Source organism: Sminthopsis crassicaudata, chromosome 4 (assembly GCF_048593235.1).
Source record: "Sminthopsis crassicaudata isolate SCR6 chromosome 4, ASM4859323v1, whole genome shotgun sequence".
NCBI lineage: Eukaryota > Metazoa > Chordata > Mammalia > Dasyuromorphia > Dasyuridae > Sminthopsis > Sminthopsis crassicaudata.
The window spans coordinates 291,835,763-291,937,561 of record NC_133620.1 but is presented as its reverse complement, the minus strand read 5'-3'; the positions used below and the strand labels follow the sequence as shown (position 1 = coordinate 291,937,561).

Here is a 101,799-nt window from a genome sequence, read left to right as displayed (position 1 = left end):
GCCAGAAGGGGGTTCCCTAAAACTCCTACCCTTGTGCTGAATCCAAAGGGGGTGCAGGGGAGTCAAACCTCTCCATTTGGTTCCCTGAACCCGGAACCTGCCACTAGACCTTATCATTTAACTCCCTGACCACCAGAAACCCTAATCTCATTTTGGCTCCCTAAATCTAGACCTTATCATTTGGTTCCCTAATAAAGGGAACCCCAAAAACTAGACTTCATCATCATATTTTGGTTCCCTGACTGACCAGAGCCCCGAAAACTAGATCACCTCATCACTTGGAGGTCTTGTTCTCAAAATTTGAATGTAAAGGATGAGTATTCTGGGAAGGAGGCCTCTGGGGGACTCTGATTTATAGAAAAGAATATGTTCTAACCTCAAACCCCACAGCTCAGCTTCCTCTCTCTAAGTACTTTAGGATGCTGTACAGTGGAGGATTGGGTGAAAAGATCTAGAGGAACAATAATCTGTTTTGCCCCAGGAAACAAAGATCATTCTAGACTCTACATTTTCTAGGCCAGAGACTTTACTAGTTGCAAAACTTGATCTTTAAGGGAGGTAGGAACTGGAAAGAGGGTCAAATGGCTAACTTCTCATGAGTACTAAGACTCAGCCCAGGGAGGGAGATTTTGTATCTGTGAGTCTGTACCTCTCTATCCCTTGAAAGAAAAGAAACTAATGAGAAGTGGTGGTAAAGGAAATTGAGGAATTTCTTTTTGAATTCCCCCATATTTTAAAAATCATTGTCCTTTTTCCTTACACTTTGCCCTCCGCCGTGGGATAGTAAGCATTTTCCCAGTTCCCAAATTTTGGTTAGTTATATCTGACCCTGGGGTGGAGTCAAGGCCCCATTCTCCTCTAAAACAGAAACCAGTGGTTGGAGGACAGGAAGTGCAAGGGCAGAAGTCTTGGGGCCAGTTACAGGCAACCCTCCTCTCTCCCTCCCCTCTCTACCCTCAGTTCTGTCTGTCTCTGGGGACCAGCTCTTCCTATCAGCCATGTAGGGCAACCCCCACTTTTTTAATTAAGTTTTTTTTTTCCAACGAACACATTTTCTAACTCTTCTAATTGTATTAAAAAAAAAAAAAAGGCAAAAAAATTTCCCTTAAAAAATGCATAATCAAACAAAATAAATTTCCACAAAAGTGTTCTTTTTATAATTTTATAATTTGTTCAATCATTTCATAATTGATGGGCACCCCTTAGTTTTCAGGTCTTTACTATAAAAAGAGCCTTTATAAATATTTTTGTACATATGACTCCTTTTGCTCTTTATCTGATCTCTTTGGAGTATAGGCTTAGTAGTGATATTGCTGAATCAAAAGGTCTACTCAATTTAATGACTTTTTTGCAAATAGTTCTAAATAGATTTTTTAAATAGCTATATCAATTCACCAAATTAATGTGCCTGTTTTCCCCTAGCCCCTCCAATATTTATCATTTTCCTTCTTTTTAAATCAACTTTGCCAAGTCCATGAATGTGAGGTGGAATCTTAGAATTGCTTTAAATTATATATTTTTTAAAATAATAATCATTTTTTATTTTTCAAAATACATGCAAAGATAGTTTTCAACATTCACCCTTGCAAAACCTTTTGTTCCAAATTTTTCTCCCTCCCTCTTTACCACCTCCATCCCAAGAAATTCAATATATTCCCAATATAATCCAATAAGTTAAACATGTGCAATTTTTCTAAATATATTTAATGCTGCACAAGAAAAATCAGATCAAAAAGGGGAAAATGAGAAAGAAAAAAACAAGCAAGCAAATAACAACAAAAAAGTGAAAATACTATAGTGTGATCCTCATTTAGTTCCAATAGTCCCTCTCTTTGGATGCAGATGATTCTCTCCATCATAAGTTTATTGGAACTGCCCTAAATAATTTCATTGTTGAAAAGAGCCAAGTGCATCATATTTGATCATTGCATAATCTTCTTGTTGCTGTGTACAATGTTCTCTTGGTTCTACTAATTTCACTTAGTAAGTTTTTCTAGGCCTTTCTAAAAATCAACCTACTAATTGTTTCTTATAGAACAATAATATTCCATTACATTCATATATTGTAACTTATTCAGCCATTCTCCAATTGATGGGCATTCATTCAGTTTCCAGTTTCTTGACACTACAAAAATGGGTGCTACAAACATTTTTGTACATGTGATTCCTTTCCCCTTTTTGCTTTTTCTTTCTATAGTTTTTCCCTTTTGTTCTGAATCCTCTTTCATAACATAACTAATATGGAAATATGTTAAATATGATTGATTATACATATATAAACTATATCAGATTGTTTGTCATGGGAGGGGTGTAGGGTAAGGAGGGAGAAAAAATTTGGAACTCAAGAGCTTATAAAAGTAAATGTTGAAGGACTGTTGAATGAAAGAGTACTGGCCCTTGGGTCAGGGGGACTTGAGTTCAAATCCCACCTCACACACTTAACTAACTGTGGCCTTGGGCCTCACAACAAAAAAAAGTGAATGTTGAAAAAATAAAATATTAAGTAAAACATTATAATATATTACTATTAAGTGCAAGGAAAACTTTTTTTAAAGAAAGTTGCCTATAGGCAATTTTCTTTAAAAAAAGTTTTCCTTGCACTTAATAGTAATTTTTCAATTAGAATTTTATCAATTAGTAATTTATCAATTAGAGAATGTCTTATAATTCAACCAATTCTTTATATGTTTTTTTTTTATTTTTATTTTATTTTATAATTATAACATTTTTTTGACAGTACATATGCATGGGTAATTTTTTACAACATTATCCCTTCTATTCAGATTTTTTCCCTTCCTCCCCAACCCCCTCCCCCAGATGGCAAGCAGTCTTATATACGTTAAATATATTACAGTATATTCTAGATACAATATATGTGTGTAGAACCGAATTTTTTGTTGCACAGGAAGAATTGGATTCAGAAGGTAAAAATAACAGTTTACATTCATTTCCCAGTGTTCCTTTTCTGGATGTAGCTGGTTCTGTCCATCATTAATCAATTGGAATTGGATTAGCTCTTCTCTATATTGAAGAAATCCACTTCCATCAGCATACATCCTCGTACAGTATCATTGTTGAAGTGTATAATGATCTTCTGGTTCTGCTCGTTTCACTCAGCATCAGTTGATGTAAGTCTCTCCAAGCCTCTCTGTATTTCTCCTGTTGGTCATTTCTTATAGAACAATAATATTCCATAACATTCATATACCATAATTTACCCAACCATTCTCCAATTGATGGACATCCATTCATCTTCCAGTTTCTAGCCACTACAAAAAGGGCTGCCACAAACATTTTGGCACATATAGGTCCCTTTCCCTTCTTTAGTAGTTCCTTGGGGTATAAGCCCAGTAGTAGTATGGCTGAGTCAAAGGGTATGCACATTTTGATAACTTTTTGGGCATAATTCCAGATTGCTCTCCAGAATGGTTGGATTCTTTCACAACTCCACCAACAATGCATCAGTGTCCCAGTTTTCCCACAGCCCCTCCAACATTCATCGTTATTTGTTCCTGTCATCTTAGCCAATCTGACAGGTGTGTAATGATACCTCAGAGTTGTCTTAATTTGCATTTCTCTGATCAATAGTGATTTGGAACAATTCTTTATATGTTTTGAAAACGAGACCTTATTCAGAAATATTCAAAGATGTTTCTTTTCTAATTTTAGTAGCAATGGATTTATTTGTTAAAAAAAATTATATTTTGTAATCAAAATTATTTCTATTTTGTGATTCTCTTTATCCTTTGGTCATGAACTCTTTTCCTATTCATAGATTAGAAAGGTAATTTCTTCCTTACTTTTCTAACTTGTTTATGTCACCCTTTATGTCTAAGTCACATATCCAACTGGAACTTATCTTGCTATGCAGTGTTGGTTTATGTCTAGTTTATGACAAATTTCTTTCCAGTGTTTTCCAGCAGTTTGGACTTTGGGCTTATCAAACACTAGGCTAGTCAATTGGCTTCTATATAAAGACAACCTCCTTCTGAATTATAGCTGAAGGAACTTTTCCTGTTTCAAGAAATATGATGAAGCAATCTCCTATATTCACCAACTCCCACACCCTTTGTTCCAGATGTCTTTCCCTTTAGTATGAGAACCTTCTCTTCTACAAACCAACCATGACCTCCTGAATTTGCTGGAAGACAAAATAAGGATTTGGAGTAGGAAGAATAGAGAGGGATGATGGGAAAAAAGAAAGGAGAGGGAGACAGAGACAAAGAGACAGAGAAGAGAGAGAGAGCACTAAAAAGAAGAAAGAGGAAGTGAGGTAATTCTAGTATGAGCTAGCTCTTGGAAAGGTAGACTATTTCTATTGTGATGTTTCTAATGAAGGTTGATACTTTCTCTCATTTGAGGTTGGAAATGGCTAAATTCATTTTAGGATTAGATGGCCTGATTTTCTATTATATTCCCAAATATACCTTCTTAATTATTGCTCTCTTCCTCCACCCTTATTTTCTACTCTTAATCTAGTCTTCTCCCCATCAATTACCTTGACATTAGGCATGTATTTGGAGAACGTAGAGGAAAGAGAGTATCTTTTCCTTTCTTCCCCTTTCCTTCCTTCCCTAACTGCAGTAAGACTTAGGAGTAAGAGGGAGAGAAAGAAAATATACTCAGTTCAGTGAAATTTGTTATTTGTTATATGATAGTAAAAGCAATTTTAAAGGACCTTTAATTAAAGCCCACTAACAGGATATATAAATTGTAATCTATCTGACAGTATTAATAGAAGATTTAAGAATTTGAGAACTTTAGGAAAATAGAAAGCTACTTTTAAAACTCTGGCAACAAACAACCTACTTTTGAGTTATCTAGCTAGAGTCAGACTCTGAAGGGCCCTGTCAGTAAAAACTGTTATTTAACCTGGCTCACAAAATGATTTGTGTGAATTGGAAAATAATTAAATGATAATTCAGTTTGTCTGGAACATTTAATTAGAATTTAAGTAATCTCCTAAACTAAAATTAAGTCAAAGATTGACTCCCTTCCTATTTCAGTTAGGCAGTGGCAGAATCAGGGCTAGAACTCAAATCTTCTGGCTTTAGCTAGTGTTCCTTCCATACCCTTCTGCTCATAATTCTGAAAAGTCTTGCTTTCCTCTGGGATTAGGATGAATGTACTGAGGGAACTGAGAACATTGAAAGGCAGAGCTTTTGATTTGTTGCAAAGTTATTGGACACAATTTACCCCAACCAAGACAGCCCAGTTCTGACTGGGAAGAAGTAAAATCAAGCAAACTCATCTGTACCTAAGCAGACAGCATGCTTTCTACTCCAATACAGTTAAGTGAGAAAAGTATAATGGGAACCTCTTAGGCCATCCATCCATCCAGTGGTCCAGATAGCCAGGCCTCAATTTTCTGCTATCCTAAAGAATGAAGACATCATATACCTTCCGAATCCACATATACCATTAGGGATAGAGAGCTTAAAACCTTCCCACACCACACACCCTAAGCTTTTATCCATACTATCACTTCCTAGAGTATCCCAACTAGTAATCAGGAAGAAAAAAGACCTAAATATAATAATGAGGCACAAAGAGCAAGTAAAGTAACTTAAAGGCAAAGAAATTGAGAAGCAAAGGGTCAGGATAATAGAATCAACTACACACCCCGGTTCACAAACCACTTAATAAAGGAGACTGGGGAAGAATTAACAAAAATAATGTAGTTAAGAGTCTCTGGCCACTGAAAATTCACTAGTAATGAGATAAAGGGTTTTGAGGGAGATTAATGAAATCTACTGAAAATCTCACCCACTTCAACTTTCCAAGAACCTACCTATTGCATAAATCAAAACACACCTGAATCTCTTGGAACTGTAATTAATATTCTTTTAAGTTTTGAATTTGGGTATGATTGCCTGATGGATCATAAAGTTAGTAATCCACCATTTGAGAGAAATGCCATTAAGTTACTCAGAGGGATGCCTTCCTGTCACAGATGAACATCTTATCTGGGCAAGAGTTGGGAGGACAACCTTAGCTTCTGCTTAAAGCCAGATTCTTCTGACTCAGTTTCTGAGTTCTGTTTCTTTGTTTCCCATCTGATTATTCATGGGTCTGGATATGAGATGGAATTGTTACTGCATAATTGGTTGTCAGACAGAGCCAAAGATACTTTCTTCTATCATGGGTGTGCCCTCAGACTTAAGCCTGAAGGACTTCTTTTGCTGCTATTATAATCATACTCCTTTTTCTTCTTATTGCAAATCTCTATAATCAGGGCAAGTGGTCAGTAGAAATCATGAGCACACAAAATGTTTGTGGCAGCCCTTTTTGTAGTGGCTAGAAACTGGAAAATGAATGGATGTCCATCAATTGGAGAATGGTTGGGTAAATTACGGTCTATGAATGCTATGGAATATTATTGTTCTGTAAGAAATGACCAGCAGGATGAATACAAAGAGGATTGGAGGGACTTACATGAACTGATGCTGAGTGAAATGAGCAGAACCTGGAGATCATTATACACTTCAACAACAATACTGTATGAGGATGTATTGTGATGGAAGTGGATATCCTCGACAAAGAGAAGATCTAATTCAGTTCCAATTGATCAATGATGGACAGAATCAGTCACATCCAGAGAAGGAACACTGGGAAATGAGTGTAAACTGTTTTCATTTTTGTTTTTCTTCCCAGGCTATTTTTACTTTCTGAATCCAATTCTTCCTGTGCAACAAGAAATTCAGTTCTGCACACATATATTGTATCTAGGATATACATGTATGGGACTGTCTGCCATCTAGGGGAGGGGGTGGAGGGAAGGAGGGGAAAATTCGGAACAGAAGTGAGTGCAAGGGATAATGTTGTAAAAAATTACCCATGCATATGTACTGTCAAAAAAAGTTATAATTATAAAATTAATTTTAACATGTAAAAAATAATAAATAAAAGAAGAGATTAATAAAATTGAAAGTAAAAAAAAAAAAAAAAAAAAAAGAAATCATAAGCACAATACAAGTGGGTAGATGATATCTTGATCTGCAGCCCAACTCTAGAGGCTTCTCTGGCTGCAGCCATAAAAACCCTTAACTTCTTGGCCTCCCAGGGCCTTTGTCTAAGGTCAACATAGCCAGTCAGTCTGTTAAATATGTGGACCATGAATTAACTTCCCTTTCCCTCACAACAGAAAAGAAGCAGACAATCTTCTCTGCCTCAAACCTGCCTCAAAGAAACAACCTCCTACTTTCCTGGGCATGGCTGGATTTGGTAGACTTCTCAAATAAACCTGGTGTTTTGGGGGTGATCCTTTTGCCTTAAAGCAGTGGCTGTCACAACCCTTCTAAGTGAGGAAGCCTCCAAGCTCACTCTAAGCCATCCACTGAAGGTTTTAATTCCCCACTAGAACATCTCCCCATTCAGAACATTTTGGAAACAAGTACTTTGGCTTGCTAATGGGAAGCTTACTAGGTATCAGGTTCTCCTGTGAGATACTCTCAATATGAGAATGTGCCACACTCTTAACCCAGCCACCCTGTTCCCTGAATGAATACTCATTCAGGTGACATCATTCACATCATTCACAACTGTGAGCAAGCTTTAGATTCTGTCTTGAGAGACATTCCTTCTCACAACACAGATGGTAAATGGTTTACAGATGGGTCCAGTTTTCTTGAAAATGGGGAAAGGAAGACAGGTTACTCCTAAATTCTCTCTCTCTCTTTTTTTTTTTTTTTTCCTGAGGCTGGGGTTAAGTGACTTGCCCAGGGTCACACAGCTAGGACGTGTTAAGTGTCTGAGATCAGATTTGAACTGGGTTCCTCCTGAATTCAAGGCTGGTGCTTTATCCACTGCGCCACCTAGCTGCCCCTACTCCCTGATTCTCAAAAGCACCTCTGAGGCTAAACCACTCCCCCTCCCCACCTCCCACCCCAATCTCTGGGCAGAGAGCCAAACTTATTGCTCTCAACAGAGCTTTAGAATTGGGGAAAGGCCCTCCAATCCCTTGTTTTGTTTTGTTTTTTTGAATGGGTTGAAGCCTATCTAGAGAAAGGATACATACCCAGGAGAGGGCTGGCAGATAGATTTTACACATATACCCCCTTGCAGAGGCTTCAAACTACTTTTGATTTTTGTTGATATCTTTATTAATTGAGTAAAAGCCTTTAGCAAGACTGAAAAGGCTCAGAGTTTTTTTGCTAAAGGAGATCATGCCTTGCTTTGGCCTGCCCAGCTCTTTACAAAGTGACATTGGCCCAGTCTTCACTTCTCAAGCTGTGGCTGAGGCATTTAAACATTATGGTGCTTGGATTGTAGGTCTATGTCTTGAGGTCAAATTTGAACTCAGGTCCTCCTAACTTCAGGGCTGGTGCTTTATCCACTGCGCCACCTACCTGCCCCTAAAATTATATTTCTAAATCATAATATTAGCTTATCAACTTAATTTTAGTTTCTCTTTCCTACAAAATTATCTCCTTGATTCTGCCTCTTTGCTAGATTTTCCTGGAATTAGCCCACTGTCAATCAGTATAATTAATCTTTGCCTTTTAACTTGGAGACTCAGTGTGGGGATTCTTTCACCAAATCCACCAGGAGGACCTAATCTTATTGAGGTATTTTCTCCTCAATAATGACTAGCTGTGTTGAGGTGAGAAATGAGGGGTGAGAGATAACCTAATAGCAATGGAGTTCCCAGGTTGGTGTCTCAGGTTTTTGTGAAAGAATTCTCAGTCCCCATCTGCAGGCAAGATTTCTGGGGAGGGAGGAAGGGAGGGAGGGAAAGAAGGAAGAAAGGAAGGGAGGAAGGAAAGAGGGAAGGGAGGGTGGGTTTATTACCCAGTGGGCCAAATCCTGAAAGAAATTAGCAAAGGGTTGGGGTACAGCCTTTGATTATATTAGGTTTCTATGGCCCAGAGCTAAGGAGAAATCTTCAAATGAATTTGAAGGACTAATCAATAATGGGTAGTAATTGTGCCCTAGGCCAAGATCTTCAATTGAATAGTAGGTGGAAATTATTATGGGAGTTTCCCTTAGGAATAGGAGGGTGGGGTTGTTCCCAGAGGTTGGGAGGGGCTGGGATTTAGGTTTTTCCAATCCAGGTTCAACCCCCTCCCCCAAAGATCAGGGGAACAAGATTACTATTCTATCAGCTAAGTGCTAATGATTTACACCTGGATGAGCCCCACCTTTCTTTTCCACAGTTTCTTAATACTGTTTATTTGAATAAGAAAATTCTTTCTCTTTAACACATTATTCTTTGTTGGTTATGATGAGGTTTATATCCCCTCAATTCCCAGGGGTGATGAGGTTAGTAGTAATAAAGGAGTTGTTAAAATCCCCTTTTGATGGGCAGGCAGGTTCAAAGTGAAAGAATTCACTCATCCCAAATTATTAATGGCAAAAATGAAAGTTTATTGTTAGATAGAAACCAGTTTGCTAAGAGACTGACTTCTATAGTGACAAAATTCTGTTAGGGAAATGGAGTCTGGCACTGAGAAGAGAATGCCTTCTCAGCTGGCATGATACTAGCAAACTGCTTTGCAAAGAGTAAATTTAGAAAATGCTCTTTAAAAGGAGTCTTGAGGCTTCAAGAAGCCAAGTTCCCAGCCTAGATGCTTAGTAGTATCCGGCCCAGATCTCCTATTGGAATTAACAAAACTTCCAAGGGGTGCTTTTTGACCAGATTTTTTTTTTTTTTAATAATAATAATAATAGTTTTTATTTACCACATATTTGCATGGGTAATTTTACAACGTTGACAATTGCCAAAACTTTTTTTCCAAATTTCCCCCTCTTTCTCCTCCCCCCCATGGCAGGTCGACCAATATATGTTTAATATGTTAGAGTATAAATTAAATACAAAACAGTTGTTTTGCTGAACAAAAAGAATCAGACTTTGAAATAGTGTACATTTAGCCTGTGAAGGAAATCCAAAATGCAAGTGGACAAAATTAGAGGGATTGGGAATTCTATGTAGTGGTTCATAGTCATCTCCCGGAGTTCTTTCACTGGGTGTAGCTGGTTCAGTTCATTACTGCTCTATTGGAACTGATTTGGTTCATTTCATTGTTGGAGAGGGCCTCGTCCATAAGAATTGATTATCATACACTATGAAATATAATGATCTCCTTGTCCTGCTCATTTCACTCAGCATCTGTTCATGTAAATCTCTCCAGGCCTTTCTGAAATCATCCTGTTGTTGACCAGGATTTCTAATTGAATAAAAGGCTCTGGCATCCCCAAAAAATAACTTAATTGGGGGGGAATATGCCTTCCCCAGCAGGGACTGAGACTCCAAAAGCGATCACAGATCAAAAGGGAGTAAAGTTTCAGAGTGATAATCTTAAAGGGAACACAGCTTCAGTATAGCAAACAATTCTCCTCCCCCTTCAGTTAACTTATCTGGGTAGTTATTTTTTAGCAAAATTCAAGCTAATCAATTCTTTCAGTCTTCTTGGGAACAAGCCTAATTAATTGATTCTGGTTAATATCTTCAGGAAAGGCCCAATAATTTATAGTAAGCAAATCTATTAATTTTTAAAATTAATGAACAATACCTATTTTAATGTATGTGATTGAGGAATAGCACTAATTTATCAACTCTAGTGATTAAATATTAATAACTAAAACAAGTGATTTAAATATTAATGAACATTACTAATTAAATCTATTCATTTCAGAATCCTGCTTTTTACTGAAGTAATGCATTTATTTAAAAGTAACTTTATTAAGAAAGCTGCTATTCTAACTAATCACCATAACCCATTTCTTTAAATGACAGAGTATCCACTTAATTTATTGGGTTTTTAATATCCATTATCTTCCAATCTCCTCATTCTGTTTAAGGGGAAACACTTTCTAGTTATGAACAAGACTTAAATGGACTGTGTTTTGGTGTCTCATGTCCTGGAGAGACTCACATGAACTGATGCTGAGTGAAATGAGCAGGACCAGGAGATCATTATATACTTCAACAACAATGCTGTATGATGATCAATTCTGATGGATGTGGCCACTTTCAACAATGAGATGAACCAGATCAGTTCCAATAGAACAGTAATGAACTGAACTCTGGGAGATGACTATGAACCACTACATAGAATTCCCAATCCCTCTAATTTTATCCGCCTCCATTTTGGATTTCCTTCACAGGCTAATTGTACACTATTTCAAAGTCTGATTCTTTTTGTACAGCAAAACAACTATTTAGACATGTATACATATATTGTGTTTAATTTATACTTTAACATATTGAACATATATTAGTCAATCTGCCATGGGCAGGGGAAGGGGGGTGGGGAGGGAGAGGGGAAAATTAGAACAGAAGATTTGGCAATTGTCAATGTTATGAAATTATCCATGCATATAGGTAAATAGAAACTATTAAAAAAAGAAGTGTCATGAAACAACAGGAGATGCCCAAGGAATCCAGTAAGGAAATGAAGAAATTCATAAGAAGGTAAAGAGGGTAAGGAGGAAGGGAAGGGGAACAGCAACAGCAAATAGCAAAAAAAAAAAAAAAAAAAAAAATCCATGTCTGGGAGACTCAGAAGACAAAAGGTGAAGGGAAGAAACACCATGTCCTCTTCCATGGAGGGTAGCCCCCATTGCTATTCCTTACATCATGTGATGTCTCCCATTTGCTTTCTGAGCCCAGGTATCTAATCCACAGCTCTTGCCAATCTATGACTTCTTAGGGTCCTTGACCTTCCTTTCCCTAATTCCTATTTGCCTTGGGAGCCTTAGTATCTTCCACTCTGTCTTAAGATCTCCCTCTCCTTTTAGGGAACTATCCCCATTACTTGGGCATGCAGAGAGAAAAATGAAAAGCAACTTTCATGCCATGTTGGGAGGTTTGAGAAGTGGAGGAGTTGCAGTGTATGGGAAAAGGATAACCGATTTCTCAGTGACTAACCCTGCTCTTCACCAGATGGCAGGGTAGTTAAGCTTTCTGCTTGCAGCATGGGACACATGCTACATGCCAAGGAACACAAACACTTAAGGATATTAAATTTCAGAAATATATTCAGGCAATGTAAGGCTGAGCCTCATAGGGTTAGGGAGACTAGACACTTCATTTTCTAGAAAGGAAAGTTTGCAATGATTAGACTGGAGATATTAGATTGTATATAAAAGAAAATTTCCCAATATGGTAAGGGGTAGAAGTATCTCCCATTTTCTCATGTCCTTTAACAAAGGAACAGAGCACATATTCCACACAAGGGATTCAAAAGGCATTTCCAGCCCCAAGGAAAATTTTCAATCCATCCCAGATACACTCATAATTAAAGCTACTCAAAAGATAAACAAGCTGCCTTAGAAAGTAGTGGACTCCTATGATTTGGGAGTGTAGCATGGTTATGCGGAGAAAGCACAGATTTTTTCCCCTCAATAGTATTATTTTTTCAATTACATATATAGTTCTCAACATTCATTTTTGTAAGATTTTGAGTTCCAGATTTTTTCTCCCTCCCTCCCTTACCTTCCACCTCCTTAAGACAGCAAGCAATGTGATATAGGTTATACATACATGATCCTTTTAAAACATGTTTCCATATTTGTCATGTTGTGAAAGAGAAATCAGAACAAAAGGGAAAAACCATAAGAATGAAAAAACAAACAAAAGAAAGTGAAAATAACATAATTTGATCCTCATTCAATCTTCATAGTTTTCTCTCTGGATACAGATGGCATTTTCTATCCTAAAACTATTGGATTTGTCTTGGATCATTGCATTGCTGAGAAGAGCTAAGTCTACCATCAAATGATCATTACATAATCTTGCTGTTACTATGTACAATGTTCTGTTCACTTTACTCAGCATCAGTTCATGTAAATCTTTCCAGGCTGGAAAAGAAGAGCTTCTAACCATGTTAGTGTTCCATGCAATAAACTCCTATTATCTTTAGGATAAAATATAAACTATGTTTAGCTTTTAAATCCCTTAAAAAAAACCTAGTCCCAGATTTTCTTTCCAGCTTCATTAGACATTATTCACCCTCCATCATGGGCAATGTAGTTACATTGGCCTTCTCATATATGACATTTCATCTCTGATTTCTAGATCTTGGTATTGGCTGTCCCCTATTTCTGGAATGCATTCCTTTCTTACCTTCATCTCATAGAATTTATTTTTATCCAAGACAAAAATTTAAGTACTACCTGATTCCCCCAACTATTATTACTCTCCCTATCAAAGCACTTTATATTTAATTATTTTGTATTCATTGTCTCTAAATAATCTGTATATAATTATCCAATGATTTGTTCCTCTTCTCCTCCACATTAGAAGACATTATTTCATAGTTTGTATTCAGATCCCTAGCACAAACACAATGCTTGACAAATATTAGTCATTTAATGAATGTTCATTGGGGACAGCTAGGTGGCACAGTGAATAGAGTGCCAGTCCTGAAGTAAGGAAGATATCTTCCTGAGTTCAAATCTGACCTCAGACACTTACTAGGTGTGTGATTGACTCATTTTTAAGCCCACTTTGCCTCAGTTTCCTCATTTGTAAAATGAACTGGAGAAGAAAATAAGAAACTGCTCCAGTATTTGTGACAAAAATATAAATATAGAGTGGTGGATCAGTGGACTAAATTATGTACATAACACATTGTAGTAAATGACTACAGTAATTTAATATTTGATAAACTCAAAGATCTAAGTTTTGGGTACAAAAACTCACTATTTGACTTTTTAAAAACTGCTGGGAAAACTGGAAAACAGTATAGCAGAAACTGGATATATACCAACATTTAACAATATATAACAATATCAAGTCAAAATGGGTATAAGAGGGTGATATTATAAGCAAATTAGAAGAGTAAGTGATAATTTATCTGGGAGATTAATTGAAAAGGGATGAATTTAAGACCAGGCAAAAGATAGAGAACACTTTAAATTATAAAATGGATAATTTTGAATATAGTAAATTTAAAAGGTTCTAATGCAATCAAAATTAGAAGAAAAGCAGAAAACTGGGGGAAATTTTTTACAGCAAATATTTCTGACAAATACCTCATTTCCAAATATATAGAGAACGGAGTCAAATTTATAAGAACACAAATCCAACTGATAAATGGTCAAATGATATGAACAGGAACTTTTCAAACAAAGTCATCTATAGTCATTTATGGAAAAAATATTCTAAATCATTATTGATTTGGGAAATGAAAATGAAAATAACTCTAAGTTATCATCTCAGATAGATTAATATTACAGAAAAGGAAAATGATTAATATTGGAGATAATATAAGAACATTAATAGGGACATTAATGCATTGTAAGTGAAGTTGTAACTTATTCAACCATTCTGGAGTGTAATTTGGAACTGTGTGATTTGGACAAAAGGATCTATTTGTACAAAAAATATTTAAAGCAAATTTTTTATGGTAGCCAAGAATTGGAAATTGAGGGAATGACCATCATATGGGGAATGAGTGAACAAGTTGTGGTATATGATTGTGAAGAATGTTATTGTGCCATAAGAAATGATGAGCAGGATGATTTCAGGAAAAAAAAAACAAAAAAAAAATTGGAAAGACACAAACTGATGCAGAGTAAAGTAGGCAGAACTAGTAAAAAAAAAAAAAATTGTACACAGTGACAGAAAAATTGTACAATAAAAAACTTTGAATGACTTGACAATACAATGATCCAAGATAATCCCAAAGGACTCCTAATGAAAAATGCCAAATGAAAAATGCCATCTGCTTCTAAAGATCTGATGGTGTCATAATACAGACAAAAGCATATGGTTTTTCTTTCCTTCCTTCCTTCTCTCCTTCCCTCCTTCCCTCTGATCCTCTCTCTCTTTCTCTCTCTCTCTCTCTCTCTCTCTCTCTCTCTCTCTCTCTCTCTCTCTCTCTCTCTCTCTCTCTCTCTTTCCCCCCTTCCTTTCTGTTTTCTTCCACAAAATTACAAATATGGAAATGTTTTATATGATTGAATATGCATAATCTATATCAGATTATTTATGGTCAATGGGAGTAGAGAAGATTGAGAAAATTTGGAACTCAAAATAAAAAAAAAACAAATGTTAAAAATTGTTTTTCTATGTAATTGAGAGGAAAATATTATTTTCAAAAGAATCCAATAGCTTCACAAAGTGTTAGACACAATGGGAAAACAACTGAACAACAACAAACATGAAAGTTAGCTAATTGGCTGATTGATGAGGAAAGAAATTAATTTTTTAAATGGGATGGAGGCAGAGGATTAAACAGGATTAAACACCTAGCTATTTTGTTCTTACACCTATCTCTCTAATTGTCAGTATTGTCTCATCTCATTTTCAAAAACTTTACCTCACCTTTAATCATGACCTCTGCAAGATGTGGCTTCTCTGTCTTTCTGAAGTACAGCAGGGAAGGACTTTGCCTCACAGGAACCCCACACAGGGCTATGACCTGCTCCTAAATCTTACCACATGTTACCTCATCCTAGAAACTTCAATCCTCTTGCTTCCAGATCATCATCTTTCCCTAAATTCTTCAAAAAGTAGGTTTTCCATCCTTGCTTAGAAGAAGGTCTACAGGATGGATAAGATGTCAGAACTACATATTACATAGACTTTATACTGTAGAAACAAATCAATCAATACCTATTTTTTGTCTTTGAATGCCAGTAACAATGCCTCACACATGTTAATAAATCCTAAAAATGTCTGGAAAATAGCAAGATCCCAACAATGCCTGATACATAGTAAGTGCTTAAATATAGTTGTTGAGTTGGATTAGATTGGATAAAATTCCTTTTGTTCACCCTAAAGCAGCTCTAGGAATTATGGGAGATGAGAAGATACAGAATTCATTTTCTTTGCTCTCAGGAAACTTTAAATATAGTTGTTGAAATTAGTCTAAAATATATAAAATGATCAAGGGATATAACCTGTTCCTCTACTTGTATTGCTTATCTCCTTGTTTTCATCCTGGGCCTAGGGAAATGATTTATAAAGAGAAAAACGAATGTTAAATCACCATAAGGAATGAGTATGAATTAAGTATGTTAACCCTCTTTTAACAGATGTGTGGCACAGCAAATCCTAACTCAAAATGACTTCTCAGAGGTCTCTCAAAGTGAAGAATAGAAGCTTCATTTAGGATCTCATGAGAAACTGACATTTAATAAACTGGGGTTCCCCAGTAAAGAGGTCACTCCTTCAGAAGTCAGAGGAGATTATATAGTCACAAGCCAAAAGAAATCATGACAACACTTCTCCCCCCACCCCCTTTCCCTTATCTGGTCGATTCTCATTATGTCACTTAATGCTTGGAAGGAACATGAACTTGTTAAATTTTGACCTGAATTTTATGATGGTCAGTTTCACAAGTTTTACTACTGTTCGCAGGTATGTTTTTTGGTGGTCAGTTTTGCAACTGTTTACAATTGTTTACTATAGTCAATATGAGCACCCTATTTCCCAAATTCTCCAGATAAACTAAATCTAAGTTATAAATTCAATCTACCTTACTTAAAGATTTTATAAGAAACCATATAATACCCCACAAAGAGGAGATTTGTTTAGAAGTAAGTAATCCATTAAGCTAGAATAACCAAGGAGATTTAGTTTATCTCAGGCTTCCAGAAGAAATAGAGATTACCCAGTTTATAGATCTCTTAGAATATCTCCAGGTCATTAAATAGTTAGATTCTTCTCTAAGCAATTAAGTAGAGTTCTAGAAGATCAGATATTTCCACTTGAAGAGCAAGCCTTTTGTTCTCCTTCCCAGAGCCTTAAAGATTAACAGACCTTTGAAATTGGGACTGGAATTATCAAGTGACTATTCTGAGATGTCCTCAGTTTCCTGTTATGCTCAGAGAGAATTAGCAGGGTGAAACATATTTGCAGAGATGGCCTGTGTATAGGTTTGTTTTGTTGGACTATATTTACTTGTCACAAGGGAGGATCTTTTTTTTTTTTTTTTTTTAACTGCTTGGGAGATTTGTTGGGGGAGTGAAGAAAGAGGACCAGTGATAATTACCACCACCATCCACCATTACAAAAAAAAAAAAAAATCAAAGAAAAGAGAGCCTTTGAAAAAACTCAGGAGAAAACAGAAATAGGTTCAGAAGGAGACATAGTCAAGAAGTTTTAAAGCCAATATGTTAAATTTATTACATATTTATTAAAAAGAACACATTATTTGTAATGAAGATTCACAATTTCACGTAGAATCCTTTTTCTATTCTTTGCACATGAAAACATTCATCTTTATAGGTAGTAGTAGTAAAAATAGAATGACCCACAAGTATATATTTTTTTATTTTAAGAGGAATTTCTGATTATCATGGCATAGAAAATCGGTTGTTCCCTCTCCAACTATATCCAATGTTATGATCAAAAGACACATGAGAGAAGAAACACTATTTTTCTTGTCTTGTTTTCATTTATTGTCTTCCTTTTCAAGCTCTTATGATTTTCAAGCTTCTGGACTTCCATAATGCTAATGAGAAGGACTTTCTGGTGGATGAGGATTGAGAAAAAACCATTGGATTTAGCAATTAAGAGACTTTTTTGTAACTCTGGAGAGATTAATTTCACTTGAATGATGAAATCAGAAATTATGCTACAGAGTAGTGGTATTAAACACAAATAGGATCATAATAAGGATCCATGCAAATACATATTAAACCTTGTGTTAACATATTTATTTTATTGTATTTTTATTTGTTAATTATTTCATAATTACATTTTTTATTCCATTAGAGCAACACTACAGAGTACTGGGGTAGTCTGTAGCATGTTTGAGATCCCTACTATAGGAAGTGCAGAAGAGAATGAGTGAAAAGGAAGCAGAGCCACATATTTTTAAGAGAGCCTTCTCAAGTTTGGCCACAAAAGGGTAGGATAGCTAGTGGGAATGAAAAGATCAAATGAGGGTTTTTTGAGGATGAGGGAAGAAAAGAGAAAAAAAGAAGAATCATTTATTAAGTACCTGTGCTAAGTACTATACACATATTAATTCATTTGTGGATAGGGGAGATAATAGGAAAGCAGCTAATAGAGACTAAAGATAAATAAGAAAAGAGATGATAGAGGGAAAGATATTGTGAAAATGTGATGAAATAGGATCATTTTTGCTTGGGAAGAGGCTTCCCTTTGCAAGGAGAAGAGTTACCTCTTCATAAGAAATAGGTGGAGACAGTTGCAAAACACATGAGACAAGAAAGAGAAGTTCTTAACAAATGACTTCAATTTTTTTCAGTGAAATAGGAGGTGACATTCTCAACTGAGGATATGGGAGAAGTGGGAATCACAGGAGTTTTGAGGAGATATACAAAGATTTAGAATACCTGTTGTGGCAAGTGGGATAATAAGTCAATTAGGAAGATATGAAAAAATCGTCTCACAGCAATAAGGAATCAATAGTATTTTAAATCTGATCCCTTCTGGGTTCAGCATTCCTATCAGACAGACTTAGAGTACACACTCATTACTTTCTGTAGTTTGACTCCTAACTGTCAGGGCTAATTCTCTTTCCCTCTCCTTTTTTTTCTCCCTCTCTCCCTCCCTCCTTCCCTTTCCCCTTTCTCACTCTCTGTCTCTGTCTCTCTCTTGCATCTCTTATTTTATTTTCCTCCAGTATCTTACCACTGGACCCAGATGACTGGAAGAGAAAGTGAGATTGGTGATTTAGCAGCCCATACTCACTTAAATCCAATTTACTTGCATGTTATGGATCACTTCGTTGATGTCAAGAACAAAAAATAATCAACATGTAAAAACAATTTTAATATTCAGTTTTAAAACTTTAAGTTCCAAATTCTATCCCTTCCTCCCTCCTTATTCCCCACATTGAGAAGGCAAGCAACAGGACATAGCTTACACATGAATAGTCATGCAAAATGTATTTCCCTAACTAATTCTCTCTGGAAACAATAGTTGGCTACTTTCTTTATTGCCAGAGGTTATACTTCTCAAGGCTCTCTCATAACTTTTTTTTTTTTTTTTTTTAATACGCTATAGAGCAAAGCTTCTCAACCCATGGGTCACAATTCCAAATAGAGTTATGTAATTGAATGTGGGAGTTGTGAAATTATAGTTTATTATCAGTAGATATTTGATTTGAATGCCTGTTTTAATATATCTATATATCTATATGAAATCATGTAAAAATTTCTCCAGTGAAAAGAGGTCACAAGTGGAAAAAGTTTAAGAAGCTCTTCTCTAGGGAATACGTATTTTTATTTTTTCTTTGTTTAAAATTTTGGCTGATCCTTGGCTAGCCAATATCTTGTTGTCTTCTAATTCCATCAAGGAGAACTTCTTTAAAAAGGGTAACAAGATGAAAACCATCCTTCCTACTTCATTTAAAATATTAATATCTTGTTTCTGTTGCCTATCCCTTAATCAATATGGTTTCATCACCTGGGCTGGGAGAGAAATCAGTTGATCAAATATTTCACCCACATATAAACAATATATGAAAATTATGAAATAATACAAACCAAAACAAGTCAAATCAAAATAAAATGCATATAAAATATGACCTATCAGAGGAAAAACAAACAGAAATGTATGGACAAAGAATCTTGATGAATATTTATAGGGAGTGACTTAAAAGTCACAAAAAGTTTTAATTTTATTAGTTTGATTTCATTGATCTAATATAAATGGTATAAATAAAATAAATATGTTATTTATTTATATATGTAATGTACAACATATATATAAATAAAATAAAAAGCAAGATTAATTATTTGTATTTTGTGCTTACCAATGTTCATAACAAATCATTCATTATTTTTTTAAACTATTAAAGAGAAAAGAAAATCAAGCAAAATTTGGGTTTTATTATGTAATTTCTATTTGACTATTCTATGCATTTCTGTCCCCCCCACCTCAGTTCCCATTCTGAAGGCCTCAACTGCATTGGCTGGAGTTGGATTGCCCTGGGCATTTTAATATAAAGGGTGCTGTTTAAAATAACTAGTATATGTTAGAAATCTTTAAAAACAAAAGAAACATTTTAAATGGATATATATCCATAATATGAAAGAGTATACTATTAAAAAAATTAGAAGAGAAACAGCTATGGATAAAAGATATTCTTAATCAAAAAAGAGATAGAGACAATTACAAAAAATAAAATAGATAACTTTAATTACTTGAAACTGAAAAACTTCTGCATAGATAACATGCCATGAATCTAGGATAAGAAGAGAAATGGTTGAATGGGGAAAAAAAAATCTTTGTATTCAATTTCTATGACCACGGTTTGAGATCTAAGATATATATATAAACAATTAATAAATATTTACATAATAATAGTAGCTATTCTTTCATGGTCAAAGGATATGAACAAATAATTGCAAATTGTTTGCAGTCACATGAAAAAAATGCTCCAAATCACTGTGGACACAAGAAATGGAAAGCAAAACAACTGAAGCTTCATCTCATACCCTGCAATTTGGCAAAATTGACAAAAAAATAGCAATATTCAATGTTGGAAGAGTTGTGGAAAGATAAACATACTAATACATTGTTGGTGGAACTGTGAAATGGTTTTTAAAAAAACATTTTTGAAACCAATTTGGAATTATGAAAATAAAGTAACTAAAATGTTCATACCTCTTGATCTAGAGACTTTATTGCTGGGTTTATACTTCAAAGAAGTCACTGACAAGAAAAATTGTCCCCATACGCTACAAAATATTTATAGCTTCAAACACTACAAAATATTTATAGCTTCAAATTGAGAACTGAAAACAAAATAGATGTCCAGCAATTGAGGAATGCTACTGTGCTATTAAAAAAAAATAAGCATGTGACCAATACTACAGAGAACCATGGAAAGATCTATATGAATTGATGCAGAGTGAAGTAAGCAGAATCAAGAAAACAATATATATAGCAACTATAACAACATAAACAGAAAGGCCACCACCAGACCAAAAAATCAAAAGTTTTTGTGATGCTGTTCTAGTGGCAGTGCAAAGAGTTGTGAGAATCTCCTTGGTTGGAGGCACAGGTCCAATGTGAAAGAATTCATGAACCCGAAATACTAGTGGCAAAAAGGGAAGTTTATTGGCACTGAGAAGTCAGTTTTGCTAGGAAGGCAGACTTCTGAGTGGCAAAGTCCTGTTAGGGAAATGGAAATTAGCACTGAGAAGAAAATGTCTTCACAGCAGGCAAGAGTCCTGATAGGCAATTGTGCCAAAAAATGCCAAAGATGGCAAAAGCATATTCCTACTCCAGACTTCTCCAAAGATATGAGTTTTAGAATTGTTCTTTATAGAAGTCTGAGGCTAAGGTTCCCAGGTGAAAAGAGAGCCAATGCTCCCAGGCCTAGATACTTGGAGTTTCAGCCACTCAGTATCAAGCCAAGATCTCCAACTGAATGAAATTCAATTTGAAGATGGGGATCCAGCTATCCAAAAGATCAATTGGGGGGATGATTTACCTTAGAAAAGGCCCAGCCTGATATATGCCTTCTCCTAGACTCTCTGGAGTCTGGGAAACCCCAAATCAAATTGAACAAAATTTCAGAGTGATTATTTTACAGATTAAAAGGGACACAGTTTCATCCTCTTTATATGTAACAAAATTATAAAGATCAAGCAGGACTTGAATGAAGAGATATCAAAAGATATTTTCAAGCTACTCTTTTTTTTTTTTTTTTTGCTGAGGCAATTTGGGTTAAGTGACTTGCCCAGGATCACACAGCTAGAAAGTGTTAAGTGTCTGAGGCAGATTTTAACTCAGGTCCTCCTGACTTCAGGGTTGGTGCTCTATCCATTGTGCCATCTAGCTGCCCCCCTAACCTATTCTTTTATATAAGTAGGAAGCCCAGAGATGTTATACATTGCACATGTTTTCAGACCTTCTCAATAGATCAGTTGTACATCAGACTATTTTCCACCCTGGCTAAAATAAAATACTATTTGTCATATGGGATGGATATCAAGGAGGGGGGAATACATAGGATATGTATTCTATGGTGCTATAAGAAAGAGAAAACATCAATAAAATTTTATTTTAAAAATAGAAGAAAAAACAAAGGAAATCTGCCTATACACCAAATATTTCAATGATGGAGCAGACCCTGAGCTCACAGTATCTTATTTCAGAGTAGGAGATCAATCTGCCATTATACTAAAGAAAGGCCTAACAAATAATGTATGGTAATACTAGAGACAACAGAGAGACACAATGGAAACCAATAAGAGAAGGCTGGGTAGGGTTAGGGTAGGGTAACCTTCCATGTGCTGTCCATTAGAGAAGACCAAGACATCTATCTCCTAACCTTGGATCTTTCAGTAACCTGTCTGCTGGATCATCTAACACATCCATCGGTTTTGGTGACCAAGAATAGATATGGGTGAGAAAATTCCTTTCCTTTACTGTAAAATTTTGATGGGCTTAGGAAATCTCTCAAAACCTGGGGGTAGAGGGGAAACAGAGTGCAACCTGACTATAACCACTGAAATCAGGGAGGTAGTAAGTAGAGATTCCAAAATTTTTCAGGTAATATTAAACGTTTATAGTTTTTATTTTTAATCCCATTTAGTAAAAGTACTCAAATCTATAATGTGAGTCTCTAATGTCTATGTAGTCCTTTGGAGTCATGTAAAGCTATGAAAGAGATTAGAATCCCAAATTTAGTGGGAAAACATGAATCAAAGAAATCATAAATTATGAATTGCTATTAGAAGTTTTTGTATTTTATATGCTAGGTAGAAAACCTGGGCTGAGATAATAAAAAGGCTAGGAGCCAGGAACCCTGTCTGCACACATACAAAAGGCCAGAAAGAAAACTTAGTCTCCTTGCTCAGGACTTAGACTGCCATCTGGAGGTTTATGCAGATATAGCACCCAGATTATGTTTTAAAACACAACCTAAGAGAAATATGTCTTTGCCTGTCCTTTTCTTACTTTTCTAGTTCTGGTACCAATGTAAAGCTGGGGCTTCTATGGAGAAGAGCACTCCTTTATCACAAATGACAAATATTATTCCACCTGTTTAAACAAGTATTTATGTCTTATGATACGGCTATCTATATAGAGTATATGATTTAGGTGAGCTCTGATGATGAGTACTCCTCGTGTAATAAATATTCATACATAGCAATGAATAGGGAAGAGGTAAGAACAAACCAGGATATCATAGATAATTAGACTGCTTTCTCTCTCTCCTTTAAACTTAGGCTTCTAATTTAATAGCAGCAAGAGTCTAGAGCAAGAGTCAGCAAACATTTTCTATAAAGAGCCAGTGAGTAAATAAATATTTTAGGCTTTGTGAACCAAGGTGCAAAATGAAGGATAGTACATATTTCATCTCTGAAAATGTCCTTTCATATAGAAAGGTACTGCCAAATGCTTATATCCGTCCTCAAGTATATAATATTAATTGAGCCAAAAGGCTCAATAATCTTAAATTTATTTTCTCTAAATCAAATATGATTTAATTTTTGTACCACAGGTAATTTACCTTTCTTGGCTTGCCTTTCTTGGCAACAAATAAGCCAGTTAAACTTACTTTGGTTGCAGCCTCCTTTTCATTTTTTAATTTTTGTCAAGAAATTTTTATTGTGATGTGCATTTCACATTTCTAATTTTTCTCACCATTGCTTTTCTCTGAATTGGGAACATTGGAATGAGCACTTAGTCTGGTAATATCAGTGTGTGTTGTATTTTTTTTTTTTTTTTATCAAAGTTATAGCAACATTTGTATATTAAACCCAATGCTTTGAATCTAATTTTTTTCTTTTTTTTATGTCTTAATATTTTTATCTTTCTCAGTTACATGTAAAACAATTTGTCTTACATTTGTTTTGAAAACTTTGAGTTCCAGATTTGCTCCATTCCTCCCCACCCCATTGAAAAGATACAAGTGAAGTTATTTTGCATCTAATTTGTTAAAAAAAATTTTTTTCATTCATATTAATTCATATTCCACTGTGATATTAATTTGTGATATTAAAAGTTTACTTTTATCTTCTTTTTCTTGTTTAGAGTTAGCGTATATAAGAGCCAACAGAGGACTGGGAGACTGAGATTTCATCTTCACCACCCTCGTGGTGGCTCTCCTGCATTTCCTCCACTGAAACCAAGACCTATTCCAGAGGGCCTCCAGAAAGCTAGCCAGGCCCCAGGTGAAGGAGACAGACTGTGAAGGAGATAATAAAGACTTTTGGACTTTATCCTTGACTAGTCTCGTGATGATTATTCTGGTGAAAAGAAGGCTGGTCCTGAGACCTCCAGAAAGCTAACCAGAATATTACAGAAGGAGATGTGGGAAAACTGAGACATTAATGCATTTTTTTTTTTTAAATCTCTCCCATCATTTTTCCCTTTTGTTCTGATTTTTCTCTCCTAACATGATTCATAAAGTAATATGCACTATAAATAAATTTACTAGGGAAAAAATTGTCTAATTAAGCTCTAAGTACCTGTTTTCATAGTCACTGGAAAAAATTGTTTTAATCCACCCATTCTAACCCCTAAATCACTGTAAGGTTTGAGATCCCTTGGTTACCCTCAATCTGGTTTAGCCCTCTGCTGAAGGATTTATTGATATGTGGCCACTGGGCATGCTACATTTTCTTGGAGCCACAGGTGAGAGGTAAAGTAAAGGAGATGAACTCCAAAAGTGGAAAGCAGCCCAAAGGGGCTCAGCAGCCCTCATACCTGAGGTACTAATTCTAGTTCACAAGCACATTGCCAAAGCTAGCTCAGTTTTCATGATGCTCCAAAGGAAAGTGTGGGAGAGAAAAGGTATTAATGATTGACTACCAACCTGAGAATCTACAGAGCCATTGTGCTGATCTTATTGATGTATACCTGTGAAACCTGGACAGTATACCAATGCTGTACCAGGAAACTGTATTGCTTACATTTGAATTGTCTTAGGATTCAATGGCAGGATACCATACCACACACTGAAGTCCTTTCTCAAACTAAATAGTCAAACATTCAAACACAGCTCCATTGGGCTAGCCACATTGTTCAAATGCCATGAAGAATTCACATAGGGCAAATGCTACTGTGGTGGTCAGAAAAAGCAGTAAAAGGATACTTTCAAATTCTCTCTTAAGAACTTTAGAATTAATTACATGACATGAGACACTGGCAGAGAACTGCCTAGCATGGCATGCCCTTATCAGAGAAGGTATTGCACTCTATAAGCAAAACAGAATTGAAGTAACTCAGAAGAGGAGGAAGATGTCCAAAGTTAAAGAATTTAGCCCAAATGTATATATAGACTATTTGTGCCCAGCCTGTGATAGAGCATTCCAAGCTCATATTGCTCTAATCAACCAGTCAGAAACATTATAATTTGATTCTAATATAGTTATATCATTTTGGTCCTCTTCAAGAATGAAGGACAACAACAACAAAAAATCATGATTCTTATTTTGTCACTAATCTCTCCCTGCTTATCACCCAGAGATGGCTTAGAAAACTACTTCAGGCAATTCCAAGTGATGATCCGAGGAAAACCCAAACTCTTCCCGGTTTTCCATAGTGGGGAAAGAGGGAAAGGAATGGAGCTTCTACTGTCCTAATTACAGATTTATCTTAGTTCCCAGTTTTTATCTTGCAAATAACAATATGCAAGAATGGAAGTAGGTGAGTTCATTTCTTTTATAAAAGCAAGAAAAAACAAACATGTAGGAAGGACAAAAAAAGAGGTCAAGCCCGCCCAGTTCGTTGAAAAAGACACTCATTATAGAGCTTCTAACTTACAAGGGCAGGAAATGACTTTTTCATGCTTCAAGGCTCTTAGAGAGGGAGCAATTAATATAGTCACTTCCTCTGTCGCTTAAGAGTTGTAGAGGAGGGAGGATATCTCTAAGAAACAATGTCACCACAAGTTCATTCAACACTGACCACTGCACCAGTTATACTACACTTGGTCATGGCAATCAGCAGTTCTTCCCATTCTCTCTGAATGAAAGAATGGGACAAACCTAAGCACTAGCATCTCTTCAAACATTCTCAAAATGACAAATACATTTAAATACATTGAACTGTATTTCTTCCCCCATCATCATTTTATGATATCTTTTCCCCCAAAACACTCTGCAATGCCTTCACAATGCCCTCCCAGAAATCCTTGTTGCAAAAGAACTGTTGTTGATAGATTCCAGAATGGTTGTAGACACCAAGAAATTATGACAGCTAGACAATTGTTTACAAAGCACTTTACATTCATTATCTTATTTGATTTACACAGCAACACAGTGAAATAATATATCTTATATTAATTTTACCTGAATAAGATGAGGTGAGATCTTTCAAGACAGTTGTGAAAATCGAGTAAGGCTTCATCTACTTCAAAGTTTGAGTAGGCCTGAAGAACTCTAAACATCAAGTCTAGGGCATAATTGCGTTCCCCTCCCATGATATCATCTCCCTATTTCAGCCAAATATGGGCAACTATGTACTTATTGGTCAAGTTCAATTTCATGGGCAGAGTTTAGAATGTAAGACTCTCAGCCAATGAGGATGAGGGTCAGTGGTGGGAGGGGGCGTTTTGCGTTAGGGATTAAAAGGGCTGTCCTGCCCACAGGAGGCCTTCCTCTCTTCAATTGTCTGCTCAAAGGGTGGGACGCCCTTCTCTCGAGAATGTACAATAAACTTTGCTTTTCTCTAGAGCTCTCTCCAGCTTTTTTTATTAAATGGTGACCCCTCACCATTTCCGTACCACACATACCTATTATATAATATCCTAAAGTCATAGCTGAGTAGGAGGAATATGTTTAAAACAATTAACAATATACAATGCCAGTCTTTTTTTTTATATAGCTTTTTATTTTTTTTTATATTTTTTTTTCCTGAGGCTGGGGTTAAGTGACTTGCCCAGGGTCACACAGCTAGGAAGTGTTAAGTGTCTGAGACCAAATTTGAACTCAGGTCCTCCTAAATTCAAGGCTAGTGCTCTATCTACTGCACCACCTAACTGCCCCTATAGCTTTTTATTTGTAAGATATATGCATGGGTAATTTTTCAGCATTGACAATTGCAAAACCTTTTGTTCCAATTTTCTCCCTCCTTCCCTCCACCCCCTCCCCAAGATGGCAAGTTGACCAATACATGTTAAACATGCTAAAGTATATGTTAAATACAATATATGTATACATGTCCATATAGTCAATGACAGTCTTAATATATGATTTTGGAACTGAGAAATGGAATTATTCCAAATTTGAAAAGTATACTGACAAAAATACATAGGAACAATTGCCCTAAAGTAGCTGTAGGAAAATGAACATTTCCTTATCTAAAAGGAAGAAGATTGACAGATATTCTTAGAGCATATAGTATACAAATCAAAAATCTATAGGGATACTTTTAGAATAAGCAGATATCATGCCACTGAGTTTATAAGAAATACATCATTAAATTTATCAAATGTTACTAAATGTCATCTACTGCCTAATGAAGGCTGTGAAGTCTCTAATATATGGGATTGGAATCAAAAGGCCCTGTGTATATCACATCCATAGGAACTTAGTCAATACTATATTGAAAAAAAAAATCAAATTACCAAGTTGTATGGATTTATTTATGGACATGGAGGAGTGTATGATGGATGGCATTTCAGGACATCAATAATAGGGTTATTTTTAAGAATTTAATATAATTCAAAAGTTCTGAACTTATTAGCACTAGATAAGATGAGATTTCCACATACAAAGCATAATAGAAAAAGATGGCAAATTCAACTGCAAAACTTTATTCTGTATTGTTTACTTCTTCCTCCAAATTCAATATGTTATTTTCAAAGTTGTCCTGTGTGTTTGTGTTGTATTGACTTTCCTTATTTTCTTCTCTATGCATTAAAAATTCATTTCAATGATTCTCCTTTCTTACTTTTCTTCTTCTTTTTTAAAATTTATTTTATTTATTTATTAACATTTTTTTTGACAGTACATATGCATGGTTAATTTTTTACAACATTATCCTTTGCACTCCCTTCTGTGCTGAATTTTCCCCTCCTTCCTTCCACCCCCTCCCCTAGATGACAGGCATTCTCATACATGTTAAATATGTTATAGTATATCCTAAATACAACATATGTGTGCAGAACCAATTTTTTTTTTTTTTTTTGCACAGGAAGAATTGGATTCAGAAGGTAAAAATAATCTGGGAACAAAAACAAAAATGCAAACAGTTTACACTCATTTCCCAGTGTTCCTTCTTTGGGTGTAGCTGATTCTGTCCATCATTGATCAATTGAATCTGAATTAGATCTTCTCTTTGTTGAAGATATCCACTTCCATCAGAATACATCTCTTATAGTATTGTTGTTGAAGTGTATAATGATCTCCTGGTTCTGCTCATTTCACTCAGCATTTTAGTTCATATAGGTCTCTCCAAGTCTCTCTGTATTCATCCTGCTGGTCATTTCTTACAGAACAATAATATTCCTTAACATTCATAAACTAGGGGCAGGTAGGTGGCGCTGTGGATAGAGCACCACCCCTGAATCCAGGAGGACCTGAGTTTAAATATGATCTCAGACACTTAACACTTCCTAGCTGTGTGACCCTGGGCATGTCACTTAACCCCAGCCTCAGAAGAAAAAAAACAAAAAAAAAAACAAAAAAACCAAAACATTCATATACCACAGTTTACCCAATCATTCTCCAATTGATGGGCATCCATTCATTTTCCAGTTTCCAGCCACTACAAAAAGGGCTGCCACAAACATTTTGGCAGGTCCCTTTCCCTTCTTTGGGATATAATCCCAGTAGTAGCACTGCTGGATCAAAGGGTATGCACAGTTTGATAACTTTTTGAACATAATTTCAGACTGCTCTCCAGAATGGCTGGATTCTTTCACAACTCCACCAACAATGCATCAATATCCCAGTTTTCCCACATCCCCTCCAACATTCATCATTATTTTTTCCTGTCATCTTAGCCAATCTGACAGATGTGTAGTGGTATCTCAGAGTTGTCTTAATTTGCATTTCTCTGATCAATAGTGATTTGGAACACTCTTTCATATGAGTAGAAATAGTTCAATTTCATCCTCTGAGAATTGTCTGTTCATATCCTTTGACCATTTATCAATTGGAAAATGGTTTGATTTCTTATAAATTAGAGTCAGTTCTCTATATATTTTGGAAATGAGGTCTTTATCAGAACCTTTAACTGTAAAAATGTTTTCCCAGTTTGTTACTTCCCTTCTAATCTTGTTTACATTAGTTTTGTTTGTACAAACGCTTTTTAATTTTATGTAATCAAAATTTCCTATTTTGTGATCAATAATGATCTCTAGTTCTCCTTTGATCACAAATTCCTTCCTCCTCCACAAGTCTGAGAGGTAAACTATCCTATGTTCCTCTAATTTATTTATAATCTCATTCTTTATGCCCAAATCATGAACTCATTTTGATCTTATCTTAGTATGTGGTGTTAAGTATGGGTCCATACCTAATTTCTGCCATACTAATTTCCAGTTTTCCCAGCAGTTTCTGTCAAATAATGAATTTTTATCCCAAAAGTTGGGATCTTTGGGTTTGTCAAACACTAGATTGCCATAGTTATTCGCTATTTTGTCCTGTGAACCCTAACCTATTCCACTGATCAATTAGTCTATTTGTTAGCCAATACCAAATGGTTTTATGACTACTGCTTTATAATATAGTTTTAGATCAGGTACAGCTAGGCCACTTTCATTTGATTTTTTTTTCATTAATTCCCTTGAAATTCTTGACCTTTTGTTCTTCCATATGAATTTAGTTGTTATTTTTTCTAGGTCATTAAAATAGTTTCTTGGGAGTCTGATTGGTATAGCACTAAATAAATAGATTAGTTTTGGGAGTACTGTCATATTTTTTATATTCACTCGTCCTATCCAAGAGCACTTAATATTTTTCCAATTATTTAAATCTGACTTTATTTTTGTGGCAAGTGTTTTGTAATTTTGCTCATATAATTCCTGACTTTCCTTTAGTGGATAGATTCCCAGATATTTTATACTATCAATAGTTATTTTGAATGGAATTTCTCTTTGTATCTCTTGCTGTTGGATTTTGTTGGTAATGTATAAAGATGCTGAGGACTTATGTAGATTTATTTTGTATCCTGTAACTTTGCTAAAGTTATGAATTATTTCTAATAGCTTTTTAGCAGAATCTTTGGGGTGCTCTAAGTATACCATCATATCATCTGCAAAGAGTGATAGTTTGGTTTCCTCATTACCTACTCTAATTCCTTTAATCTCTTTCTCAACTCTTATTGGCCAGGCTAGCGTTTCTAATACAATATTGAATAGTAATGGTGATAGTGGACAACCTTGTTTCACTCCTGATCTTACTGGAAAAGGTTCCAGTTTATTGCCATTACATATGATATTTACTGATGGTTTTAAATATATGCTCCTGATTATTTTAAGGAATAGTCCATTTATTCCTATACTCTCAAGTGATTTTAGTAGGAATTAAAAAAAAAAAAATTTAGTAGGAATTAAAAAAAAATTTATTAACTACTCTCTACTTTCCTCCAAAATTGAAAGACAGAAAAACTAAGTACTTATATAAAATATTCATAGTAAAGCAAAACAAATCCCCACAATGGCCATGTCTGAAAATATGTCATTCTGCACCTTAAATTCGTGGTTGCATCCTTGCATACTTCATCAAAGATTCAATGGAATTCTTATTAGATAATTAATTGATCAGAATTGATCAGTTATGAAATTTTTCTTAGTTTTTTTTTAATGCTGTTATTACTATATAACGATTCTGTTTATTTCATTACTTATCAATTCATACAAAATTTCCTGGCTATGCCTAAAATTGTTCCTTTTATCATTTCTTATGGTATAATAATATTCCATTATATTCACCAGTCTCCAACTAACAGGCGCTGCTTAATTTTTAGCTCTTTGTCACTATAAAAAGAACTTTTATAAATATTTTTGCACACATAAGTAAGTCCCTTTCCTCTTTCTAAAGTTTCTTTGAGTGTATAGAGATTTAGAAGTTCAGTAGGGTTAGCTCAAAGGAGTCCAGACTTAGCGCTTAATGTAAATTATATAAGAAAAGAGTGGAAACTGAACAGTAAATGTCATCATTGCTGTTGTTCATTCTTTGTTCTTGAAAAGGATCAATGACATCACAGGAGTGATGTCTTGACTTAGGAGAATTGAGTTTACATGAGGAAGAGCTGCACAAAATCATCTGCCTCTTTCTTTCCTTCACAGTTATCAGAGTCCAATGGCAAGATAGAAGTCAAGACAACTGGTAATGGCCCAACAACATGTCACTGAAAGCTACAAAAATTTAGTACCTACCAAAACTCAGGTAAGACTTGACCTGGTAGCCAGAATTATACATCAGGTCACATGTTACGTCTGTGTAACTGTTTTTAATCTCTTTTTCTATTTCTGTGGGTTTTTTTTTTTTATTTTTTAAACATTTCTGTGTTTCTATCCATCTCTACCTGGATATGTTTCTGGGTTTATATCTGTTTTTTTTGGTTTCTACTCCTCTGTGTTCATGTCTCTGATTCTCACTTTCTATTTAAGTCTATCTCTATTTCTATGTATTTCTAGATAACTGAATCTGTACCCTTTTAGAATCAGGTCCCTATGGTAAAGAAAACATTTAATGAAGAAAGTTTCTGAGTACCAGCCAGACCACTCACAATTGCCTTATTTCATGATAGCCTTTAAATACTTCATTCCATCTATTCTGACAGCATTACCTTCACCTGCAAGTCACCAGGTTCCTGAAACTTTTAGTTTCTGGCAGCATGATGCAAGTACTGAATTTGGGATCAGAGAATCTGGATTTAAATCCTGATTTTTCTACTTACTACTTGTGTGATCTTGGACAACTATTTAGTCTTTCTAGGCTTAATGTTTTCATCTATCAAATAAAGGGACTCGACTAGATAATCTGAAAAGTCCCTTTCAGCTGTAATTCTTCTTTTTCACCAAGACTATACTGGATTTCCTACTCTCCCAATACAGCTCAGAGTTATTACTTTCAAAAGAGGAAAGTGTTTTATGTTTATGTATTATATAATCAGTCTATAATACCAGTATTACAGAAAGCAAAACCCCTGCATAGAAACCTATTGTCTGATTTCTTTGAGGGGCTCATCTAAGTGGTATTCATTCAGAGGCTGACCTGGTGGCCAAAATTGTATATCAGATCATATGGGAGGGCAGAGGAGAGAATTGTTGAAGAGGAAATTGGTTCATAGACCCTGTTTTCATTTATTCACAGAAAGACATAAACACAGAATTTTCCAACCATGAAGAGATAGCAACTGTAAAGACCTGAGCAAGAGCTAGGGGAAGTTTCTGTCTCTGTCTAGAACACTGAGTCAAATGTAATAAAATAAAATTTTATGGGTATAAATGAAAAGTTTTACACATATTTTTATGAAGTCAACTTCAATAGTACAAGTTGTTAGAAGCAAATCATTTGAAAAAGATATGAGGATTTTCATGAATTGTAAGCTCAATATAAGTCAACACTATGATATGAAGGTTAAAAAAAAATGAACTCTTAGATTAGAAAACTGAAAATCGGGGGCAGCTAGGTGGTGCAGTGGATAGAGCACCAGCCCTGAATTCAGGAGGACCTGAATTCAAATTTGATCTCAGATACTTAACACTTCCTAGCTGTGTGACCCTGAGCAAGTCATTTAACCCCAGCCTCAGAAAAAAAAAAAAAAAAGAAAAAGAAAACTGAAAATCTCCATGAATTCTGTCATAATCATACCATGTATATAACATATTTACTTCTATATCTAAAAAAGAACATGGATAAACCAGATTACCTTTGGAAAATTTCATAGTGTTTTTAATATCACCAAACTTCTTCCTAAAATAAAGGCCCATCTTTTTAACAATAATGGCCACATGGCTTCAGTCCCTAAATACCATAGATCCTAAGGCTCTAAAGGTAAGCAAAATCCAAATGGCAATGAGATCACAGATATAAGTAAGATATCACAGATATAAGTAAGATAGCAACCCATTACAAACTGAAAATTGTGAAAGGTGTGGACCAGACCAAAAAAGACCAGAAAAAGTGTGATAGTCATGGATCAAGAATGAAGGAGCTCTAGTTGCCTCTAAACAACAACAACAACAAAAAAGGAGTGAAGAAGATCTGATGAACAGCCCACATAGTTCAATAATATCTAAGCAATATCTAGAGACCTAGAGGAAAACCTGTAGGACAGGTGGGCTCCTCTGTAAGGATTTAATGGAAGATATGGACAAACATCACAAAGGGGAATAAATAAATTACAGTATGAATCCTTGAACAAGGTATCCAATTGATGAGACCACAAAATCTATGGAAATGTGGATATACTGATAAACTAGAGAATGACCAAGACTATCGATTGATAGTCAAAATGGCTGTTACATGAAAGAGGGAGGACAGTTAGTACCAGAAGTTGGAACTAGAAGTAAAGAGTGGCAATTACACAGGGGGGAAATGTAAGTCTTTGTAAGGAAAAAATCCTAACAAATAGTTATCCTAAAATGAAATTATCATTTGATGAGTAGAATCACAAGATCATCATTTTATAAGTAGAAGGGATTCTTAGAGTGATGAAATGAAATACCCTCATTTTACAGTTGAAGAAACAGGCTCAGAAAGGTTAAGTGACTTGACCAAGATTATATAGGCAATGTCAGGACTCCAAATACAGGTTTACATGATGCCATCTGGAGGATGAGGGAAGAAAGAATGAGTGGTAGAGTTATAACCTTTTTGAAAGTTTAGGGCTCAGTAAGAAAGGAAATGAAATTCAATATTTTGCTGATAGTAACAATCTAAAGTGTTTTTATGATGCTCTAAAGGCTATTTATAGGCCAAAATCCATGGTGCATCTCAACTATTTAATGCTGATGGAGCTACATTAATTAGTGATAAGGACATAATTCGGAAGAGATGAGCTGAACACTTCCATAGTGTTCTCAACAGACTGTCATCAATCAATGCTGAATTTCAATGACATCAGATTGAAGTCAATTCCACTCTGGTCAATTTTCTAACTGAAGAAGTTTTGAATGCCATTTGGCTCCTGTGGCAAAGCACCTGACGCTGATTCTCTGATTCTATTCCAGGCAAAATTTATACTGTTCTGGGGGAAGGGAGGAGGAATCCATTGCTAATATAAAAACTGAGTAAAATTTTCTGGGTTATATGACAAGAGGAGGTTACCCCCGCCCCTCAGGAGTTCAAGGATGTCTACATTATCCACAATCACAGTGGTGGTGGTGGGATTTCTCTTAGTATTGCTGGCAATATTTTTGCCTAAGTCCTTTATAGACTGATCTTTCACCTAGAAGATGGTCATCTACCTGACAGTCAGTGGGGCTTCAAAAGGGGCCAATGAATGGTCAATATGGTATTTGCTGCCTGATAACTCTAGGAGAAATGCCAAGAAGAGAACAAAGGTTTGTATAAACATTATCTGACCAAGGCCTTTGATATCATCAATCAGGAGAGCTTGTGGAAAATTATGTCAAAATTTGGTTGCCCAGAGACCTTTATCAGTATTTTATGTCAATTTCAGAACAAGTTCTAATTAATGTAATGATGAAAAGATCACGAGATGTATAAGTCTTTGGTAAGGTTCAGGGCAGATTCAGGTTCTTGTGACTTCCCAGTTATCAGTGGAGTAAAGGAAGGTTGCATGCTTGTTCCCATGCTTTTTTAAATTATATTTTCAGCAATGTCATCAGATGTCTTCAACAAGGTCAAAAATGGTATCAAGGTCAGTTACCACACTGATGATAAATTATTTAACTTGAAAAGACTACAGGCAAAGATTAAAGTACAGAGAGAGTTGGTATTTGATTTTTTTGTTCACATGATTGTTGACTCATTTCAGCTTCTGAAACTAAAATGTAACAAAGTGGGATTGATTCTGTGTTGCTTGTACAAATTTTGGCCTAACAATTAACACCAGGAAAACACAGGTTCTTCACCAACCAGCAATAAACCATTCATCAGTTACAGCAAATGGAAAAATTTTGACTACTATAGATAAGTTCACTTATATACATATATACATGTATAATATACAAACATACATATATATGGTTGTAAATAAATATATACATACACACGTATATATAACTATATATGCACTAGTATATGTCTACATAGATGATAAGGTTGACACATGTACTGCCAGAACTGACTGAGTGTTTGGGAAGCTCCAAGGAAAGTGTAGGAGTGAAAAGGTATTACATCTCCCAATGTAAGGTCTACAGAACCATCACACAGAACTCATTATTGTATGCCTGTATTCCAGTGCCATTCCGAGAAACTGAATTAATTCCATTTGAATTGCCTCAGAAAAATTCTAAAGATCACCTGACAAGATAAGGTACTGGACACTGAGGTCCCTTCTTGAGAGAAACTGCCAAGCATTCAATCTCTATTGCAGAGAGTGCAACTCTGATGGACTAGCCACATTGTCAGAATGCCAAATGTACTATTGTACTGAGAATTCACGTAAGGCAGGTGCTTACATAGTGGTCAGAAGGAGTGATAAATGACAGTCTTTGGAAAGAACAAGAACTTTGTAAATTATTGCATCACATGAGAGACACTGGTAAAGGGACCACCCAGCATAGTAGGTTCACTTCAAAGAAGGCACTGTGCTCTATGAGTGAAACAGAATTGAAGTATTTCAAAAGAAATGAAAGATGTGCAAATTTAGAGATATTTCTACTTCATATGTTCATATGAATTGTTTGTATTCAACCTGTGGCAGAACTTTCCAAATTCATAATAATTTGATTAGCCACAGTTAGATCTACTATACTTTGGCTACAACATAGTAATGTCATTTTGGTCCTCTTCAAGAATAAAGGTAAACAACCAACCAATAGAACTGGTTCCTTCTTCAGTTTGAAATGAACAAATATGTCACCATCTTTCTACCCATCTAATTAAATGGTTGATCTCCTAATCAACTAATTAAGTTATCTCAGTAGCCAAAAATTCATCTGACCTTCTGAACCTTTATGGTCCTGGATTGGTTAGGAATACAATTCTCCCAAAGACCCTCAGTGTAAGAGTTACTCCAATCAAATTCTTACCACTGGATATTGAGGAGGAGGCAGAGAGTGGGAAGGAAATAAATATTTATATAGTATCTACTATAGGGCAGGCATTGTGCTAAGAACACAAATATCTCACTGACTACATAAGATCAGGCTGTCATGTCCCTATTCCCTACTTTTCTTCACCAATAGTTTTGCTTTTATAATCTAGAGGAATTTTGCCTTGTCTTGATTGCCTCTAAATCTTTCCACTATCAAGGTCTCTTTAGTTAAAAAATTGCAGGGAAAACTGGACAGCACTTTGAAAGAAATTGGGTTTACATCAGGCCTCATATCATTTACCAAGAGAAGCTCCAAATAGATTTAGGTAACATAAATTAATTAAAGGAGCAAGTTAGAAATTACCTTTCAGACTTTATGGATAGAAGAGTTTGTGACTAATAAGTAAAAAAAAAAAAAAAAAAAAGATCACACAAGATTAAATTGTCAAATTTGATTACATAAAATTTTAAAGTTTTTATCCAAACAAATTTAATGTAGTAGTTAAAATTAGAAAAGAAACAGATATATGGAGGGAAAAATCTATGCAACAAGTTTCTTTAATTGAGGTCTCCTAGATAGAATACTAAGGGAATTGATAAAATTTTATGAAACTAAGACTCATTCCTCATTTGATAAATGGTCAAAATATACGAACAGGATGAAAGATGAAACCCAAAGTATCAAAAATCATTAATAAAAATGCAAATTAAGCCACAGTCACTCATACACACTGCAAAGATGATAGAAGGCAATGATAAATGTCGAAGGGACTGTAGGAAAACATGTACATTGCTGTATTGTACTGGTGGAATTCTGAAATGATGTAGCCATTCTAGAAAGTCATTTCAAACTATGCCCATGAAAGTTGTGCAAGTTTTTTGACATAATGATGTCATTATTAGCATATACTCTTTTCAAAAATTTTTATTTTTATTGCAGCTTTTTATTTTCAAAACATGGATATTTTTTCAATATTGACCCTTGCAAAACATTGTGTTGCAAATTTTTCCCTCTTTTCCCCTCACTCCTTCCCCAAGATGGCAAGTAATCCAATATATGTCAAACATGTTTTTAAAAATATGTTAATTTAAATTATTTAACTTGAAAAGACTACAGGCAAAGATTAAAGTACAGAGAGAGTTGGTATTTGATTTTTTTGTTCACATGATTGTTGACTCATTTCAGCTTCTGAAACTAAAATGTAACAAAGTGGGATTGATTCTGTGTTGCTTGTACAAATTTTGGCCTAACAATTAACACCAAGAAAACACAGGTTCTTCACCAACCAGCAATAAACCATTCATCAGTTACAGCAAATGAAAAAATTTTGACTACTATAGATAAGTTCACTTATATACATATATACATGTATAATATACAAACATACATATATATGGTTGTAAATAAATATATACATACACACGTATATATAACTATATGTACAATATTTATACAAAAAGAGAGAATGGTCATAAACTGTAGCCAAGATCCCTTTTATAATGTTCCCTGTCATAATATTCTCTGTTACAGAGAATCTATATGATCAAAGGGCAGTGTGATTAGAACGATTTCAGAATATGTTCTACCCTAGCCTCACTAAAATTATTTTGGTCTTATGGAAAGACTCTTGTAAAAAATTTAGTTATTAAAAATATTTATACAATTATCATGTTACACAAGGAAAATCAGATCAAAAAGGAAAAAACTGAAAAAGAAAACAAAAATAGGCATATACTCTTTAGAAATTGAAGTAATACAGGGGAAAAAAATCTATATGTAAAAAGAAATGTGTATAAAAGTTCTTTTCATAGTAGCCAAAAATTAGAAAATGAAGGAATATCTTATTGGGGAATGGCTAAGTAAATTATGGTATGAGAACATAATGGAATATTAGTGATATAAAAAATAATAAAACCGTTTTAGAGAAATCTGGGAAGACCTCAATGAACTAATGCAAATCAAAGTGAACAGATCTAGAAAAACAGTTTATACAATGACAACAAAATTGTAGAAGAAAACAACTTTGAAAACTTTGGAATCAATGCAAAGATAAACCACAATTCCAGAGGACTGAAGATGAAACATGCCACTCACCTCCTATCACATAGATGAAATTAAAATGTAGAAAAATTTTCAGATACATAAACGTAGAAATTTTTTGTTGTTGTTGGACTATCCATGTGGACTTTTTGTTATTGTTGTACTATGATGAAAGTTTGAGTTGGTTTTTTTTTCCTTCCCTTCCCCTTCCTTTCTTTCCTTTCCCTCCCTCCCTCTGTCCTTCCCTCTCTCTTTTTCCTTCCTTTCTTTCTCCCTCCTTTCTCCCTCCTTCCTTTTCTCCCTCCCTCCCTCCCTTCCTTTCTCTTCACTTAGGATAGTAGAAGTGCCAGATTATGGATGCATGCAAAAATAAATATTTTATTTTTTTTAGCTTTTTATTTTCAAAACATATGCATAGTTTTCAGCATTCACCCTTGCCAAACCTTATGTTCCAAATTTTTTTCTCCTTCCTTTCCCCTTATGTGCTATTATTCTATACACATTTTTACAATTATCATGCTGTACTAAAAAAAAAAAAAAAAAAAAAAAATCAAATGAAAAAGGAAAAAAAAAGAGAAAGAAAACAAAAAGCAAGCAAACAACAACAACAAATGAAAATACTATCCTGTGATCCACACTCAGTTCCCACAGTCCTTTTTCTGTATGCAGATGGCTCTCTCCATCATAAGTCCATTAGAACTGGCCTGAATTGTCTCACTGTTGAAAATAGTCACTTCCCTCAGAACTGATCATTGCATAATATTGTTGTTGCTGTGTACAATGTTCTCTTGGTTCTACTCACCTCTCTTAGCATAAGTTCATGTAAGTCTCTCCAGGTCTTTCTGAAATCATCCTGCTGTGTATTTCTTATAGAACAGTAATATTTCGTATTATTCATATAACAACTGAGGGGCATCCACTCAGTTTCCAGTTCCTTGGCATTTCAAAAAGGGCTACTGCAAATTAAATTTATATTTTTAATAATTAAATTTTTAAAAAGAGTTTTTCCATAAGACCAAAACAATTTTAGTGAGGCTAGGGTAAGAACATATTCTGAAATCGTTCTAATCACACTGTCCTTTGATCACATAGATTCTCTGTAACAGAGAATATTATGACAGGGAACATTATAAAAGGGATCTTGGCTACAGTTTATGACCATTCTCTCTTTTTGTCAATTTATGACACTTGAAAGACTACAAGTATGACCAAAGGGGTGCCTGCTAGATTACTAGTATTAATCCAGATCACATGAGGAGAATTTGCCACATAACAGTCTGCCACCTAAAGTCTGCTAAAGACCATACTACTAAAAATAACAATACTGATGATGATGAAAATAATTATAATTACTAACATTTATATAATGCTTTATTAAAGTTTGCAAAGTACTTTTACAAATATTTCATTTCATCCTCACAAACAGCAATAAGAGATAGATATTATTCTTTCTATTTTACATGTAAGGAAACCAAGGCACACAGAGGTTACTTGACAAATAGTATTTGAAAAGGAATTTGAACTCAGGTCCTCCTGATTCCAAGTTGAGCATTCTTACTAACATTATAAACTGCTATGAATCCTGTTTAGCAATCAGACTTGGGGTCTGGAAAGTCTCTGATCTCTCTATATTCCTTTCTTTCTGAAGAATGATATACAACCTCTTCCCCTGTCCTATTGTCTATGAACTTCAGAAATGTGTGTGATCTTTGCTCTCCTTCAAGGAGGCTAAAGGGAAAAGGGAAAAGAAGCCTATTTCTTTGCATATAAGAAACTTTTCTGATTTACATCCTTCGATTTCATAATTATTAAAACTACAATAATCTACATATGAGGTGGATCTATATATTTACCTAACTAATAAATTACTGCAGGAAGTTGGGAATGGAACCAACATAATTGTAATGGTTTGCTATTTTACCTGCTTAAAAAATTTCATTAACTGGGCTAGATCTTAGGGAGTAATACCGTACAGAAGGACCAACTTTCATTTGTGACATGTAAGTAAAAAGAAGCCCCCAATAGAAAAAGCAGCTCAGACGTCAAGGAAAAAAAACATGGCAAGAACTATATAATCTGATACAAAGTGAAATGAAAAGAACCAGGAGATCATTGTGCACAATAACAGCAATGTTATAATAACAATCAACTGTGAAAGACTTGGTTACTCTAATCATATAATGATCCAAGACAATTACAAAGGACTCATGAAAAAAAGTCATCCCTCTCCAAAAAAGAGAACTGATGAACTCTGATGAATGCAAATTGAGGTATAATTTTCTCACTTTATTTTTCTTACTATTTACTATTTTTAAAAACACGGCTAATATGAGCATTTGTTTTACATGATCTTTGCACTCAAACCTAATTTCCAATAACAACTATTTGTTTCCCTCCTTCCCACCCCTCCCAATGGTTCCTACCTCCCATCCCATTTCTCCAACCCTACCCCTCTCAATCACTCTCTAGCCATAATCTGTCTCTCCTGTCTCTACTGTCCTCCATTATAAATGCAATCTTCTCATCCTCCCTACTCTTTTTTTTTTTCCTAACCTCTTCAGAGAAATATAGGGAGTTTGATTTGAATATCAGTGACCCTGGGGTAAATACCCCCATCCAACCCCTTCCCAGCGGTGGAAGGAAGTGATATTCTTCTAAAAACATATCTAAGAATGGGGTTTCTACCCTATTCACTGGGGAGAGTAGAATCTACTTCATGGAAATGTAAAAAAATGAAGTTGTATGAGCCTTTCCAATCACTCTGAAAATATAATTTTTCTGAAGAGTATGCTGGGGAAACTAGGAGTCTCTAAGACCTACCTAGAACTGAAGAAATTAATTAGAGAGGTGGCACATGGCCCCGGGGAGACCATTTGTTATCTGGATTTCCTCAGGATGATGTTAGGCAAGAGATCAGCCATTCTTAAAATGTAGGTGTCATACTCCCATAAACTATCCTGGATCCTCCATATTCTTCATCTGAATCACCTTCTGAGTTCTACTTCTATCCATTCCCCAGACCTTCCAATGACAACTTCCCCATTCTGGTCCATTCTCCCCAACAAAGATAGGGTTCTTTTCTCTTCCACTAATTCTATTTCCTCTCATGTTTCTGAAATCCTTTGTTGCTTTCAAACCCCAACCTGTGTCTTTTTAATTCACTTGGCTTCTGACCCCCTTTACTCCTTTGTCAAGCAGATTCTTGCCTATTCCCACCCTTCTATCTTTCCAATTCTCCAATTTAGGATCCTGATGTATGAGGAGAAAAACAGAGTACAAGAGAAACCAACGCACACACTCCCCCACAGCCAAGAAAGCAATCTCTGAATTGACTTGAGAGAATGGGGGGGGGTTATTCAGGGGGTTCACTTCCTCCACCCCAAAATTGGGCACTGAAACTGGAAAGCAAACTATGAATCAAATACATACTATCCCCCTCAAAATTAAGAATATTTGCTTTATCTGGGATGGGGGAAAGAATTAGAATAGGGTAAAAGAGCCCTTTTACTTAGGTAATCAATTGATAAAAAATATATTGTGAATGTCTACTCAGCTTATGGAATTTATTAAGTATTCTGAAGTATACCTGATCGGGTAGAAAATGAAAGTATTAACTGGCCCTCATCCATTTGAACCAAATGAAGTCTTCTGACTTCACATTTAATAACCTTTTCTTATATCTTACTGATTTGATAGATTGATGAGAAAAGATACTAACATATATTTAAAGTAATAATAACACAAGACCCTTCTCATATGCTAATTAATGCTCTGGGGAGTTCAGAGCAGGTAGAGGTTACTCTGGATTGAAGAGGGACTTCAGGGATCATTTCACAGAGCAGGTAATACAAGTAGAGATGGACCTCAAAGATTAGGTAGGTACAGATGTCATTGAGAGAACTTTTTTTGTATTAAAACTGGAAGTATATTCTGAAGATATCTCCCTTAAGGCAAGAACTGGATCATGTCTATTTTTGTATCCTCTACAGTACCCTTTAATGTATGTAAGAACATTCTTGAGCACTAAGTCTACTGAACGTAAAGGTTTCCTGAGGTTTGGTGAGATGGAGTGACTTGCCCATGCTTACACATCTTGGCAGATTTCTTCCTCTCTCCATCCAAGTACAGCACTCTCTACAGGCAGGCTATGGTGGGATCACAGAAAATGTTCGGTGACAGTGAGTGGGCCACTCACTCCTCTTATCTGCTTGGAGCACAGCATTAAAGGAGAAGCTATGAAATAAGGTTGAGGGAGTACTGCAGACCATCTTTTGAAAATCTGTTATAATATATTAAGCACACTAGGAAGTTACTTCTCATTATGTGGCGTATATATATTTTTTTCTTTCTTTTTTTTTTTTTTTTTTTTGCTGAGGCAATGACTTGCCCCGGGTCACACAGCCCGTAAATATTAAATGTCTGAGGAAGATTTGAATGAGGGTCCTCCTTACTTCAGGGCTGGTGTTCTATCTAACTGTCCCTGCACCATATCATTTCAAAGGACTCATAAAGAAAAATGCTATCCACCCTCAGAGAGGGAACCAACGAACGGAGCGTAGATTGAAGCATATTTATTTCACTTTATTTTTCTTGTTTTTTTTTATAATTTTTGTAATATGATTCATGTGAAAATATGATTCATGTGTTTTCCCTGACATCACATATACAATGAGTATCATTGCCTTACATAAGTGAGGTACTGGAGGGAGAGAACTTGGAATTCAATTTTTAAAAAAATAAATAACAAAAACAATAATGTCATACAGATGATATTGCATTCCATCCCTGACTGCACATAGTACGTTGAACAAACACTGGGAAAACAGCTCACTTATGTGAGGTACTTGTATATAACGGCAGTGACTCTCAGGCAGTATTCAAAGTAAACAATGGTTTTCCCAATTTTGAGACCCTTGCTCTCAATGGGGTAACTACTTGCCAGCTATAATCTACACAGACAAATACTGCGGGGCGGAAGGGTTGCCCTGGATAATGAAGACTACAAAGGAGACCAGAAAGGCTGAGAACCGCTGATTACACGGCATAGAGGCGGCAGGAAATAGCGGCTGGAAAGCTGTCCCAGAGGCCAGGAATACCGAGCTCGTCACTGACCCTCACGGAATTCCAGGCCATTCTCAGACACACAAGACAGAGGACCCGCGCGGGTCACAGATTGTCTCTAGCATGTATCTTTACGTGCAGCAGGGCTTAGAATGAATCATGCTAATACCACAGAAAGTTGGCCTATCGTCCTTCGGATTTGACTCCTAACAATTTTTTCACATTAAATCTAAAAGTAAATATCCCCGAAGCATATTTTATTCTCAAAATCCTGTTAAAAACCCTACCCCATCACGGTCTGCATCGCTCTCGCGAGATTATCGTGAGGCCCGCACAAATCTCATTCTACGTAGGTGGTACACTAATAATTAGACTATTCCTTGCCACCCCTTTACCGCTCTACTAGTTCCACGCGTCCCGCCTCTATTTCCAGCTATGCTGCTTACGTCTATCCTGCCTCTTCCCGTCGCGTACGCAAAGACGCACGTTCCGCCCCTTTGCCTCTTCCGTAGCTTACGCTTGACATCTACCAACAGGCGAGCAGACCAGCGCCGAAGCCCCGCCTCTCCCGTACGCCTTACGCCTCATGCCTCACGTCTCATACCATAACGGCCGACTGGGGATGGGCCTGCCTCCCTAGCCAACCACAGTCCCAGCTACGGCTTATCCTACCTCTTTATGCAAATAATCTCCTCATCCTCCCTCTCGCTTGTCCCAGTTTTTTTGCTTCCCCCCCCCCTTTTTTTTTTTCTTCCAGGCCTTTTCTTTTTCCTCCTTTTTTTTTTTAAACGAACAGTACAGTGATTAAAGAGTGGGGTCGGGTGGCGGGAACTCCACCCTTTATGCAAATGAAGGGGGCGTGTCCCGGCGCGGAGGGAGGCGGGAGGTTGGGGGGGGCGCTCCCGGGGGTGGCGGTTGCCCGGATGGGCCGTTAGTCGGAGCCGAGCCGCCGAGCGAGCGAGGGAGACGGGAGGAGCCGAAGCCGGCGCCATCCGCCGCCATCCGCCCCCGCCCCGCCGCCATCCCGCCCCGGGGAGCCCTAGACCCCGGCCCCGGACCTCCGCACACCCGGCCAGGTGAGTCTGGGGGACGCGCAGCGGGGCGGCCACCTCATTCCCGGCGCGGGTGGCAGCCGGCAACTGCGACGGAAAGAGTGGGGTTAGAGGCGGCGGTAGCGGCGGAGGGAAGAGGTAGAGAAGCAGCAGCAGCCATCAGCCGCCGCCGCCATTTTGTCCTCTTTTAGCTGCTGGGGTCCGGCCGCCCCTCCCCCCGGGACTCCCCCACCTCTTTCTTGCTCCCCTCCCCCCCTCCCTGGGGGATGATAACTTGCCTCCCCCAGCTTCTAGCGGGGCGACCCTCGCTCCCTCTTCTGGGGCACCCCTATCTCCCTTAACTAGAGGTAATGGCTTTCTCCGCAAAATCACCCTTCTCTACCCCCTTCCTCCATATTGTACACCGGCCCCTCGCACTCTTCTCGCCTGACTTGCTGGGTCTCAGCCCTCACCCTGCGTGCTGGGGCTTCTCCCCTCCCGCGTCACTTCATTTCTCCTCCTTCCGGGTTGCTTCTCCCCCTTTGAGTCGCTCAGCTCGGTCCCCTGGGTAATATTGATCTGTCCCCTGCCCCTCATCCCTGCCTTTCTCCTCACAATGCCCCTTTTCCGGCCTCTCTCCCCTTCACATGTGCCCCCATTCCACCCTTTTTTCCTCACATCATCTCTAACGTAACCTTTCACGTTGTGTTTTCTTCTACCCTGGCCTTAATCAGCCACTTTTCCCTCCCCCGGGGACATTTTACTTGCCCCTTCTCACGTTTTTGCTACTTCTGACAAAACCAGACCCCCTCCCTTTCCCTCTCGGTCCTTCACCGCTGGTCGCCACCGTTAGTGGGCCCCCATTCCTTTCCCCCCTTTCTGGAGATAAGCCAGGCCTTCCCCTTTGGGAATAAGTTCCTGAGACGTGCTGGGTGTTTAAATCCTATTTTACCTTCCGTATTCTTCTCCTCAGAGAAGTGTTCCCCTCCCTCCCCCTTCTCCAGCTTAACAAAAAGAAAGTGTGCTTCCCATCCTTGGGCCCAAAAAGTAAGGTTTGCTGCCTTTCTCCACACATGGCAGTCCCGGTGCATCTGGGGAAGTGGGATTAGGAGATAGGCAAGCCACCTGGATTTGGGGGTTTGGTAAAAGAGAAAGTTGTGGGGTTGGTGGTAGGGCCAGCCTGGGCCACTTACTTTGTTTCATCACCATCTGGATTTGGGAAAACAAAAGTTGGCTGACGCCTTACTGCGTCTGCAGTGTCCTGGGCTGTTTTGTAGGTAGTTTACGGATGCTTTAGCCCCAGAGTGTGGGTGAACACATTGTTCCCCTCAGCATTTCTCTGACTGGGCGAACTCATAAAATCATCAAGCTCCCAGCATCCCTCTTTCCTCAGGCATGCTGGGAATAGAGCCTTAAGGTCCTAGGCCCTGAAACAGGATTGGGGAATTTTAAAACTAAGTGGAGAGTTCAAGTTTGAAAAGTTATTGGATTGAGATTTCTGTTTTTGTGAGCTGTGATCTTACTGGTTTTCTCTGGAATACGGATTTTTAGTTTTTGTTTATTTGCTGGGAGATGGAAAGAGCCAAGGAATAAAGAATCAGAGACCTGATGTTCCATAGATCCCTAAAATGAATTCATTAAGTTGCTATTATTCTCTCCTCCTCTAACTCCCCTTTCTCTTCCCCCCCCCCCAATTATTTGGGACTTTTCATTGTGGTATCAGAGGGTGAAGCCAGGTAGAAAGATCAATTGTTGAAAGGCAACAGGATTTGAAATTCAGATCTCCCTGCCTGAGTTTGAAAGGTATAAGAAACTTGGCTGTTTGGGTTTCTGAGGATGTTAGAAGGCTGAGGCTTTCAGCAAAAGAATGAGCCAGGGATCCAAGATATCTTTCACTTTGTTGGGCAAGAAAGAACAGGGAGTGAGGTACTGGAACCCTACCTGCAGGCTCCAGCACGTTTCGGGGGAGGTGCCTGCAGGACCCAACATACTCAATGAGCTTCCAGCGCGATGTCCGATCGCTCGGGGCCGACTGCCAAGGGGAAGGATGGAAAGAAGTATTCCTCGCTCAACCTGTTTGATACATACAAGGGCAAGTCCTTAGAGATCCAGAAACCCGCTGGTGAGGGCCCTTATGGGAACGTTTCCATGTAGGGGGGGATGGGGCAGAAATGATGGGAGTGATCAAGGTCCTTTGGGGAATCCAAACATAGAGACATGGGAGGCCAAAGGAACACAGAGGGCTTAGTAGGTATACACCTGGGATAAAGAGGGGAGTGGATTAGAGACCTGATTCTGGATAGGAGTTATTTTACCTCCCACAAAGGCGTGTCTGTGGCCTCCCATCCATAGATACGTAAGAACCGGAGGCAAAGAAATGAGGGGCTAGGAAAAGTTCAGGACTAGCTTGCCCTACCCTCGCTAGCCCAGGACTTTCTGTCCTACATTAATTTTTAGGGAGATGGAGTCTCAGCCCTAATCCCAAAGTGAGGGTTTAATGATCAGATTGGGCCCTTGATCAAAGAATGATGTAAATTGTGGGTATCTGGCATTGAAGTCTCCTAAATCTGAGCCAGGTCTCTCTTGCGCTAGATTGGAACCCTTTCCTGACCCTTTTCTACTTTTTTTTCTTAGTTCCTCCTCGACATGGCTTACAGAGTCTTGGGAAAGTTGCCATTGCCCGGCGTATGCCACCCCCAGCCAATCTGCCAAGTCTGAAAGCCGAGAATAAAGGCAATGACCCCAATGTCTCACTAGTGCCGAAAGACGGAACAGGATGGGCAAGCAAACAGGAGCAGCCCGACCCCAAGAGGTGTGGAGAACAGAGAAGAGATGTTGGGGATTTAGATTTTCTCATAGGGGATCTGGTATAATAAAGTTGAGATTTGGATTAATTCTTCATGCACAAACATGAGAACCAAAAACAAGGACAGTGGTGACCCAAAGAGGGTTGAGATCTTTGAGTTTTCATCACTCTGATTTGATCTGGTTTACAAAGATGTCTTCTCTAAATGGATAGAAGAGATGGATAGTCCCAGGCTCAACTCCTCTATCTTTCCATCTCCCTCCAGTTCCGATGCCTCAACTGCTCAGCTGCCGGAATCGCAGCCACTGCCGGCTTCACAGATGCCTGCCTCCAGCCAGCCGAAACGCCCCCCAACAGTCCCCGAGGTACTATTTAAAGAAGTCCAGCCATCCTTGGAATAAAGAGGAGGCATCTGAAGTTTCTAGCTCACTTTTCAACTTTGATTTCTCTCCCATCAGAACGCCCCTTCGGTTCCAAGCGGGGTAAAGTCTTGGGCACAAGCCAGTGTCACCCATGGAGCGCACGGGGATGGTAAGTGAGAGAAATTTAGTAGGCTGTTCTGCATAAAGGACAGATAATGGGTATATTTCCTTTGCAATTTTCCTTCATTGTCTTGAAGGACAAAGAACAACCTGTTTAATAATCCTCTCTCTAGGGCCTTGGCTCTGTAATAGTGGTACTAATCTTCTTAAAGGCAGGCAGAGGTTCATTTGTTTTCTTTGGCCATGTTCTGATTCTCTAATCCAGGTCTCATCTTCCCAGGAACCAAGTTATCAATGTCATATTAGACTTTTTAGGGATAGGCAGAACATCTTGTCAGCAGAACCAGTTCGCCATAAGTGACAAGCAGGAGTCCCCAAATCCACCCTTGAGGTGGTGAAGAATTTATTCTAAAAGTCTGATAACTGGGTGTTCTGCAAATGTTTGATAATGATAAGCTCTTCCTGTCTTTCACTTATCCCTTGTAGGTGGAAGGGCATCAAACCTACTGTCACGATTCTCTCGAGAGGAATTTCCGACCCTGCAGGCGGCTGGCGACCAGGACAAGGCTGCCAAGGAAAGGGAGTCTGCCGAACAGTCGTCTGGGCCCGGACCAAGCCTCCGCCCCCAAAGTGTGTCCCTCAAAAAAAGAAATTTTTTTATTTTAAAATTTTTTGTTTTTACTATCTTTTGACTTTTAGACTAACTCAAAATTACTTGTTCATTCCATTATCCTTGACATGAGTGCTTTTTTTCAGTATATCATTTCCCAATAAGTTTCTATTCCAGAATTAATTCTTTACCTGATCAGCTTTGTTCATCCCTATTCCTGTTACATGTGTTCACCTGCCCTTGAGTAGTCACATTTCTGTTTTTCTTTCCCTTCTTTTCTCTAAAACCCATCCTTGTAACAGATGCCACAACTTGGAGGGATGGAGGTGGGCGGGGCCCTGATGAGCTGGAGGGCCCAGACTCCAAACTTCATCATGGTCATGACCCCCGGGGGGGGCTCCAGCCCTCCGGCCCCCCCCAGTTCCCTTCATACCGCGGGATGATGCCGCCCTTTGTGAGTTGTGGGTCTTGAAAAAAGGGAATTTTATGGTCTAGGGAATAAAGGAACAGCAAGAGGGTTGGACCGGGGATTTGGGGGGAGGGAATTGGCCCACTTGGATTCCCCCTCTGAGTGCAAGTCTTGGGACCTCTTGCAGATGTACCCCCCATATCTCCCGTTCCCTCCTTATGGACCACAGGGGCCTTACCGATACCCTACTCCTGATGGGCCCAGGTGAGAGAGCAAGCGCTGGGTTTGGACCTGGGATGGATGGGTTGTGGGGCTGAGGGTTAGGATACCTAGAGTCTGGGAGACTGGACAGACTGGGACCTATGAGGGAATGAGATGTATCTCCTAGGAAACAAGAGCCCCATTTAGAGGTGTAATCCGTTCACATACCCTTAATGCAGCCGTTTCCCCCGGCTGGCTGGCCCCCGGGGCTCAGGTCCCCCCATGCGCCTGGCAGAGCCTGTGAGCCGACCCTCCATCCTCAAGGAGGATAACCTCAAGGAATTTGACCAGCTGGATCAGGAGAATGATGACGGTTGGGCGGGTGAGTGGAGAATCCAAGGAGAGGTGGATAAAGGGTACCTATGAAACAGGATCTGCTGGGAGAAAAAAAAAAAAAGGCTAGAACCAGTGAGGGAAAGGATAAGATATTTTCAGATATATGGGGGACTGGGAGGGCATGTGTGAAAGTACCGGTGGTGAAGAGCTTGGGGAATTAAGGATGTTGAAAGAGTTACTTTGAGGGATCGGTTGGAGGGGAAAGTTGAAAGAGAAATTGAATTACTATATCTACCAATTAATGTGATTAATCTACCACTACTACCCTCCCCCAATCTTGGTCCCAACCCTAAAGGGATGAGTGAATAGTCTGCCATTCTAAGCCAAAGATGCCCAGGTTCCATTAGAAAGAGACCGGGTTTACCAGCTTGTGTCCTCTCCATTCAGGGGCCCATGAGGAGGTAGACTACACGGAAAAGCTCAAGTTCAGCGATGAGGAGGATGGTCGTGACTCTGATGAAGAGGGAACAGAGGGCCAGTGAGTGGGGGTGCGAAGGTGGGAGCATTCCAATTCTCTGAACTCTGAGCTCCTGTGATTCTTAAAGTAAATCACTTTTGATCGGGGGGCAATAGATGCTGTTAACCTTGCTTTGATTGCCCTTACTCCTCTTTCCACAGCAAGAATTCCCATCCTTCCAGTGAGGACCGGCCCCCTGACACAGACAACAAGAAGGGCTGCTCCCTTGGAAGTGAGCTGCCCCCTCCCAAGACAGCCTGGACAGAGACCTCCCGGCCTTCTGAGGCAGAGTCTGGGCCTCCTGCCCCTAAGCCACCCCCACCCCCACCTCACAGAGGCCCCACTGGGAATTGGGGTCCCCCTGGAGACTATCCAGTGAGTTTTGACAGGGAGCATTGAGAGATATATGAAGAATATGGTATCAGAGGGAAGGAGAATAATAGCATGTGGAAAGATAGTGCAACAAAGGCTGATGAGAGCCAGGATTCCATGAAGATGTGACGTCGGCAAGGTCCTATGTAGCTGGTAGAACACTTGAGTTAGGGGCAGATAAACTTGGGTATAAATCGTTGACTCAGTATTTCTCTAATTTTGGACAAGTCACATTACTTTGAGCTTCAGTTTTCTCATCTCTGAAATAAGTAAATTGGATCAGATAGTCTCTAAGGCCCCTTCCAACATAAGATAATGGGTATTAAGAATACCAAAAGAAGTAGAGGAAATTAAAAGTGAAGTCAAGGGCAAAATAGTGGAGAATTGGTTGAGGGTGGATCAAACTTGAAACCTGGAAAGAAGTGGGGTGAGTGATAAAAGATCTCTGAGAGAAATGGGAGGGAAGTATTTCTGCATTTCACCCACTTCTGAGGTTCTATGCCAGGATTAGAAAGGATTTAGGTGGTGTGATAGAATATGGAACCAGAGAGCTAGATTTTTGCGTAAGCTATGTGGAAGTTGAGTGTCTAGCATTGGTCCATGTCATTAGGATCGTGGAGGTCCACCCTGTAAGCCACCAGCACCTGAAGATGAGGATGAAGCTTGGCGGCAACGTCGAAAACAATCATCATCAGAGATCTCTCTGGCAGTAGAGCGGGCCCGAAGGCGCCGAGAAGAGGAGGAACGACGTATGCAAGAGGAACGACGGGCAGCCTGTGCAGAGAAGCTCAAGCGACTGGATGAGAAGTTTGGGGCACCTGACAAAAGACTCAAAGCAGAGCCTTCTGCTGCTGCTCCTCCTCCACCCACCCCAGCTCCACCCCCCGCTCCCTCCAAAGAATCCCCAGCACCACCTCCAGTGCTATCCCCACCTGCTGAAAAGGAGCTTGAAGACCCAGCTCTGGTCCCTACCCCTATCCAGCCTCCTCCTGTCCCTGTTTTGACTCCAGTTCCCACCTTAGTGAGTGGAGGTAGCAGTAGCAGTACCAGCAGCAGCAGCTTTGATGCTAGCTCAGGTATGGGGTATATATCCAGATGAATAATCCTTATTTATGTAATTATTTTGTCTGGTTTGGGGCCAGGGAACCAGTTATTAGTTTACCCTCATGACTTGTGAATTGGGGTGGACTAAATTAATTTGATGGACTAAATAATCTTGAATGAGTTGACTCCACAATTTGGTTTGGCAAAGAAGAATTAAGGGCATATGGAAAAGATGTTAGCTTAGTCTTGACAAATACTAGCTGTGAAAGAGGGTTTTTTGGGTTCTGAGAATGTTTTTTTGTTGCTTTGTTTTGAAGGGGAGACATGGTTTTTGAGTATAGATAGGAATGTCTGCTTAAAACAATTTGATTTTCCTTTGTCCTCCCTCTTCCCAATTTAGCGGAGCCTCCACAACCACCAAAGGAGGCCCCTGAGCCAACAGAAGAGGCCCCCCCGCCTACAACGCCCCCAGTTTCCAAGGTGGAACCCAAGGCTGATGGAGGTGGGCCAACCCGACAGGCTCCTAACCAGGGATTAGGTTATCCCAAATACCAGAAGTCGCTGCCTCCTCGCTTCCAACGTCAGCAGCAGGTGAGCTTAAGGTCCTTTCCCCATTTAAAGTTTCACTAGAATTTGCAGTGATCACTGACCACTTTCTAGAGCATTATGTTATTTATCTCCATTAAAATTTCATATTTCAGTCTAACTTAGGCTTTTGTTCTTCTTTCTCTTGATTTCTCTGTTTACTTGGTATCTTCATCTTTCTTGTTCTTTGTATTCACTTTTCCCCTTTCTGGTCCATTATAAATACATCATTTTTAATCCTGTGCTCCTTTCTGCCAATTAATTGCTTTTTTTTTTAACTCTTTCCCAGGAACAGCTTTTGAAGCAGCAACAGCAGCAGCAATGGCAGCAACACCAACAGGGTCCCACCCCTCCTACCCCAGTGCCCCCATCACCTCCACAGCCTGTGGCCATGGGTGCTGTGGCACCTCCCCAGGCACCACCCCCACCACCTAAGGCCCTTTATCCTGGCTCACTAGGACGACCACCACCAATGCCCCCCATGAACTTTGACCCTCGTTGGATGATGATCCCACCTTACATGGATCCCAGGCTGCTTCAAGGGCGTCCTCCCCTGGATTTTTATCCTCCAGGTGTACATCCCTCTGGTAAGTAATGGGAAATGGAATTGTTAAATGGGCTGATAAAAAGAGAACAAGATCTTTGATTAAATTAAATTTAAATTTATTTAAATTAAAATTAGGAAGATTTTTGTTTTTTGACAAGAGGTTTTCCAGAGTTCTGAATGATTGTACTCATTGTATGGGAATGTTGGTGCCAAAGCCCCATTTTCATTTGGAACCACCACCCTGTATCTCAGGTCTGGTTCCCCGAGAGCGCTCAGACAGTGGGGGCTCAGGTTCAGAGCCTTTTGATCGGCATCCACCTCCCCTTCTAAGAGAACGGGGCACTCCACCAGTGGACCCAAAGCTGGCTTGGGCAGGAGATGTCTTTGCCACTGTGCCTGCTGACAACCGTCCTCTCACCTCTCCATTGCACCAGGCCCCAGAAGAGGATGACAAGGGCATAAGGTGAGATGAGACGAGGAAGAAATCTGTCATCAAAGGATTCATAGACTCAACAGATAGACTTATAACTTTTTGTCTTGCTTGGGAATAATTAGTTGCCCACCACTGGGAAGAGGGAAAGGTTTGAATTATTAGAAATAATATCAATATAATGAATCCTGTATCTTTTTTTCCTTCCAAGCTCAGTATGCTGATTTTATATCACTTTTGTTTTCTACTTTCCAATATCACTTTTTATATAGAAGCGAGACCCCTCCAGCAGCTCCTCCACCGCCCTACCTGGCCACTTATCCAGGCTTTCCTGAGAATGGAACTCCTGGTCCCCCACTTTCCCGATTTCCTCTGGAGGAATCAGGTCCCCCAGGCCCTCGTCCAATTCCTTGGCCACCTAGCAGTGATGAATCAGCCAAATTGTCAATCCCTCCTAAAAAGGAACCCCCCAAAGAAGAATCACAACAATTAGGGGGACCAGATAGTGGACGCAAACCACCCCGGAGTGGTGGGGGCCAAGGCCCACCACCACCACGTCGTGAGAGTCGAACAGAAACCAGATGGGGTCCCCGTCCAGGTAGCAGCCGCCGTAGTGGACCACCTGAGGAGCCAGGGGCACCCTCTCGTCGCGCTGGGCCTATCAAAAAAAACCCACCCCCTACAAAGGCAGAAGAATTGCCTCCCAAGCCTCTTGAGCCAAGTGATGAAACCTCTAAAGTCACAAAACCAGATGCTCTCAAGGTTTCCAAAGGGAAAACGGGAGGCTCCAAGGAAGCTCCTCCAGTTGGGGCCCTATCCCCTGCACCTCGACTTCGTCGTGATTACTCATATGAACGGGTAGGGCCGACTTCCTGCCGAGGCAGGGGCCGAGGAGAGTACTTTGCTCGGGGTAGGGGTTTCAGGGGAACCTATGGGGGAAGGGGCAGGGGTGCCCGAAGCCGGGAGTTCCGTAGTTACCGGGAATTCCGAGGAGATGATGGACGTAGCAGTGGGACTGGGGGATCATCCCATCCCCCTCCTTCCCGAGGCCGAACCGCCAGTGAGACAAGGAGCGAAGGTTCAGAATATGAAGAGATTCCTAAGCGACGCCGGCAGCGGGGCTCAGAGACAGGCAGTGAGACACATGAGAGTGACCTAGCCCCTTCAGACAAGGAAGCCCCTCCAGTCAAGGAAGGAGTGCCACCTCAAATACCTGTAGTTCCTTCACAACCAGGAGCGCCATCTTCACCAGCTCCAGCTCGATTCCCTGCTACTCGGGGTGGGCGTGTTTTTACTCCCCGAGGTGTCCCATCACGAAGGGGTCGAGGGGGTGGTCGACCTCCTCCCCCTGCTGGTCCAGGCTGGAGTCCTCCTGCTAAGTCTCTGGCTCCTAAGAAGGCTCCACCTGGCCCACTGCCATCAGGCAAAGAAGCTTCAAAGGAGAAGCTGGTTCCAGGACCTTTGCCACCCCAGGCTCGAGGTAGTGGTGGTGGTATAGAAGATGGGGAACGTCCCCGGAGGAGGAGGCATGGACGGGCACAACAGCAGGACAAGCCACCTCGATTCCGGAGGCTGAAGCAAGAGAGGGAGAATGCAGCAAGGGGAACTGAGGGAAAGGTTCCCCCTTTGCCCCTCACAGCCACATCCCCTGGTCCTGAGGAAATAACAACTGCAGCAGTTGTTCCCCCACCCCCACGAAGGGCAGCTGCCAAATCACCTGACCTGTCAAACCAGAACTCAGACCAGGCCAATGAGGAGTGGGAGACAGCATCAGAGAGCAGTGATTTTGCTAGCGAGCGTCGGGGAGACAAAGAGGCCCCCCCACCTACCCTACTAAATCCCAAAGTAGTGGGAACCCCTGGCAGTGGAGGTGGAGGGGTTGGGGCAAATCCTGGGGTCCCATCTATGCCCCGAGGTGAGCTGAGCCAGAGAGCCAAAGACCTGAGCAAGCGGAGTTTCTCTAGCCAGAGACCTGGCATGGAACGGCAAAACCGGCGCCCAGGACCAGGAGGAAAGACAGGTGGTAGCGGAGGCAGCGGGGTCCCTGGGGGGAGGGCTGGCCCTGGGCGAGGGGACAAAAGGAGCTGGCCCTCACCCAAGAACCGCAGGTGAGTAGAAATGGTTACTTGAGCCTTTGGGTCAGGGTGGACTCGGTGGAGAAGTGGGCTGGAGGGTTATTTAAGCAGCTGAAATTGAAGAATGAGATGGGAATTTTAGTTCCTAGATGGGAGGAATAAATATTTAGGGTAAGGTCCAGATAGAGGTGGGTTTTTAGAGCAGTTGGAAAGGGAAGGAAGCATTTGAGGGAGGGAGAAAATGATAACCTGAGGCTTAAGGAGAGTAAATACTTACAAAGGCTAATTGAAGTATAGGAATTTAAGATACCTTGGATGCTTGGGAGAGGGCAGGGGCTTGGCTAGCACTAGGACTGATGCCAGCCACCCCCTGCCATATCCCTAGCCGACCCCCAGAGGAGCGTCCCCCAGGACTTCCCCTGCCTCCCCCACCCCCCAGCAGCTCTGCCGTCTTCCGCCTGGACAGAGTCATCCACAGCGACCCAGCTGGTATCCAGCAGGCCTTGGCCCAACTCAGCAACCGACAGGGGGGTGCAGCTGCCCCAGGGGGCCCAAGGCCCAAGCTAGGGCCTCCCACAGCCCCTCAGGGCCCCTCTCCCCGGCCCCCAGCACGATTCGAACCCCCAAGGGCCAGCAGCAATGGTGTAGGTGGCACCGGTGAGCTGGGAGAAATGGATTGGAGATGGGGTGGGATGGGGTGGGCAGGGCATTGCCTTTGTCACCAGAAGGAAATTATTACAAGTGGGAGGTCTATTAAGGGCCCAAAGTACTAGTATCCTTTCCCACCCCCACCCCCAAAAAAGTGAAGGTTGGTTTGGTGAAGAAATTAGGACTCTGGATCCATATACTATCAGCTTTTTCCCATTTTCCTTAGAGCCTCACTTTGTGGAACCAGGGCCATTGGTAAGAGGGGTGAGTGGGACCTCCCGGGACTCTGCTGGGGTTAATCCCTTCCCCCCCAAACGTCGTGATCGGCTAACTCGAAAGCCAGAGCTGCTGCAGGAGGTGAGAGGGGGCTGGGGGTTACACTCTTTTATTTTCTTTGTCCTAAAGATTTCTGGACTTCTATATTCCATTTACCTCCCTTTTGTCCCTACTTTGTGTCTCTTTTATTTCCCACCCCCCATGTCTTCCCTTTCCCCTTCAAGATCCTCATTCTTTGATTTTTCTGCAGGAGTCTTTGTCTACTCCTCATAGTCCTGGATTCCTAGGTCCCAAGCCAGAGGGATCCAATCCACGGGGAGAGCCCAGAGATGCAGGTACAGAGGCTCTGGCTCCCCACATCTGGAATCGTCTACACACTAGTAAGTAGAATTATAATGCGAGATAAGATTTTGGGATGATCCACAGCAGGTTCTCAGATTGCTATTATCCAATCTAATTTTTCTTCTAGCCGCCAGCCGAAAGAGTTACCGACCTGGCTCAGTGGAGCCCTGGATGGAGCCCCTCAGCCCTTTTGAAGATGTTGCTGGCACAGAGGTGAGCAAGAATTCTGGGCATCTCTTGGGGGTATATCCATAGAGGGAAGTCCACTCTACTGCCTTATTTACATTCAGTGTAATGTCAGTACATATTCAGATCTCCTGTGTGCTCATATTCATCTTTCATCTCTGGGGTAACTTTGTGTTTCAATTGGAGACTGATTACTATTTCTCCATCCCATGCCAGATGAGCCAGTCTGACAGTGGGGTGGATCTGAGTGGTGACTCTCAAGTTTCATCAGGCCCCTGCAGCCAGCGAAGTTCCCCTGATGGGGGACTAAAGGGGACAGGAGAAGGTGTACCCAAGCGTCCTGGAGGCCCTTCACCTCTGAGCACTGCCCCTGGTGAGGGTCCACCTGGCTCTGAACCTTCCGACCCTCCAAGGAGACGTCCTCTTGCCTCCCGAGATGGGGACAAGAAGGTAACGGGTCAAGAAAAGAAGGGAGGTGCAAACTGTAACACAATCCCTCACTTCCATCTTTGCCCAGAAAGCACTGGGCTAACCTGATTTTGGCTCTTTGTTGTGTGTCTTTTCTACCCTAGGAGCCACCCCTACCCCCTGGCCCCATAGGCACAGAACGATCCCAGCGAGCAGATAGAGGACCGGATCCTGGTCCCCTCTTGCCCTCTCACCGACCTGGTCCCCCTATCCAATTTGGAACCAGTGACAAGGTTTGTCTGAAACTGAACAAACATTTATTGGGAACTTTGGTTGAGGGATGCAGAAAAGGCCTGGGGGAAAGAAGGTCCAGGGACCTAATGGCTTTATCCTCATTTATTCTGCTGGCATTTCAGGACTCTGACATCCGCCTGGTGGTGGGAGATAGCTTAAAGCCAGAGAAGGAGTTGCCACAATCTGGACCTGAGGTGGTAAGTAGGTGATGAAAAGGTGGTTAGGTGTTTAAAAGAGGAGAGTTGGGAAAGGAGGACAGGTTCCTGGTTCCCTCACATGATTTGGGGGCTTTTTTCTTTTCTTAGCCTCCTCCCCGAGACTGGGAATTGCTCCCCCCTGGTCCCACCTCAGCTGAGGCAACATCTAAAAGCCTGGGCCCCAGCCACTGTGGCCCAGATCCCAATCCCTCCGGTCCCCGCCTATACCCTGAGGTCTTCTACAGCAGCCCAGGGCCTCCAGGCACTCAGGTATGTTTCCCCTCCCTCCTTCACTCCCATCCTAGTTTCTTGCCAGAATCCCTAGATTATCACTATACCAAAGAGACCTGGCAAACTTTTCATTAATGTAGTGCCCGTTTTACATTGTACTTTGTTATTTGTGTTATGTCTCTACTATATAAGCTTCATAAGGGCAACCACAATTGTAGATTCACAGTAAATATTCTTTGAATGAACAGGAACACTGCCTTTCCCAGGCATTGAGATCTCTTTTAGGGAGTGAAAATATTGAAAAATGACTATGCAGAGTTATACCAGCCTCATTTTATTTCCCTCAGGTCCCAGGGGGAACAGTAGACTCTCAGCTGCACCCCACCAATGGTGGCTTCCGCCCAGGGACTCCTTCACTGCACCCTTACAGGTAAAGATAAGGAGTCTGGGTATCTTGAGAGTTAATGGGGGACTAGTAACTTTTACTTTGTAACTGGACTTCCACCTTTCCTCCTCTTCACTTTGTTCTTTCTTTTCAGGTCACAACCCCTCTATTTACCCCCTGGCCCAGCCCCTGCTTCAGCACTGCTTTCTGGTGTAGCCCTCAAGGGCCAGTTCCTGGATTTCTCAGCATTGCAGGCAGCAGAGCTGGGAAAGCTGCCAGCTGGGGGTGTCCTCTATCCCCCACCTTCCTTCCTCTACCCACCGGCCTTCTGTCCCAGTCCTCTGCCTGACCCCCCTTTGCTACAGGTGAGAAGTAAGGACACTGGTGTAGCTAGTTAGAGCTGGGGATTTGGGAACCTTGAGCTTTGAAGCCCTTTCTCTCTAGGTGCGCCAGGATCTGCCATCCCCTTCAGATTTCTACTCTGCTCCTTTGCAGCCTGGTAGCCAAAATGGCTTCCTGCCCCCAGCTGCTCCCACCCAGCAGGTAGTTCCCCCCTCATATTTTTCCCCTTTGTTGTTTTATGACCCTCCTTTCATTTATCATTCTCTAGTAAACTGCCCTATTGATGATTGGTTTAAAATTTTTTCTGTAGATGCTGCTACCAGTAGTGGAGTCCCAGCTACCTGTGGTGAACTTCAGCTCCTTGCCTCCTGCCCCACCTCCAGCCCCACCTCCACTTTCCCTGCTGCCTGTGGGCCCTGCCCTACAGCCCCCTAGTCTGGCTGTCCGGCCCCCACCTGCTCCGGCAGCCCGGGTGCTACCCTCACCCGCCCGGCCTTTCCCTCCCAGCTTGGGGAGAGCAGAGGTGAGAGGCTGGGAGTTGAAGGGACTAAGTAAAATTGTAAAAACTAGACACTTGAAGGCAGATTCTGAGTTTTTCCTTCCACCCCAGCTGCACCCAATGGAACTAAAGCCGTTTCAGGATTATCGAAAACTGAGCAACCTTGGGGGACCTGGAGCTCGAACCCCTCCAGCTGGAAGGTGAGGGACTGGGGGGAGGGGTTAGGTCACCCCATAGTATTTAAGACTAGCCCATGATAATTTTATAATATTCTATATAGGCCCTTCTCTGGTCTCAGCTCCCGCCTCAAGGCTCCACCCACTGGATATAGTGGAGTTGGTGTGTTCCGCACCCAGCGCTTTGACCTCTATCAGCAGGTGAGAAAAATAATGCTATATTTCATGTCCCTTAGCCTGAAATTTACTTCCCAGATCCTAACTCTTGCCCACAGTTTGGAAACTGGCATACCCTCAATGATCCCCAAGTCTGTTTCTCACCCTCCCAGTTTGACTCCATGTGTACCTGCCCTCAGGCCTCCCCACCGGATGCCCTGCGCTGGATGCCGAAGCCCTGGGAGCGGGCAGGGCCACCCTCTCGTGAGGGTCCACCCCGGCGGGCAGAGGAGTCAGGGCCCCGTGGGGACAAGGATCCTGGGTTGCCCCCACCCCGCTGAGGGAGCTGTCCCACCCCTCACCCCACCCCCCACCCCACCCCCCGGGGCCTGTACATAGATATAAATATATAAGGGGGAAGGGGGTGGGTGGGGAGGGGTTGTGGGGCTGGGGCCTCCTTCCCTCTCCCCCCTCTTCCCCTGGGCCCCTATCCTTGGGGCCGTTTGTTTAAAAAAGAATAAAAGGATTTAAAAAATATATCTATGTCCATGTCCAAGTTCTTTAGAAAAATGAATGTAAGAAGGACAGATATTCTCCTGAATGGCCATCAGAAGGAAAACACTACAGTCAAAATACATCCTGCTTTCTTCACCCCAACTTCCACCCCCTTGGAACAAGTTCACTAACTAACTGGGCCATTGGGGGAGGGGGGAACAGGTGGAAATCAGGTAAAATGAAAAAATAATGTGACAGCTCAGACTAGTAATGATTGAATGGAGGTGGCGATTTGGAGGGATAAAAACAACCAAAGCCAGGAAAATCCGACTTTATTTCTTAAATACTGTGAATGGGGAGGGGAAGAGAGAGGTCCCTGGGAGAAGATGGTGAGGGGTGGCCATCAAGCAAGAACCTAAGGGTCATCAGCAAAAGCCCTATGGGCATTGGGGAAGCGCTGGGGGCTATAGTTGGGGTCATCCTGAAGTCGTTTTTGGATGTCAGAACGGAGCTGGGGAAAAAGAACAAATGGGTTTAAGAACTGAGTAAAGGCCCAACTTAACATGAGCCAACACTCTTTCCCCCTCCCCCCCCCTCCCTTAAATGTGTGTTCCACTAGGATGGTGACTCAGAAGACAAATCTTATCCATCTTCCCCATGCAGATTGTATATGGCAATATCGCTCACCAGAGGCATCAAAAATAATGACGGTGATCCAGTCCATCCCAGCTAATCTCCCCTTTGCTGATCTAATGGTCCTCTTCCACTTGAATCCACCCTCTTTACAAAATGAACCCACCTGCCCTAGACTATTCCATTTCAGCTCCCTTATGAAGGTCCCTTATGAAACTTCGCTAAAGAATTGCTATTCTGTTTTGAGAGGGTGCACCTGCTGCCTGTAGCTCTCCTGAACCTCTGGTGCCTCCAGGTCATGACTCAGGCTCTCCGAGCTTGTTAGAGGTCGAGCTCCAGCTGCCTTGGCTGCCCTGCTCACAGCCTCTGAAAGAAGCAGCTGAGGGCCCTCGCCCTGCATCGTCTAAGGGGAGAAGAATGGCTTTCAGCATCAGACCAGCTCTCCATCCCACAACAAACTTAACTCATAAATTTCCAAACTATCAGAGAAAAAGAAAATGTCATGTGAATACATTTGGAAAGGGAGGATGCCATGGCAGATTGCCTGGCCCCAAGTAGGTGCTCAATAAATGTTTGTCATTGAATTATACTTACTGACTTAAGCTCACATTTACATTCACAAAAACTGGGGCAGGTGGAGGAGGTGGGTCGGGAATGGAAGGAAATGGGCAAGCAGAAGAATTGGCTGCTTCACCCCACAGGACTAAGAGGGCATCTCCCCAACAGGAAAGGAGCCAAACCTTGCGTCTCTTTGCAGGCATGCCGCTGAGGTAGGCATCACTCAGGGGAGGCTGTGGTTTCACCTTTCTCTGGCTCTGGATATCCTGCTGGATAATTGGAACCCATTCCTGGGGAAGAGTGAGGAAATTAGCTCTTCACAACATTTAGCACCCCCACATCCTCCAAAGCCACACAACTTACTGGAGGAACAGCAGCAGCCCAGGGCTCTGTCTCAGCAGTAGCTCCATCTTGTTCCTCCTGAGAGGTACCCTCAGGAGCAGGAGGTGGTCCCCGGGACATGGCCTCCTCTGCAGTGGTGCCAGGGGCTGGGGAGGCATTCTCTCGCTGAGAGATAAAAGAAAAGAAGAGAGGATATCATATAACCCCTCTCCAACTTCCTATCCCCAGGTAGGTACCCAGTTTCCAAGAGAACTCTTCCCCAATACCTGGGGCTCAGGAGTTCTTTCAGCAACTTGGAATTCCATTGGTTCCTCAAGACCTGGCTGTGAAATTTAGTAGAAGGATAGAGAAAGGTCTCTTTATAGGCTCTCTTTATAGGTTCCCATCCCCCAATATAACTAAGCCTATTACCATTCTCCCACTTTATGCCACCACAGTACATAGGGACACAAGCATAAGATCCCACCATCCTCACCTGGGAGGGATCACCAGTTCTTCGAACATATCTCAGGATAGCATCAGGCCCTACAGGCATGTGCTCCAGCACAACTTGAAGCCTAAGTCCCATCATGGTTGTCAGCCAGCTTACTAAGGATGGGTTTACTCCTCCAGACATCCGGCGCTGGTAAAAATAAATGAAAATTGTTTCTCTCTTTAATAACAGAAGAGGAAGGTGGACTTCCATGTATATATAATGGGAGTCCTAGAGAAAAATAGACCAAATAAGTCATCATGTCTTACAATTCTGCCATTGATGACATCAGTGAGTGCACTCTGCTGTCCCCCCAGACAATGTAGGTTCAGAGCCAGACACTCAAACAGTCCCTGGTTACACAATTCCAGCAATCGGGCCCCAAAGCCACCATCTGTAAAGGAAAGGAGAGGAGTTGTTCTCTCGTAACACTTAATCCCAAATCCCTGACTTCCACAAATTCCTAGCCCTAACCTGTGCAGTGCAGGACATGGGAAGCAATGCCATTGAATTGCTCCTGGAGAAACTCTAGATTTGTCCTGGTGATGTCCACACCTGGTTGTACTTGCACAGAGGCCTGAAAAACAAAGACAAAATTAAGACAAGGTAACAGTGACTACAGTGGAATGAACTATTTCTGGATCTAGAAGGGAATACACCCCACACAAGATTCCCAAGGGATTGTACTTTGGAAATGTGAAGGAAGATAAAATTTGTGTGTGTGTGAGGTTTGCCTCCTCCAAAGCCAGAAAGAGAAGTAGTGGCTGGGTGTGGGAGTTCCTATATTTCACCACTCACAAAACTCTCTCGAACATACTCTTCCAATCCTGTGATCAGTGTATGGGTTGCCATCTGTGGGAGAGACCAAGATAAGGTCAGCAACTAGCTTCTGGAGAATCCTCCCCTTCCTGGCATGCTCAGTCAGTAATCTAGAGGCCTCAGCTAGTAGACATTATAGCAAATTGATCAGATTTAAAGCTGAAAGGGGACTTAGAATTAATTCATCAAGTTCAACCCACTCATCTTACAAATAAGAACAAAGGTTACATGATTTGCAATAGGTTCCTGCAGTTAAAAACTGAGTTTTGAAAAAAGAAGCTCCCCTCACCCGGATATTGTGGGGTGTAGGCTCACGGCCTCCCAGGTAGTGCTGATGAAAGAAGCCCCGAAGCTGAGGCTGGAGTCGTTGAAGTGGCTGGAAGTGACCATGAAGGAGCATTACCACGTCTACCATGGAGAAATTCTGGCACAGGAGGGATAACAATGCCCCAAAGAACCCTGCAAACAGAGAGAAGAGAGAAGTTGAAGAAAGTTATCATATGCAATAAAGTTGTATCAACCTAGAAAAAGAACCAGCTTGAACACTTTACGTATTCAGACTTTCTAGCCCAAGTATCTCTTAACCCCTTACCCACCCCCTTCACACTTCCTTAGTTCTTTGGCTCATTCTGGGAATCATCTTTCTTAGCCTGAGGCAGACCAGTAAGTAACCCCTTCCCATCAAAGGCTTCCACCCTGAAGATGACACTCAACTCCCTATTAAGGAGATCCAATCCCATTCTTAAAATTTCTTCTTGTGGCAACTAGTTGGTGCAATGGACAGAGTACCAGTCCTGAAGTCAGTAAGACCCGAGTTCAAATCTGGTCTCAGACACTTAATAACACTTCGTAGCTGTATGATCCTGGGCAAGTCATTTAACTTCAAAAAAAATTTTCTTCACCCCAAAGGTTTCCCCTTGCTCCCTCACCCCACTCACCAAGGGCTCCATCTGCCCCAGGTTCAAAAATGTTGCTGGAGCCACTAAGGCGCTGGATAAAGGCTGCAATGCTCTCACTGCTACCTGCCCTTGCTCCAAGAGAACCTAGCAGGGAACTCAGCACACCCTGTACCACTGAGGTGAAGAACTCAGGAGGCAGGCTCTCAGGTCCCACCCCACCTTGGCCACGTGCCCCCAGCCCTGCTGGAGGGGACCCAGGTGGTGGAGGTGCCTGTTCTGGAGCAGGAGGTGGGGGAGGGGGAGGAGGAGGGGGGGGAGCAGTCTGTGTTGCCTGTAAAAAAGCAAAGGAATCAGTGCCAAGGAGTAAAAATAATAAACAAGCTAAATAATGTATCGTGACCCCACTCTTAGAGAGGGATGAAGATGATACAACACACTGAAGAGATTGTACCAAATGGTACAAAGGAAGGGATCAAATTAAGTTAAATACCCAACTGTGGAGTGGGTTTTATTAAGGCCCTAAAGCTAAGAATTCCAAATATTTATTGTATTCTCTCCATCCCCACAAAACACCAGGATTATAGTAAATATTCAACAAGTATTTGTTGGTTAACTGGTGAACTAACAAAAAGAATTAAGAATTGAATATCTTCTATCCCCTCAATGAACCATGGGAGAGATCACAGTGCTCACATTCCAAAGATAGAGATAGAGATTATGAAACAGGCCTATCAAGAGATGGTTGAGCAGCTTTACCACTCACCTGAAGAAAATCTGTCATTCCCTGGAGGAAAGCAGGAACACCCGGCATGGCCACAGTGATGGTTGGAGAGCCTACACTAGCTCCTCCAACTCCTGACCCTCCAGGCCCCAACAGATTCCCCAGAAGCTGAGAGAACTGAAGCTCAGTGGGAGGAGGTGGTGGTGGAGCCTGAGTAGGTCCTCCTGGGGCTGGCCCAGCAGTGGTGGCTGTGTTGGTGGTACCAGCACTTGCAGAGGCTGTAGCTGGGGCAGGAGGTGGGGCCAGACCTGAGGCCCCCTGAGCTATCAAGGTAGAAGGGAAGAATTGGAGAGAAATAATTAGCACAAAGAAGACAACAAGGCACCACCTATCTATCAGAAAGGGGCTCAAAGAAGGTGGAGGGAAGGGAAGTTGTAGAGTGATAGAAAGATGATAAATGAGAGAAAAATAACCTGAAAAGTCATAAAGAGAAATGGAAAAATCCAGTGGGAATATGAAGGTGTCAGAAGGTTAAGGACAGGACTGAGATTAGAGATGAAAGGTACAATGGTATGATACTAATATTATACTAGGATTCAATATTCTAGTCTTCACTTTGAATAAATGAAGAATTGATGTAAATAAAAAGGACTGGCTAAATCCTCCCAGCAAAACAAAACAAAACAAAACTTTTGTATTAATTCTGAAGCCACAGAAATGCCTTTTAAAGAACATAAATCATAATTCATCCAGATGCATAAAAATGTGATCTTCATTAAATTATCTTTTGCCATTGAAAGAAATAAACAGGGACACACACACACACACACAAAGATATTGCCTCTTTTTTTTTTAATTTATAGATGTTTAGAAGAAAACAAACAAAATTATAGCTTCTTGTCCCCTAGACCTTCCTTCACATTTTGAAGTTCGATTGAGAAAAAGAAAAGCAGGGCAGTTTAAAAAGAAACAAGAGATTAGAAAAGTTTGGAAGGAGAGATGGGATAAGAATTTTTTTCTCTTTTTGGAAGGATCAAGAAGCAAAGTGGAAAAGATCTTACCCACAAGCACAGGCTGCATGAGAAGTTGTCCTACCAATCCGCTCACCATCTGAGCCAGAGATGCATTTGGTCCCAAGCCTGGACCCTAAAAGAAGGGGAGGGGGATTGAGTTCTGCCCTCCATAGCACCTATGTCCAAGATTCCTCTTATTCCCATAACCCTTCAAAATTCCCTTGTAATTTTCCACCCACTTCCCTTCTATCTCACCACAACTCCAGGAGTAGGTGGCCCACCAGGATGGGGGGGCCGAGCCTGGGGAGGGGTAGGCCGAGCAATCACTACCCTTGTAGGAGCTGATGGAAAGCCTGGAACTTGCTGTCCTGGGAGTACATATAAGAGAAACCAAAAAAGCTGAGGTCCCATTCCTCCCAATTCCCACCTTCCTAATGACCCAAACATGATAACTGACTATTCATTACCATCTTTTCTCCAGAAGGACTAGTTACCTGTAGCTGCAGAGGCAGCAGCTGCTGCCATGGCCTGCTGAGTGATTTGGTGAGCAACAGCTTGCATGAACTCAGGAGGCAGGGAGGGCAATTGAATATGAGTAGAACCTAGAAAGGAAAGGGACAAATTGAATACTATAATCCCATCCCATTCCTTCCATTTCCCTCCCAGAAATTCCCTCACTCTTACCCAGGGACTGGCCATGACTAGGAGGACCTGAAGGACCAGTTGGGGCACTGGGAACACTACCTGTCTGTGAACTAGAATCTGGAAGAAAAAGAAATGGAAACATAAAATCAAACACACAGACAAGTTAAGAAACTTACTATCTCTCCTCCAAACATCTTTCTGTCCATTTCTTAGGCTCTAGCTCCACTCAAACTTTACAACATCTCTCCTATATTGATACCCTCAATCCCCCCCTCACCTAATTCACAGAAAAATTTGGTTATGAAATCCCTTTATTACTAATCTTTAGACTGAAAAGACCTTAGATGTTCAGTCTCCCAAATAATAACATGTCACATGTTTATCAAGACAGGAAAAATATCATGGCAGAAAAGTTCATGGTGCAGCTAGGTACAGAATCAATGATTTCTAGCTCCTAATTCCTACAGCTTGTCTCTTTCACTGTTGAACTCAACTCATTCCCCCCCCCTCCTCCAAATTATCCTGACTCTAACGTGTTTTCTTCCCAAACCATGGACTTTCCCAGCGCACCCTGAATGTTCATGTGCATCATGACGACGGGTTCCACACTCTGGTGGGAAATCCTGATAACTCTAGGATGGCCAGGCCCAGGGGGTTGGGCTGGGCCCGTGGGAGGAGCCCCCTCAGTTGTGGACTCCCCTGTAGTAGGAGAAGCTGCTGGAGGGGAAGTCTGCCCAGGCACAGAGGGTGATGCCTCTGAGCTAGGGGTTGGTGGTGGTCTGGTCCCATTTCCAGTCATGGTCACAGTTGTCCCCACATTGATCTAATTGAGAAAGAACATAGAGAAAAACAAGAAAAATTAGAGCCATAAACATAAAACTCCTCATCCATCTTCTCTTATTTTTTACCAGCTGTTCAGTTCTTACATCCCTCCCTCCATTCCAGTTTTCATTCCTTATTCTTTTTCACAGCTTTTTCTCAGTCTCACTATTCTCCTCTGATTCAGTCAGCACCAACTCTCCAATAATCAAATACTACTCACTCCTATACCACAATTCCCCCCACAGATTACTCTTTGGTGTGATTATTATTATCTGCTCCTCACCCCAGACTCTACTGTACCAACCTGAATGGGGATAGCAGCCTGTTGCAGCACCATGGGAGCTGTGTAATGAGACATTGGACGGACTACATGCAGGTGTCTAGGAGGGGCACAAGCCAAGTTGCAGCGCAAATCAGACAATGCCACAAAGGTGTTACCCAGCAGTCGTAAACTCTCTCCAACCAAATTGATCACTCGCTGATCTTCTTCACGTCCTTCAGTCTAAAACCATTCCCCCAGAACCAGAAAAAGAGAGAAAAGAAAAGAAAATTTAAAGGGAGAACAGATTGGGATTATCACACATCTCCTTGAAATGATATTTTCTGTAGAGAAGAGCTAATCATACCATTTGGCCCTATAATTGCATTGCTAGAAACATGTCAAGACATTCTTCTTTTTTTTAAGTTGTCTATTTATAGATTTTCATAGCAGCATTATATATAAATAAATGGTAAACACTGAGGTGACCTAAAAATCTTATAATAGGGGAACAATTAAATATTAATATTATAGAACAATTACAATAAATATTAAATACAAAGAAGTTTAGAAAAATCTTTAGAAAATAATGTAAACTTTTTTGCATTATTTAGTTAATATTATCATATTACATTATTTCTTTTTCTGAGGCTGGGGTTAAGTGACTTGCCCAGGGTCACACAGCTAGGAAGTGTTAAGTGTCTGAGACCACATTTGAACTCAGGTCCTCCTGAAGTCAAGGCTGGTGCTCTATCCACTGTGCCACTTAGCTGCCCCATATTACATTATTAAAAAAAAAAAAAAAAAAACCAGAAAAATGGAATATGAACTGATTACGATCATATTTACAAAAGTGTCTTAAGAATGAGAAAACTTAAGAATCCTAATGGTGATTTCAAGGAAAACACTGAAAAAATGTTATACTAAATATTGAAATTAATTAAAATGTAGCCAGCTAATAAGCAAATATGGTTCTTAGCATTGATATTTAATTTCTAATAAAGAGTTAAAAGATGAATTCCATATAAGAGGAAGGGGAAAAGCGAAAATGTATTTAGAGGTTTATTAAAAAAAATCAAACACAATTATATATAAACTAAATTTCTGAAAATTTAATTAGTTAAATTGAAGCTAGATATTGGAAGGAGTATTTGTGATTTCTTTTGAAATCATTGGCCAGTAAATTATTTTTCAAATCCATGTTCTCATATTCAAATTTCCTGTAATTTTGCTTAAAGTAAAGCATATCTGTATCAGCTACTGAGTTTAAAAAAAAAAAAAAAAAACAAGGATGAAGAAAAAAGCAGGAAAATAATGTTCCAAGTACTGCACATATGCTAAGAATGATTATCAGGCTTATTTTAAAGTCATATAGAAAAGATATGTGTGACCATGGGGGAATGAAGGAAAAAATTTATATGGACAATATGATGGCCATCTTGGGTGGGCTGGTAAATTTCAATATCAGTTCTGCCTTTAAACCAAACAATATGAAAGGGACATTTAAAAAAAAAAAAAAAACTAACTCACATTATTATTATAATCTGTGGTGGCAGCAGATCCCAGGATTTCATGGTAACGCTGTAGAAAGGGCTGGAGTCGGCCCTCTACTCGTTGTAGCTCCTGAAGCACTTCAACATACTCCAAAGGGGATGGATGGCTATGAGAAATGATAGCAGGGCATTCATTAAGGTTTTTACAGGTTTCCTAAGCCCCGCTGTGAATGCTCTTTCTCTCACTTACCCATTCCTAAACCCTGGAGCATGTTATTGCTCCTTAGTTTTTCTATTAGAAGAACCAGAAATATAAGTTTACTTCCTAGCCAAAAACTGGGGGGAAATTAGAATTTATGAGAATAAAGTAACTTCAGAATTCTCCTATCCCAAGAAACCAGCACTTTCACTAAGCTTATCATAATCTTACTTTTTAGGTTTATACCTACACATCTCTTTATTTACTTACCCTACACAAACAGAATCTTCATCTACTTCCTTTATTCAATAGGCAAAGTCCAGTCCCTAGCCAATCTCCCCTCCCCAACAATACCTTGCTTTCAAAACTCACCTCCCTCCTATCCTCTAACTATACTTCCCCTGCCATTCAAAATCACTCACTTGGGAGCGGGAGCTGGAGCTGGACCAGGAGGAGAGGACTCAGGGCTCCGGGGCTGGGTGCTTTCCTCCGGGTCTCCTGCTTCCATGGGCTCTCGTAAAGGAGGTTCACCCTCTGATGGTTCAGGAGCCTCTGAATTTAAGGATGATGACTCTGAAACAGGTGGTGGTGGTGGGTGTTGCTGCTGATGCTGCCCTCCATTGGCTCGGCCCTAAAATTGAAGAAGATTACTGAGGCAAGATTGAGTCAAAATAAGTTATACAAGTTAAAATACTAAAGACTGGAATTCAATATTTAAGTTCTCCGAACATATCAGCAGCTGGAAGGAAGGAAGAAGAAAACTATTTCCCAACTCCAATGAGAACAGAGAACAAGATAATTAACTGACTGTTGCTGTCATAGGAACAACTAAAATGAGACCGAATAAAAAAATCTTTCAGTAAGTACTGTTTAAAGGATTGAAATGAGGGACCTTAATAAAGAATGTGAAACATTTTTCTACTTGGAAAGGAAAAGGTTTTACAAACAGTAAAGGTTTTTTGTGTGAAAGGAGCTAGGAAATTGCTTTCTGGACTCAGGTAGAATGTGAATTCTGAACCAGGTAGAATATGAACAAGACAGTGTCTCCAAATCCCTGTCTTCCCACCCCAACCCTCACAAGAAAGGAGAAAACCAAAGTAAAACAAGACGGAGACAAAGAAACTTAAGATGGTCAAATCCTGAGGAGGAGTTGCACAAGAATAAATCTGTGTCAGCCTTTCCCCATATACCTCCAAGCGGGATAACACAGCCTGTATATCTCTCAGCATATGCTGGGCCATAACCAAACGAACACGAGGCTCACTCTGGAAATAAAAAAGCAAAGAGAATAGGTCAAAACATGAGTGAAGACATTAGCTCCATAATCCTACTCAAACCAGGCCTCTGCATTCTCACAGAATCTGTAGTTGGAAGGAACTTCAGAGGCCGGATAATTCAATCCATACCTGAAAAAGAATCCATTCTACAACATACCCAGCAACTGGTCATCCAGCCTTTCCTCAAAGACCTGCAATGAGGGGGAACTCACTGCCTTCTGAGAGAGCCCATTTCACATTTGAAATATAATCTAATTATTGGTTAGTTTTTATCTTCTCATTCTTAGCTGCAGCTTAGCAGAAAAAGTCTCATCCCTCTTCCACATAATGGCAACTATTCAAGTATTCAAGTTCACCAAATCCTATGTTTTTGTCTTCTCTAGGCTAGACATTCCCAATTCCTTCAACCAATCCTCATATGACATGATGTTGAGCCCTTTCAACATCCTGGCTGGATGCTCTTCAGCTTATCAATTTCCTTCCTACAATGTGACATTCTGATACAACATAACAATGTACTGCACTGCTCTGCACTAAGGAGATAATTACACTACATGTACATTGTGTACAAATCCCCATCTCAAGTTCACTCCCTCCCAAATACCCTACCCTGATGTTCCCAGCCCCTGGATACCTGGATTGGCGCCTGTTCCATGTTTATATGAACATCCACAGCAGAGCCGTCGCTCTGGGGGAAGGGGGGAGGGAGGGAAGGGGTAGGAGGGGGAAGAGAGGATGCTGTGACAACTGAGCTCTAGAAGAACTCCCCAACTCTCTCCCTCCAGCCTCACTACCCAAGAGACAGGTTTATCATGCCCTCCAAATCCCCACCTTCCAACCCAAAGACCTAAGTATCTAACCTTCCAATTTTTCCCACCCAGCCACTTCCATCAACCATTCCTTCCCTCCCCCAACCAAAGACACAATTTGGCTGGCCAGCTTACAGGGAGATTGAAGGTCCCAACCATGACATAACTGTTAGCATTCCTGTCATGGACAGATACACCAGGACCTCGAGGACCAGATGGGGGTCCCCCACCATGGGTGGAGGAGGGAGACCCGGCCCCCGTGGCAACTCCAGAAGATGGAGGCTGGGTCTGTGGAGGAGCCCGCTCCACTAGATGGATCACCTTTCCCCCAACATCTGTAGTAAAGAAGACAATATGAGTGAGGAAAGACAATTAAGTACCTCAATCCTCCCCCCTTATCCAGAAATAATCCTTCTACTAAAACTCCATCTAGCCCCTCACTGTATTCCTGTAGCTTCTTCTCATCTTGTAGAACTCGCCCCTGATATATAAGTCGCTGTTTCTCAGAAGGGATGCTGACAGAGGCAGCAATATGCTCCTTAAATTCCTTCACTGTCATCTGCAGAGATAAAAAAGAATTAAGAAAGGTCAGAGAATATCTAAGAACATAAATCATGTAACAATTACAAAAATCACTGCGTATTTTATTACATTTGTATCCACTGCCTGTAAAGTTATATGTTAATATTTGAGAGAAAACAGCAATTTTAAAAAAAATGCAATTTATTTTTGAAATTCTTTTAAAATTTTGAATTCTAAATTCTTTCCCTCCCACACTCACCAAGAAGGCAAGTAATATATCAATTTCACATGTGAAATCACAGCAATGGTTTTATATGGAAACTAGATGGCAGGCTCAGGAAAGGTTCTATGTCTGGAGTTACAGATAGGGAGGTTCTTACTACAGGTATAAATATGAGAAATGAGGGAACATTTTGTGAGGAAAAAGAAACTGTAATCAGGCACGTGGTCCCAGACTGTGTTCAGTTTATCAGACTAGATCAGGACTAGATTCACCCAAAGAAATGTGGTGGTTTTTTTTATATCTATCTACCTAATTATAGATACACAAACATATATTAAGTACATAAATGTGTGTACATACACATATACATGCAAATATATTCTTTCTTACATTGCTATATTCACATAAAGTTAACAATAATAATAAATATTTATAAAGCATTTTATGGTTTTGCAAAAGCAACAGTTAGATATTATAAATTTATCAGCTCTTCTTGCCCATAAGAAAATTTAGGTTTAAAGATGTGTAATTTTATCCAAGATCATATTTACCTGTGTCAGAGTAAAGAATCAAACCCACATCTTTCCTATCTTAAGTATTTATTTCTGCAATACTGCACCAGATCAATGATGCATCCCAACCCAGTATTTTGCTCTGTTCCAGATACTAGAGAATGATTTGAATGTGATGTGATGAAGTGAAACATGGCTTTTCTCCATGAGATTTCAAAAGCTGGGAATATCCCCAAACAATTGTACTTCTAGATTTTATCCATGTGGTACTTTCTCTACTGATACAGATGCACAACTATTCTAAAAATTAACAATTTTAAAACACAACTGTAACAAAAAACATGTATCTGTAGGCCAATCCTGTGCAGATCAACCTCTTTTGAGTAGGATACTTCTCAAATGACAAATATTTAGTACATCAACTTTCCAGCTTGTTGGGACTCTATGCTTTGTAGTTTTGTTGACCTTGCTTTAGAGAGCCAAATTCTGGTAAGCCAGCAATGCTAGGAGAAGAAACATCCCTACTAACCCTCATGCTTTCTCTATTTGTTGTTTCTGTCTGTGTGTCTTACCCCACCCTCAAACTCCACAGCTTCCATATCTTTTCTCATTAATGCTGGAGTTTCAAGGACAGGAAATAAAATTTTTTTTTGCCTCTAGATTCTCCTAAAAATATAAGTGTGTACACAATAGAGGCAAAGAGACTGTGCTTTAGGAAACAGGCCTTTCTATAACCCAAACAGTCATCAGAATGTTAAATATTTCTTTATCTACAAAATTAAGAGAACTAGATGATGGCTAAGGTACTCTGCAATTCTAAAATCCACTGACAACATAGCTAAATAGAAGAGCAAGAAATTTGGAAGTCCTTGCCCCAGGATGAAAAGGTAATTGAAGGGAAAACTTTTTTCAGAATCTTCCAAGCCCTGGGAACTCTCAGCTCTCACCTCAGCCCCCACAGTGAAGGTCCGAGTCTGGGAGTCCAAAGTCTTCACCAGAACCTCCAAACTGGCTGGTTCCTCCATAGCACTGCTGCTACTGTCACTGGGTTCCATGACCAACACGCTGGAGAGAGGAGAAAGGAAAACAAAGTCATTATCACAGAGTATAATAAAATTCCTACATGCCAAATTGATTCAAACTCTGCCATAGTTCCCCAAAGAATCCAGTCCCCTTCCCCCACACCTCCAAGCACACGCACATCCCTCCCTCCAACCCAGGGTGAGAGAGAAAGAAAAGGCAGAAGCAAGAATTCAGACATGGGGAGAGAATTTGAAAGAACACTTATAATGACATCAAGGCAACATTCGTCTGGGCAGGAATCACCACCTGGCTGACACGAAAGAAAGGGGATGGGGGACGGGCAAAGGCCTAAAGAAGGTGGGGATAAGCCTCTTCGGTGAAGGTTAGAAGGGACTAGGGAGGCATGCGCCATACACGCGCACCATGCCACGCCCACCGCGATAGGGCACCCTCGAGCTTGCTTCTGTCGCGATAGATCTGGGAATCGGGACAATGACGGTAGGAAAGGGAGGCCCCAATGTAGTTGGATGTCACCCCGTCCTCACGGTAGCACAACGAGAACTACACATAAACACATATGCACATTTATATACAGATATACACACTAGGTGGTGTACATACATATACACACATACACACATATACATACATACACACACACACACACACACACACACACACACACACACACCTGCCCCGTGGCTCCGCCCCCGGCCTCCCGGAGGCAACGCCACTTCCGGTCCTGCCCCCAAGCTTCCGCCTACGAACACTTCCTATTCCCCGATAGAAACTGGGGGATCGCGAGACGGCACTTCCGGTTCCCTCGGTTCCTAAGATTTCCTTCTGTTGGGTACGAAGAGGGAAGGGGCGGCCCCGGGTATCGGGGAGTCCCTAAGAGGAAACGAATCAGGGCCCGGCCTAGGTGGGAGAAAGCCGAGCACCCAGAGGAGCCACCGTCGCCGCCTCCCAGGGGACCTTACTGCGCTTGCGCAAACCACACTGCGCCTGCGTACATGATTGAGGATCTACCCCACCGATTGGGTTTACCGGCCTTGTGTGCGCCTGCGCCACAGCTCGAGCAGAAGGAGGAGGAGGAGGGTTAGGGTGAGGGTGGGGGAAGTCTCTTTGCGGATGACTACAGCAAATTCCAGAAAGTAATTTTCCCTCTGGGGCTTTCTGCCTACTTCTTAAAAGGCCTGTTAACTAGTGAATTGATCACGTGTTGCCTTTGGCTGGCGGGTTGTTTTAACACGTGAGGAAATTCGTCCTTGGCAGCTCGGTCGGACGTTAATATTTTAAATACCTAAAGTAATCCCACTCCCTTCCCTTCTAGGGTAACTTTCTAACTAGGCGGTTACGGGCGATACATGTTGGGACTACCTCCCTTGTAGATTTTGAGGAGGGGCGGAGGCTTGAGCCGCGGCCATATTTCTTTTGGGCAATGCTTAGTTTAGTTTTTCTGGAGAGGAATGAATGTGTAGACACGTTTACCTTTTTTTTTTTCCTTCTCCACTGTCTTGAGGGTAGTTAAACCACTCGTTGATATCGCTATTAAAAGACTGACCTCCTTAAATTGAGGGAATGGGGATGGGGATGAGGAAAAGAGACCACCCTATTTTTTGAAGGCAGAGATTGCTGCCATTTTGTTGCTTTTGGTTAAAAGCTTGTGGGGGAGGGGAAGCTTGTGTCGATAGTAACTGGCAGGCAGAAAGATCTGAGAGGGGAAGTCATAGATTATCCTGCAGAGGAAGGTGACGAGTTAGAAGGGTATTGTTAGGTGGTTGGGATGACCTTGGAGGTCCCCCTGGAGTTTTCATTTCAGAATGGTAAGGATCTTCTGAGGCACCATATTGTGACTCATATTTGAATGAAGCAAAAGCTTCTTTCTCCCTAAGAAATCCCCAACTAAGTGGCCATTAAGGCTACTTTGAAGACCTAGATGACAGAGAACTAAAACGCTTTAACAATCCCCCTCTGCTTTTACATAGCTTTCTCAATGTGTAGATGACACCCTTTGATTTATTTACTCCTTGCGATTTCATTAATTGCACTTTAATCCAGTCAGTTAGATCTCAACTCAAGCCCTGTATTAAAAGAGGGTTGCTGTCCACAATATGGAAAATAGTTTGGTCAGATCACATCTGTTTTAGGTTTTCTTTGAGGTACCACATTTTAGACAGGACAGGAAGTCAGCCAACCAGCATAGTGAAGGACTCGAAAGGATTTTATATACACATACACACACATATACCTTTGTTGTTCAATCCTGTCCAACTCTTTGTGAACCCATTTAGTGTTTTCTTGACAAAGAGAATGGTGGAGTGGTTTACTGTGTCCTTTTCCAGCTTATTTTACAGATGAGGAAACAGACTTGCTTAGTAAGTGACTTGCCTAGGGTCACACAGCTGGTGAATGTCTGAAGCCAAATTTGAACTCGTGTCCTCCTGACTCCAGGCCCAGCACACTATTCACTGTGCTTAATATACATATGTAACTGTTCTAATATATATACAGATACACATACATATACATATATATACGCACATAAATGGTTGAAGGGATAAATTTGTTAGCTGAAAAATATAAGGCTTAAAGGAGAGAGGTGTCTTCAAGTATCAGAAGAGCTGTCATCTTTTACAATAATACCATTTCTTTTTGGCCCCAGCTGACAGAACTTGGAATAATGAATAAATATGCCAGATTTTTTCCTGCTGCCTTTTTAGGTGGTGGATTTCCCCCTCATTGGAATTAATTCCATCAAACACCAGATGATCAGTAGTAGGGTATGATGTAGAGTGGATTCTTTTTTAAAAAATAAGTATATGACCCCAGTGGATTGAAGCAGGCAGGAAGTAGTATAGTGGGTTATATGTTACAATTCTGAGATTTTCTAAGTTTGCCTATGATTTGTTATCCTAAAATCTCTCTTGAATCCTTGCTTCCCACTGTTATTTAACACATTTAACACTGTGCATTTCTTTTTTGAACGTTTAAGTTTCTGCAAAATTGAATTATTTGCTTCCCACACCTTAACTCTTGGTCCTATTCATCCTCCAAGGCCAACTTTGAGTAATGGTAAGCCTTCTCTGTTTGCTTCTTCTCTTCCCCCAACTGAACTTTTCTCTAATCCTGTTTTGCACTGAAGTGTTTGCATCTTTAAAACAACACTTTTTTTGGAACAAGGGGTTTGGCAATTGTCAATGTTGTAAAATTACCCATGCATATATCTGGTAAATAAAAACTATTATTAAAAAAAACACACACACTTTTTTTTGGGGGGGGGGTGTTGTTTTGTTTATTTAGGCACTTGGGATTAAGTGACTTGCCCAAGGTCACACAGCTAAGTATTAAGTGTCTGAGGCTGAATTTGAACTCAGGTTCTTCCAACTCCAGGGCTAGTGCTCTATCCATTGTGCCATCTAGCTGCCCTTATAATACACTTTGATCTTTGTACTATATAATTATATGTTTTGTACACTGGGATTGCCAGTTCAATGAAAATAAAAAGAAGATAATTTGTTTTAATGGAAAGAGTCCTAGACTTGAAATCAGAAGATTTGGATTAACTCCAAACTCTGCTGCTTTGTAGCACTGTGACCTTGGATTAATCAGTCCCCCTCTTTCAGGACCTCAGTTTATTTATTTGTTAAGAATGCAGGGTTTTGGGGGCAGCTAGGTGGCGCAGTGGATAGAGCACCAGCCTTGAATTCAGGAGGACCCAAGTTCAAATCTGGTCTCAGACACTTGACACTTCCTGGCTGTGTGACCCTGGGCAAGTCACTTAATCCCAGCCTCAGAAAAAGGGAAAAAAAAAATGCAGGGTTTGAACTAGGCCAACTTTTTAGTTAACCAGCACAGTATTGGTACATGAGTTACTTAGGTACTTAATAATTACTTTGTAATGTAGTGGTTTTGCTGGAGTATTTGCATCCTTAATTAGATAAAGCCATTTGAGTTCAGAGCTTCTATGTTGCTATGTACATGGTATACAATACTGATAGTGAATTGGGGAGTGCAGGAGTGGCATAGTCCTCCACTTAGAAGGTTGCACCCTTCCTTTCTTCCCTCCCTCCAGGTCTAAGCTCCCAGCTATGCTGGTGGTATATAAAGTGAGGAGAGGGAGGAAAACCTAGAACATTGTCAAGAACCCATATTTGGTTTGGAAAACAAGACTAGAGTTACTGATTAGGCCCAGGAGGTCAAGGGTTGAAGAAAGGGGGCCAGAGGCTGCAATGGAAGAAGAGTGGTTACAGGTTGCTACCACCCTTGCACTTACACTGCAGTCTCTAAGGATGTTTCACCAAATTTGGGCAGCTTTCCTTTATCTCTGTGGGATTCTCTATGAGTCCATTTACTAGTGTTCTGAGCCTGATAAATTAAATCCTCTGAAAGTAAATGGAAAAGAGGTATGAGGAAATGGAGGAGGGTAGAGGAGAGACAATAGAAGTTAATTAAGCAGGGTTTTGGTAGTCTGTAGATTTTAAGGGAAGGTGGGGAACCTGAGGGCCATCTAAGTACAAAATTTGGGAGCTAGTGATCAGGAGAGAAGGTAAAAAAAGAGTACTGAGACCATTAGAGTTACCCCCAAAGGATTTGACAAATGAAAAAGCCTTATTAAGAGGGATAAGAGTGAACAAGGGCAAATGAAATTTGCTTAATTTTGATAATTTGATAATCCCTAGTTCCAAAACTACTGGAGAATCAGGTTGGAGAAAGGATCACACCAAAACTTGAAACCAGCAGCAAAGGGAGGGTTTGTGTTCTATTCCATTCCTTCTTTCCCCTGTCTTGCTCATCCAATTCTCTGGACCCTATCTTATCTGGGTCAATGATACTTCATTGCTGGTGCAGCTCCTACCCAGGAGGAGCTGATGATTTTTGTCCCAGTGGACAACATTCTCTTCAACATGGCTGCTAGCCACATTCCCCTACAGGCCACCATCAGAATGTAAGTTGTGGGGAAGGGCATCCCATTAGATACCTTTCTCTCCATTTATTATTTCAAGCCAGAAATTCCTGAAGTCAAAGACTCTGTTAAGGTTAGGTTTCTAATTGGGCCATTCTCAGCTGCCAAATGTAGTTACCTTTCTCCACTAGATAAGTGAAACTCCATCAAGGGTCCTAATTAGTCAGCCACTTGGTATCCTGACTTCTCTTGGTTAGCTGATTCTAGTCTCTAATTCATCCCTGGGTAGAATCCTGATTAACAGATACAAAAAAATTGGATTCCTTGCTGTATGGATTAGATTAAATGAGAGGAGATGACTGGTGAAAGGGTGTATCTATTTTGTGTGAAGGGGAGGGTCACATTCCTTTATCCTATTCCAAACTTGTCAGGAAAAATGGGCACTGTGTACCCCCAGAATGGACTTACCATCTGACTGATGGGAGCACAGATCTCAAGACCGAAGGTTGGTTACCCATTCTCCAGGTCTTCCTTTATGTCCTCTAATAACCTCCCCTATCCACTACCACTTCAATCTTTACCCCCACTACTCCACAACAGGCTGCCTTGATATGAAGACTGAACTTTTCTCCAGCTTTTGCCCAGATGGAATCATGCTGAGAGAGACAGGACAAAGTTACCAGTGCTTCCTCCTCTACAGTGAGTGTCCATCTATGCAAAGTAAGAGGCGGGAATTCTAAAAGGTGATGGAAGCTTTACTCTCCCATACAGAAACCTGGAAAAAGCATGGTGACATCACCAGAGGGGAGTGGTGCTCTAGAGGTCTGTGATGTCATTCCCAGAGGTCTGGGATCTGGGAACTGGGGTGGGAGTATGTATGTATGTATGTTGAGAGGATTAGTATCATTCTTTCCTTCCCTCCCTCTACAGATCCCCACAACCCTCAAAAGAATTCGTGGTGTGAGTTTCGGTTCTTGACCTTTTGCTTGGACTCAAAAGCTTTCCTGCAGACCCCCCAGGGAGTTAGGTGAGATATCAATAAAGAGGGGTGGATTCTTCAAAAGGAATGAGTTGAGATTTAGAGAGAGGATCTTGGTCAAGAGAATTCTGTGGCCATTGGAGAAGGGGGGAGAAGAGGGCATAAGTCAAGGTAGATTTCAGCCTCCTAGAACAGATTCCAGATATCTCAGTGGACATAGAAGGCCTCAGAATTTTTATTATTGAGGGAGCCATATACCTTCAAATTTTCTCACTTTTCTCCATCTTTATTTCATTATGTCCTCATCTTCTGTTCCACTCTGCTCTTTCTTTTCCCTCCAGCGGCCTGTGAGTTGTCCAGTGACCTATGCCCTCAATGGAGCTGATGACCTCTTACTCCCTTCAAGAACAATAAAGATGATTTTCTGATCTTTTCCTGGGGCTAAGTTTACAGGCATCAGTTTCTCTCTCCCCTACCCTCCTTTCAGCCCCCAGCCCTTTCTTCCCTGAAGATAATTCACTGTCTCCAGAAACCCAAATTTGGCTTCATTGTAGATAGGAAGGACACCAGAAGCATTGTTAACTTCCCTTTCAGTAGTGGTATATTTAGATCATCAGAGCAGTGCAACAATGAAAAATCCAAGGTGGCTGAGGGTGTTTCCAGAGATCTTTGTTGTGGCATCTTAAGGCTTTTCTGCCAAGTTTCCTGGAGCATCATGCTTCTCCTTTAATTTTAATTGGATCTCTAGTTTCAAGCACATCTTCTCTCTTCAATCTATGCTTCTCTGATCCATCAGGTTTTTTTTGCTGACACCCCTTCCCTTTATGCATTTATGGCTAAAATCCTAGTATCCAATAGATCCCCACTCTTCCCACCTCCCACCCCCCACCTCCGTTTTGCCCGCCCTCTTCTTGGACCCAGAGCACTGTCCTGTTATTGTTGTCCTTACTCCATTACAAATGGGGTGAGGAGGAGGTGTGATACTTTTTTTTTCCCATTGGGATATAAAAAAATAACACTAAAGAAAAAAGTGACAATAGCTGGTGAATTAGAGGATAACACCCCTATGTTGCAGGGTGGAGAGGATCTCTATGGTACCACCTTGGAGACTTTTACCTGAAGTCCCAGTGTTCCTCAACCCTAAGGCAGCACCCCATATCATGGTCACAGTCCCTCCTATCCTTTAATCTCTTCTTCCTTCTCCCTATCTCTTCCTTCCCCCCCCTCCCATTTGTATTTCTTTTCCTCCTCAGGCACCTGGGTGCCCTCTCGGAGACTGACAACCAGTACCAGGGCCTGAAGAAGGCCAAAGAGGCAGGCAAAGTGGAAGGGGTGTGCAGTGAGCAGAGTAAGGGCCATATGAAGTCCATGGAGAGTAACAAGGAAAGAGAGAAGTCCATGCAGCCAAAGCCCCAAAGGCCCCCGAAGACCTAAGGCATCTAGAACCAGGCGCAAAGGCTTGGAACATAGCCCCAGCAAGGCTGAAGCCAGCAGTTCCAGCAAGTGCAGGGTCAGATTGGTGGAGATCTGAAGCCATTCCTCAGAACCCCCCAAGTACTGTGGGTGGGCCCCCAACCCTCTATTTGTTTCCCCCTGAAGCCAGCTCAGCAGCCCATGGCCATGCCTTATTTTCTCTATAGGAGCCTCAGAATTAGAGGAGTTTTTAAGAGCTACTTCTCCCTTTGAGTCTTCAGAATTTACAGAAATCATTCTCTTAGCTTCCAGTGACCTGGACTGCTCACAATGGGGCACATCAATGCTCAGGTTGGGGGAGTTTCTTCTGTCCCCCAGTCTCTCAGGATCTCCATAGTTGGGACAGCCCTTGCTCCATTCAGGGGAATTCCCTCTATTCATTTGTCTCCTGGCATCCCTAGCCTTAGGTTGGCCTGGGTCTCCCACAGTGTCAGGAGCACTATCCCAGTCACTCCCTGACTTCTCAGGAGAGCTATCATTTCTCACAGGATCAGGCTCAGGCAGGGGTACTTTTCGGTGGCCCAGGGAACTGGGCAGCCAACCACCCAGACGTCGAAGAAACATAGTTTGGGTAATGGGTAAGGAGAACGCCCCCAGACTTCTGGGATCTCCAAATGTTCCTCTAGCCCTTAGGTGGGAGGTTGGAAGAGGCTTCCCAGATGCCAGGTTTCGTTCCAGCTCCAGGGAAGGGTTCCTGTTTGGTGGCTCTGGTAGTTGTGCAAAGACTCCCCAATTTTCGATTGAGTTTAGTTCCTTCTTAGAGTCTGAGGGGGTATTTCCTACTCCCAAGAATGTCACGGGAGATTCCAGGGTTGATACTGGGGAAGCTATAGACCTCCAAATTCATTACCAACCCGCAAAGATTCCAAAAATGCCTTGAGTAAAGCAAAACCTCGCACTCTCACAAAAGTCTTCCTGCTGTGTTTAGCATTCTGGACCCTATAAAGTGGCACCCCAGTTTTCAACTCACCAATGCCACTGCCCAATATGCACTGGAAAATGGGCGATGGTGCTCCCAGGAGATGAGGCCCCTCAAAGTGTTCCAAGATCCACAGGTTCCTCTGTATCTAGGAGAGCTGTATCCCCTGTAATGTCTTTCTCTGCTGGAGGGGAGGTCTAAAAATAGGAAGAGTGGTGTGATCCACCCTCCTGAAAAACTCTTCTCTGGATTCAAGCTTCCCCTGCAAGCTTTGGATTTGGGAGGTCTTAAAACCCCAGAATCTGTCCAGGCCAATCCTTGGTTCGGCAGTGGAGTCGGGACTTCAGCCAAGGTCAGGAGATGATCTGTTGTGTGTCCGAAGGTCCACTGACAGTAAACGAAACTCCTTCCGGAAAGGGGGGCAAGGGAGCTTCTCAGGCGTCCAGACCTCGAGCGCAGAGTGCTCTTGGGGTCCCCGGACAGGAGACAACTACCGGAGGCCGGAGCCTAACAGCAGATTCCGGAAGCAGCTGTGACCGGGAGGGTGAGGGGAGAGTGAGGGGCGTATCCTCAAAGGAGGGGCGTGGCCAGAGCATACAAGACAGACATCACCGCGGGCCCCAATGTGCATTCTCTTTCTACGCCATTCTAAGTCTCCCCGTTTCCTAACCTATCCTTTCTGCACTAACCAATCTGGCTCACCTGCATCTTCCTCTCTACTATCATCCTGCAGTATCTCTGGGTTCGGGTGTCTATTTCTTTGCACCAGTGCATGCAGTTCTCTATTCTGCTTCCCGTCCCTCTCCAACTCTAAACTTCCCACCCTAATCTCCTACTACTGTAGCCTTCCCTCTCATCCACCCTCCAACCCTCCACTCTCCTACCACCACCCCCTACTTACCCCGCGTCCGCCCCAGCCATTACCTGACGTGTTCTCTGAGGCTTTGTCCTAACAACCACTCAGCTGTGATAAGGAACCAAAAAGAGAGGGTCAAAATGAATCCAGCCAACCTGGGATAGGTTCATTTGGAACAAAGGTTCATGGGTCCCTGGAGAGTCCTTGTATTTTTTTTTCAATATATTGATAACTACTTTGCCCCTCGTATTATGTATTTTATTTTCTGCACTTAAAAATATTATTTTGAGTATTGTCAAAGAGGTCGATGACCAAAAAAGAAAAGTGTTGGGTTTTTTTTTTTTTAAATGCTTCCGATTTTGCACTTGGGAAAAAAAAAATAAACCCTTCAAGAGGAACTTAAGCATGATCCTTACTTCCTTTTCCCCCAGAGGCCTTCATAATCTTTTTCCATCTCCATCTCCTGTCACAATTTGCAGGGTCCCATAAACATTCTATGGGCCCTCAAATCATTTCTAACTCATTCCATCCTGTTCAACCTTCAGTCCTGCCAATTCTGATGCTCTTATCTCCCCTCTCACTGTTTCTGTCAATCCCAAACCTTCCCCATTCCAAATCCAGTTTATTACTATCCTCCCAGGCACTAAAATCCTGATCTCCGTTAGAATTCTTATCTTACTAGGAAGAAAATTTTACAATTCATAGGAGTCTTCCTTTCTCTGAATCCTGCATATTCATTATTTCTTATAATATTTCATTACATTCATGCACCATGCACTTCAATTTGTCTAGCAATAGCTGATCAATGAGTCTTTGCTTTATTTCCAGTTCTTCACTACCACAAAAGGACTTCTATGAATATTTCTGGTATACAGAAACTTTTTGTTCATTTTTAATATCTAAACTTAATGAAAACCTCATTTCCATTTAAAAAGTAGAACAGAGATATGAAACCAAAAATTTCTTAGTTCTTTTTTTTTTTTTTTTTTATTAAAGTCTAGCACTCTCTATGAACTCACTCTCCAAATTCTCACACTAATGTTTTATTTCTCCCTTTAGGGTCTCAGGGATATACCTGTTACCCTTAAAGGGGTTTTCTAATATTGTTGCATATAAGGCTCTTGTGCTTCTCAATTATTGCCAGATTTAATTAGCTTTTAAAAGGGCATTTACTAAATTGCTATTGTAAGGAAAGTTGGTATAAAAATTTGTGGAAAATGAATTCTCCCCAAAAAGCTGATACTCAATTCTTCCACGAAAGTCAATAGCAAATTATACAAGTAATGAACACATGATAAAAAGGTTCAACTCACAGCTCCAGATTATTAGAAATCCTTTTCTCTCTTCATGGAATCCTCATGAAGTCCCTCCAAGGTATAGATCTCTACAAGGACTCTGAAGGTCAGTGCCTTTGTGGAATCCATAGCTGTACTTAACCCCACCCCCAAAAGCTGTCTTTTCTCAGTGTTGTTTAGTTGTTGGTCCTCTCTCATCTACTGGCTAGAAACATTGTTTATTACTGGCCCAGTCTCTTTGATGACATAGTCAATATGCTTTGGGAGATATGACACTACCCTTTTGTTATCCTCTGGTAAAGGGGCAAAGGATCCACCTCCTCTAAGCCTGCTGGAATCTTAATCGCCTTTTTACTCAAATCCCTACTTTGATATCTATAGGACCAGGAGTGTTTCTAAATCACTCTATGCCAAACACAATATATTTTCTTTCTATAATTATCTAATTTTAAGCATTGGCTCAAAAGCTCTTCTCTCAAATGGGTTGACTTGATTCAATCCAGAAGTCTGACCACCTTTGTTTTCCATTAATAATATAATAGAATTTATCTCCAAGTGAAAGAACTGATAAGGTCTAAATGTAAATAATGACTTGAGATTATTACACCTGAGATTTTAGTCTATTTCACGTGTCTAGGTGTAGAATGTGAGGAGTACCCAGACCTTAAAGTTAAAAGCAATGAGTCTTTGAGTTGATGAACTGTTGATTAGAGAAATGCAAATTAAAATAACCTTAAGATATCACTTTATACTTATCAGATTGGCTAAAATAATAGAAGGGGAAAGTAACAAATGTTGGAGGAAATGAGGAAAAATTGGGAACTAATTATTGTTCGAACTGTGAACTAATCCAACCATTTGGGGAGCAATCTGGAATCATGAGGGAAAGGAAAGGGGGGACCCCATTTCTCCGTGCAAAGATCCCATGAGGTGCAGTGTCGCCTGTAAATGAATTTACAGGCCCAAAAACCTAGATTGATAAATAAAAGGTTTATTGTAGGAATTTGGAAATAAAGTTCAGTTAGAAAGACTCCAGGGCCAGAGGTGGCCGCTGGGTGGGCAGGAACCCCTACATGGCTGGAAGGATACCATGTGTTGGCTGGGAGGGCTCCTGCCAAGAGGGCTCCGGCTTGGCCCTTTTTATATCTAGAAGATGATGGGCAGTACCCCTAAGTTCTCGGTGGGCTTTTCAGTTAGCTCAGATCAAGTGAGGGCTGGGGGAAGCTGAGCTGATAGTGGGGCTGGGCCCAGATATTCAAAGGGTGCCTTTGACCAGGATTTGTGAATCAAGGTCAGTCGTGGGTTGGGCAATTAGGAAGGAATCTTAATGGGACCTCAACCCCCATCAATTATATTGTCTATACACTGACTCAGCAATACCACTATTAGGTCTGCTTCCCTAGACGATTAAGGGAAAAAGGAAAAGAATCTATATTCCAAAATATAACAGCTTTCTTTATGGTGGCAAAGAACTGGAATTTGCCTGTCTATTAGTGAGTGGCTAAACAAATCGTGATGAAATACTGTTTTGTTATAAGAAATAAGTTTATTTTTTTTAGAAAAACACAGAAAGACTTGCCTGAAATAGTGAAGTGGGAAATGAGCAGAACCAAGAGAAGGCTATACAGTGATGAGGTAATAGAGAACCTCAAAATGATGAGGTAACTTGAACCAAATCATGAGATAAATACCTAATAATGAGGTATATACCTCAATAGGATTAAGTGAGGTCTAGTGGCAGGATTCGGGGTACAGGGAGTCACATGGAGCTCCCCTGCAACCCCCTTAGGATTCGGCGCAAGGATACAAAGTTAAATCAGGTCTAGTGGCGGCGAGAGTCCCCTGTAAATGAATTTACAGGCCCGAAAACCTAGATGGGTAAAAGATGTTTATTGCAGGGTTTGGAAGCAAGGTTAAGATCTGGTTAGTAAAAGGCATTAGATAGAGGAAGATAAACGCCGAAAGCGGCGGGGACAGAGAATCTCTGATGCAAGCATCTTGGCTGGCATCTTTCAAATCTCTGAACCAAAGATGATTCTAGCTTTGCTCTTTTTATCTGCTTGAAGAAGTCATGGGCGGAGCTCAGGTTAATTCCTAGAAGGCCAGATTTTTGTCCGCTTTATCCAAGCCAGCTCAGATCCAGTGGGGGGCTGGGTACAAGCCCAGACTAGTTTGACCAGATCTTGTATCAAAGGTCCAAGTCCCAAAGGAAGTTGTAGATCAAACAAGGAATACCAAGGGGCTACCGCCCTCAACATACAGGAATATGTTTTAAGAACAACTTTGGGTGACTAAGGACCTGACCTATGAAGATGCTATCTGCCTCCAGAGAAGGAACTGATAAATAGATGTGTGGAATTGTTTTGAAGAAGGGATCCTGAAACACTAAAACTCCTTGAAGGAAAAATTCTCCTTGGACTCTGCCTCATTGAGGAACCCTGCTAAGAGAAACAAGATAAACAGCTTCTTTCTGTTATCTAGGTGGGATTGGTTCAGTCCTGAGCAAAAGAATTCCAACCCTATTCAATTAAAGAAACTCATTCAATTCTATTCAAATTCCAGCTCAAGCTGAAAGCCAGAGCTAATTTGGGACTCCACCCACTAGCCCCCTTCTGCTTGTAGCCAAAGCTTCCATTATAAAAGAGCCAATCTAAAATCCTCTTTTTGCAGAGGTTCTTAACTTGCCATGCTATACCAAGGAAGCCTCCACCCACTGGAATAATATTCTTTTCCAGTGCTATCCTCTCTTTATCCTCACCTATTTCCCTAACAATACTTTATGCCTCTCTCTCAGGATTTCTAACTTTACTTCCCAATCCCTATAATAAATCTTTTATCAATCTAGGTTTTCAGGTCTGTAAATTCTTTTACAGAGAACCTCTGCGCCACCAGAAGGGGGTTCCCAAAAACTCCCTACCCTTGTGCCAAATCCAAAGCGGGTACAGGGAAGTCAAACCTCTCCATTTGCTTCCCTGAACCCGGAACCTGCCACCAGATCTTATCATTTAACTCCCTGACCACCAGAAACCCTAATCTCATTTTGATTCCCTAAATCTAGACATTATTTAGTTCCCCAAAACCTAAACCTCATCATATTTTTGGTTCCTATGTGGGGAGTCCTGAAAACTAGACTTCATCTCATCAGTTTTACACACACACACACACACACACACACACACACACACACACATATTCATATATTTTGTCAAGTGGTAGTCATCTCTAGGGAAGGAGTTGGAAGAAAAAGTGCATAGCAGAGAATAAAAGAATGTAAAAGGAAGCATAAAAAGCAGAATAGCTTTGAAAATGAGTAGTACTTATGTTATTTTTTAAAAGTATATAGTAGGCAATTTAAATTCATGGTTTTATGAATTTTTAGTGAATTCTCTTTTTAGTATATGCCATCTACATGGAAATGTTCTAATTTTTGTCTATGTATTTAAGTTTGAAATGAATACAACTTTTTTTAAAAGACACAATCCGTAAACCAATTCTCTAGGATATCCAAAATTATTCTTACAGAAAAACAAAATTGATGAATTGGGCATCCACTTTAAAAAAATATGAATAACAAATCAAAAATCCCATCTATTAGAAATTCTGAAAATTAAAGGAATTATAAAATTGAAAGCAAAAAGTCATTAAATTAATATATTTTTTAAAATATTAGCTTTTTAAACCAATAAAAACTTATGAACAGTTAGCTAACCTAATTTTTAAAAAGAGGATGGAGGGGCAGCTAGGTGGCTAATGGACAGAACTCTGACCCTGCAGTCAAAAGGATCTGAGTTGAAATGCATCCTCAGTCAATGACTACCTGTATGACCCTAGGCAAGTCACTTTACCTCAACTGTCTCTCCAAAAGAAAAATTAGAAAAACAGAATGGGAAACTAAATTATTCCCATCCAAAATTAAAAAGGAAAAATGTTTAAATTTGAAGAATAATAAAGAAAATTAGCAGGACCCATTTTTCTCTCCTATTATGCTAACAGAAGTGATAACTTATGAGAAAAAAGATATTTAACAAAATTATAAAATACCAACTAGCTAAGTGTCAGAAAAAGAAATTAGATTGTAAATGGGCTCCTAAAGAAAAAAAAATTCCAGAAGCAAATGGATTCATAAGTGAACTCTATTAGACATTCAAAGAACAATTTATTATAATACATATTTGTAATAAGAAAAGATACCCTTGTGATCTTCTACCATATAAATATGGTTTTTATACCTAAACCTAAACCAGGAAAAAGCAAAGCAGATGAAGATATGCTTGTTCTTATCATTTGATCACTTAACCAAAAGGGTATGAATGGCTTTTAGTTTTGTGCATTTGTGTTATCTCTTATATGTTATCTTGGATATGAGTTTATGAGATATTTAACATTCTTTCCTTAATGGTGTCCTTATCCTAGCTGCATTTATGTTGTTCCTACAAAAGCTTTTCGATTCCTCTATTGTAATGTTCTGTTGTCTCCAGAAACTTCCCACTGCCACCAACTCTAACCTAGAGTAGACTTCTTTTCCTTGCTCAATATCACTTCTTTTATCCTCCCAGAGAATGGGCGTGGAATAACTTAGGAGCTTTTGGGAAAAAATACTTCAACCAATGAACTTGCTCCTCTTAAACATGCAAACTCCTCCCCAGAAGTTCAAAGGAGTAAAACTTCCCTTAAAGGCCGGAACTAGAGAATTGTTAAGTACCGACTTAGCACTTAGTAAGAACCTAATACTCTATCCCTTATTTGATTAAGAAATTCCCCCTGACCTCCCCAAGGCTCTTGGATGATTATAACCATCTATACCCAGAGAGAGAAGACTGTGGGAACTGAGGGTGGATTACAACATGGCATTTCACTCTTTTTGTTATGGTTTGATTGAATTTTATTTTCTTTCTTTTTTTTTAAATTTTTTGATCTGATTTTTCTTGTGCAGCAAGATAATTGTATAAATATGTATGCCTATTTTTACCATGTTTAATTTAACATATAATGGATTACATGCCATCTAGGAGTGGAGATGGGGGAAAGAAGGGAAATTGGAACACAAGGTTTTTTAAAGGTCAATGTTGAAAAAATTTATCCTTGCATATGTTTTGAAAATTAAAAACTTCGGGGCATCTAGGTGGCACAGTGGATAGAGCACCAGCCTTGAATTCAGAAGGACCGGAGTTCAAATCTGGTCTCAGACACTTAACACTTTCTAGCTGTGTGACCCTGGGCAAGTCACTTAACCCCAGACTCAGAAAAGGGAAAAAAAAAATTAAAAGCTTCAATTAAAAAAAAAATTTCCTTTAGCCATAGATTCAATAAGTCTTGATGCCATTTCCTCCCATTTTTTTTTTTTTTTTTAATGATAGGGCCTTTTATGTTCAACTTGTATATCCATTTTGAGTTTTGTTTTGTTTTGAAGTGACATTTGGTGTAAATTATTGGTCTAATAGTTATTTCAGTCAAACTTTTGCAATTTAATTTACCCAGCATTTCTTGTCAAATAGGGAGTTGTTCCCCAGGTGTGACCTTCTTAGGGACAAACCTGGATAAATCTAATTAGTTTAGACTTACCAAACATTGAGTTATTGAGTATATTTTTTATTACTTCTTTTCAAGTATCTCATTTCTATTTTTAATCAGTTTTAGTGATTACTGCTTTGGAGCTATTTTCCCTTAACTCCTATTTGTTTTCACTTCTTTCTTTGAAATGTTTAATTTTTTTTCATACAAGCAGATTTTTCTAATACTTAACTAGCTCTATATAAAATATCCTTTTGTCAGTTTGATTAGTATAGCATTGTTTACAACAACTTGGGTAATATTGTAATTTTTATCAAACAATGGAACTCAACCATGAAAATGAATACAGCTTCAATTATTAAATTGTACTTTATGTTTTAAGTATTGTTGGTAATTGCATTTATATGTAAAGGGTCACAAACCGTGGGGAAACTCTGGGTGAGCTATAAGAACCTTCAGCCCAGTGGGAACCTGCTAACAATGTCTGGTTCAGCTCCCCATCTCTCCTAAGGGCTCTTGGCCTTCCTGAGAAGTCTTGAGGAGGTGACAAAAATAACGCTGGACTGATAGAAACCACAAGGATTAGAACCACAACATACCAGCTGAAGAGAATCTGGAGTTTCAACAGAAAAGGTCAGTTCCAAGGGGAGGAAGAAAAAAGGCCAGCACAGATGGTTGGGTGCTAGCACACTGTCGATCGGGCTAGGGAGAACTCTGGGATCAGAGAAGACACTGAGATAGAGGAATCTGACACAGGCTGTTAGCTCTTCTCTGCTTATAAAACAGCAGTTCAGAAGAGAAATCAAGCCACTTTAAAATATAAAGCCTGATCTTAGAACCATCCCAATCCAGAAGTGACCTAACAGATCTCAGCACGGCTGTGCAGCCGCTTTCTGCTGTCCGGGGCTTCATCTTGGGGTAGGTAAGAGCCTGAACATCGGGGACAGAGCCTGAGGCTACAGCTAATCCACACAGTGCCGGGCTTAGCCTGAGGCTGTGGAACTCTAGCAGCCTCGGAATTCCCAGAGAAGCAGAACCTTTGAAATAGGGACCTCAGTTTTTGGGCAGACACTTCCAGTTTGAGCACAAGGGCTTTTCACATCAGCTGCTGATATCCACGCCCCACGGGACGCATTGGCTGGGCTTTGTGTTGCTTTTACTGTTCAGTCGTAAACCTCAGGGAAGTCGCTAGGACACACAGTGGGGTTCTTCACTGGGCAACCCTCACAGCGCAGCCATACTAATCACCTCTGAGGCACTTCCAGAGAGGGGGAGGGAAACTCTCTCCCAGAGCTCTCTCTTAGCTCAGGCACTGAGCATCCATCCGGTCTGGAAGGATGCTGTTAAATAAATAAATAAATAAAATTCTTACCCCAAGAGCAGACCCCAACAGATTTTTAACAATGAGTAAAAAGCTGAAGAGAACAATTGATTCCTTCTACACAGAGAAAGAGTGGGTATCCAACCCTGAGGAAGTTAACAGCAGAGAGTCAGCAGATAACAGCCTAAAGGGGAACGATACGAGCCTCCCATCACATAACTCTCTGCTAGAAGAGACTATTAAAAAGTTAAGAGAGTTTGAAGAAAAATGGGGAAAGGAAAGAGAAGCTATGATAGAGAATAACAATGTTCTGAAATTTGAGTTGGAAAAAATAAAGAATTCACAGGAGATGCAGGGAAACAAAATTTGTGAATTAGAAAAGATTAAAAAATCACAGGAAAGTAGGATTTCTGAATTGGAAAAGATAAAAATGTCTCAAGAAAGTAGGATTTCTAAATTGGAAAAAGAAAATAACTCTCTAAAAAAATTAGGGAAATGGAAAAAATTCAATAGAGCAAAATAATTCATTTAAAAACTCAATTGAGAATATACAAAAAGAACTAAAAAATGTGAATGAAGAAAATAACTCATTAAAAATCAGGACAGAACAAATAGAAATGAATGATTCATTGAGAACCCAAGAATCAGTCAAACAAAACAAAAAAAATGAAAAGCTGGAGAATAACATCAAATACTTACTGGGAAAATCTATAGACCTGGAAAATAGATCTAGGAGAGATAATCTGAGGATCATTGGACTTCCCTAAAACTATGATCAAAAAAAGAGCCTAGATTCTATTTTACAGGAAATCATCAAAGAGAACTGTCCAGAGATAATAGAAACAGAAGGGAAAATAGGCATTGAAAGAATTCATCAAACACCTTCTGAAAAAGACCCTAAAAAAAGAACTCCACGGAACATTGTGACTAAGCTGCAGAACTACCAAACAAAGGAAAAAATATTGCAAGCAGCTAGAAAAAAACAATTCAAATATCAAGGTGCTACAATAAGGGTCACTCAAGATCTGGCTGCCTCCACATTAAAAGATCGAAGGGCCTGGATCCTGATATTCCAAAAGGCAAAAGATCAAGGATTGCAACCAAGAATAAACTACCCAGCTAAGTTTAGCATTTTCTTCCATGGAAGAAGATGGTCATTTAATGAAACAGAGAATTCCATTTGTTTCTAAGAAAAAAACCAGACTTAAACAAAAAATTTGATCTACATCCACAAGACTGAAGAGAAACAGAAAAAGGTAAAAAGAACTCTTGAGAACTGTATCTCTGTTGTGGATATATAGAAAGTCTGCATGGATAATTTGATTTTACTGATATAAAAAAAAGGGGGAGTACTAAAGGGAAGAGGGTAGTATCAGAAAAAGGAGAAGGAGTGATAAAAAGAGGGTAACTACATCCCAGGAAGAGACATAGAAAATATACCACATCTGAGGAAATTTAGAGAGGGGGAGAAACATTGTGTGAATCTTACTCTCATCAGAGTAGGCTCAAAGAGTAAATAATTGACATATTTGTTTTTCAGATAATTCTCTCACCTCATTAAAAGAGGGGCGAGGAAAAGGGAAAAGGAAAAGGGGAATAAGGGAAGCGTACAAGAAAAGGGAAGGGATTTGGAAGGAGGGGGGAAGGATACTAAAAAGGGAGGGCTGCGCATCACAAGTGGGGTCTATAAATTAAATATTGGGGAAGGGGCTCAGGGGGGTCAAGGAAAAAAAGCATAATTTGGGGATAATATGATGGCAAGGAAATACAGAATTAGTAATTTTAACTGTAAATGTGAATGGGATGAACTCTCCCATCAAACGGAAACGGATAGCAGACTGGATCAAAAGTCAGAACCCTACAATATATTGTTTACAGGAAACACACTTAAAGCAGGGAGATACATACAGAGTAAAGGCAAAAGGTTGGAGCAGAATCAATTATGCTTCAGGTAAAGCCAAAAGCAGGGGTAGCCATCCTTATCTCAGATCAAGCAAAAGCAGAAATTGATCTAATTAAAAGAGTAAGAAAGGAAACTATATCCTGCTAAAAGGTAGCATAAACAATGAAGCCATATCAATACTAAACATATATGCACCAAGTGGTATAGCATCTAACTTCCTAAAGGAAAAGTTAAGAGAGTTGCAAGAAGAAATAGACAGTAAAACTATAATAGTGGGAGATTTCAACCTTGCATGCTCAGATTTAGACAAATCAAACCACAAAACAAATAAGAAAGAAATTTAAAAAGTAAATAGAACATTAGAAAAACTAGATATGATAGACCTTTGGAGAAAACTGAATGGTGATAGAAAGGAATATACTTTCTTCTCAGCAATTCATGGAACCTATACAAAAATTGACCATATATTAGGACATAAAGATCTCAAAATTAAATGCAGGAAGGCAGAAATAATAAATGCCTTCTTCTCAGATCACAATGCAATAAAAACTGCATTCAATAAGAAGTTAGGGGTAAATAGACCAAAAAGTAATTGGAAACTGAATAATATCACCTTAAAGAATGACTGGGTGAAACAGCAAATTATAGAAACAATAATTTCACCCAAGATAATGACAATGATGAGACATCATACCAAAATTTGTGGGATGCAGCTAAAGCGGTAATAAGGGGAAATTTTATATCTTTAGAGGCTTATTTGAACAAAATAGAGAAAGAGAATATTTATTGAATTGGGCCTGAAACTTAAAAAGCTAGAGAAAGACCAAATTAAAAACCCCCAACCAAAAATCAAACTTGAAATACTAAAATTAAAAGGAGAAATCAATAATATTGAAAGTTAAAAAACTTTTGAATTAATAAATAAAACAAAGAGTTGGTTTTATGAAAAAGCCAATAAAATAGATAAACCTTTGGTAAATCTGATCAGAAAAAGGAAAGAGGAAAATCAAATTGTTAGCCTTACAAATTAAAACGGGGATCTTTCCACCAATGAAGAGGAAATTAGAGAAATAATAAGGAGTTACTTTGCCCAAATTTATGCCAATAAATTTGATAATTTAAGTGAAATGGATGACTTACTCCAAAAATACAGGCTTCCTAGATTAACATTGGAGGAGATAAATTGCTTAAATAGTCCCATTTCAGAAAAAGAAATAGAACAAGCTATTAATCAACTCCCCAGGAAAAAATCCCCAGGACCAGATGGATTCACATGTGAATTCAACCAAACATTTAAAGAACAATCAGCCCCAATGTTATATAAACTATTTGAAAAAATAGGGGATGAAGGAGTCCTACCAAACTCCTTTTATGACACAGACATGGTACTGATACCTAAACCAGGTAGATCGAAAACTGAGAAAGAAAATTATAGACCAATCTCCTTAATGAATATTGATGCTAAAATCTTAAATAAGATATTAGCAAAAAGACGTCAGAAAATCATCCCCAGGATAATACACTATGATGAAGTAGGATTTATACCAGGCATGCAGGGCTGGTTTAATATTAGGAAAACTATTATAATTGACCATATTAATAATCAAATTAATAAAAACCATATGATCATCTCAATAGATGCAGAAAAAGCATTTGATAAAATCCAACATCCATTCCTACTAAAAACACTTGAGAGTATAGGAATAAATGAGCTATTCTTTAGAATAATCAGGAGCATATATTTATGACCGTCAGTAAGCATAATATGCAATGGAGATAAACTGGAACCTTTCCCAGTAAGATCAGGAGTGAAACAAGGTTGCCCACTACCAACATTACTATTCAATATTGTATTAGAAATGTTAGCGTTGGCAATAAGAGTCGAGAAAGAGATTAAAGAAATAAGAATAGGTAATGAGGAAATCAAACTGTCACTCTTTGCAGATGATATGATGGTATACTTAGAAAACCCCAGAGATTCTAATAAAAAGTTATTAGAAATAATTCACAACTTTAGCAAAGTTGCTGAATACAAAATAAATCCACATAAATCCTCAGCATTTTTATACATCACCAACAAAATGCAACAGCAAGAGATACAAAGAGAAATTCCATTCCAAACAAATGTTGAGAGTATAAAATATTTGGGAATCCATCTACCAAAGAAAAGTCAGGAATTATACGAGCAAAATTACAAAATACTTGCCACAAAAATAATTGGAAAGACATTCAGTGCTCTTGGATAGGCCGAGCAATTATAATAAAGATGACAATACTCCCCAAACTAATCTATTTAGTGCTATACCAATCAGACTCCCAAGAAACTATTTTAATGACCTAGAAAAAATAACAACAAAATTCATATGGAAGAAGAAAAGGTCAAGAATTTCAAGGGAACTAATGAAAAAAAAAGTCAGATGAAGGTGGTCTAGCTGTACCTGATCTAAAGCTATATTATATAGCAGCAGTCACCAAAACCATTTGGTATTGGCTAAGAAATAGACCAGTCGAAACTCTGAGATACCACTACACACCTGTCAGATTAGCTAAGATGACAGGAACAAATAATGATGAATGTTGGAGGGGATGTGGGAAAACTGGGACACTGATGCATTGTTGGTGGAGTTGTGAAAGAATCCAGCCATTCTGGAGAGCAATTTGGAACTATGCCCAAAAAGTTATCAAACTGTGCATACCCTTTGACCCAGCATTGCTGTTATTGGGATTATATCCCAAAGAAATACTAAAGAGCGGAAAGGGACCTGTATGAGCCAAAATGTTTGTGGCAGCTCTTTTTGTTGTAGCTAGAAACTGGAAGTTGAATGGATGTCCATCAATTGGAGAATGGTTGGGTAAATTATGGTATATGAAGGTTATGGAATATTATTGCTCTGTAAGAATTGACCGGCAGGAGGAATACAGAGAGGCTTGGAGAGACTTACATCAACTGATGCTGAGTGAAATGAACAGAACCAGAAGATCGCTGTACACTTCAGCAACAATGCTGTATGAAGATGTATTCTGATGGAAGTGGATATCTTCAACATAAAGAAGATCCAACTCACTTCCAGTTGATCAATGATGGACAGAAACAACTACACCCAGAGAAGGAATACTGGGAAGTGAATGTAAATTGTTAGCACTACTGTCTATCTACCCAGGTTACTTACACCTTTGGAATCTAATACTTAATGTGCAACAAGAAAATGGTATTTACACACATATATTGTATCTAGGTTATATTGTAACACATGTAAAATGTATGGGATTGCCTGTCATCGGGGGGAGGGAGTAGAGGGAGGGAGGGGAAAATTTGGAAAAATGAATACAAGGGATAATGTTATAAAAAAATTACTCATGCATATATACTGTCAAAAAAAATTATAATGATAAAATTAAAAAAAAAAAAGAAAAAGAAATGACCAGCAGGATGAATACAGAGAAGCTTAGAGAAACTTACATGAACTGATGCTGAGTGAAATAAGCAGAACCAGATCATTATACACTTCAACAACAATACTATGTGAGGATCAATTCTATCTTCAGCAATGAGAGGATCCAAATCAGTTCCAATTGATCAGTAATGAATAGAACCAGCTACACCCAGTGAAAGAACACTGGGAAATGAGTATGAACCATAACATAGCATTTCCACTCTTTCTGTTATTGTTTGCTTGCATTTTTGTTTTTTCTTCTCAGGTTATTCTTAACTTCTTTCTAAAACTTATTTTTCTTGTACAGCAAAATAATTGTATAAATATGTATACATATATTGTATTTAACATATACTTTAACATATTTAACATGTATGGGACTACCTGCCATCTAGGGAAGGGGGTGGCGGGAAAGAGGGGAAAAGTTGAAACAGAAGTCTTTACAAGGGTCAATGTTGAAAAATTACCCATGCATATGCTTTGTATAAAAAAAGCTATTAAAAAAAAAGGAATTTTCCTATTATTGTCTCTCATATCATTATCTTTTCTTATTGTTACATAGAAATACTATTAATATTTATGAATTTATTTTTCATTGTTTTTTATTGGTGCCATTACTTAAATTAGTTTCTTTGCTGAACTTTTGAGGTTTTCTACGTAAATGATTGTAATCAGACTTTTCAAGATCTCTTGGAAATGGTTGGGATAGATTCATCAAGGCCAAAATAAGTCAGGAAATGTGTGTACATATATAAGATTGGATTGTAGATCATACTCTCTAACTGTATGTGTCCCTCAGGTTCTAACCTGGGTCTTCTGCTCTTCTCCCTTTATACTGCTTCACTTGGCAATCTCATCAGCTCTCATGGGTTTAATTGTTATATCTATGCCGATGATTCTCAGATTTGCCCTTCCTGCTCTAGTCTCTCTGCTGACTTCCAATCTTACATCTCCAACTGTCTTTCAAGGCATCCTGAACCTTATATCTAATAGACGCATCTTAAACTCAGCATTCCCAGAACTGAACTTTCCCCTGTTCCCTGCCTTCCCTGTTATGTTAAAAACATCAATCTCCCAGTCTCTCAGAAAGGCTCAAAACCAAGAAATCATTCTGTATTCCTGTCTCTAATCCCTCATGACCAATCTGTTGCCAAGGCTTGTCAATTTCACCTTTGTAACATCTCTCCAAGATGCCCTTTTCTGCCTTCTGACACTGCTACTGCTCTTGCAGGCCCTTTATCACCTCATGCCTACACTATTACAATAATTTGCTGGCGGGTCTGCCTGCCTCAAGTTTCTCCTCACTTCAATTCATCCTCCATTCAATCACTAAAGTGATTTTCCTAGGTCTGATCATGTACTACTCAATAACATCTAGTGATTTCTTATGGCTTCCAGGAGCACATACCAAATGCTTTGCTTAGTACTAAAAGCTCTTCATAATCTAGCTTCCTCAGATATATCCTCAGATGGAGTATACACATGCTGGCCTCCAGACTGTTCCAGGAAAAAAAAATAATGGATTTTTCAGCTCTAGGCCTTTTCTCTGGCTGTTCCCCCCAAGCCGAAATGCTCTCCCTCCACTCTGACTACTGATTCTCCTAGTTTCCTTTATGTTCCATCTAAAATCCATTTTCTACTAGAAGCCTTTCCCAACACTTCTCAATTCTAGTGTTTTCTCTCTGTTAATTATTCCCTATATAGGGGGCAGCTAGGTGGTGCCCTGAATTCAGGAGGACCTGAGTTCAAATCTGGTCTCAGATACTTAACACTTCCTAGCTGTGTGACCCTGGGCAAGTCACTTAACCCCAGCCTCAGAAAAAAAAAAAAAAAGAAAGAAAAAAAATTATTCTCTATATAGTTTTGTTGTTGTGTTGTTTCAGTTATGTCTAACTCTTTGTTACTTGAGTTGGGTTTTTCTTGTTAAAGATACTAAAGTAATTTACCATTTCCTTCTCCAGTTCATTTGATGAATAAACTGAAGCAAACAGGATTAAATGATTTGTCCAGCGTCTTACTGCTAGTAAGTGTCTGAACCCAGATTTGAAATCAGGAAGATGATTCTTCTTGACTCCAGGTCTGTCCACTGCATCACTTAGCTAATTTGTATGTATTTGTTTGTATGTTATCTCTGCGTTTAGATTGTTTTAAGTGCCTTGAGGCCAGGAATGTCTTTTGCCTCTTTTTGTATCCTAGCACTTTACACCATGCCTGGAATGTAATAGATGCTCAATAAATATTGATTGACTAACTTGGCACATTCAGAGGTGATATAGTAGATGAAGCACCAGATTAGAAAACAAGAAGACCTTAGTACTAATCCAACTTTAGATACTTACTAGTTAATTCTAGACAAGTCAACTAACTTCTGTTGGCTTCTGTTTTCTCATATGTAAAATAGGGATGAAATGGCAATTATTCCTTACTGTTGTAGAGATCTAACATTTATATTATTATTTTACATGTAAAGCCTTACTTGCCCAGATCACCTAACATGGAGAATGCCAGGGATCTGCTCTTAAAAGAAGACAAGATATTCTTTGTTCCCCTACCACCTATGTAGGACCTGCCTCTTTCACTTGGCTGTGTAGCTGGAATATATACATATATATATATATATATATATATATATATATATATATATATAACTACCAAAACTACCATACTGGAGCAGTCTCTCTTTCCAGCTGCATCCAGATAAGGTAAAGGTCTTGTTCACACATTTATCTATTATGAGTACCATGAACTGAAGTGGGTGAAAGGAGAGTGTCTAGAATAAGGGTGTCATTATGTGGCTCCAAGGGAGACAGAATATAGTCTCTTCTCTCCCCATCTTTTTCCAAAGAACACTTTCATTCCTGCTAAGCGGGGAAGTAGGAAGTTAGGGCCAAAGCCTATCACTTTGCTTTCAGAAAGAGGAGATACCAGGTTGGAATTATATCTACTTGCTCCCTTGAATATTATTTGATCTAAGGGAAATGATATGATTCAATTAAACTTCTGATCCCTGTGATTGGGGAAAGGCTTCACCCCTTTCCCATCAAATACCAGTTCCACAATGAACATAACACCAAGAATAGCCAAGAAATCCATTTTTCCAAGTCAATAGCAAAACAGAAATGAGAGAAGGTAAACAATGAAAAATATGTGCCATTCAAGGCAGAATAAAGAAGCTCTCCTATTGCAAGCTCAGCCATGAGAAAATCCTCGGTTTTATTAAAGGGGAAATGTCCAAAAATCTTTAGAATAGAAAGCTAGAGATAGGGACACGATGAAGACTGCCAGCTTCTCTTACATCTTCACAAAGTCTCTTTCTTCAGCAATCTAAAACAGGGTTAGTCTCTTCCATCTTTTCTCTTGAAGAGAGAAACCAGAAGAGCCCAAAGTGACTCAGAATTCAAGATCCCCAAGAGGATTGAGAGAGGCTGGAACTCTCTTGCCTTTCACTATTTCCACCTTGTCTCTCATGCAGAGTAAAGCATTAACTTTCACCAATAAGGAAAGCTTCCCATACTAATGATTTTAGGATAGAGTTACATTATTAATTTTTTCTTTTAAAGAGAGGTATCTGCCTGAATTTTATCTTAAGTTTTTATTCCAAGTAGTTACAGCAAGAGTGAATTAATAGGGGGAAAAATAGACTAAGACAGGAGACAGACATATAGAAAATAGAGGCAGAGATAGAGAAATTGAGAGGCATACAGAAACAGAAATTCATAAGATAGACAGATAAAAAGAGATTAAAGAAACAGAGAATTCCAATTAGCTCCACCTCAGCAATTTAGTGGAATGAAATGTCAAGAATTGAAAATTATTTAGGAATATGGAGCAGGTAGGAAGAAACAAAGCAAATTGGACCAGGTTTGCTGAGCCTTGATATGGAGTGCAATACAGGCATGCCATGCCATGAAATACAGTTTGTTGAGAATAAATGCTTTCAAATTCAGTTGAAATTTTATTAATTTGGGGAAGCTGGGTTTTTTGTTTGTTTGTTTGTTTTTTAATCTGTCTTTTTGTAATGCTGGAAAAACTGAGCAAAATAGAGATTAGAGTATTTGATAATTTATTAAATGGGAGAGATTTACTGGGACCAAATGGATCCATGGTTTAGTCCCAGGGCTGAATGAGACTATCCTCTCCAAGAATCCAACCATGAAGATCAGATACGAGATTGTTTTATAGGGTAACAAGAAAGGTGATATAATAGGGGACATATCTAGGATGAGGATGACATAATGGAGGCAGGCACCTAGAATGATGTAATGGAGGGAGGTACTGAAGAGGCTCCTGATAATGATGTCTAAAATGGATAAACACCTTTATCCCAAATGAGTGTAAACTGTTTACATTTTTTGTTTTTCTTCCCAGGTTATTTTTACCTTCCGAATCCAATTCTTCCTTTGCAACAACAACAAAATTCGGTTCTGCACATATATATTATCTATGCATATGTACTGTCAAAAAATGTTATAATTATAAAATTAATTAAATTTTTTTTTTTTTTAAAGACCTTTATCCCATCAAACATTAAGAGGGAATGATTATAGACTGAGGCAGAGTAACTGAATAGGACAATTAGGGAAACTGGGTAAGGACATTAAAAGAGAACTGTGGCACAACATTTTAAAATCTTTAGTATAAGGGATTTCTCTCTGAGTAGTAGAATAAAAAGTCTATAGTTGGGAAAAGAAAACAATGTGAAAACAATATCAATAAAAATAAAATTTGTTAAAGAGTTGAACCTTATGAATTTAGTCATAAATGAAGTCAGAAGACACATTTAGTCATAGGATAGGGTTTATAGAAAAGAAATCAGAGGGATTTCATGTTTTCCGTAATTTGAGGGCATATTCCAGATAAACCTCTGGCCCTTTATTAAACCTGGCAATCAGCTAATTTCACTCAAAGGCTTGAGAGATTGTATGATCTATGAAAGAGTGGAATAAATAAATTAGGTATAATAATATTAATAGCTAGCATTTAAATTTGCAAAGCACTTTACAAATATCACATTTTTATCTTTGCAATAAATAGGAGGTAGATGTTATTTTTCCTATTTTACAGATGAAGAAACTCAGGCAAACAAAAGGTTAATGAATCGTACAGATAATAAAGTATCTGAGGTCAAATTTTAACTGCTCCTCCTTCCTTATCTAGCTCGATGTTGACTGCCCTTCTTAGTTTCCTCTTGAATACTCAACCATAAAAATACTTAGCTGACTAATCATTTAGGAGCTTGCTGCTCTAAAATAGAAAACAAAGAGAGGTGTGGATGGATTTAGCTTTGGCTAGCCTGCCACCTACCAATCATACCTACTATCACATTATCAAATCAGCAAATAGGAATAATTTTGTTTCTTTCTAGGCAACATTTACACTTTTGATTTCTTTCTTTTACCTTAATGCTATATGGGAATTATGCTATATTATAGTAGGGGAGAAGGAGCATCTTTTGCTTTACTCCTTTATTTATTAGGAAAGCTTTTAGTGTTTCCTCACATAAAAGCCAGTTACAATAATTGGCTTAATTAAGTTTAAGGACTATTGATGTCTCCCTTTTGGCCTTAAAGAGTTTATTTTAGACAAAAAAGAAAAAATTATAAGTTCTATCACAGTCACTGTGAGCTTTCAAATAGGAAACTTCTTAATATTTCATCAGAGCAACCTCACTAACTTTACATGTATATCTATGTCTAGTCAACCCTTGCTTTCTTTGTGGGTGAAACAAAATTAAGTATACTGGAAATGTTTGGGTAAAAAAAAAAAAAAAAAAAAAACAGCAAATTATATTAAGAGCCAAGGGCACCATAAGAGAAAATGTGGGAAAGAGTCAACCATTTCTCAAGATTTCCTTCAGAGTAGTTCCTCTATCAAGGCCCATAAAGCCAATAAATCTCCTTGATATCTGGCTTTTCTGCTGCAGCTCAGTCCTACCTTTGCTCCTTATAAAATGTGTTGTTAACATCACACATACTACAACTTCTCAAATGACCCTAGCTATCTAACTTCATAATTTTTATGTTATAAATTAGCTTAGGCCATGACCAAGTATACTGGCCTATCTGAACATAATTGTTATGCAACATTAATATAGTTCAAAGGACTTTCCTACACTAAATCTGTTGTCTATTACCTTTTTTGGCTGGAATTTTATTTAAAATGTTACATTGATATTCACTGGTGATATCAGTCTACAGTTCTCTTTTGTTTCTTTATCATTCCCTAATTTAGAAGTGAAAACCACATTTGTCTCATTAAAGGAGTCTAATAGATACTCATCTTTCCTGTTTTTTAAAAACAATTTGTTTAGCATAGGAATTAGTGCTTTTTAAACAATAGATAATACCTATAAATTTTCCTGGATAAGAACATTCTTTTTTTAAATTTTAGTTGAATTTCATTTCCTGAGACTGAGTTGTTAATGATTTGAATGTCATATATTATTTCATTTGTAAGTTTTGTTTGTATTTTAAAAATAATCTTCCATCTCTTTTGAAATATCAGTTTTGATGTTAGAGACTAAATTGCCTTGGACCAAATGTTAACCTATTGCTCTGTTAAAAAATAAAAAAGTTGGGGCAGCTAGGTGGCACAGTGGAAAGAACACCAGCCCTCAAGTCAGAAGGATCTGAGTTCAAATATGGACATTTAATACTTCCTAGCTATGTGAACCTGGGGAAGTCACTTAAGCCCAATTGTCTCAGGGGAAAAAAACTTTACCCATATAAAATGCTATTTGATTTACTTTTATTTAGGAGAAAGGGGAAAA

At 39.8% G+C, this 101,799-nt stretch overlaps 5 protein-coding genes and 1 non-coding gene across 19 annotated transcripts; 4 read left to right on the top strand and 2 right to left on the bottom strand.

Moving 5' to 3' along the window:
• Nucleotides 1–40,793: 40,793 nt before the first annotated feature.
• Nucleotides 40,794–41,388, top strand: AIF1 (allograft inflammatory factor 1). Its single transcript, XM_074264726.1, is given in 3 exon segments — nucleotides 40,794–40,981; nucleotides 41,297–41,348; nucleotides 41,350–41,388. Coding segments are annotated over 3 exon segments (279 nt in total).
• Nucleotides 41,389–44,008: 2,620 nt separating this feature from the next.
• On the top strand, nucleotides 44,009–60,414 carry PRRC2A (proline rich coiled-coil 2A). Of its 5 annotated transcripts, XM_074311455.1 has the most exons (32): nucleotides 44,009–44,188; nucleotides 46,091–46,265; nucleotides 46,778–46,955; nucleotides 47,215–47,314; nucleotides 47,408–47,480; nucleotides 47,918–48,061; nucleotides 48,344–48,495; nucleotides 48,638–48,714; nucleotides 48,891–49,033; nucleotides 49,435–49,525; nucleotides 49,666–49,879; nucleotides 50,487–50,952; nucleotides 51,321–51,511; nucleotides 51,795–52,092; nucleotides 52,305–52,515; nucleotides 52,755–54,590; nucleotides 54,943–55,214; nucleotides 55,432–55,562; nucleotides 55,732–55,861; nucleotides 55,951–56,036; nucleotides 56,226–56,459; nucleotides 56,582–56,710; nucleotides 56,834–56,908; nucleotides 57,017–57,178; nucleotides 57,487–57,569; nucleotides 57,679–57,889; nucleotides 57,969–58,067; nucleotides 58,177–58,389; nucleotides 58,477–58,565; nucleotides 58,646–58,742; nucleotides 59,255–59,425; nucleotides 59,856–59,991. In XM_074311455.1, exons 2-31 carry the CDS (start codon nucleotides 46,154–46,156, stop codon nucleotides 59,381–59,383), a joined length of 6,426 nt encoding a protein of 2,141 aa, XP_074167556.1. In that variant the 5' UTR covers nucleotides 44,009–44,188; nucleotides 46,091–46,153; the 3' UTR covers nucleotides 59,384–59,425; nucleotides 59,856–59,991. The 5 variants fall into 5 exon arrangements, with proteins under 5 accessions (XP_074167556.1, XP_074167557.1, XP_074167554.1 ...); XM_074311456.1 differs by lacking the exon at nucleotides 59,255–59,425 and having other exon boundaries at nucleotides 59,812–60,414; XM_074311453.1 differs by lacking the exons at nucleotides 59,255–59,425; nucleotides 59,856–59,991 and adding an exon at nucleotides 58,871–59,234.
• LOC141542056 (small nucleolar RNA SNORA38) lies at nucleotides 46,457–46,592 on the top strand. Its single transcript, XR_012482060.1, has one exon. It is a non-coding gene; the product is annotated as a small nucleolar RNA SNORA38 (small nucleolar RNA).
• On the bottom strand, nucleotides 59,508–73,260 carry BAG6 (BAG cochaperone 6). 10 transcript variants are annotated; one of them, XM_074311459.1, is made up of 26 exons: nucleotides 73,125–73,260; nucleotides 72,358–72,475; nucleotides 70,595–70,712; nucleotides 70,289–70,488; nucleotides 69,979–70,032; nucleotides 69,258–69,332; nucleotides 68,490–68,698; nucleotides 67,906–68,035; nucleotides 66,421–66,618; nucleotides 65,865–66,117; nucleotides 65,334–65,411; nucleotides 65,144–65,251; nucleotides 64,905–65,017; nucleotides 64,698–64,782; nucleotides 63,679–63,959; nucleotides 62,955–63,246; nucleotides 62,306–62,475; nucleotides 61,996–62,049; nucleotides 61,672–61,774; nucleotides 61,467–61,591; nucleotides 61,201–61,347; nucleotides 60,992–61,048; nucleotides 60,747–60,890; nucleotides 60,566–60,673; nucleotides 60,082–60,228; nucleotides 59,508–59,703 (listed from the first exon to the last, which is right to left on the bottom strand). In XM_074311459.1, exons 2-26 carry the CDS (start codon nucleotides 72,463–72,465, stop codon nucleotides 59,608–59,610), a joined length of 3,453 nt encoding a protein of 1,150 aa, XP_074167560.1. In that variant the 5' UTR covers nucleotides 72,466–72,475; nucleotides 73,125–73,260; the 3' UTR covers nucleotides 59,508–59,607. The 10 variants fall into 10 exon arrangements, with proteins under 10 accessions (XP_074167560.1, XP_074167561.1, XP_074167562.1 ...); XM_074311460.1 differs by having other exon boundaries at nucleotides 72,856–73,131; XM_074311461.1 differs by having other exon boundaries at nucleotides 72,870–73,126.
• On the top strand, nucleotides 72,926–78,752 carry APOM (apolipoprotein M). Its single transcript, XM_074264725.1, has 6 exons — nucleotides 72,926–72,931; nucleotides 73,129–73,283; nucleotides 77,771–77,844; nucleotides 77,940–78,038; nucleotides 78,270–78,366; nucleotides 78,660–78,752. The coding sequence occupies exons 1-6, from the start codon at nucleotides 72,926–72,928 to the stop codon at nucleotides 78,667–78,669; spliced, it is 441 nt and encodes a 146-aa protein (XP_074120826.1). The 3' UTR covers nucleotides 78,670–78,752.
• Nucleotides 78,584–83,079, bottom strand: C4H6orf47 (chromosome 4 C6orf47 homolog). The gene is made up of 3 exons (XM_074311469.1): nucleotides 82,880–83,079; nucleotides 81,635–81,674; nucleotides 78,584–81,240 (listed from the first exon to the last, which is right to left on the bottom strand). The coding sequence occupies exon 3, from the start codon at nucleotides 80,353–80,355 to the stop codon at nucleotides 79,495–79,497; it is 861 nt and encodes a 286-aa protein (XP_074167570.1). The 5' UTR covers nucleotides 80,356–81,240; nucleotides 81,635–81,674; nucleotides 82,880–83,079; the 3' UTR covers nucleotides 78,584–79,494.
• Between the last annotated feature and the right edge of the window lie 18,720 nt (nucleotides 83,080–101,799).

Coding starts and splice junctions, on each gene's coding strand:
- PRRC2A (XM_074311453.1), top strand. CDS start 46,154: ATGTCCGATCGCTCGGGGCCGACTGCCAAGGGGAAGGATGGAAAGAAG. Junction 47,315..47,407: donor GCCCCCCAACAGTCCCCGAG/GTACTATTTAAA, acceptor CTCTCCCATCAG/AACGCCCCTTCGGTTCCAAG. Junction 49,526..49,665: donor GAAGAGGGAACAGAGGGCCA/GTGAGTGGGGGT, acceptor CTCTTTCCACAG/CAAGAATTCCCATCCTTCCA.
- BAG6 (XM_074311459.1), bottom strand. CDS start 72,465: ATGGAACCCAGTGACAGTAGCAGCAGTGCTATGGAGGAACCAGCCAGT. Junction 62,476..62,954: donor TGGGGCAGATGGAGCCCTTG/GTGAGTGGGGTG, acceptor CTCTGTTTGCAG/GGTTCTTTGGGGCATTGTTA. Junction 60,229..60,565: donor TGCCTGCAAAGAGACGCAAG/GTTTGGCTCCTT, acceptor TTCTCCCCTTAG/ACGATGCAGGGCGAGGGCCC.
- APOM (XM_074264725.1), top strand. Junction 77,845..77,939: donor CACAGATCTCAAGACCGAAG/GTTGGTTACCCA, acceptor ACTCCACAACAG/GCTGCCTTGATATGAAGACT. Junction 78,039..78,269: donor CCAGTGCTTCCTCCTCTACA/GTGAGTGTCCAT, acceptor CTCCCTCTACAG/ATCCCCACAACCCTCAAAAG.
- C4H6orf47 (XM_074311469.1), bottom strand. CDS start 80,355: ATGTTTCTTCGACGTCTGGGTGGTTGGCTGCCCAGTTCCCTGGGCCAC.